The sequence below is a fragment of the Callithrix jacchus genome, chromosome 7 (assembly GCF_049354715.1).
Source record: "Callithrix jacchus isolate 240 chromosome 7, calJac240_pri, whole genome shotgun sequence".
NCBI classification, from domain to species: Eukaryota; Metazoa; Chordata; class Mammalia; order Primates; family Cebidae; genus Callithrix; species Callithrix jacchus.
In genome coordinates this window covers 1905579-2027474 of record NC_133508.1, presented here as the reverse complement: position 1 = coordinate 2027474, position 121896 = coordinate 1905579, and the positions used below count along the sequence as shown (strand labels likewise).

The window sequence follows — 121896 nt, the reverse complement described above, 5'->3', positions numbered from 1 at the left end:
CTGGAATTTTCAAAATCATCAATCAGAGTAATAATTTTAAATGTGCCACAAAGTAATACCATAATCCAAAGAAGTTATACATTCATTTGCTTAACTTTCATCCATGAAAATCTTTATATAATTACTGCTTGTTCTTTTGAAATCCTTTCCTACTGTGTAGTTTGTAAAAGCTCAAAATAGATCAAAACTAGTTGTTACCCTATTTACTTCTGTAAACACAAAACTCTGTTAAGGCTTTTAGGTGAAGCAAGCTTAAATATAGGCTATGTTCTGTCATGTATGACTAAAATAAAAACTCAGCCTAAGGAAACTCCTTTTGTAGACATTATTGAAAGTACAAAAGTTAGCTGGGCATTGTGGTGCACAGAGACTCTCTCTCCATGCTGCCTACTCTAGGTTGCAGTATGCTCCCAACACACATCTTTAATGGTTTAAAATGGGATTTCAATTTTTCCTTCAGTTTGTATGCTCTGCCAGATGTATGCTTCCTCTGCATGTTTCCAAAGTGAAGAAAATGAAAAAATTGTTTTTTCTAATACTGTATTAATAGAGAAATCTATATTTTTGGATTAATATTCTTTAATAAGAACCTAACTCAATAGGTTGCTCTCTAATTGATTACAATTCCCACTGGAACACTTCCCCAGGTTGACTGAAGGTCCAGGTTTTTTTCTTATTCTTCCTTCCATCCTCTATTCAGTTTCGGTTGAGAATCCACCAAACTAAGATTACATCGACCACTCAATTGCAGGCAGAAAGGGACTGCATTGATTAGTTCAACTGCCTCATTTTCAAAGAAACAAAAACCCACGGACCGATTTACCAAAGTGGGTGTATTCTTATCTGTGCTGTCCTATTGTTCAAGATCCCAAACTAGTCATAAAGCAAATGGTAGCTGATGGGAATTTCTGGAATGGGTTTAGGTGTGAGGAAGACAAAGGTCTAGTGGCAAGGTCAGCTCTGGAGGTAGGTTACTTGAATTCCGATCTACTTAGTTATGTGTTCTTGGGCAAATTACATAACTTTTCTGTGCCTCAATTTATTTGAAAGATGGTGTATAATAGTATCTATCTCACAGCGTAATTGTGAAGATTATTGAGCTATTCTACCCAAAGTTTTAAAACATGCGATTAAACTTCTAGTAAACACTATTTTTACCCAAATCACAAACTGCCAAACCCTTAAGTCTTGAGCTCCCAAGGGGAATTAGGAACCCTCCTGTGGCATTCCGCTTATAAAAGTCTGCTGAACAAAAGTTGATGCTGCATTTTCAAAGAGCTCAAATGGATTACTTTTATGAAGTTGGGGCAAATGAATTACACATATATATGATCCTCCCTCAACACCCAGAAGGTATGCGGACACGCAGAATTCAAAAGTCTGAGGGTGACTGTGCTCAGGGGGTGAAGAGATGCTTAGACACCACCTCTTTGAGGAGGAAGGTAGTACATTCAATAAGAGCGGCTGGCGACCAAAGAACTAAACTTTAAGGCAACAAAGGTGAGTCGGTCTCCCTGCGACCACAGGCATCCAACCCAGGAACACCTCCCTCGCTCCACCTGGAAGGCCCAGGTGCAGCTGGAGGGGGACTGAAAGGGTCAGACCACGGGATTGTTCTCAACTTTGGGCTTTTACACAGCAGTTTCAAAGACAAAGGGGCTTTTCAGCTAGGTTTGGCTCACCGTCCCCCTCCTCCCAGGCCCAAGCTTGGTCCCCAATGTCCCCAGCAATGCTTGGGACGTCCCTCACTTCGCTCCTTTTTTGGGGGGCCACTGCCCACCCCTAGGTTGCCTGCTGTCCCTCCTAGAGAGAGGTGGATGGCCGTCACATTCCACGGAGAACAAAGGGATGAGTGAGGGGGCAAAGACGCCCTTCTAAAGTTTCACCCCGGAAAGGCATCCCACTCCGCCGGCGAGGCGCCCTCAGGCTACAGCCTTCGGGGAGCCTCCTCCCTTCGCCCCGCCCCTCTGCACAGGGGACTGGCGGTGCGGCCGGCGCTCTCTGATTGGCGTCCGCCTCAGGGTTCCCGTCGGCACCAGCGTGTGCCAAGTGGGGAACAGGTTGGGAGTTGCTGGAAGTGGAGGCGGGGGAGCGGCCACTGGCAGTGAGCGCGGGCGGCGGCTGGGCGCAAAGTAGAGAGCAGTCCGTAGTTTAAGCCTTTCCGTCGCCCTCCGGCACTGCCAGTACCACGGACTCCACCCTGCCGCGGCCCCTCGGTGACGCGTGCAGCTGCCACTCGACCAGGTGGGTTCAGGTACCGCGAGGCACCCAGGCATCGGGCACGCGCCCTCGCCGCCCTTTGCGGCCGTGGTGCCTCCAGACCTGGGGCCTGGGAGAGGGGTGGGGACTGGGGCCCGCTGCCGCTGCAAGGGAGGGGGAGACAAGCCTGTTCCGGTGACCTCTCGCTCCCGCCGGCCTCCTCCCTGCCTCCGCGGCGTGCGCCCCGGAACCCCATCCGCCGCCCAGGGCCGGGGTGGTCCGGCGTCGGTGCTGGCGACAGCCCCAGGGAGGGTCTTCGTGTAGACTTGAGGGTGTGCGTGCTGGTCCCTGCCCTCTGCCGCAGCGGTGCTGAGACTCAGCCGTTGGGTCCCTTCGGGTGCACAGGCTGGGATGTAGACTTAGAGGAAGGCTGTGCTCCGGGAGGCTGGCGTGGTGGTGCCTGCCCAGCGGGTGGCTCTGAACTACCCCCAGAAAGGCTGAGGCGTGGGTCTAGGTGTGAACGGTGCATTAGAGGTGGCGTTGATGGGTGCGAGGGGTACAGAGAAGCTTAAGTGCTACTGCACTTTGGGGACAGTTTGCATTGGAGTGTGGTTTAAGGGAGACAGAGGCAACAGTTTCGGGGAAGGCTGAAGTTATGAAGAAAAGTGAGAGGGAGTTACCCCCAGGATTCTAGCTGAGAAAGATGCTGCCTTGTAGATAGAAGCAGCCACCCTTACCTCCTGGCCCAACCCTCGAAAACGCACTTGGCAGTGTTCAGGGAAGGCTGGCATTTAAATGAGGCCAATCGAGTTTGATGGTTAAAGGGCCTAAGGATTACTGAGAAATCAACAATAATGTGACTGGAAAGCAGCGCCATTTTTATTCAGCAAAGAAAGCTTGGAAGTATTTTGTTGCGAGACTTCAGCATAAGATTTAAGGAAGTTTTTGATGCTGGGTGTGGGAGGTAGAGTTCTGTGATTGCTCTAGCCCCAAGCTAAAGGTAGTTGACTTCGGAAATTTCGCTTACAATTGTTTGTAGTACTTAACCTAGAAGTAAGTGTTTGCACTTTACAAGGGATACTGACTGGTTCGCTGTCCTTAGCTGGAATGTGCGCACGTTGTTTAGTCTTAGGGGATTTCATTTATAACACATATCCTCTCTTATCCAGACTGCTTTTACTAGCAGCAAGCTGGAAACCTGACATTAGGGTACAGGTTGCCTTGTGCTTTACTCTTTCAAATAAACTTATGTGGAACGAGTGTCAAATACAAAATAATTAAATAGAAAAAAATAAATAATTCTGCCTTCTGTTGAAATCTCTTATTGCAATCATGCCCACCTATCTTTAACAGCAGTTATAATGTGTATCCTGCGAATAAATTATTGGTAGTGAAATTAATCATGTTAATTTGAAGAAAATGCTGTTCTCTGTTTATTAATAAATTGGTCAGAATTTAGTGTTTTTCATCTTCTCAGCCCTGTGGAAGATCATCGCTGTTTTCCACCCTGACATGCAGTGTAGCATGTCACACTCCTGATTTAGACAGGTTGCTGCCAGTGTATCAGCAAATGCAGGGTAGGTGTCTGTAAAAAAAAATATTGCTGATGAGGAGCAAGGGAGATAGCCATATACATTTACATTTCTTTTAGGGAGACCGGCCTATGTTCACATTCTCTTTCTCTTCCCCCTTTCTTTCCTTTCTCTGAACCGGTGTCTGCCATAGGCTTACCCCTCCCTCCCACGCTGAAATATTGTCTTTCTTATGCTAATGTCGTACTGGCCTGAGCATAGGAAGTCAACACTAAGACAAAAGTATGCCTAATTGCAGAGTCTTTATTGCCGGTGGCCACGGAGGACTCGCGTCTCTCCAACCCGTGGCCCGAAAGGAGAGTGTCAAGACCTTTTATACCCATAAAAACACCTCGGGAGTGAGGGTGAGGGGAGGGGGTGGGGGTTAGGGGCTTCAGACGTTCTGAGGGCTAGTGGATGAGTGTGAGGGGCTCCAGACATTCCAGTGGATTCCTAGGTGAAGAGGAGGGTGAAAGGCTCCGTGGGCTCTGAGGGCCAGGGGACTTTTGACATTCTGATTGTTACTTAAGTGGTTCACAAAAGCCAAGATTAGCATTTGTTTACACATTGGGTAGGGTGGAAATTACAGTCCTTAATTACTTATTACAAGTCGCAGGGTCCAAGATGGCATGGGTTTGGACTGCTTGCCTGTCACATTTGAGTCACAGAGAGCAGTTTCAATAGAAAGCCGAGTATGGTTGAGGTATGCAGTTTTATGGGGCTTTTACCATGTCACATTAATAATACATTTTTCATAGTAATGAACTCATTTAAATATCTTAGCAACCAGAGAAAGTTCTTTCCAGTACTGAAATAATCAGGAGAATCCGGGGAAGGAGACAGGACTTAAAACTTTTTGACATGTGTTTGTTTAGCTGAAGGTCTTGAGTTTGTAGCTTGGGACTACTATAAATTTGTACAGCCACATATAGCCCTAATTTGTGTAGTACAGTTATGTGCTGCATAGTGCCAGTAAGGTCATCAGAGCTCATATATGATTTTGGTCCCATGGATTATAAGGGAGCTGAAAAATTCCCATATCCTAGTGAAGCTGTAGTATTCATACTTTCTTAGTTGCTCATGTTTTTGTGGTGATGCTGGTGTAAACAAATTTACTGTGCAGCCATTCCCTGTAGAACTGTAGCATATGCAATTATGTACAGTACATAATACTTGATAACATTATATACATTATTGGTTTGTGTGTTTTCTACCCATTTTATCATTGTTTTAGTGTGTACTTCTGTTGATTTAAAAGAAAAGTTAACTATAGAACAGCCTGAGGCAGGTCTTTCAGAAAATATTCCAGAAGAAGTCACTGTCATAATAGCAGGTGACAGCTACATGCGTGTTGTTGCCCCTGAAAACCTTTCAGTACAACGAGATTGGAGGTGGGAGACAGTGATGTGCATGATCTGGACCCTGTGTATGCCTAGGCTAGTGGCTGTTTGTGTCTTAGTTTTTAAGATAAAGTTTCAAAATTAAAAATAGAACAAAGCTTATAGAATTAGGATATAAGAAAAGAATATTTTATACAGATGTACAATGTGTGTTTTAAGCTAAGTGCAATTATAGAAGAGTTAAAAATGTGTAAAATAAAAAAAGTTACAGTAAGCCAAGGTTAACTGAAGAAAGAAGAACTTTTCAATGTAGCCTAAGTGTAAAGTCTTTATAAAGTCAATAGTGGTGTAGAGCAATGTCTTAGACCTTAACATTCGTTCACCCCCAACTTCCCCACAACTTTTAGTCCTGCAGTCTCCATTCATGGTGAGTGCCCTATATAGGTATACAATTTTCTATCTTTTTTTTTTGAGATGGAGTTTCACTCTTGTTACCCAGAGTGGAGTGCAATTGTGCAATCTTGGCTCACTGCAACCTCCGCCTCCTGGGTTCAGGCAATTTTCCTGCCTCAGCCTCCTGAGTAGCTGGGATTACAGGCATGCACCACCATGCCCAGCTAGTTTTTTGTATTTTGAGTAGAGACGGGGTTTCACCATGTTGACCAGGATGGTCTCGATCTCTTGACCTCGTGATCCACCCGCCTTGGCCTCCCAAAGTGCCAGGATTACAGGCTTTAGCCACTGTGCCTGGCCTCCATTTTCTATCTTTTATGCTGTATTTTTACAGTACCTTTTCTATGTTTAGATACACACATACTATAGTATTCATTACAGTAAGCTGCTATATAGGTCTGCAACCTAGGAGTAATAGACTGTACCATCTAGGTGCATGTGTAGTAGGCTAGACTGTCTAGGTTTGTATAAGTCCAGTGTGGTGTCCACAGTGAATTGCCTAATGATGCATTTTTAAGAATGTACTCCCATTATTAAGCAACACGTGAGTATATTTACAGTTGTTTTCTATTTGAGCAAGTCTTGAGAATATTTGATTAATACCACATAAGCCTTAACTTTTCATACTGACAATTGTTTCTTTGAAGCAACTAAGAATTGACTTGCTTGTTGATAAAGTTCTTGAAATAACTAAAAACTTATATTGTAAAATTGGATGAATAAAATCATTTAGCTATTATTTTTAAATTGAGCATTTTAGAGAACATGGGACATTTGTATAATGTAAATAGTCCAGGTTGAGAAAAAGCTTAGAAATTTGTTGGGATCAAATAGTGTGAGTCGGCAGGAAAAAGGCAAATCAGGAAATGAAAAGTGCAAAAATACAACGTAGAAGTATGTTGATTTGGTGTGTGCAAATTAACAGTGTTTTGAAAAATTAGAAAATTATAGAAGTAGTTGTTTAATGTCAGATGAAGAAAAGGACTTTAGTGTAACAAAAACAGTTAACTTTTTACTAGAGTAAGTATAGAATTTATGAGATGATAGAAATGATTGGTCCACATGGAATGTAAGAACATGCCTTGTGGGGCCAGGTAGCAGAAGGGAGGAAGTGTTTTGCAATAAGGCTGAGGCCAGGGAAGGAAAAGGAGCAAAAGATCTTGCCATTGACTCCTCCTGTGTTGTTTAATCATTACTGAAAATTCCAGAGTGACCTTGAGGTAGCCATAGTATTTGTTCAGTAGGCCTTAAATCTTAGTAGAAGATCTATTATCAAGTGAGGTGGCACCATGCTGTAAGATAGAAAGTATCTAGCACCCGAGGTTTGCCTTTGTAGGCCTTGCTTTCCAGATGATTTTATTTCTAGGGTAATGTTTAGTAGGTGATTTTGATTAAAGGAAAATATGGAGAGAAGGTTTTGAGGAAGGAATTGGACTAAGGGAGAGCTGTGCCATGAAAAGGGCCAGATGTGGGATTTAGAAGACATCAGATATCATTGAGCATGTTTGTGTTCTTTGTTAGTTTCTGATGTGCTGATGTTCAGTTCATCTGTAACTTGAAAAGTAAGGTGGGCTGGGCGAGGTGGCTCATGCCTGTAATCCCAGCACTTTGGGAGGCTGGGGAAGGTGAATCACCTGAGGTCAGGAGTTTAAGATCAGCCTGACCAAAATGGTAAAACCCCATCTTTACTAGAAATAGAAAAATTAGCTGGGCATGGTGGTGTATGCCTGTAATTCCAGCTACTCAGGAGGCTGAGGCAGGAGAATTGCCTGAACCCAGGAGCCGAAGGTTGCAGTGAGCCAATTGCATTCCAGCCTGGGCAACAGGAGTGAAACTCTGTCTCATGATGGGGAGGGTGGGGAAGTAAGGTGGAGTGAATCAAGTATTTTGTAACGTTTTAGCTGTTTGTAAGCAGATTCTTTTTTTTTTATAATGTAAATATGTTTGACATTTTTGCATTTTCAATTTCATTTGTGTTTACACTAGTGTATTATGTATGCTAACGGGGAACTGAATTTTTTCATCTGATTTAGAAAGTAATACATGTTTATGGTATAAAATTTATAAAAGAAAATGTATAACTATGAAAGTTTGAAAATTACTCATTTTTTTTTCACTCCAGGGAAAAGTTCTGTTAATATTTTTAGAATGTGTGTGTATATTGAAACAGAATTAGAGTCACACTGAATATAAAGTTTTTCTAACACTGCCACCATATCATAGGAATCTTGGGGCACATAAAGATGCCTTGTGTTGGTGCTTGAACCTACAGGCCCAGCTAAAGTCTCAGGTGACAGCTAGCATTCACCATCTGACATGTGAGTCAGTGAGCCTTTAGATAATAGCAGTCGCTGGCTACTGGCAAAGAGAGAAGTAATGAAGTGTTCATGTTGATCCATGTCCAAATTGCAGATTCCAGAGCAAATGAAATGTTAGTGTTTTCAGCCACCAAATTCAAGGGTACTTTTTAAGTCATAAGAGTATTCATTTGGTAATCATATATTTTAAAACAGTTGTAATTGAAGTATAACATACGGGCCGGGCGCGGTGGCTCAAGCCTGTAATCCCAGCACTTTGGGAGGCCGAGGCGGGTGGATCACGAGGTCAACAGATCGAGACCATCTTGGTCAACATGGTGAAACCCCGTCTCTACTAAAATTACAAAAAAATTAGCTGAGCACGGTGGTGAGTGCCTGTAATCCCAGCTGCTCGGGAGGCTGAGGCAGGAGAATTGCCTGAACCCAGGAGGTGGAGATTGCGGTGAGCCGAGATCACGCCATTGCACTCCAGCCTGGGTAACAAGAGCGAAACTCTGTCTCAAAAAAAAAAAAAAAAAAAATGAAGTATAACATACATAGAGAAATGCATAGATCTTAAGTGTGCAGTTTAATCAATTGTGACAACGTGTACATGTATGTAACTCATACTGTGTAACCCTTGTAAAGGTGAATGTGGTACACCAGAGTAAACAAGGTGTAAGTATTAGATAATGAGTAAAAGAGATTAGGAGGACTTTGGTTTAAGAAAAATATAGGAAGCCATCGAAATTTTAGAAATACACTTTGTGTTTTAGAAGAGTTTTAAATTTACAGAAAGTTGTGGAAATAGTAGAGTTTTCAAATAACTTACCTCCAGTTTTCATATTGTTAAACTGTTACATTAGTGTGGTCATTTGTCACATTTAGTGAAGTAATATTGATACATTATTATTGACAATTCTATACATGATTGATTTGTTTTTGTTTTGAGGCAGAGTTTCACTCTTGTTAGCCAGGCTGGAGTGCAATGGCGCAATGTCGGCTCACCACAACCTCCACCTCCTGGGTTCAGGCAATTCTTCTGCCTCAGCCTCCTGAGTAGCTGGGATTACAGGCATGAACCACCATGCCCAGCTAATTTTTTGTATTTTTAGTAGAGATGGGGTTTCACCATGTTGACCAGGATGGTCTCGATTTCTTGACCTTGTGATCCACCCCAAAGTGCTGGGATTATAGGCATGAGCCATCACGCCCAGTTTTAAATTTTTTTTTCTTTTTGTTAATCAATGAGAGCTTGTAACATTGCTCAGGTCAGCGTAGAACTCATGGCCTCGCCTCCTCAAGCTCCCAGACAACTGGCCGGAGCCATTGTGGCCCCCCATGATTGATTTCTTCAGTTTTTACTTAAGGTCTGTATCAGTTAGCTGCCGTAACAAAATTTCATAGACTGAGTGGATTAAACAAAAGAAATTTGTTTTCACAGATCTGGAGGTGGAAAGTCTGAGATCGGGTGCCAGGATGGTTGGGTTCCAGTGAGGAGTCTTTTTCTCACTTGCACACAGCACAGTCCCCTTTCCTAGGTGTGTTCTTGCCAGAACAGAGAAAGAAAAAGCTCTCTGTGTTCTCTTTATAAGAGCACTAATCCCATCAGACCAGGGCCCTGCCCTCATGACTTCATCTAATGCTGATTACCTCCCAAACACCCTAGCTCCAGATACTATTACATTTGAGGTTAAAGCTTCAACATATGAGGATTCTGGGCAGGCCACAAACATTCAGTTTATAACAAGGGCCTTTTTGTGTTCCTGGATCTTATGCAGGTTACCATACTACATTTAGTCTTTGTGTCTCCTTAGCTTCCTTTAGACTGTGGCAGTTTCTCAGACTTTCCTTTCTTTTTTGGTGACCTTGTCAGGTTTGAGGACTACTGGTCACGTATTTTGTAGAATGTCCCTCAAGTGAGATTTATCAAATGTGATTCTCATAATACATCTGGGTTTATGGATGCCTGGGAGGAAGACCGAAAAGATGAAGTGTCCTTTTCATCACATCATACAAAGGCAAGGGTGTGTACTTTCAATGTGACTGCTCACTGTTGATGTTGATTTGGTCACCTGACTGAGATAGTGAAAGAGGATAATTTCCCTGAATGCTTTGCTGGAACTGGGGTGTGGGTGCTGGAAGTAGCACCTAGGCACTGGCAGGGGCAGACTCCACTCAGTAGAACCCCCTGTGCTCAACCCATCGTGGGAGGGAACATGCAGGTAAGCGTGTGCAGGAGCTGGGGTGAGTGCTTTTGGGTGCGGGCAGGAGCAAAACTCTGTGCAGGCCCTGAGGCCCCAGAAGGAGTGCTACAATCCATGCTCTTTTAGCTTCACTACCCATGGACAGTTTAAGTGTTAACAGCTCAGTGGAAGGTCAGTGTGACAGCCTTTGACACCAGCCTGGAAGAGAAATGGCTGTTGGAATATGAGAAGGGGTGGATATGAATGAAACTCCTTTCGACTGTGTTAAGTTTCAGATGCTGGCTAGACTTTGAAGTAGAAATGTGAAGAACATTGAAGATGTGAATCTGAAGTTCAGGGAATAGGGCAGGACTCAAGATTCTATTTGGAGGTTGCACATTTTATCTTTAAAGAATTCCATTGTATTTTTCAGAGTAAGAATCTCATTTGATAGAATAAAGAGCCTATGGTACTTTGAGTAGAATGATGAGAAAAATTAATCAAAAGTTTTTTTCCTGAAAGCATTGTGAATAAAAATAAGAGTAAAATATAGGTAATTCTCAGTCAGCCTCAGTGACCTGTCTGTATCTGACCTGAGTCCAAGCTGATATAGCCAGTTGACAGTAGAAAATTTAGAATTTGATTTGCATATTTTAAAGCTATTGAGAAGAAGAATTAGACATTTTAGTTTCTTCCCCACCCCATAAGGAACCATGTGGGTATATTTTTGAGCCTTACCTTTTTTTTTCTTCTTAGTGGGAAACCAGTCAGAAGTGGGAGGCCTCTGAACAAACTGTATACTATGTAGCCACCAGCTTCTGCTTTCTCGAGGCAGAACGCTGGCCCTCAGTGCCTCTTTCTGCTTCTCCTTGTTCAAACCACTGAGGACTTCCCCCGTCCTGTCTGACTCCTCCTGTTGTGGTAAGCAATACAGAAAGGCTGAGGGATTGATATTATTTGGCTCCATATTTTAGAAAGATATTTGGTAGTTACATAAAGTACATCTGGTTTTACCAGTACCACTTATAACTTTAAATTGTTGTACAGAAATCAATCCTTTATTATTTAGAAAATATAATTTAAAGTTAATAATACTGAGAGAATTTATGGTTCTTTGCTTTTGCCATCCCTGTCCTTTAGTTCTTTATTTATTTTCAGAGCTTTTGTACTGGCTCATCTTCCCTTTCCTGGGGAGTTGATTCTAAAAATTAGATTTGCAGGAGCTTATCCTTTTAGAGGATGATGAAAACCACTTGTACTTGAACTCAAGGAAATTTTTTTTTTTAAGTTTCTTGTTTGCCCTTTTCAGATCTCATCCCAGAGAGGAGAGACTTCTGCAATATTGTGTCAACCATTTCCTTTCTTTCTTCAGGTGTTATCCACAAATGTATATATGTATGTGGTAATAAGCATGAAATTTGCCATCTTAACCATTTTTAAGTGGGTAGTTCAGTAGTGATGAGTGTATTCACAACATTGAATACTAGATCTCCACATTTTCATCTTACAGAAATAAAACTGTATCTTAATTAATCAACTCTATTTCCCTCAGGCTCAGCAGCTGGCCTTTTGTTTCTATGGATTTGACTATTCTAGATACTTCATATAAGTGGAAACTTACAGCATCTCTCTTTTTGTGAGTGGCATATCTGAGTTAGCATGTCTTCACGGTTCATCCATGTTGTCACATATGTTATATGACTCATAAAAGCCAGAATTTCTTTTCTTTTGAAAAGCTGAATAATGTTTCATTTCTAAATTTCTTAATTTTTGTGACTGAATTTATAACATTTATATTTGCAGTGTTTTTATACCTAGTTTAGGAAATTCTTCTGTATCCTGAGATTATAAAGATAGCCTCCTATATTTTTAAGAAATACTTTTTCTTTGTTTTAAAACAAGATTAAATTTACAGAAAGGTTATCAGTACAATTCAGATAACATTTACTAATCCCTGAACCATTTGCTAATAAGTTGCTGACTTGATGACTCATTGCTTCCAAATATTTTAGTAACATTTCCTAAAGACATTCTTCTGTGTAATATCAAAATGACCATAAAAATTAGAAAATTAATACATTTCTATCATCACATCTTCAACTTTATTCAAGCTTTACTTGAAGTTTACAAATTCTGTTTAACAACAGGATCTATTTGGAATTACAGGTTGCATTTGGTTCTAAACTCTCCTTAGTCTCCTTACATCTAGACCACTCCCTTTATTAAATTGAGATGTATTCCTTTCTCTTCTATATTCTGGGAGGGATTGCATAAAACCAGTGTTAATTCTTTCTAAAAAATTTGATAGAATTCTTTAGTAAAGCCATCTGGGCCAAGTTTTTTTTTTGGTAGGGAGGTGGGGGATGGAGTTTTGCTCTTGTTGCCCAGGCTGGAGTGCAATGGCATGACCTTGGCTTATTGCACCCTCCACCTCCTGGGTTCAAGGATTCTCCTGCCTCAGACTCCTGAGTAGCTGGGATTACAGGCACCCGCTACCACACCCCGCTAATATTTTATATTTTGAGTAGAGAAGGGTTTCACCCTGTTTGCCAGAGTGGTCTTGAATTCCTGATTTCAGGTGATCCACCCGCCTTGGCCTCCCAAAATGCTGAAACTACAGGTATGAGCCACCGCACCTCACTGGCCTAGAGATGTTTATGGGATTTTTAATTACAAAGCCAGCTTTCTTAACAGTTAGAGGGCTATTTCAATTCATATTGGATGAGTTGTTGACTTTTTTTTTTTCTTGAATTGGTGCATTTCATCTAAGAAATTCTATTTTAGCTAATCAATGTGCAACTTTATTCTTCTTTACCTTATATAGACATTTTCAATGAAAAGATAATCATATATTTATAAAAATAAATGCATATTTTATATTTGTATTATGTAATTTTATATCTGTATCATATACTTTGGATCAAGCTGTAGATGTAGCCAAGATCTCAGGGGCAGGCTATATTCAGCACTGATGGGAGACTCAGTGACCTATAAAGTTTGTGTGTCTACACACTTCAGAGTTTGCTCTGCATGAGTCTCTGACCATGCAAATACCTATGCTGTGGCTATATTGTGTTGACACCTCATTCCATTTCAGTTTTTTTTCATGACTTATTCGAAATAATGTGATACAGTGCAAATCAGCTTTGCTATGGTCCCTGACCTCAGGTTGCTTAGAGTCTCTGTAGGGGTTGCAGAGAAGTAGTTAGGAAATCAGTAATCAGTGTGGTCAATGTTGTGATGAGGAGGCAACAGGTCCTCATGAGAACACAGGGAAGAGGTATCTCTTTTATTCTCTGCATCTCTGGTACCTAGTACAGTACCTTGCACATAGTCGGTTCTCATTAAGTCTTTGTTGAATGAATGAATGAATAAACTCAGAACTGGGTGATCACAAGGTCACTTTTGGAGAGGACTTGTGTCTGAGCCAAGTTAATGATATCTATGGGCAGTAGATGAGTGGAGGGAATTCTCTCATGTGGATGCAATAATATGCAGTGTTGTAGAAGGAAAGAAAGCTTAGCAATCTAAATAGTTGTCTAAAGCTGTCTATTTGCAAATGGGGAGTGGTTTCCAAAAGTGATTGCAGACTGAGGGCTAAGAGGAAATAACTCTGACCAAAGTATGTATTGGGCAAGGTTAGCTAAGAACTAGAATTGATTTTTATGAATTAGCATTTTTGGTTCCGGCTGTTGTGTTTACCATTACTAGGTTTAGTTTCTAACATGTCTTAAAAATAATGCTCTCCAAATGAATAAGAAGTATTTTTTTGTGAAGTATGGTACAGTTTTCTCTGGCTCTTACCTACTGGTCTTACTCATACTATCTTTGCTTTAAAACAATACTTTTTTATGCTCTAAATATATCTGTGATAAATCATGAGTTTATTACTAATAATGGTGGGTCATATCGTTGTGTTCTCATATTCCAGGTACTGTATTGAGACACTGCCATGAGTTATTTCATTTAATGTGGACAGTGGCCTGTCTGTAAGAAAACCAAACCTAGGGCTCCCATTTTAAAGAAGTGGCAACTAAGGTTTGGGGAAGTTAAATTGTGTGTTCCCAAGGTCACTTAGGTAAACCTGGGACTCACATTTGACTCTAAGTCTGTCTGGCTTCATTTAACCACTGAGCTATGTGTGCTCTTTGCAATGTTTCATGTGTCTTTTTATTAAACAAAAAATTCCCAGGATTTACTTTTACTTGCGTATATATCCTTAGAAAGTTAATCAGTTAAGTAGAAAAAGAGTTTGTAGTGAAGTAACATATTAAGACTCTCCTAAAAGCAAATTACAGAAACCCACTTTAAACTAGCCAGCATGGCTGGATGAAGATGCTCCAACAATAATTACTGTGCTCTTCCTCTCTGTGTCTCCTCCTTTCTCACCTTCCTCTTTCCCCCTCCTTTATCCCACTGCCCCACTCCCTCTCTCATTCTGTTTTTATTAGTGTTAGCCTATTCTCTCTTGTCACAGAAGGAGCCCCAGTTGAAACCAGCTCCACCTGTGATCCTAGGAAGAGAAAGCATCTTCTCTGGGAGCTCTGGCAGAAATGCCCTGGGGAACACTCTTGGTTATGGGGACTGGGGGCTGTGAGAGGACTTTGTGAACTGTATGAAATGTAGCTATTGGGGTGACAGCATGTCCATACTTCACCTTGATAAGTCATGTCATTTGATGGTTGAAAGCTATAATTATTTAAAGATAATGCACAATATATTTTAATAGCATTATCAAGATATAGTTCACATACCATAGGACTCACCCTTTTAAAGTGTACAGTTCAATGGTTTTAATATAGTCACAGTTGTACAGCTATCACCACTGTCTAATCTGTAACATTTCCATCACAGAAAGAAATCTTGTACCCATTCAGTCACTCCCTATTTTTCCCAAATTTCTCAGCCTTAAGCAACCACTCATCTACTTTCTGTCTCTATAGATTTGCCTATTCTAGACATTTTATGTAAGTGCTCTCAGATGACTTGTGGTCTTTTGTGTCTGACTTCTTTCATTAGCATGTTTTCAAAGTTTATCTATCTTTGTATATCATCATGCATTTTTTATTAATTGCCAAATATTATTTTATTATAGAGATATACCACATTTTATTTGTCTGTCTATTGTTGATGGACATTTGGGTTGTTTTTATGTTTTTTGCAAGTATGAATAATGCTGCTGTGAACATTTGTGTAGAAGATTTTGTGCAGATCTGTTTTTACTTCTTCTATGTGTATACCTAAGAGTGGAATTACTGGTTCATATGATAACTATACCTAACATTTTGAGGAACTGTCTTCCAAAGTGACTGTATTATTTTACATTCTCACCAGCAATGTGTGAGGGTTCCAGTTTCTTTACATTCTTGTCAACCGTTACTATCTTTTTGATTATAGGCATCTTGGTGGGTGTGAAGTGGTATAATGCATATTTTATAAAAGGCCATTTTGTTTGTTAAATAATGACCTGTTTACTTGTCATCTTACCTTGTATAGGAGCTTTCCCAGAGGGTTCTGAACCTGCTCCTCCTCAGTCCATCCAGCCAACCAGGTAGGCAGACCATGCTGATCAAAGGATTAGAAGTATATGTTTTTTTTTTAATAAATATTATTATTTACAAATCTAGACAGGGATTATTCTTATTTTCATATTAAGAAACAGGTTATAAATGCCAGAGGTTACTTGGTTGAAGATGGAACAGGGATTCATATTTAGGGTGTATTAGGTAGCAGAGAGATGCTTGCTTCAGATCTGCAGTCAGCCTACTTTGACATGATAGGTGGCATTCAGATGACACACATTCCCACTTGTGTTCACTGTGTTGTATGTAGTTTCCAGCATACTAGTTGTATCTCTGCTGCTTTTTTCTTAGAAATGTGAGGGCAAGAGTAATGTCTTAGGAATAATCTTGGTTATTCATGAATGATTATTCATGAACTTGACTATTGTAATTTTCATTAGTATAAATTACTTGCAGCACACCAAAAACTGAGCTGCTCTTTTATAATTCACAATGGTTGCTTCTAACTACTTTATTATGGCAACGTTCGTTATCAGCCCTGTAGTGCTATTTAACATTCACCTTGTCATCAGTATAAAACTTGATACTCTCATGCACTGACAGACGGTCTTCCATTGGTGGCTTTCTCCCTAGCCCTAGAGCAGTCTGTGTATCCAGACTCCATATTGAGTCTTGCCTTCTCAGCACAATGTAAGAGAATCTATGTTGATCACACCTTATGTGAAAATCTATGTTAATCTCTTGCCACCCATTTGCCACATATCACTGCATAACTTGAAAGCCAAGAACTTGTGATTTAGAATTGCTGTTCATATCATGCTTAATATTTTCATGGCATCAAGCAATAGCAAGAAGAGATTACACAAATTAGCAGTATGCTCTAAATGTGGAGGTAATATAGTGAGCTCTATAAGATAAAACAGGAGCTTACAGGTATTTAACAACACATATTATTTTAAGCTGATAATATGCCAGGAATACGTGCTGGGGGATACAATGAACCAACTGGATAAATATCTCTGTCCTTATAAAATGTACATCCCAGTGATTAATAATTTACTATGAGATCATTTATAATGTGTAAAAACCAGGTAAAAAATCTCTTGTGATTTTTGTGGTAGGAGTGTCTGAAAGCTTTGAAACTCTAAAAAAGAAAATAAAGGAATTAAAAATGTTTAAATTGGGCTGGGGGTGGTGGCTCACGCCTATAATCCCAGCATTTTGGGAAGCCGAGGCGGGTGGATCAGGAGGTCAAGAGATTGAGACCATCCTGGTCAACATAGGTGAAACCCTGTCTCTACTAAAAATACAAAAATTAGCTGGGCATGGTGGTGCGTGCCTGTAGTCACAGCTACTTGGGAGGCTGAGGCAGGAGAATTGCTTGAACCCAGAAGGCGGAGGTTGGCATGAGCCGAGATCGTGCCATTGCACTCCAGTCTGGGTAACAGCAGCGAAACTCCGTCTCAAAAAAGAAAAAAAAGTTTAAATTGGTGCATTTAGATAGTATATTATGTAAGTGACTATTTGCTAAGTATCCCGAAGGTAAGATATTAGAGATCCCAATTTAATCATTAAAAGTAAATACTTTTTATATTGTCCTTATCCTTATCAAAAAGTGTGCTGTTGTAGTGACAGTCCATGCAATCTCAAAATCAACAACATTCATGTAAATTGATAAGTTGATACTATATCAAATAGAAATCTCATGATAATGAGGCAGGCCAGTCATTGAATTTTTCAGTTTTTTAGAAGCATAATTTGAAAACTTGTAAAATTAATAGGACAGTTGAAATTGAAATTTATTTTTGAACATCAGACAGGTAATGTACTGATGTAAAAAGGTTTAAGGAACGAGATTTGCAATCTTGTAAAATTAATAGGACAGTTGAAATTGATGTTTTTTTCTTTTGAGATGGAGTTTCACTGCTGTTACCCAGACTGGAGTGCAATGGCATGATCTCGACTCACTGCAACCTCCACCTCCTGAGTTCAAGCAATTCTCCTGCCTCAACCTCCTGAGTAGCTGGGACTACAGGCATGCACCACCATGCCCAGCTAATTTTTTGTATTTTTAGTAGAGACAGGGTTTCACCTGTGTTGACCAGGATGGTCTCGATCTTTTGATCTCGTGATCCACCCGCCTCGGCCTCCCAAAGTGCTGGGATTATAGGCATGAGCCACTGCTCCCGGCCTGAAATTGACCTTTATTTTTAAACGTCAGATTGGTAATGTGCTGATGTTGTAAAAAGGTTCACACTCAGGTTTGAGTGTGGAAACCCAATCGTTATACTTAGGAATTTAATAAGAACTAAAATAGATGTAAAAACAATGCACATGGGTACTTTTTAACCAAGTACCCAGAAATGAATGCTTTCAAGTGAAATAAGAAAAGATCACAGTTCTTATTTGGGCTAGTGCTTCTGATAGGCATAGCAGGAATGAATGAATGAATAAATGAATGAATGAATGAATTTTATTAGCATATATAATAAATAAGTAAAGAACTTTACAAGATAATTTGAGATAGTGATAAGTACCATTACATCAGTAAAATTGGTTCTATGATAAGTGAATTAAATATTCACTTGAACACCTAATGCATTTCCAAACTTAATGTGGCCAAAGGGCTCCTGATTCCCCTCACCACCAGCTTCCAACCAGGGGATGCTTCTGTAGATTGTGAAGTCTGGGAAGCTTTTGAAGATGTTATTTGAGTTAAGATATGAATGGTGAAGTATCTGTGTGCATTCCAGGCCTGGAGATGGGAAAGCGTTGACTTTGGGGTGGAAATGAGTTTAGTGTGTTGAAGACAGTATGAAATGTTGGAATGTATCCAGAGAAGAAATAGTGGTAGATGAGGCTAGAGAGGTGGAAAGGGCCTTGATATTTAAGGGCAGAATAAGAAGTTAGGATGTCACTTTAATGATGGCAGCAAGTCTGTAGAGGGTTCTAGGTCTGGGGATTGATGGCCTCATGACTGTGGCTACTGTGTAGTGATGACTGGTAGAGGCAGAAGAGGAAATGGGGATCTTTCAGAGCTGTTGTCTGGGTAAGAAGCCACAGTAGCTGTGTAGATGGAGCCTGGGCCAGCTTTGGCAATCTACTTTGCAGACAGAGCTAAGAACTTAAGTGTGGATTCTATGTGGAAGGCAGGAGACGAGTAGCCAAGAGTTGATTTCTAGGTTTTAGTTGAGCAACTGAATGTGTGAAGGTTCAATTACTAAGATGAGGAAAATTTGAGGAGAAGTTGGTGGTGAGGGGAATCAGAAGATACCTTTTGGCCACGATTGGTTTTAGATACTTATTAGATAGTCAAGTGAGGTGGTTTAGTGGGCAGTGGAATAAATGTCTGTAGTTCAGTGGGGAGGTCAAGATTAAAATGACAAAGGTAGGTGTCAGCAACATAGAGCTGACTTCAAAGCCATGAGACTGGATGAACTCCCTATAATGGGAGGGGCTACGTTCACTTCCTTAAATTGAGAAAGTTGGACAGGATGGTGTTTAAGATCCCATCTTTTCCAAAAAGTTAAATGTTTATTGAATTTCAGAGAGTCTCTGTAAGAAAATTGAAGTGATGGAACTTTTTTTGTAAAATGCTTTAGCTTCTTTTAAATAATGAAAAAGATGAATGGGAAGAAATACAGACATTTAAGTATTTGAAATCTGTATTTATTCTGAAATTGCTTGTTCACAAAGCATGATATGTAACTGTGATCAGCTATTCTTCTGAAAGTGAAAATAATCTCCTTCATTTTGTAAGGTTTCAGTTAAACCTGATTAGTGGTCAGTGTGAACTTATTTTTATCAAAAAGTTTTAAACAGCTTTATTGAGGAGTCAAGTGACACCCAAGCTGCACATGTTAGAAGTGTAAAGTTAGATGTTTTCACATAGGTATTCAGCCATAGAGCTGTCACCACTAGAGATAATAGACGTATTTATCATCCCAACAGTTTGCTTGTATTTTTCAGTACTGTCACCCTCCTGCCTCTGATCCACAGGCAACCATGGATAGACTTTTTGTAACTGTAGATTACTTTTCATTTTCTAACATATAAATAGAATCATACAGTAGGTATTTTTTTTTCTGGCTTTTTTCATTCAACGTGATTATTTTGAGATTCATCCATGGTGTTTTGTGTCAGTAGTTCTTTTCCCTCTATTTGCTAAGTAATATTCTATTGTATGGATATACCAGTGCATTTTTGCAATCATAATGAAGTTAGATTACCTTCTTTTTTCCTTCAGCCGGTCTCTGGATTTGCTGGTATTATTTGTAACCCTGAAAATTTGAGACAAGTCTCAGTTAATTTAGAAAGTTTATCACTTATTTATTTATTTTTGAGACGGAGTTTCGCTCTTGTTACCCAGGCTAGAGTGCAATGGTGCAATCTTGGCTCATGGCAACCTCCGCCTCCTGGGTTTAGGCAATTCTTTTTCCTCAGCCTCCTGAGTAGCTGGGATTAGAGGCACGCACCACCATGCCCAGCTAATTTTTGTATTTTTAGTAGAGACGGGGTTTCACCATGTTGACCAGGACGGTCTCGATCTCTTGACCTCGTGATCCACCTGCCTCAGCCTCCCAAAATGCTGGGATTACAGACTTGAGCCACTGCACCCGGCCAATTTAGAAAGTTTATTTTGCCAAGTTTGAGGATGCACCCTCCTGAGACAGCCTCAGAAAGTCCTGATGACATGTACCCAGGGTGGTCGGGACACAGCTTAGTTTTACACATTTTAGGGAGACGTGAGACATCAGCCAATGTATGTAAGAAGTACAATGGATGTGTCTGGAAAGGCAGGACAACTTGAAGCAAAGACAGGAAGGAGACTTGAAGCTGGAAGAAGCTTCTGAGTCACAGGTAGGTGAGAGAGAGGAGTGCTTGCATTTTTTGAGTTTTTGATTAGCCTTTCCAAAGGAGGCAATCAGCTATGCATGTATCTCAGTGATAGGCAGGTTGTCCCTAAGCAGTTCCCAGCTTGGCTTTTTTCTTTAGTGATTTAGGGGCCCCAAGATTTATTTTTCTTTCACACACCAAAGAGACTACAAATGTGAGTTCATATACACACAGAGACACATTCCAAACTCTCTTCATAGAAGGGCGTCCTTGTTCTTGTATTCATCCCCTTCATCCTGTTCAGGGATGAGCTTCCTGGCTTTCATCTACCAGAGCAAGCTTGACAGTGCTGTGGATAGGAAGCAGGCCCACCCTTTCTGTGTGTTTGTGTTTTACGTGATTTTTTTGGGATGTGTGTATGTTGTTGAGCTTTTTTTTTTTATATCTAGATTGTGTTTATGTCAGGACGTTGCCTGAAATAAAACTGAAGCTTCATAGTTTAGCCTTTAATTGTGTTTTATAGTTTAGCAGTTATGAATTCAGTTAATCTAGTACCTCTGATTTCACAAGGGAGTATAATAACCCTTTTCTCAGTTCATAGGAATTTTGTATAGTTGGTTAAGTCAGAGATCAAAATGAGACAAACACTTATTCATGTGGTAAGTAGGAGCTTACCTTTAATCTCTGTGGTGACTTGATTAAATCACTTGCTTTCTGCTTCTGTTTCTATGCATTTGGAAAAGTTCACTGCTTTCTGGTTCCTGTGGATGATCTGAGAACACACTTGGGGATCCATGAATTAATCACCATCTGGCTGTTTTTAACATCATGTGCTTACATGCAGTTTAAGGATTTCTGGCCTCTCTGTGCTGTTATCTGGGGTTTTCTGAGGAGGAAAAGAAGCAGATATGGTAGGATGATGAGACCAGGTTAGCATGCAAGTGCAGTAAAGAATTCCATTTTGGATGTTTTTAGTTAGAGTTTTCTGCAGGATGTTCTGATTTCCAGGTAATTTGTAGATTTTTACACTGCTTTATAGAAAGCTCTTTCCCCAATTGGTAGCTTTGAATTCTTCTTCAGTATTTATGGGAAGTCATATTCTTGATTTAGATGTTCTGCCTTACCTTACTAAAGATGACTCTACCAGTAGTGAAGCCAACAAGGAAAAAGATCTGCTGCTTTGGGTATCCAAAAGATCACTTCATCTTGGTACTTATGGGACTGCTGGATTCTTTCTGATGGCTATAGAGTATTCACTCCATCGACTGAATTTAACATGCTTTAGTTGTCCCCGCCACTTTTCCTGTTATATCTATGCTGAAGTACATAATACTTACATGTAAATACATTATCTCTCACATTTCCAAATTGTTCTCCATTAACATTTTATCGTTATGTACTTCCACCAACAAGGTTTTAGTGTGTCTGTTTCCTTATACACTCAACAGTACAGAGTGCTACTAGAGTTTATCTGATTGGTGAAAATGTCATTTTCTTCTGATTTTTAACTTATATATCTCTTATTACAGAGTTCGGGCATCTTTTCATGTGAATGAGTCATTTGTAATTCTTTTTCTGAGAGCTCACTGTTCATATATGCTACCTATTTCTCTATTATATGGTTACTGTTTTATTGTTGATATGTAGGAGCTTTAGATATATTAAGCAAATTAGCTCTTGGCGATATGACTTACACTGTTGCTTTTAAGGTTGTTGTTTGTCCTTTGATGTTGCTTCCCATGTTTTGCCATGAGGGGATTTTTTATATTGATGTAATGGAATTACATCTAATTTTAAAAATTGCTTTTAGATTTTGTGTTACACTCAAAACATTTCAGATATTACATTTATCATATTTTGAATACCTGCCTCAGCCTCTCAAAGTGCTAGGATTACAGATCCAACAGTGGCTGGAGCCACTGCACCCAGCTACTCAAGGCAAATATTGAGCCAATGTACTTGGCCATCCAAGGTTCCACCCTGAGTAGGGGAGCTCTGAGCACTGGCATCGGAGGGAGCACAGCTTCTCGGCTGAACTCTGGGATAGACACATTTCCTGATGGGCAGAGCATTCCAAGGCTTCCCATTCACGTCTTTTACAACTCCAAGTCTTGGGATGCCTCAAACCCATACTCTACATGGGCCAGCCTTCATTGAGCAGCTAGTGTGGGACAGACAGGCCAGGGTGGGCACACAAGAGGAAGGAGACCCAGACTTTGCCTCAAGGAGATCACATTCAAGCAGGGACAGAATTACTCCAGAGTGTTTCATATTTAGGGACCAAAGCCTCTGATTTTCTTCCTTCCTTTATTTCTTTTTTCTTTCTTTCTCTCTTTCTCATTCTCATTCTCTCTCTTCCTCTCTTCTTTCTTTTTTTCAAGATAGAGTTTCACTCTTGTTGTCCAGACTGGTGTGCAATGGCCTCAGGTGATCCACCCTCTTAGGCCTCCCAAATGCTGGGATTTTATGTGTGAGCCGCTGGATCTTGCCACCTCCAATTTTCACAGAAGGAGGCTCAGAGAAGTTTGGCACCCAACAGAAATGTGTTCAAATATCAGTTTCCCTAGTTCTTGGCTCAAGCTTTTCTGGTTCTCAGTGTCTTCCTATGAAAGGGAATGAGAGGGGTCAGCGGTGACAAAATCATGGCAGGCAAGGTGACACTCACCTGCAGTCTCAGCAACTCAGGAGGTTGAGGTGGGAGGATTGCTTGAGGGCCTACCTGGGAAATATAGGGAGACCCCAACTCAAAAAAAAAAAAAAAAAAGCTGGGCATGGTGGCTCATACCTGTAATCCTAGCACTTTGGGAGCCCAAGGCATGTGGATCACTGGAGGTCAGGAGTTCGAGACCATCCTGGTTAACATGGTGAAACCCCATTTCTACTAAAAATACAAAAATTAGCTGGGCCTGGTGGTACATGCCTGTAGTCCCAGCTACTTGGGAGGTTGAGGCAGAAGAATCACTTAAACCCAGGAGGTGGAGGTTTCAGGTGAGCCGAGATCACACCATGGCACTCCAGCCTGGGAGGCTCCACAGAGCAAGACTCCATCTCCAAAAAAAAAAAGGAAGAGACATCAACAAACCTTGGTGATGGTGATGAATGGGGTAGTGGTGCCACTACCCGACTAAAATATATATATATGTATATATGTACATGTATATATCTATATGCATATATTTAAATATGTATGTATTTGTATTTTTAGTAGAAACTAGGTTTCTTCATGTTGATTAGGCTGGTCTCAAACTCCTGACCTCAGGTGATCCACCCACTTAGGCCTCCCAAAGTACTGAGATTACCGGTGTGAGTCACTGCACATGGCTGTCCTCCTTTTTTTTTTTTTTTTTTTTTTGAGAGGGAGTTTCACTGTGTCTCCCAGGCTGGAGTGTAGTGGTAAAATCTCAGCTCACTTCAACCTCCCCCTCCCAGGTTCGGGCATTTCTCCAGCTCAGCCTTTCGAGTAGCTGGAATTACAGGAGTGTGCCACCACACCAGGCTAGGTTTGTATTTTTGATAGAAATGGGGTTTTGCCATGTTGACCAGGCTCATCTCAGACCCCTGACCTCAGGTAATCTGCCAGCATTGGCCTACCAAAGTGCTGGAATTACACACAGGCACCCACCCCACCCCCATCCAAATAAATTTCTTGATTTCACAGAATGTATGGTGATATTGGTGGACTTATGGACATCCTCTCCAGCTTTGAGTGTTGTGTCTTGGGTGTGCCGTGCTTTTTGTTTGTTTTTTTGAGACAGAATCTCACTCTGTTGCCATGCTGGACTGCAGTGGGATGATTTTTTTCTCTCTGCAACCTCCACCTCCCAGGTTCAAGCGATTCTCCTACCTCAACCTCCTGAGTAGCTGAGACTACAGGCACATGCCACTATGCCCAGCTAATTTTTTTAAAAAGTATTTTTAGTAGAGACTGGGTTTCACCATGTTGGCCAGGATAGTGTCAATGTTTTGACCTCATGATCCAACTGCCTCAGCCTCCCCAAGTGCTGGAATTACAGGCATGAGCCACTGTGCCTGGCATGTGCTCTGCTTTTAAACTCTTTTCTTTCTAATGTGGGGCAGACTGGAAAGTGTGCCTTGTTTTCATGGCCCTCATGCAGCTTGTTTTGAACTGTTTTATGTTCACAGTTTGGGATATTTGAGGCAATATTGCTGAGCTGTCCTTTCTATTTGAATTTGAGCCTTTTATCTGCCACTAACCTTGCCATGTGATTATGAGAAAGGTACCTAGCATCTCTGTTCTTCAATTTCTTTATTTGTAAAATGCAGATTATGCCCAGCTCATAGCACTAGCTTGAGGAATAAATGAAGATATGTGTAGATCACTTTTACATGGTATGTAACACTTGGTAGGCACCAAATCATAATTGCTGGGAGTATCAGTACATTCTTGCTTGTCTGCACACACACACACACACACACACACACACACACACACAGAGAGAGAGAGAGAGAGAGACAGAGAAATTTCAGAGATTATACAAAGAGTTCCCATGTACCTGTACCCAGCTTCCCCTATTGTTAACATCTTACATTAGTATGGTGCATTTGTTAAAATTAATAAACAAATATTGAGATGCTTTTATTAACCCAAGTCTCTACTTCATTCAGATTTCTTTGGGTTATTCCTAATGTCCTTTCCTGTTCCAGTGTCTCATCTGGGACACTGCATTTCTTCTCATTATCATTTCTTCTTAGGCACTCTCCCTGGCTGGGTCACTCGAGTTTCTTTTAATTACATTGAAATTAAATTTTGGTGCACACAATGAGATCTCTGTTACAGAATTCTTAGGTTAAAATTTAGTCACAATGGCTGGGTGCAGTGGTTCATGTCTCTAATCCCAACACTTTGGGAGGTCGAGGCAGACTGATCACTGGAGGCCAGGAGTTTGAGACTAACTTGGGCAACATAGTGGGACCCTATCTCTACTAAAAATAGAAAAATGTTTGCCAGGCATGGTGGCACACATCTGTAATCTCAGTTACTCTGGAGGCTGAGGCATGAGAATTCCTTGAACTCAGGAGATGGAGGTTTCAGTGATCTGAGATTGTGTGACTGTATCCCAGCCTGGAAGATGAAGCCAGATTCTGTCTCAACCAACCAACCAAACAAATAAATAAATAAAAGGCAAACCTTATTTACAAAATTATTATAGGGCACCTTGTAGTATTTCCTGAGCTGGATGTGTAGTAGACTCCCAAGATCTTAACCTAAAGTCTGCCCTACTGTGGCAAAACCTGCTTGTATGCCAGAAAGCAGACCCAAGCTGCTGAAAACCACCTGTACCATATCCTGCCCCATTTGTCATTTTTCAACTTCTGGTAAATAATGTCCATTGAAAAATGCTTGTTGGGCCTACATGGTGGCCTAAGTGATAACACATCTCAGGAATGTGTGGGGGTGTGGGGTAGGAAAAGGAGGCCACTGTGTTTTTTCTGACAGTCACCTCAAAACTGCTGGTGGCTTGATGATGGAAGGGTATCACCCCAGCATGTTAGCTGAGCTGTGTGGTTTCCCTGAATGTTAATAACTTTCACTGCTTTGGCTTGTGTTTCCTCCTTGATATCACCAACTGAAAACATGTCAGAAGTTTTTGGTTTTTGGTGCCAAATCCAAGCTGGCTTATCAGCAAACACCCCCTGCCAGACAATGGAGTCTGTGTGCTGGGGCAGAGCCGCTTTCCCTATGACACTGGCTCTTTTCTAAGAACTGAAAATAAGCTGCAGAGGCTGTGACTTCACTTTTCTTGGAACTCCTTTACATTACCCCCCAAAATGCAGAAAACTCTCATTTAGCAGCTTTTGGATTACTGAGTTCTCTAATTCTTTCTGTTGCATATTCTTGTAATGCTCAAGTTTGACTGACAAATTCTTCTGCATTAGGTGAAGCGAGAGGGGGAAGGAATGACCGTGTGAAGGAACTGAGTGCTTTGTCACTTGGCCTTTTTGTGGTTTAATGGTTGATGAGAAAAAGCACCTAGAAGAGACACTGTGTGTAGAATGGCTTCCAATTCCAAGGGCACAACCCTGTGAACTGTTGGCCAGCAGTTGGCTAGGTCTGGGGCAGATGAACATCAGGCTACAGCCCAAACTTACAGAGAAGCTGCAAGGACAAGGGGAAAATGCATTTTTAGCCATAATGACCTACATTTAGTAGATACTTTGGAGCTTGTGCAAAAAAACATCTTCAAGGGGCCTCTGCCTCCTTGCAAAAAGGGAGATAGTGATGTCAGCCAAACCTGGGGTCCGGTCCTGGTCCTGTTGGTTCCTTTTTGACTTTGGCCTTGAAAGTCAGTCTGTGAAGTGGAGATCTCTTCCTTTGAAGTGTGGTACCTGGTAGGTTCTTGGGAACTGAATTAATGTTCCCCTCCTAAGAGTGGGTCTCTGTAGACAGGCACATATGCTGTTCTGAAATCATCTGTTGCTATCTTTGTCTCTGTTGGAGGTACTTCCAGTGATGTGTGATTGTGTCTTACTTATCTCAGTATACCTTCCCAGCATGGGGTCTTACATAACATACATGGGCAGTCAGTCAGTGTTAGGACCAGCTGGGTTTTAGGCTAGAAGACAGTGGAAATATACAAGCAAAGGCAGTGTTTTGAATTTACACGTTGTCTGCAGCTGTTTTCAAATGAAAGGTGCCCCCTGCTTAGAAGGGCCTTTTGAATTGGGCCCCCTGTATAGTTTATAGTGAACATGAGGGTGATGGCTAGACTGTTGGGGAGTGCTCTGTAAGTACAGAGGGAAGACTTGGTAAAGACATAAAAGCATGGAGGAAAAAGAGATAGCCAGCTGAGTCCAAAAAATGATTCATGTGGTTTGGGCACAATCTGAAATGAGAGGCCTTCAAGATTGACTCTTGATAAAGAATGCAAATTCAGCTGGGCTCAGTGGCTCACACCTGTAACCCCAGCACTTTGGGAGGCTGAGGCAGGCAGATCACCTGGAGTCAGGAGTTCAAGACCAGCCTGGCCAATGTGGCGATAGCGCATCTCTACTAAAAATGCAAGAATTAGCCAGACATGGTGTGTGTGTGGGGGGGTATGTGCCAGTAATCCCAGCTACTCAGGAGGCTGACGCAGAAGAATCACTTGAACCCACGAGGTGGAGGTTGCAATGAGCTGAGACTGCTCTACTGCACTCCAGCCTGTGCAACAGAGCAAAGCTCTGTCTCAAAGAAAACAAAACAAAAAGAATGGAAGTTCAACAAAGAATGAAGTTTCAGGGACTGTGCAAGAAGCCGTCTCATAAGTTGCTTCATTTTACTGTCCCTGTACCCCTAGGAGGTACATTTCCTTTTTCCCCTTTCACAGCTGTGAAAACTGCAACCATGGAGATGAAGTCCTTTGTCCAGGGGCTCTCTCCAGCCACAGAGCCAGGTTATGAACCAGTAGGTGCCCCTCATCATTAAGGACACTTGTGGGTGGTCAGGAGCAGGCCCTTCCATACAGCAGCTCTTCCCCAGGGCAGCTCTGGGAGCTGAAGGTCTCTGCACGGGCACTGGCACCCTCTGCTGGTCTGTGCTCAGGAAATGTGATGACAACCAGTCACCAGAAAGCAAAGGCACAGAATGAAGCAAAGAAACAAAATGGGGCCATGAGAAGCTTCACTCCTTTTTACCCAGGAGTTCTGCCATTTTGGCCAGGCCGAGGTGGGGGTGGGGGCTGCCAGATTTGTCAACCAGAAGGGTTCTGAAGGGCTTGCAGTGGGGCCAGCCCCACTGTTCATTCATTGGTAACATTGGGTGGGTTATTTCACTGCCCTTACTTCTGGATAACAGGAGGTCAGAGAGGTTAAATAATTCATGGCTGCTAGCTGGAATCCAGTGTTGAAATGTTCACTTTAGTGGCTAACGCCTGTAATCCCAGCCCTTTGGGAGGCTGAGGCGGGTGGATAAGCTGAGGTTAGGAGTTCACAACCAGCCTGGCTAACAGGGTGAAACCCCATTTCTACGAAAAATACAAAAAATTATCCACGCATGGTGGCACATGCTACTTGAGAGGCTGAGACAGGAGAATCGCCTGAACCTGGGAGGCAGAAGTTGCAGTGAGCCAAGACTGCACCATTTCACTACAACTTGGGCAACAAGAGCAAAACTCCGTCTTGAAAACAAAAGGAAACCACAAAAGTTCACTTTATTGGCCTTTCTGTGGCCAAACACGTGCTGGGTTCCAGGCTCTGGGGATACACGAGGTGAACGAGACTCATGGTTGCTCCCTGTGTGGCATGGTGACTTCTTGGACCTCCCATTTCTCCTTATCATTCCTGTTTAAGCCTGAGAAAGTAATGTGCTTTTAAGAACATGTGTGGTTAGATTGGGCTCACCTGGGTATCCAGGCCAATCTCCCTGTCTCAAACCCCTTACTAATCCCACCTGCAAAGTCCCTTTTGCTACATAAGGTGACATATTCAGAGGTTCTCAGAATTGGGACATGGATATCACTGTGAGGGGAGGGATGGTATGCCTATCTAGTCAGCTCTCTAGACCCTGAAAATGTGTGTTCATCCCAAATACAAAATACATCCACCCTGCCCCAAGGCATCATCCCATTATAACATCAACTCAGGAGTCCAAAATCTGCTCTAAATCTCATCACATAAATCACCTCAATCTGGCATGGAGGAGGCTCCTGGAACTCAGTAAACCAGTTACCTGGCCCTGAAGTATAGTGAGCGGCCACCCAGAGGGGTATAATCTAGTTCTGTTCCTGATCCAAGGGACCTGATACGTGATATGGACAAGAAAAGGAAGACACAAAGAGGCTGTACACCCAGAAATACCAGACCACTAAGCCTCCTTTCCTCCTGGTCACAGAGGACAGGGAAAGGAGTTTCTCCAAACGGTCTATCAGCACCTCATTCCATGTCCTGTGAGCTTGGGAAAGGGCTGAGCTAGACATTTTCCTTCAGTGGGTACTGCTCATTTTAGAAGGTGAGTCAAGCCGGGTGCGGTGGCTCACATCTGTCATCCCAACACTTTGGGTGGCCAAGGTGGGCAGATATGCTGAAGCCAGGAGTTCATGACCAGCCTGCCCAACATGGCAAAATCCTGTCACTACTAAAAATACAAAAATTAGTGAGGCGTGGTGGTACACGCTTGTGGTCCTAGCTTCTGTGGAGACTGAAGCAGGAGAATCGCTTGAACCCAGGAGTCAGAGGTTGTGGTGAGCCAAGATAATGACCCTGCACTCCAGCTTGGGCCACAGAGTGAGACTCTGTCTTGAGAATAAAAAGAGAGTTGGAGTCAGTGCCTGCCCTGGGGTCTTCCATCGGACAGCTGTGCATTACTTGCAGGTGAAAATTTTCCCAGAGCACAGCTAAGCCTGGTTGTCCTGCTTGTAGGACTCTGGCATGTAGCTAATTATCAGCCCCACCTGGGCTGTTTTTACCTGGTCCCTACCCGTATCTTCAGTTAGGATCCACGTGCTTTGGGCTCAAGAAAGTCTAAGCTCTCCAGTGACTCATCATCAACCAGGTTTGGCAGACACAGATCTACAACTTTCTGGCCCAGAGACACCTGGGGCACAGGAGGGGTCAGAGCTGCTCATAACGCTGGTTGTGAACTGGTGAAGGCTCCCTCGAGTGGGGACCCTGGAGCCCAGGGGACCAGGACCAAGGGGTCCCTGCCTGCACCAGGCTTCTGAGGGAAAGAAGAAATGAAGGCTGGAAAAGCCCATGTGGAGGAATAGAGCTGCTCTACCTCCTGTATTTCCAGGGCCATCCTTGATACTGGGCCATTGCAAGGTAGTAATATCAAGTTCCCTTTTTAAAAAGCCCTGTGACTGGGTGCAGTAGCTCACACCTGTAATCTCAGCACTTTAGGAGGCCAAAGTGGGCAGATCACCTGAGGTCAGGTGTTCAAGACCAGCCTGGCCAACATGGTGAAACCCTGTCTTTACTAAAAATATAAAAATTAACCAGATGTGGTGCTGTATGCCTATATTCCCAGCTACTCAGGAGGCTGAGGCAGGAGAGTTGCTTGAACCCAGAAGGCATAGGTTGTAGTGACCTGAGATCACTCCATTGCACTCCAACCTGGGTATCAGAGTGAGATTTTATTTAAAAAAAAAAAGTGAGCCCTTTTACAGAAAACTATTAAGTAAACAATAGTACAGTGGTACCTGAGAGACTGATGTGTGGGTACTTGGTCTTCCTTGATGTTCTAGAGTAGAGCTGCACTGTCTAATGTGATTGTCAGCAGCCTCGTGGATCTATGGAGTACTTGAAATGTGCTGGTGTGACAGGCAGGGTTGCCAAACTCAGTAAATAAAAGTTGAGGATGCCTCCTCCATCAGTGTGGGCTGTGCACAGTGACTTTCTTCCAGAATGGAAAGAGGGATAAAAGAGTAACTTTACAGTGGCAAAACCTGACAGACTGCCCCAGACAGCCAGCCGGGGTTAACGTCAAGTGATACACCACGTTAACAGCACACCTGGGTAAGACACCTGAGGCCCTGGGGGCCAGGACTTAGAATCTTCTAATTTCACAGCCACTTGTCTTCTCACTGCCCTCACGTGGCTCCTGCAGAGAGTAGTGACAGTGCCCTAAGGGGCCTCTAGGAGCCTGATGGGACCACAGGAGGTTTCTTGGAGGCCTGGAGAGGCATGTGAGGACTTGGCATTTTCCCAAGTTATGACAGCTGGGGTTGGTGTTTGAGATCTCTGGTCAGAGCTGGTAATGCTGTGTAATAAATTGCCACAAACATAGGAGCTTATAAAAACAAATATATTGGCCAGATGCAGTGGCTCACACCTGTAATCCCAGCACTTTGGGAGGCCAAGGCAGGTGGATCACGTGAGGTTGGGAGTTCCAGACCAGCCTGACCAACATGGAGAAATCCTGTCTTTACTAAAAATACAAAAATTAGCCAGGTGCAGTGGTGCATGCCTATAATCCCAGCTACTTAGGAGGCTGAGAAAGGAGAATCGCTTGAACCTAAGAGGCAGAGGTTGCAGTGAGCCAATGTCACACCATTGCCCTTCAGCTTGGGTGACAAAGCAAGACTTCATCACAAAGGAACAGGCTTGTTAAATTCCTCCCATGTGTTGATGCACTTGCTGTAATATTTATTTCTGCTCTTATGAGTCACCCACTCCCAGGGCTGCCCTGCCCATTGCAAGACCTCTTCTGTCTTCCTAAGTGTGAGACAGTGTTTTCCCTGCCTTTACCATGTTGTCCACATCTGGCTGGTGTCACACCCCTTTAAGGAGAGTGAGCATATTGGCTGTGGGATCTTGGTCTCCTCAGTTTGGCAGCAGCAGGTCCCTGACTTGGCATGAGAAATAAATGTCAGTGGGAAAATTTTTCCTTTTTTCTGAGATGGAGGCTAGCTCTGTTGCCAGGCTGGAGTGCAATAACACAATCCCGGCTCACTGCAACTTCTGCCTTTCAGGTTGAAGCAATTCTTTTGCCTCAGCTTCCTGAGTAGCTGGGACTACAGGCATGTGCCACCACACCCAGCTAATTTTTGTATTTTTTAGTAGAGATGGGGTTTCACCATGTTGGCCAGGATGGCATTGATCTATTGACTTTGTGATCTGCCCGACTCAGCCTCTTAAAGTGCTGGGATTACAGGCATTTTACTATATACGTGCATCTTTAAAGACTTGTCCCTGGCCGGGAAAACTCTTTATAAACATGCACGTATATAGTAAGATGCATGTCTCCAAACAAACGTCGTTGCACCTGTTGATATGTGTCTTAAGCCTGAGGTAGGGAAGTTTGGTAGGTGGAAGTTACTTTCCATCTCCTTTCTCATAGCATGGCACATGGAAGAGAAGATTTTGGCTTTAGCATTTCACCGTGAACATCCTGTTTATTCCATAGTCACGGGCCTTACTACCAAATTTACTTGAAAACCTTGTGAAATTATGCAGAAAGAATGAGGAATCTCGGGTAATGGGAAAGCAACTAGTCAGTTTTGGAAAACCTCCAACATGGGTGGTTTACAACTAATTGGAAAAATATGTCTCATCTCAGTTGAGTTAATCCTTTCTGCAGTGCTGGGTGCCTTAAGTGTTCCCAGAAGGTTTAAGGAGCAGAATCAGCTCCCAAGGTGGCCAGCACAGTGACAAAAAAGGACAAAGGACTCTCCTTGCCCCTGAGGGTCCTTCAGTCATGGTCAGCTCTGTCTAGGGGAGCAAAGACCCTGTCTGTCCTCAGCCTTCCTGGCTATGGCAGGGGCATGGGGTTGGGAGGGCAGAGCATGGGCACTTCTTCTGGCTGGAAACTTAGCCTTTGAAACAAGGCTCCAGAGGCAGAGTTTGAGACCCAAACAGAAGAAGGAGATGGCCAATGTTGATGCTCTCAGAGCTGAGGGTCCTGAACTGTCTGATTATAAGCGCAGTGTTGGGTCCTTATGTACTTTTACAAGGGTATTTTCAGAGACACGGAAGTCAGTGGACCCACTTTCTCTTTCGCATTGAAGTTCTCTGGAAAAGAGTGTTCCCAGGGACAGATGATCTGAAGGGGCCACGGCCCCACCAGTGTTCTTAAGAGGGAAAGCTCTGTCAGCAGAGAGAACCTCAGCCCTGGCTGATCACACAGGCTACACTAGGGTGGGATCTGCAGACACCAACAGCTGCCCTAAGGCTCCCAAGTCAGAGAGGCCCAGTCGTTTCCAGTCCTGGTTTTGCTAGCTAGTCTCAGTCCCTGGCTTCATCTCTTAGGGGGGCTGATGCGATGTTGTTTGTGAGATGGAGCAAATGGTATTGCTCCTACCCCCACCAGGCTGGCGTCAGGATGAAATTCAACATTAGAAAGCATCCTCCCCCATCCCCATGGACCAAGAGGTAATGCTATTAGAGTTATATGGTTTGGGGTTTCCCCTTACTGTTTCCATTTTCTTCCTGAAACCCTGTAAGAGGCTTTGTCCGAAAGGAAGCGTCTTTCAGATGCCTGAGTGCAGTTGGGAATGGCTGTTCCCAGTTAGCCAGGCTGGTTGGAGTCCAGGGTGAGTTGGCTGGGTTGTGGGTTTGAACTGCCAGAGCCACTGAGGCGCAGCTGGCCCACTACCAAGTGCTGCCAACCATCCTGTAAATGCCACCATTGCTCATGCCTGGGAGATGCTTCAGCATTGACCAAAATGATTGCTAGGTCTTGTCTTGCTCAGGACAGGGCACTGAAGAGTGATCTATTGTCATACTCTAAGGACAGATCTGGGTCCTGTGCCTCCCCGGGACTCCAAACACAGAAGGCCCTTGACAGGACCCTAGCCCATGGGCACAGCCCCTTTTGTTAGTATTAATTATGCATTTATGTGAAATGCACCTGCTCTTGAAGAGGGGGACAGCCAGTGATTAAAAAAGTTGAGGGCAGGTCACCAGGCTGTTTCAGACTCCAGTAGGAAATGGCTCTGAGAGGGTTACTTTAGAGCAAGGGAAAGGTCTCCCTGTTGGTGGGGCTCTGTGTCTGGCCAGCCCCTTTAAATCCTGGCCTGCTCCAGCCATCCAAGATGGCTCTGAAGTAGAAACTGCTACTTAATTTGCAAGGATCAGTACAAAATGAAAATCAATAATTTTCAGAAATTAAGATTAAAGTGGGCTGGGTGCAGTGGCTCACGCTTGTAATCCCAGCACTTCGGGAGGCTGAGGCAGGCAGATCACAAGGTCAGGAGTTGGAGACCAGCCTGGCCAACACGGTGAAACCCTGTCTCTACTAAAAATACAAAACTCGCTTGGCACGGTGGCTCACGCCTGTAATTCCAGCATTTGGGAGGCTGAGGCGGGTGGATCACGAGGTCAAGAGATCGAGACCATCTTGGTCAACATACTGAAACCCCGTCTCTACTAAAATTAGAAAATATTAGCTGGGCATGGTGGCGCGTTCCTGTAATCCCAGCTACTCAGGAGGCTGAGGCAGGAGAATTGCCTGAACCCAAGAGGCGGAGGTTGCGGTGAGCCGAGATCACGCCATTGCACTCTAGCCTGGGTAACAAGAGTGAAACTCTGCCTCAGAAGAAAAAAAAAAAAACAAAACTTAGCTGGGCATGGTGGTGGGCGCCTGTAATCCCAGCTACTTGGGAGGCTGAGACAGGAGAATTGCTTGAACCTGGGAGGTGGAGGTTGGAGTGAGCCAAGATCACGCCACTGCACTCCAGCCTAGGTGACAGTGCAAGACTATGTCTCAGAAAAAAAAAAAAAAGGTTAAATCAGCAGAGCCTTCAAGCAAGTGTTAGGGAACTTCTGAGCATGGGGCCCTGGTTGTGGAGTTTGTACACTGGCCCAGGTCTGGAGAGAGTGCAAGGCATGCAGCTGGCCTGAACCATGTGGGTGAACTGAGTCACCCTGCCCTTTGCAGGGGTTGATGGGGATCTTTTTCTAGGCTGCTGGCCTGGGCAGGGCTGATGCATGAGCAGGGCTTGTCCTGGTCTGGGCTGAAAATAATACACTGGGACAAGTTGAAGGGAGGGGGATTGGAGCAGGGTGCTCCAGGGACCATCATCTGTGTACAACAGGAAGTCCCTGAGCTTGGACACATGACTTAACCATCTGTCATGAGGTTCAGAGCAAAACCCAGAAGGCCAGGCAATGATGCATTGAAGCTGTACAAGAGCTTCTGAAAGAAGCACTACACACAAAAAGGAACAACCAGTATCAGTCATCCCAAAAACTTACCAAAAGATAAGGAGTATCTCCATAATGAAGTATTTATATCAACCAATGGGCAAAATAGCCAGCATTAAATGACAATATTAAACTCACAAATATCAATATTAATCCTGAATTTAAATGATTTAAACACCCCAATCAAAGACACAGACATGCAAACTGAATTGAAAAGTCAAAACACATCAGCACTCTGTATCCAGATCCATCTCATAAGCAAGGACAACAAAGACTCAAAACAAAAGGTTGGAGGAAGACTCGCCAATCAAATGAAGAGGAAAGAAGAACAAAACAAACAAACAAAAAAAACAGGAGTCATAACTTTTGTCTCTGACAAAATAGACTACAATAGTCACCAAGACTAAAAGAAACAAAGAAGGACATTACATAATGATAAAAAGATCAATGCAACAATAGGAGTCAATGATCATAAATATATATGTACCCCATATAGGGGCATCCAGATATATAAGACAAGTTTTCAATGACTTATAAAGAGACTTGGACTCCCACACTAATAGCGGGAGACTTTGACACCACATTTTTAATATTGGATGGATCAATGAGATAGAAAATTAACAGAGACATTTGTGATTTGAACTCAGACCTGTAACAAGTAAACTCAGTAAATATTTATAGAATTCTTCACCCCAGGTCCACAGAACATACATTTTTTTTTTAGTATCACATTACACCTATTTTGAAAGTGACCACATAAATGGAAGCAAATCACTCTTCAGCATTTGCACAGCATTTCACAGATTTAAACAAAATATTGGTTGGCTGTTTGTTTATTTTCTTTCCTTATTCCTTCCTGTCTCCGCTGTTAAGCACAATCAGCATAAAAGAGGTTTTTAATACCTATTTCTAGATTGCATTCCAGCCTGGGCAATAGAGCAAGACTCCTGTTCTCTCTCCTTCTTTTCTCTTTCTCTTTCTTTAAAAAAAAGAAAAAATAATAATAGTAATAATGCAAAAAAAAACAAAAACAAAAACAAAAAAACAACTGTCCCTACTCAAGTTAGCATTTTCCAATATCATTGAAAAAAGTTTTATAGATAAGAGGTCTCACTGTGTTGGACAGGATGGTCTCAAACTCTTGGTCTCAAGTGATCCTCCTGCCTTGGCCTCGAGTGATTGTCTTGCCTTGGCCTCCCAAGATGTTGGGATTATACTCATGAGCCATCGCCCCTGGCCTCCAACACGGTTTTAAAATTTTTGATATATCTTTGATTTTTGGATTATACCTATTTTGTTACTTCCATTGGAGAAAATTGACCTGGCTAGGTGAGGTGGCTCACACCTGTAATCCCAGCACTTTGGGAGGTTGAGGTGGGCAGATCACATGGCATTTCTCCTGTGAGAGTTTGAGACCAGTTTGGACAAATGGTGAACCCCCGCCTGTACTAAAAACACACAAATTAGCCAGGCATGGTGATGGGTGTCTGTAATCCAAGCTACTCAGGAGGCTGAAGCAGGAGAATCTCTTGAACCCATGAGATGGAGATTGCAGTGAGCTGAGATTGTGCCACTGCACTTCTGCCTGGGCTACAGAACAAGACTCTGTCTCCAAAAAAAAGAAAAAGAAAAACCGTCAAAAGCAGATGTTTGTCACTGTCAGGTGACCTTACTAATCACTAACCATGGGCGTACAAGGACAAATGAAATGAGGGCAAAATAACCTATGCCTTGTTTTCTTTGCCTTTGACCTTCAGCCCCATGCATTTCTGCAAATGTTTTGCCCCACGGAAAACCTTTTAAGACCTTAACTTTTCTGTTTTAAGTGAGATTTCCAAGTGAACTGATGTCTGAAAAGACAATCCCTTTACTGGAGAGCAATTGGTATTTGAAGAGAATGAGATCAGGTTGCTAAGGACACTCTTGTTTGTAATCTTTGGTTTATATAAATTATTGGTGAATAAGAGAAATAAGTTTATTCTTTCTTCCAGATGGTAAACTGGAAGGGAAGTGTGTTAAGGGGTAAAGTGAGTCATGGGGTTTGGGAGGCTCAGATGGAACAGGGCTCTGGGACGCCTCTCTTGACATTGGACCTCTAATTTCTGTACCAGGCCTCAAATTAAAAGACAAACAAAGGCTTCTAATCTTCTTGGGTGGGAACAGATAAAAATTCCTCTGGGTGGATGGATAGGGATGGGAAGGAGGAAGTTTGTAGAAACTGAAGGAGGACTTTTTTGGGGAGAGAGGAAGAAATCTCTTGTTTAATTAAAAACCAAAATATCATTGGCATGTTTTCAGGGTTCATCCATATTGTTGCATATGTCAGAACTTCATTTTTTTGATGGCTGAATAATACTCCATATATAGTGTATTTTGTTTATTGATTTACCTGTTGATGGACATGTGATATTTCTACTTTTGGCTATTGTGAATAATGCCATTAGGAACACTGGCATGCAAGTAACTACTTGAGTCCTTGTTTATAATTTTGTTGGGTATGTATCAAGGAGTGGATTATTGGCTTATGTAGTAATTCTGTATTTAACAGTTTTAGAAACTGGCAAATTGTCTTCCACAGTGGCCACACTATTTAGCATTCCTGCCAGCAGTATACAAAGGTTCCAAGTTCTCCATATCCTCATCAACACTAGTTACTTCTATGTTTTTGATTGGAGCCATGCTAGTTGGTGTGAAGTGATACTTATTGTGGTTTGGATTTTCATTGCCCTAATGACTAATGATTTTGAGGAGCCTTCAATGTGCTCATTGGTCATTTGTATCAAGTTATTTGCCCTTTGCAACCTTTTATGTATTTTTTGTATCTATTGTGTTATAGGGGTTCATATGTGTTTTGAATATTAACCCCTTATCAGATACGTGATATGCAATTATTTTCTCCCACTGTGTAGATTGTACTTCACTATATTTATAGTGTCTTTTCATAGACAAAAATTTTTAATTTTGATGAAATTTATCTTTTGTTGTTGCCTGTGATTTTAATATCATATTTAAAAAGTATTGCTAAATCCATGGCCATGAAGATTTGCCGTAGTTTTGTTCTCAGTTTATAATGCGTGCTCTCAAATAAAGGTCTCTGATCCATATTGAATTAATATGTGTGTGTGGTATAAGGTAAGAGTCCAACTTTATTTTCTTGCATGTGAAAATCCAGTTGTCTCAGCACCATTTGTTAAAAAGACTGTTCTGTAGGATCTTGGCATCATTGTCATGAATCAATTGGCCATGGATTTGAGGGTTTATTTCTGGGCTCTCAATTCTATTCCATTGGTTTATAGGTCTATCCCTATGCCAATATCCTATTGCTTTTTTAAATTACAGCCTTATATCGAGTTTTGAAATCAGAAAATTTGAGACCTCCAAATTTGTTCTATTACAAAATTGTTTTACCCATTCAGGGTCCCTTGAAATTCTATATACATTTTAGAATGGTTTTCTTTATTTCTGTGAAGGATGCTGTTGGAATTTAGATAAGGATTGCATTAAATCTGCTAATTATTTGAGTAATATTTTCATCTTCACATTATTAAGCTGGAAGATATTAACCCCTTTTCAGATATATAAACAAAATCAGATATATGAGTCTGACTAATGAATCAGGTTTTAGTTTTCCAGTTATTTAGGCCTTCTTTAATATCTTTCAACAATAGTTTATAGTTTTCAGTATATAAGTCTTGTGACTCCTTTGTTAAATTTATTTCTAAGTATTTTATTTTTATTATGTTACTGCAAACACAATTCTTCTCTTAATCTCCTTTCAATTGATTGTATGTAGGAATCCAAATTAACCAGTTGTGCAATGATTTAATATCTTGAAATTTTATTAGTTCATTTATTGGTTTTGACAGCTTTGTGTGTGTGTGTATGTACATATTATTTATAGTTTTTGATGTATAAGATTGACTTCTTTTCCAATCTGGATATTTTTATTTCTTTTTCCTGCATATTTGCTCTGACTACAACTTTAAGTATCATGTTAAATAGAATAGTGAAAGTGGGCATTTTTACTTGCTCTTGATCTTAGGGGAAATGCTTTCAGTCTTTCATCACTGAGTATGAAAGTTGTGAGTTATTCATATGGAAACAGCATGTTGAGAAAGTTTTCTTATATTCATAGTATATTGATTATTTTTATCGTGAAAGAGTGTTAGAGATTAAGTGCTTTTTCTGTATCAATCGAAATGATCATGTAGGTTTTTCTTTTATTCTATTATGTAGTTTATTAAACTGACTGATTTCATATGTTGAACCCTTTTATTTTTATTGGGAAAAATCCCAATTGGTCACAGTGTACAATGCTTTCAATATTCTGAATTCAGTTTATTGATACTATTGTGAGGACTTTTGCATCTATATTGATAAGAAGTAGTGGTCTATAGTTTTCTTTTCTTGCTGGGTCTTTGTCTGTATTAGGATAGTGCTATATTCACAGAAGGAGGTAGGATGTGTTTCCTCCTCTTCTCTTTTTGAAAAAGTTTGAGGACTGGTGTTAATTCTTCTTTAATTGTTTGGCACCATTCACCAATGAAACCTTCTGATCTTGGGTTTTTCTTCATTAGGAGGTTTTAGGTCACTGATTAAACTTCTTTGTTTTTTTTAGTTCTATTCATATTTCTTATTTCTTCTAGAGTAGACTTTGGTGGTTTATGGTTTGTTTTTACCTTAATTTACTTCTCATTGCTATTGTGATTTCTTTTCTGATTTAATGTTGTTTAAGACCGTGAATTTTAGAAAAATTTCCACATATTTGTGAGTTTTTCAAAAGTTTTTCTTCTGTTATTGATGGTGGTTACATTGCACAGTAGTCAGAAAAAAAAAACTATGATTTTAATCTTTTTAAGTTTATTAAGATGTTTTGTGGACTTAACATATGATCTATCTCAAAGAATGTTCCGTTTGCATTTGAGAAAATTGTATATTCTGCTACTGTTGAGTGAGAAACATTCTCAGTATTAGATACAATTTGTCTATTGTGTCAAGTATTATATACAATTGGTCGATTAATCTTCTGTCTGGTTATTCTATTCACTATTGAAAATGGAGTAATGAAGTCTCCAGATATTATTGTTAAACTATGCCTTCAATTTTGTTAATTTTAGTTTCACCTGTTTTGGAAGTGTTGTCATTAGATGGGTATATAATTTGTATGTTTTCTTGATGTAGGGCAACTTTTATCAATATGTAATGTCTTTGGCCAGGTGTTATGCTCATGCCTGTGATCCCAGCACTATGGGACTCTGAGTTGGGTGGATCACAAGGTCAGGAGTTCAAGACCAGCCTGACCAATATGGTGAAACCTTGTCTCTACTAAAAATGCAAAAATTAGTTGAGCATGATGGCGTGTACCTGCAGTCCCAGCTGCTTGGGAGGCTAGGCAGGAAAATTTCTTGAACCCAGAAGGCAGAGGTTCCAGTGAGCCAAGATTGAACCACTGCACTCCAGCCTGGGTGTCAGAGCAAAACTCCATCACACACATATGTGTGTGTGTGGGTGTCTTTATTTCACTCTTGTCAAATTTTTGACTTGAAATCTATTTTGTATGATAGCAATATAGCCACCCAGCTCTGTTTTGGATACCATTTACATGAAATATATTTGTTCATTGTTTTTATTCAAACTTTTTGTGTTTTTGTATTTAAAATGACTCTCTTGTAAACAGTATGTAGATGGATCTTTTTTTGTTCATTCTGCCAATTTCTGTCTTATGAGTAGCAGGGTTTGATCCAGTTATATTGAAAATAATTACTGATAAGAAAAGACTTACTTCTGTCACTTAATTTTGTTTCTGTAGTCTTTTTTGTTGTTGTTGTTCTTCAATTTCTCCATTACTGCCACCATTTTTTGGTATTCTGTTGATTTTTTTATAGTGTGCCAATTTTTTCTTTTTGTATTTTTTAAAGTTACTTTCTTAGTGGTTTTCTGGGAAATTACACTTAATGTTTTAAACTTGCAACTATCTAGCTTTAACAGTAACCCAATTTATAACCAACTTAGTTTCAATAGTATAGAAACATTCTGCTTCTATCCATCTCTTTTCTTCCCTTTTATATTGTTATTATCACATATTATGTCATTATATATTGGGAACTCATTACCATAGATTTATAATGATTGTTTTATGCACTTGCCCTTTAAATCATATAGGGAAAAAAAGTACACGCCAAAAGTACAATAACAGTGGCTCTTATATTAAGTTACTTTTACCAGTCTTCTTTATTTCCTCTTAATATCTTGAGTTCACGCTGGTGTTCTTTCATTTCAGCCTGAAGAACTCCTGTTAGCATCTCTTATAGGGAAAATCTACTGGCCTCTTTTGCCAACCTGACAAAGAAGAATGGGCTGTTCACCACACCATTTTCTTTTCCTTCCAGCCACTCAGCTAGGCTCCTCTTGCCAGCCTCTTTGTAGGTGTTAGATAAAATAGAATGTTAAAGTAGTACATGCCTGGCCAATCAGACCTCCCACATATGATTATATCAATACATGCAGTAAAAGCCTTTGATAAAATTTAACATCCCTTCATGTTAAAAATGCATAATAAACTAGATATTGATGGAACATATTTCAAAGTTTTTTTAAACTTATCTGAAGTTTAGAACTAGAGGGAATACCATCAAACCCATTTTGGGGCCAGCATCATTCCTGTGTCAAAGTCAGATGCAATAAGAAAACTAGAGACCACTATCTAAGATGAACATAGATGGAAAAATCATCACTAGAACACCAGCAAAATGAACTCAAGTAACATCAGAAAAATTACACATAATGACCAAGTTGGATTTATCCCTGTCTCAACACTGTTTTTTATAATGAAACAATGGTAAAGAGGCTGAAGAGACAACTTAAATACTGAGAGAATAGATTTACCAAACATAGTCTCTCTTAAAAGGTTAATACCTAAACTATGTTAGGAATTCAAACAACCCAATAGCAAAAAAAATAATAACCTGATTAAAAAATAGGTAAAGGACCTGAACAGACTTATTTCCAGAGAAGACATAAAAATGGCCAACAAGTACCTGAAAAGGTTCTCAACATCACTAGTCGTCAGGGAAATAAAAATCAAAACCACAATGATTTATTCACTAACATCTGATGAGACACTTGTTATGAAAAAGTCAAGAGATAAGTAGTGGTGAGGGTGTAGAGAAAAGGAAACACTTCTAACCTGTTGATATAAATGCAGATTTATGTAGCCACATTTTTATTTGTTTGTTAAGCAAAATATCCTTGTTGGCAAAGTCCCATATGAAATGTAAAATGCAGTATTTTTCTAAGATGGAGTTTAATGAAGGGTTGCTCTATACACCCCAATTTCATAGTTTTGGGGTATTTCTGGATTTACTTCTCCAGAGTTTCCTCTCCTAGTTCTGGGGGACTTTTCAATTTCTGTTGCTACCTGGTTGCCAAATATTACTTCTTTCTAGAATTCATTTAAAAAGTATAATCCAGCAAAAATATAAAGATTTTTGCGAGATTTTAAAGAAAAGTCATATCACACAAGGAGTCAATGGAAATCTTCTTGGCCCAGTGTAATTTCCATCCTTTCTCTTGTGGCCATTCTTCATCCAAAATGTTCTGGGCCTCTGGTGAAGTCTCTCTCCCCACCCAGTGCAGTCCTTAGGTCTTAGAAGGGAGTGACTCCCTGAAGCTGATGCTAATTTTTAGCTCTCTCTTGGTCTTCTCTCCCTGTGTCCTGTTGAATTCTAATGAATAATACTCACATCACATTAAATTTTTATTTCTTATGAAATTGTTCTAAATTGCCATCTTGTCTCCCAGTCCTTGAAGAATAAATGGCCCTTGATCTTGCAGATCTAACAATTTTAATTCAGTTCAGCTGCCACATTTGACAGATAAGGAAACTAAAGCTCAGAGAAGGGAAGTGATTTATCAAAAACTATTGGGGCTATTTGGAAGCAGAGCTGAAGCCATAACTCTGGTCTTCCCCTTAGGCCAATGCCCCTATCTACTTGTGACATTTTTTGCTTCCTTCCTGATTGGCAGGATTGTAATAATGAAAGATAACAGGGTGGCTTATGCACCTTGTATTCTTGTCTATTATAACTATAAACCCAAATATGTTTTCCAGAATAGTTAATCATCTAGTAGAAGAGGATAGTGTGATTTCTTGTTCTGTAAATCATGAAAAAAACACCTCCACTACCTTTTATTATGTTTGCCATATTGTTTTTTAGGCTATAACAAAGTGGTCTCAGTGTAGTTGTGTATAAATACTGCCTGTTGGTCTCTCCTTATTAGTAGATGCTGACTCACATTACAAGGTAATAATTGGTTATATTGTACTAGGAGAATAACTGTTTATAACAATATTACCTCCAATAAACTACATAGTTTCTTTTCCTATTCAGTGAAGTAATTGTTTGGCTTTTTGGCTACAGAGTTTTTTTCATAGCTAAGTTTATTCTGTCATAAGGCAATCAGGTGGCACAAAAGTGTTAACGACTACAGGAAACCAACATCTAGCAAAGAAATTTGAAGATCATGTTCACCCTGAATAAACAAGTGGCTTTAAAAAAATTCTTCCAACTTTTAACTTCAAATAGAAAAGTTGAAAAAGAAGTACTGTAAAGACACATGTGCCCTTTATTTAGATTCACAAATTAACATTTTTTGGGATTGGCTTTGTGTGTCTCTATGTCTCTTTTCCTCTTCACATACACACTCATTTTCTCTCACACACACGTACATTTTTCTCTCACACACACGTACATGTACACACTCACATTTTGGGGAGCTCTAAACTGCTTGAAAGCAAATTGCAGAAATCAAGATTATACAAAAATACTTAAGGGTTTTTTCCCAAAATTAGCACATTCTTTTATATTACTACAATAACAATCACAAGACATTTGCTACTGATAATTAATATTATGTAGTATACAGTCTAAATTTAAATGTCTCCACTTGCTCTCAAATATTCTTTATATTAGTCAGGGATCTTATATTGGAATTTTCCTCATGTTTCTTATTTTCATCAGTCTTGAATATTGCTTCCCCTCCACCGTTTCCCTCATCTTTTGCAACCTTGACATTTTTGAAGACTGCAGACTAATTGTCTCCTAGAATATTTCTCAAACTGGATTAATCTAACTGTTCTTCTGGATTAGACAAAATGTTTAGGCAAATATTATGTTTCCCATTGCATTGCATTGGGAAGTTTATAATGTCACTTTATCTCAATATTTGTGAAGCTAAGTTTCATTTCTTTGTTTTAAATTCCATACTTAATAAACATTTGATGGATAATAGAGATATATGAATGTCCTTTTTCTAACAATATGTTAGTGTATAGTGTTAGGAGTAATTTCATGCCAGAATCTCATATTACCTTGGTCATATTTGCAAAATGGTGATTTTAAAATTCAGGCATTTTTCTAGCTCAGGGGCCGGTAGATTTTTCCAGTAAAGAGCCACATTCTAAGTATTTTAGGCTTCGTGGGCCACATATGGTTTCTGTTACATATTCTATTTCTTCTTTAGCTGTGTAAAAATTATTAGCTCATGGACTGCAGGAAAATGGTCTGCAGCAGGATTTAGGCCATGAGTAGTTGTCAAAGTCCTGTTCTGTGTTATAAAGAAGAGCTTTTCTTTTCCTTGTAACACGTGTGTGTGTGTGTGTGTGTGTGTCAGAGGGAGAGAATGAGATTCTTTAATAACTTTATTTCTTTTAAAGAGTTGGTCTCCTTAAGCTTTTTGTGTTTTAAATAAATACTCTTTGGATTAACTTTGGTAAATAACACTGTCTTAAGAAAATTTGAATTTCATCTTCTATGCTTTCTGAAACAATAGCCACTAGCTGCATGAGACCATTCAAATTTAAACTAATTATAATGAAATTGTAATTAGAAATTAAATAAATAATTAGAAAAAATTTATTTTCTCAGTCACATGAGCCACATTTAAGTGTACAAGTATTCATTCAACACAAGTAACTAGTGGCTACATATTGAACAGTGCAGATGTAGGACATTTTTATGATTTAGAAGTTGTATTGGATAGTAATAAATGCAGTTTTCAAATGTATTTTCACAGAGTTGTGCAAAATAGTCCCTTATAATTAGAGTTAACTTATAATTTTTTTCTTGTGTTTTTTTTTTTTTGCTTTTATGCTTATTTTCCTTCTTACTAATTTTTCTATTTCCTTTTTTTTAAGGTACCAATGTTTTTATTATATCTAGTATTTTTCTGTTTTTATCTCACATTTTTCTTTCCTTATGCTTTCTTTAGACTTAGTTTATCAGTTTTTTATTTTAAACTTTTAGGTTCAGAGGTACCTGTGCAGGTTTATTATATAAGTGTCACTGGGGATTGTCGTACAGATTATTTAGTCACCTATGTGATAGGCACTGTACCTCATAGGTAGTTTTTCAATCCTGACCATCCTCTTCCCTCCATCATTAAATAAGTCCCAGTGTCTGTTGTGTCCATGTGTACTTAATGTTGAGCTTCTACTTGTGAGAACATGTAGTATGTGGTTTTCTGTTCCTCTGTTAGTTTATGTAAGATAATGGCTTTTACCTTCATCCATGTTTCTGCAAAGGACATTCTGTTTTATGGCTCCATCATATTCCATAGTGTATATGTACCACATTTTCTTTTTCTTTATCAGTCTACCATCGATGGGCATTAAAGTTCGTTTCATGTCTTTGCTATTGTAAATCATGCTGCAATGAGCATATGTGTACATGTATCTTTTTCTTTTCTCTTTTATCTTCCTTCCCTCACTCCCTCCCTCTCTTTTCTTCCTTCCTTCCTTCTTTTCTTCCTTTCTTCCTTCCTCTTCTCTCTCTCCTTTTTCTCTCTTTCTTTCTTTCTCTCTCTCTTTCTTTCTCTTCCTGACTTTCTCTTTTTCTTTCTCTGATCTTTCTTCCTTTATTTCTTTTTCTTTCTTTGCTTCTCTTTCTCTTTTTTCTTCTTTAATTTTTCTTTCTTCCACCCTCTCCCCCCTCCTTCCTTCCTTCTCTCCCTCCCTCCCTCCCTCCCTCCCTCCCTCCTTCTCTCTGCTTCTGTCACCCCGGGTGGAGTGCAGTGGTACCATCTTCTCTCATTGCAAGCTCCACATCCCAGGTTCAAATGATTCTCCTTTCTCAGCCTTCCAAGTAGTGGGGACCACAAGCGCCCACCACCAGATCTAGCTAATTTTTGTATTTTTTATTAGAGGCTGTGTTTCTCCATGTTGCTCAGGTTATCAGGCTGGTCTTGAACTGCTGACCTAAGGTTATCTGCCCACCTCAGCCTCCCAAAGTGCTGGGATTACAGGTGTGAGCCACCGTACCCGGCCCTCACCACTACCTTTTGTACCCCCCAACTCACACCTTGCCCATGCCACTCATGCATAACCCTGCCTTTCCCCCACGGTCATTCATGAGTCCTGCACTAAATGGCCTTCAGTCCAGAGACGAGACATCAGACAGCAATCTGGACCTCTTCCTTGATGGGAGGTGGTGAGACCTCCAGAAGAGGAAAATGCCTGCTATGGAGCCTGCAGGCTGAACACAGTGACTCTTTGAACAAACAGCTAGAACTGAACCGAGTAAAATCTCCAGCAAAAAACAAAACTTTTCATTCAACTCTTCCCTAACTCCATTTTACAGATTGAAACACTAAGGTTCAGAGGAGAGGAGACAGAGTAGGCACTGAAACCATAGTCTCTTGTCTTCAAAGCCAAGCCCTTTCCACCCAGCCAGGCTTCAAACTTCCTTCTATAAATGTTTGTAACAGTATGTGCTGGGCACTTGTGTTAGGCTCTTTTACACATATCACTCAGTCTTCTTTTTCCATTCATTTGACAAGTATTTATTGAGCTCTTACTGTGTGCATGAGCTGGACTCGATACCAGGGACATCTTGGTAAAAAATCTCAGGTAAAGTCTACCCACCTGGGGTTCTAACAAGACAAAGAGAGGGTTGGTGCCATGGGCAAGGCTGTGAAGGCAATGAATGAAGGGGTGGGGTCAGACAGGACGGGTGTTCAGGGATTCTCTCTGCATCGAAGGTGCGTCTTCTTGGCTTTGAGATGCAAATGCTAAAATACCTGTGAGCAGCAGGCCACACCCACTCAGCAGCTGAGCCACAACCCTCCATAGATGCCAAACCAAACACCAGATCAGGCCAGCAGTGAGGGACAAATACCATGGCCTGGAAGGATCTTGCCACCTGAGTTCACAAGGGGATTTTTATTACGCTTCTGTTATTATTATTGTTGGGTTTGGAGTCCTTAGTGCACAAGAAACCCTCTAGGAACCATAAGTCAAGATCGAGGCTACAGTCCCTGCTCTGCCCTTGCTGTGTGACCTCTGGCTGCTATTGCCACCTCTCAGAGCCTCAGCTTCCTTCCCATTCTATAAAATGGAGAGTGTAATAATACCCACCTGGCAAGGGGGTCCAAGGAAGTCAGTGAGCTCCTTCATGTAAATAGCTGATGTCTGCATTTGGCCCCGGGTCAGAGATTTGTAATGGGGATTGAAATTACTGATAAGTGGCCAAGCATGTTGGCTCACACCCATAATTTCAGCACTTTGGGAGGCTGAGGCAAGTGGACTACCTGAGGTCAGGAGTTTAAGACCAGCCTGGCCAACGTGCTGAAACTGCATCACTACTAAAAATACAAAAATTAATTGGGCATGGGGGTATGTCCCAGCTTCTCAGGAGGCCGAGGCAGGAGAATTGCTGGAACCTTGGAGGTGAATGTTGCAGTGAGCTGAGATCATGCCACCGCACTCCAGCCTGGGCAAGAAGAGTGAAACTTTGTCTCAAAAGAGCAAACAGGCAAGCAAGGTACAATTACTGATAACCTTGCAGATTGTCAGAGGCATGCAAGGGACTCAGAGGGGGGACCACACTCATCCTCTCACACACACAGAGGGGAGCAGTCTACCTACGCTTAGAGTACACAGTGACCGACTGTCAGCAGCTGCATAGCCCCAGCCTCTCCATTATGGCCCAGGGCTTCTGACCTGTCCTGGAGGGGCCCTTGGGCCTCTTCTTACCACCTCCCTTCCCTTACTCACTGTAGCTCTTCTCCGTTCCCCTGTTTATAGTCAAGGGCTGGGGATCTTATGAGTTTGAGGCAGCCTGAGCCTCTGTCTGTGCTTTCACCCAGAGCCAGAGCACCAGGCCCCATGCACATCAGCTGTGTTTCTCCACCGGTTCAGTCCACCTAAGGGCTGGCTGGTTGTGCATGTGGAAGAGGGGGTGCTGTTCTTCTTCCAGGTTGATGAAATGATAGATTGAAAAATACATGGGAGGCTGGGTGCAGTGGCTCAGGCCTGTAATTTTAGCACTTTGGGAGGTTGAGGCCGGTGGATTACCTGAGGTAGGAGTTCAAAACCAGCCTGGCCAACATGGTGAAACCCCATCTCCTAAACATACAAAAATTAGCTGGGCATGCTGGCATTTGTCTGTAATCCCAGCTACTCAGGAGGCTGAGGTGGGAGAATCACTTGAATCCAGGAAGCAGAGGTTGCAGTAAGCTGAGGTCTCACCACTGCACTGCAGCCTGGGTGACAGAGTGAGACATCATCTCAAAAAAAAAAGAAAAGTGCATGAGCTCCGGAGGCAGAGAGATGGAATTGAATCCCAGCTTTTACTTCTTAGCTGTGTGCCCTTGGACAAGTTGGCTTCTCTGAGCTTCAGTTTTCTCACCTGTGAAATAGGAACAACATTTGGCTTTTCGGTGGTCTTAGGATGACTGTGGAGTGTCTGGCACATAGTAGGTGCTCAACGTGTGTGCTTTCCCATGGCCATCTAAGAGTCCTCAGGGCTGCCCTCGTGCCCTTCCCCCACATCTCTTGTGGCTGCCTCTTAAATGGGGACTCAGGGTGATGAGAAGGTACAGGTGAGGGAGCCAGGCTGGATCCACACCCACCTATGCCCATTGTTAGGAAAACAAGCTTTTAATGCCTGGCCCTGCTGCTGGTGCCTGAGAGTATAAAATTGAACTGAGAGCCAGCCTCTCCCTTCCTCTAAGGCACAACAAGGCAACAGTGTTTAAAAGGAAAAAAGGCAGCGGCATAAAGACTCCAGAGACTGAGCCATTCCTATGGCAAAAAGGGAGGCAGTGGGGCCCCCTGCTAAGGGCCATCTGGCAGGTGTTCCATTCTACCTTCCTTATGGGACCCACAGCCTCTTCATTAGTGATGTCTTCAGGTTCACTGTCCCCAAGCTGCTTAGGTGAGTCCAGACTTCAGGATCTCTGCTAAGGCTGGTGGTCTCTTAATAACATCTCTCCAGGGCCAGGGGGCTTCAGCTCTCATGCCTCTGCCTATAGATTAGGTGCTTGGGACACTGAAAAGTGGGTGAGAAGGATACTGAAAAAGGGAAATGATTAATGAGAAAGTGACTATCCCCGACAAAAGCAAATAAGCAAGCTGTTCCCTGGCTGTACAAATTAGCTTTTGTTGTACAATGTCCCAAAAGTGAGTGGCTTAAAATTATAAGCATTTGTTTAAGTTTATGGTAATGTGGGTCAGTAACATGGACTGGACTGGGCTGAGCTGGGTGGCTCTTTTTTCTTGGCTGGGTTTTCTCATGTGCCTGCAGTTGTGCCTGAAGGTGGGATGGCTTTCTGTTCCATATGGGTTTTCATCCTCCAAAAAGCTAGTTCAGAATTGTTCATGTGGCTGTTTGGGAGGGTTCTAAGCAGTAGGCCAAAAGCCACATTGTCTCCTGAGGCTCACAGCTGACACAGCTTTACCTCCACTCTACACTGTTGGTCAAAGGTGGTTTTGTGGCCAGCCCAGATTCAAGTGGTGTCTGCTCAGCTGCCATAACAGAGCATCACAGACTGCATAGCTTCAATGACAGAAATGTATTTTCCTCATGATTCTGGTGGCTGGAAGTTCTAGATCAGGTATCTGCAGGTTGGTTCCATCTGAGGCCTCTGCCTTTGCCGTGCAGTTGGCCACCTCCTCCCTGTGTCCTCATATGGTCTTTCCTTTTTCCACCCTGGTGTCTCCCTGTGTGTCTGCATTTTCTCCTCTTATAAGGACTCCAGACTGGGTGAGGGCCCAGCCTAATGACCTCATTTTAACTATATTGCCTCTTTAAAGGTCCTATTTCAAAATAGAGTCACATTTAGAGGTACCAGGGGCTTCCAGCTGGCACAGCTGGGCTTCAACATACAAATTTTGTGAGGACACAATTTATCCCATAACAAGGGGCGAGAAAAACACCATCTCTTGATATTGAGGAGCTGTAGTAAGATTGAAAAGAAGCATGGACAGTGGCAGAAATAACTGAGATCATGATTGCGGAAAAAGTCAACCACGCCCACTGATCCTCCACATCTGGCCTGGTTTGCGCAAAGGCAACACACATGGGCACCTACTCTTACCAGCTATATCTTCTCCCTCCTTCCCCTGCAAGCATTTTCCTGGAGTTTATTGGTGATCCCAAGTCTCCAGCCTGGAAGGGCTACCTCCTCACGGTGCTGATGTTCTCTCGGCCTGCCTGCAGACGCTGTTTAAGCAGCAGAACACGTACTGGCTCAAGGTGCTGAAGATAAGGCTGTAGTATGCCATCACTGGCCTGGTGTACAGAAAGGTGAGCCCAGGGGACAAGTGCAGGTCTTCTCAGCCGGGAAAAAAAACAAAACTGAACTGGTTGGTAGTAATGCTATCAGCAGCTGAGAACGCTTTCAGTCCTTACTTATTAGAGTCACTCATGGTATATTCTCACTTCCTTTTTATTTCTCTTTATTTGTATGTATGTATTTTTTCGAGACAGAGTCTCCACCCACCATGACCTCGTAGCTGAGATTACAGGCACCTGCCACCACACCTGGCTCATTTTTGTATTTTTAGTAGAGAGAGGGTTTCACAATGTTAGCCACGGTGGTCTCGAACTCCTGGCCTCAGGTGATCCGTCCACCTCGGCTTCCCAAAGTGCTGGGATTACAGGTGTGAGCCACCTCACCTGGCTTTGGTAAAGTGTTTTAATCATCCTGTTTTACTGTTCTTCAGCTGGGGTTATGATCTCAGCCCTGCTTTTCTCTGCTCCTGCTAAGGGACTCCTCGAGGGAGCCCAGTCCTTGCCTCTGTCCAGGAGACAGCATACCTGGAAGTGAAGTTGGGTTGGTCCTGCCTTAGTGCTGCTTCTGTTTTAGGTAAATATCCTCTGGGGTCAGGAGAGAAAATCCCAAGGGCACCTGTGGAACACCATGGGCATCCCCCAACTCAGGACTGTGGGAGAGATGGGGTGTTGGAGGACAGGTAAAACTGGAAGCCGCTTAGCCCCACTCTGTCCCCTGCCCCAACTTTTTTTTTTTTTAGATGGTGTCTTGCTCTGTTACTCAGGCCTGGAATGCAGTGATGCCATCTTGGCTCACTGCAACCTCCACCTCTCAGGTTCAAGAGATTCTTCTGCCTTATCCACCTGAGTAGCTGGGAATACAGGTGAGTGCTACCACACCTGGCTAATTTTTGCATTTTTAGTAGAGCTGGGGTTTCACCATGTTGGCCAGGCTAGTCTCCAAGTCCTGAACCTAGGCGATCCACCCACATCGGCCTCCCAAAGTGCTGGGATTCTAGGCGTGAGCCACCGTGCTCAGCCAAGCCCTGCTCCGTTTTAATCCCACAACCTGTGAAAGGCTTCTGGGAGCTCACAGAAACAATGGCCCCAGTATGGTTGCTCCCAGTCCCTTGGTCCCAGAGTTCTGGGGACATACAGTGAGGAGTGATTGTTTTCCTAGATGTGATGAGCCTGGTCAAAGAAGTTTGCTGTTGCTTACTTGCACCTAGTCAGACCCCTGCCCTGTGGAATTGCCCCTAATCCTTATGCCTCAGTTTACTCAGCTAAATCAGACCTCCAGCCCTGCCCCAGGCTGGGTTAAGCTCCTCCCTGTCATGCCATATGAGAATCTCCCAAGTAATACTTTATTGATTGATTGATTGATTGATTGAGATGGGATCTTACTCTATCACCTAGGCTGGAGTACAGTGGTACAATCTCAGTTCACTGCAACCTCTGCCTCCCGGGTCCAAGTGATTCTCCTACCTCAGCCTACTGAGTAGCTGGGATTATAGGCACATGCCACTATGGCCTGCTAATTTTTGTATTTTTAGTAGAGATGGGTTTTCTCCATGTTGGTCAGGTGGGTCTCAAACTCTTGACCTTGTGATCCACCCACCTCAGCCTCCCAAAGTGTTGTGATTACCAGCTCATACCGTGCCTGACCTGTGACACTTCAGTGAAGTCAGGTGTGTAGGTGATGGCTGCCTGATCATCTTCCCACCACAAGGCAGGGCTAGGGGCTGTGTTGTCTAGAAATTCCTCAGCTCTTTATGCTGGTAGGGGAAGAAGAAAGGGAGCCCTCAGGGGACATGCAGCAAGGTTTGGTGGGGACATAGCTCACCAGATTGTACTTGGTGTTCCCATGTAACTTGTAACTGCTCTCATAGAAGGTGGCCTAGAACTCCAGGGAGTGGGGATTGCTCTCTATCAGCTAGGGGTGGGGGGAAGAAAAGCTGAGGCTGTACAGAGCCAGCAGACAGGACAGGGCAGCCAGGGCCAGATGTGGTGGCTAGCACCTGTAATTCCAGCAGTTTGAGAGGCTGAGGCAGGTGGACCATTTGAGGTCAGGAGTTTGTGACCAGCTGGCCAACATGGTGAAATCCCGTCTCTCCTATAAATACAAAAGTAGCCAGGCATGCTAGTGCATGCCTGTAATCCCGGCTACTCAGGAGGGTGATGGAGGAGAATAAGGGACTCTGAGGTTGCAGTGAGCTGAGATCATGCCATTGCACTCCAGCCTGGACAACAGCGAAAGTTCGTCTCAAAAAAAAAAAAAGAAAAAGAAAAAAGAAAATGAACGTCCACTGCCAATGTGGCTGCAGGTGCAACCCCTGATGTGTCTTTCCTGCCCTGCTCCTGCTCCAACATCACCCAAAGCCCCCAGCTGTGGATTCAAAGTCCTGCAGTGCACACAGCATGGATTTGCAGAGATGTGAGCTGGGTCTGTCCTGCAGCAGGAGACACAGAGGAGAGAGCCCTGGGTTTGAGCCAGAGGCAACCTATGGTGTCCCCCTGCAGGCCCTGGTCCCCTTGTGTTTTGTGACACTCCCCCATATTTTCACACAAGCCACCCCTATTTTCAGCATGATTACAGATGCTCCTTGACCCATGATGGGGTTATGTCCCCATAAATCTATCATAAATTCATAATAGCAGCCAAGTGCAGTAGCTAACATCTGTAATCCCAGCACTTTGGGAGGTCAATGTGGGAAGATTGCTTGATCCCGGGAGTTCAAGACCAGCCTGGGCAACACAGAGAGACCCTGTCTCTATGGAAAAGAAAAAAAAAAGTGTAAATATACTAAGTCGAAAATGCATTTTTAAAATTTTTTGAGACAGAGTCTCACACTGTCATCCTAGCTGGAATGCAGTGGTGCAATCTTGGCTCACTGCAACCTCTGCCTATCAGGTTCCAGTGATTCTCCTGCCTCAGCCTCCAGAGTGGCTGGCATTACAGGCGTGAGCACTGGGTAAATTTTGTATTTGTAGTCGGGATTGGGTTTTACCATGTTGGCCAGGCTGGTCGAGACCACTCGACCTCAGGTAATCTGCCTAAATGAGTCTGCTAAAGTGCTGGGATTATAGGTGTGAGCCACCGTACCTGGCCTATTTATTTTTATTTTTTGAGGTGGAGTCTGGCTCTGTTTTTCAGGCTGCAGTGCAGTGATCACATCTTGGCTCACTGCCTGCAACCTCTGCCTCCCGGGATCAAGCAATTCTCCTGCCTCAGCCTACCCGGTAGCTGGAACTATAAGCACCCTACCACACCCAGCTAATTTTTGTTTTAGTAGAGACAGGGTTTCACTATGTTACCCAGGCTGGTCTTGAACTCCTGAGCTTAGGCAATCTGCCCACCTCAGCCTTCCATAGTGCAGGGATTACACGTGTGAGCCACCATGCCCGGCCTGCAAATGCATGTAATACACCTACCCTACCAAGCATTGGAGGTTAGCCCAGCCGACTTTAGGTTGAGAACAAACCGAGCAGTAGTAAAAGGAGAACAAAACCCACTCACTATTTCCCACCTTGGATCATGACTTTGACGTTTCAGGGGTCCAGCCTTCGTGAATGTTTGTAGAAATAGATAATAAACTTGGATTAATGTACCCACGCTTAAGTGTACAATTCAGTGGCATTTGGTAGATTCACAGTATTGTGGAACCAGTGCCACCATCTGTTTCTAAACTTTCTCATCATCCCAAACAGAAATGCTGTCCTCATGAAGCAATAGTTTACCTACTTTAAAATTTTTATTTACTTATTTATTTATCTTGAGACAGAGTCTTGCTCTGTCTCCCAGGCTAGAATACAATGGCGCAATCTCGGCTCACTGCCACTTCTGCCTCCCAGGTTCTAAGCAGTTTTCCTGCTTCAGCCTCTGGAGTTGGATTATAGGCGCATGCCACCACATCCAGCTAATTTTTGTGTTTTTAGTAGAGACGGGGTTTCACCGTGTTTCTCATGCTGGTCTTGAACTCCTGATTTCGTCGTGATCCACCCACCTCAGCGTCCCAAACTGCTGGGAATACAGGCGTAAGCCACCATGCCCGGCCTAAATTTTATATTATTTAAGAGATGAGGACCTGCTCTGTTATTCAGGCTGGAGTGCAGTGGCATGATTATAGCTCACTGCAGCCTCAATCTCTTGGGCTCAAGTGATCCCTCCTGCCTCGGCCTCCCAAGTAGATGGGACTACAGGTGCACACAATTGCACGTGGCTAATTTTTATCTTTTTTATAGAGAGAGGGTGTCACTATATTCCCAGGCTGGTCTCAAACTCCTGGGTTCCAGCGATCCTCCCACCTCAGCCTCCTGAAGTACTGGGATTAAGGGCATGAGCCACTGCACCTGTCCCTCATGCAATTTATTGAATACTATACTAACAGTGAAAAACAGAAATGTCGTATCAGTACTGGAAGGACAGTTTCTACTGAATGTGATTGTTTTTGTGCCATTGTAAAATCAAAAAATTGTGTGACCATCTGCACTTGCAACTACTGATAGGCTTAGACACTTGGATTTTAGATCCAGAAACATTCAAACACTTCCTGCTAGGTGGGAGAAGGCCGTAGGGGTCAGAGCTCTTAGCTGCTAACAAGAGAAGCCCACTCAGGCTGAGTTTCAAAACTGAGGCCAGGCACTGTGACTTATGCCTGTAATCCCAGGATTTTGGGAGGTCGAGGTGGGTGGATCACCTGAGGTCAGGAGTTTGAGACCAGCCTGACCAACATGATGAAACCCTATCTTACTAAAAACACAAAAATTAGCCAGGCATAGTGGCACGTGTCTGTAGTCCCAGCTACTTGGGAGGCCGAGGCAGGAAAATTGCTCAAACATGGAAGGCAGAGGTTGCAATGAGCCAAGATTATGTCATTGCATTCCTGCCTGGGTGACAGAACAAAACTACATCTCAAGAAAAAAACAAAATAAAGAAAAGAAAAGTAATTCATGGGCAGCTGAGAAGGATCAAGGACACACAGACACTAAAGATGACAGGCAGCCAGCTGGACAGCCACAGCCTCATCAAGCCCAAACATGCAGAGGCTGGCCTAGGGGGTGACACAGAAATGGCCAGATGTGGTGGCTCATGCCTGTAATTCCAGCATTTTAGGAGGCCTAGGTGAGCGAATCACTTGAGACCAGGAGTTCAAGACCAGCCTGACCAATATGGCAAAACGCCATCTCCACTAAAAGTACAAAATTAGCCAGGCATGGTTGCAGGTGCCTGTAACTCCAGCTACTTGGGAGGCTGAGGCAGGAGAACTGCTTGATCCTGGGAGGTGGAGGTTGCAGTGAGCTGAGATCACACCATCGGACTACAATCTGATCAACAGAGTGATTCTGTCTAAAGAAAAAAAAAAAGACACAGAGACAATTTCTATTCAGAATTGTGAGTGAGTGTATCTCCTTTTGGGGGCAACGTCAGGGGATTTCCAGGATCTGGGAGTGGGCACCGAGCATGTGGCTGAGAATCCTGGACAGCCGCAACATCCAGATGTACTTAGCAGAGGAATCAGGGATGTGCCTGGCTGGGGTATCAACAAAGACGTCGATTTCAGCTGGCTGTTCACATTGATGCTATACATCCGGTATATGAATTCTCCTGTCAGAAACTCTAGTTAGAAAGGCAAAAAAGAAAGAAAATCATGCTCCCGTTCCCCAAAGAAGAGGGCAAGGAGGTGGGAAGGTGGAAGAGAACTCCCTGGTGCTGCAGCCTGAATCTCCAGTCGTGTTGCTGTCTTCCCCACTAGACTGTACTTCCAGAAGGGGCTGGAGATGGGCACAATGCCAGCCCCTCCCTTCTCTTCAGAAGTATTCCCCAACCCTGACATTCACAGTAATTGCTGCTTTCTGTTCCCCTCTTTTTTTTTTTTGAGGCAGGCTCTTGCTCAGTAACCCAGGCTGGAGTGCAGTGGTGTAAACGTGGCTCACTGCAGCCTTGACCTCTTGGGCTCAAGTGATCGTCTCCCTTCAGCCTCCTGAGTAGCCAGAACAACAGGCGTGCATCACCATTCCCGGCTAATAAAAAAAATTTTTCTTTTTTTTTTCTGTAGAGACAGTGTCTTACTATGTTACCAGGCTGGTCCCAAACACCTGGGCACAAGTGAGCCTCCCTTCTCGGCCTCCCAAAGTATTTGGTGTTACAGGTGTGAGACACCACACCTGGCCTCTTTCTGTTTCTTTAGAGTAGAGCAGCCCTAGTATGCATCTCCAACCCAACTGTTCCCCAGCATTGTTATGTCTTTTAAGCCTCTTTCAATCTCCAAGTTTGTTGATTGGGTGAGTGCTCACACCTGTAATCCTGATGTGCTAGGATCATTTAAATTCAGAGGTTTGAGACCGACCTGGACAACACAGGGAAACTCCTGTCTTTACAAAACCTATTTTTTTTTTTTTTTTAACTCCAGCCAGGCTGCAGTGCTGTGGTGTGATCTCAGCTCATGGCAACCTTCACCTCCTGGGTTCAAGCCATTCTTCTGCCTTATCCTCTCAAGTAGCTGAGATTACAGGCACATGGATCCATGCCCAGCTAATGTTTGTACTTTTAATAAAGCCAGGGTTTCATCATGTTATCCTGGCTGTCCTCAAACTCCTGACCTCAGGTGATCTGCCCACTTCAGTCTCTCAAAGTTCAATGATTGGGATCACAGGTGTGAACAACTGTGCCCAGCCAAAAACTAAAATTTAAAAAAATACGCAATCTACAAGTTTCTCCTCTAACCCTTTTCTTTTTTTTTTTTTGAAAGAGAGTCTTGCTCTGTCACCCAGGCCAGAGGGCAATGGCACAATTTCAGCCCACTGCAACCTCCGACTCCCGGGTTCAAGTGATTCTCTTGCTTCAGCCTCCTGAATAGCTGGAATCACAGGCATGTGCTACCACACCTGGCTAATTTTTGTATTTTTGTAGAGATGGGGTTTCTCCATGTTGGTCAGGCTGGTCTCAAACTCCTGACCTTTGTGATTTGCCCACCTTGGCCTCCCAATGTGCTGGGATTACAGGCCTGAGCCACCTTGCCTGGCCTATCCCTTTTACTTTCTATGGATTTTGGAAGACTCCACATTGTTGGGCCTTTCTCAAAGTCTGGATTTCCTTGGTGAGGGTGAACCCATTCTCTGTCTTTTGTATTTGTGGCATATTTGCAGCTGGATTCATGGTCACCCCATTAAATTAGAGTTTGATCATGTTTGCAAGATTCAGTCGGTGATGTGATTGATCTCTTATTGGTGATGAATACTATCCTATTGTCTCTCTTATTTTGTTCATTTTTTAAATTATTTAAAATTTTTAAAATAGGGGTCTCATTTAGTCACCCAGGCTGGAGTGCAGTGACTCCACCATAGCTCACTGAAGCCTCAAATTCCTGGGCTCAAGCGATCTTCACACCACAGCCTCCTGAGTAGCTGAGACCACACACCATCACACCCAACTTTTTTCCTTTTTTGAGATGAAGTCCCGCTCTGTCGCCCAGGCTGGAGTACAGTGGTGGGATCGCAGCTTATTGCAGGCTGCGCCTCCCAGGTTAATGCAATTCTCCTGCCTCAGCATTCTGAGTAGGTGGAATTATAGGCACCTGTCACCACACCCAGCTAATTTTCATATTTTTAGTAGGGATGGGCTTTTACCACGTCGGTCAGACTGGTCTGGAACTCTTGACCTCAAGTGATCTGCCTGCCACAGCCTCCTAAAGTGCTGGGATTACAAATGGCACTGCACCTGGCCAATGCCCAGCATTTTCTTTTTTTAGACTGAGTGTTGTTTTGTCACCCAGGCTGGAGTGCAGTGGCGCAATCGCAGCTCGCTGCAATCTCCACCTCCTGGGTTCAAGCAATTCTGCGGTCTCAGCCTCCTGAGTAGCTGGAATTACAGGCACCCACCACCACGGCCAGCTAATTTTTGTATTTTTGGTAGAGATGGGGTGTCATCATATTGGCCAGGCTGGTCTTGAACTGACCTAGTGATCCACGCACCTCAGCCTCCCAAAGTCCTGGGATTCCAGGTGTGAGCGACCACATCTGGTACCTAATTCCTATTCACTGGTCATGGATGGGAGCTATGGAACTTTCCCCCAGAATACATGCTGGCCCCATGAGAACATCAGGGTTCAGTCTCTTAAGAGATGTTCCTCTGTTTGTGCTACACACCCAAATAATCCATCACAGTCCAATGTTAGAATATTTCCAGGAATTACAGTGGCTACAATCTAGATGGAAAAACACTGAAGTACGAGTCAGCAGACCCCGGGACGCTTTGGCTCAGCCACTAACAACTTATTGTGGCCTTGGGAAACAAAAAAAGCTGGAGCGCCCACACCTGTAATCCAAGCACTTTGGGAGGTCGATGTGGGAGGATTGCTTGAGCCCAGGAGTTTCAGAGCAGCCTGGGCAATATAGCAAGACCCCATCTCTACAAAAAATTTCAAAAAAAATTTTCAGGTGTGGCTGTGTCCCCTGTAGTCCCAGCTACTTGGGAGGCTAAAGTGGGAGGATCACTTGAGTCCTGGAGGTCAAGACTGCAGTGAGCCAAGATCATGCCACTGCACTCAAGCTTGGATTTCCAAGTGAGACACTGTCTCAAAAAAGAAAAGCTGGAGCTTTTGTTTTCGCATTTGTAAAAGGTAAATGATATTATTTTTTTCATGGAGTTACTGTGAGGATGGAAATACAAGTATTTCTTTTCCCTTTTCTTTTAGAAATACAATGAGATAGGCATAGTGGCCAGGTGAGGTAGCTCATGCCTGTGATCCCAGCACTTTGGGAGGCTGAGGCAGGTGGATCACGTGAGGTCAGAAGTTCAAGACCAGCCTGGCCAACATGGTGAAATCCTGACTCCACTAAAACTACAAAAATTAGCCCAGCATTGTGGCACATGCCTACAATCTCAGCTACTCAGGAAGCTGATGCAGGAGAATTGCTTGAACCTGGGAGGTGGAGGGTGTAGTGAGCTGAGATCATCCCACTGCACCCCATCCTGAAAGACAGAGCAAGACTCTAACTCAAAAAAACCAAACCAAACAAAACAAAACCCGGTGTGGTGGCTCATGCCTGTAACCTCAGCACTTTGGGAGGCCGAGGTGAACGGATCACCTGAGGTCAGGAGTTCAAGACCAGCCTGACCGATATGCAGAAACCCCATCTCTACTAAAAATACAAAATTAGCCAAGCATGGTGGCGAGTGCCTGTAATCCCAGCTACTTGGGAGGCTGAGGCAGGAGAACTGCTTCAACCTGGGAAGCGGAGGTTGCAGTGAGCCGAGAATGCACTCCAGCATGGACAACGAGAAGGAACCTCCATTTCAAAAATAAAAATAATAATTAGATAGGCATAGTGCACAAGACAATGTCAGGTGACACCTGCACCACAACTTAATACCACTTTGAGACCGGACAGATGATGTAGGTCTCTGTGCCTCAGTTTTTCCACCTGTCAGATAGGAATCATATGAGGATCCTCTCCTAGGATGATGCTTAAGGCTAAATAATGTTACCCAGGAACGTGCCTAGACCAGCACCTCCTGCATTTTCAATACTCTTCCTTTTTGGCTGTTGTCGTTACTGTTATTATTGTACTAACTGCAGTGATTTTTAGCCTGCAAAAAAAAAAGGATTCGAAGTTTGTGAACAAGACTGTTACTCCTTACCAACTGATTAATAACCCCAATTTTTCTTTTTCTTTTCTTTCTTGTTTTTTTTTTTTTTTTGTTTGTTTGGGAGAAAGAGGTAGAAAGAGAACTTTCCATGTGGGGTACATGTGAAGAACATACAATATTTTTGCATAGGTACATATGTGGCAATGTGGTTTGCTGCCTTCCTTTCCATCACCTATTTCTGGCATTTCTCCCTATGTCACTATGTTATCCCTCCCCAACTCCCCACCCTGTGCTGTCCCTCCCCTAGTTTTCCCCCACATACCCCAGGGTATCATGCTTCCCTTCCTGTGCCCATGTGTTCTCATTGTTCAACACCCACCTATGAGTGAGAACATTTGGCTGTTGATTTTCTGTTCTTTTGTCAGTTTGGTAAGAATGATGGTTTTCAGGTTCATTCATGTCCCTACAAAGGACACAAACTCATTGTTTTTTTATGGCTGCATAGTATTCCATGGTGTATATGTGCCACATTTTCCTTGTCCAGTCTACCATTAATGGACATTTGGGTTGTTTCCAAGACTTCATTATTGTAAACAGTGCCAAAATTAACATTTGTGTGCTTGTGTTCTTATAGTAGAACGATTTATAATTCTTTGGATATATACACAGTAATGGAATTGCTGGGACAAATGGAATTTCTATTTCTGGGTCCTTGAAGAATTGCCACACTATACCACAATGGTTGAACTAATTTACACTCCCACCAACAGTGTAAAAGTGTTCCTATTTCTCCACATCCTCTCCAGCATCTGTTGTCTCCAGGTTTTTTAATGATCGCCATTCTAACTGGCGTGCGATGGTATCTCAATGTAGTTTTGATTTGCATTTCTCTAATGACCAGTGATGATGAAGATTTTTCATATGTTTTTTGGCCTCATGTATGCCTTCTTTTGTAAAGTGTCTGTTCATATCCTTCGCTCACTTTGAATGGACTTGTTTGTTTTGTTCTTGTAAATCTGTTTTAGTTCTTTGTAGATTCTGGTTATTAGCCCTTTATCAGATGGGTAGTTTACAAAAATTTTTTCCATTCTGTTGGTTGCTAGTTCACTCTAATGACTGTTTCTTTTGCTGTGCAGAAGCTCTGGAGTTTGATTAGGTCCCATTTGTCTTTTTTGGCCTTTGTTGCCAATGCTTTTTGTGTGTTAGTCATGAAGTCCTTGCCTATGCCTATGTCCTGAATGATTTTGCCTAGATTTTCTTCTAGGGTTTTTGTGATGTTAGGTCTTATGTTTAAGTCTTTAATCCATCTGGGGTTAATTTCAGTGTAAGGTGTCAGGAAGGGGTCTAGTTTCTGCTTTCTGCATGGGACATAGCCAGTTTTCTCAACACCATTCATTAAATGGGGAATTATTTTCCTGCTTATTTTTGTGAGGTTTGTCAAAGATCATAAGGTTGTAGATGTGTGGCCTTGCCTCTGAGGCCTCTGTTCTGTTTCATTTGTCTATATCTCTGTTTTGGTACAAGTACCATGCTGTTTTCATTACTGTAGCCTTGTAGTGTAGTTAGAAGTCAGGTAGTGTGACGCCTCCAGCTTTGTTCTTTTTGCCTAGATTTGACTTGGCTATGCGGGCTCTCTTTTGGTTCCATACGAAGTTTAAGGTGGTTTTTTCCAGTTCTGTGAAGAAGGCCATTGGTAGCTTGATGGGGATAGTGTTGAATCTATAGATTACTTTGGGCAGTATGGCCATTTTCATGATACTGATTCTTCCTAATCATGACCATGGAATATTTCTCCATCTGTTTGTGTCCTCTCTTATTTTGTTGAGCAGTGGTTTGTAGGTCTCCTTGAAGAGGTCCTTTACATTCCTCGTTCCTTTTATTCCTAGGCATTTTGTTCTCTTTGTAGCAATTGTGAATGGCAGTTCATTCTTGATTTGGCTCTCTTTAAGTCTGTTATTGTTGTATATGAATGCATATAATTTTTGCACATTAATTTGTATCCTGAGATTTTGCTGAAGTTGCTTATCAGTTTCAGGATATTTTGGGCTGAGACAATGGGGTCTTCTAGATATACAATCATGTCATCTGCAAATAGAGACAATTTGGCTTCCTCCTTTCCTATTTGAATACCCTTTATTTCTTTTTCTTGCCTGATTGCTCTGGCTAGAACTTCCAGTACTATATTGAATAGGGGTGGTGAGAGAGGGCATCCTTGTCTAGTGCCAGATTTCAAAGAAAATGCTTCCAGTTTTTGCCCATTCATTGAGATACTGGCTGTGGGTTTGTCATAAATAGCTTTTATTATTTTGAGATATGTTCTGTCAATACCTAGGTTATTGAGAGTTTTGCCTTCCCTGCATCTATGGAGATAATCCTGTGGTTTTTGTGTTTGGTTCTGTTTATGTGGTGAATAATGTTTATAGACTTGTGTATGTTGGACCAGCCTTGCATCCCAGGATGAATTTTCTTTTCTTTTTTTTTTTGAGACAGAGTCTTACTCCCGCTCCCAGTCTCAAGTGATTCTCCTGTTCAGTCCCACGAGTAACTGGGATTATAGACACCCACCACTAGGCCTGACTAATTTTTGTATTTTTTTCATAGGAATGGGGTTTCACCATGTTGGCCAGCTGGTTTCAAACTCCGAACCTCAGGTGATCCACCCACGTTGGCTTCCCAAAGTGCTGGGATTACAGGCATGTGTCACTGCCCCCACCATATAACCCCAGTTTCTTTTTACCAACTTTGATTATGGAACTCGGCACGACTTCCAGATTCCCATAATGCAAATTGTCCTCCCCAATTATAACTGCCAATTTGTTTTCATCTAATAAAAACAAGACAAACAAAAATTGAAATGCTGGTCATTTCTGTAAACAAAAAAATAAGAATGATCAGGTGCAGTGGCTGATGCCTGCAATTCCAGCACTTTGAGAGGCTAGGGCGGGAAGATACCTTGAAGGCAGGAGTTCGAGACCAGCCTGACAAACACGGTGAATTCTCCTTTCTACTAAAAATACAAAAATGAGCAAGGCAGGGTGGCATGTGCCTGTAGTCTTATCTACTCAGGAGGCTGAGGCAGGAGAATCGCCCAACCCAGGATGCAGAGATTGCAATGAGCAGAGATTATGCCACTGCACTCCAGCCTGGGCAACAAGATCAGAACTCCATTTCAAAAAACAAAAAAAATTTAATGTGACTGCTATTTTCTTGTTATAATCACAGAGTTCACGTGGAAAAGGTAAGCAATATGAAAATATACAGAGTTAAAGTTTTAAAAAATTACCCCACATTGGATCAACAAACCTTTTTTTTTTCTCTTGAGACAGACTAGGTCTTGCTGTTGCCTAGCTGGTGTGCAGTGGCACAATCACAGATGACCACAGCCTCAACCTCCTTGGCTCACTCTGTGCTCCTGCCTCCTAAGGAGCTGGGACTACAGCTACACAATCCTACACCAAGCTTTTTATTATTATTATTATTGTTCTTGTAGAGGTGAAGTCTCACTGTGTTGGCCAGGCTGGTCTTGAACTGCTGGCCTCAAGTGATCCTCCCACCTCAGCCTTCCAAAGTGCTGGGATTACAGGCATGACCTTATCTGGAGACTGGGTCTTTACAGAGGTCATCAAGTTAAAATTAGTCATGAAGTTTGGGCCCTGATCCCATATACTGGTTTCTTCACTAAAAGGGAAATTTGTGCCAGTAAAAGAAAAAGAAAGAGTAAAATATTTTTTTCATACAGTCTTGTTCTGTTACTTAGGCTGGAGTGTAGTGGTGTAATCATAACTCAATGCAGTGTCAATCTCCTGGATTCAAGTGATCCTCCCACCTCAGCTTCCTGAGTAGCTGGGACTACAGGTGTGTTCCACCATGCCTAGCTAATTTTCTGTATTTTATGTAGAGATGGTATCTCACTATGTTTCCCAGGCTGGACTTGAACTTCTGGGTTCAAGCAATCCTGCCTCTGCCTCCCAAAGTGCTGGGATTATAGGTGTGAGCCACTGTGCCTGCCCCAAAATAAATTTGCACACAGAGACAGACATGCATAGAAGGACAATGGCCACTATAAATCAAGGGATGCCTGAGCCAGGAGAGAGGCTGGGACATATTTTTCTGGAGAGCCTCCAGAGAGAGCCCGGCCTGCATACACCCAACTACGCTTCAGGCCTCTCAACTGAAAGACAACAACTTTTTATTTTATTTATTGATTTATTGAGATGGGGTCTCACTCTGTTGCCCAGGCTGGAGTGCAGTGGCATGATCTCAGTTCACTGCAGCCTCATTCTTTCTGGCTCAAGAAATCCTCCCACCCCAGCCTCCAGAGTAGCTTGAGATTACAGGCACATGCAACCATGCCTGCCTAATTTTTTTTTCTGAGATGGATTCTTGCTCTGTCCCCAAGTCTGGAATAAAGTGGTACGATCTCAGCTTACTGCAACCTCCACCTTCTGGGTTCAAGCAGTTCTCCTGCCTCAGCCTCCTGATTAGCTAGGATTACAGATGCACACCACCACACCCAGCTAATTTTTGTATTATTTGTAGAGACAGGGTTTCATCATGTTGGCCACGCTGGTCTCGAACTCCTGACATCATGATTTGCCTACCTCAGCCTCCCAAAGTCAAAGGATTACAGGTGTGAGCCACCACTTCCTGCCTTGCTTTCTTTCAGTAGAGATGGGGTTTTATCCTATTGGCCTAGCCAGTCTTGAACTCCTGACCTCAAGATATCCTCTCATCCTTCCAAAAGTAAAGGGATTACAGACATGAGCTGTGGCATCTGGCCTGAGACAACAAATTTGTCTTGTTCTAAGCTACTTAGTTTGTGGCACTTTGTTACAGCATCACCAGCAACATTATAACCAAGGAATAATCCATTTCACTCTTAGAGGACACAGAAGCTCATGCCCTTGGTCATTCATGAATGTGTAATTAGGTTTTGGCCAGGATCAGAGGCTCATGCCTGTAATTACAGCACTTTGGAAGGCTGAGAAGGGAGGGTCCCTTGAAGCCCAGAGTTTGAGGGCAGCCTGGCCAACATGGCGAGGTCCCATCTGCACACTCACACAAATATTAGTTGAGCATGGTGGCACGCACCTGTAATCCCAACTATTCAGGAGGCTTAGGTGGTAGGAGTGCTTGAGCATGGGAGTAAGAGGCTGCAGTGAGCTATGATTGTACCACTGCACTGTAGCCTGGACAACACAGGAAGTCCCTCTCTATCTCTAAAAAAAAAGGGGGGTGCAGTTTTATTTTGTGTTTCTGTTGTTTTTTGAGATGGTGTCTCACGCTCTGCCCAGGCTGGAGTGCAATGGTTCAATCTCGGCTCACTACAACCTCCACCTCCTGTATTGAAGTGATTCTGCAACCTGAGCCTCCAGAGTAGCTGCGATTACAGGTGTGCACCACTACCCCAGGCTCATTTTTATATTTTTAGTAGAGATGGGGTTTCACCATGTTGGTCAGGCTGGTCTGAAACTCCTGACCTCAGGACATCCACCGGCCTTGGCCTCCCCAAGTGCTAGAATTACAGATGTGGGTCACTGAGCCCAGTCGATTTTATGTTTTGGCTGGGTTGGGTCTGGTACATGTATGGTTAATAAACCAGGTCTTAATTTTTCTAGACTACCGGTGGCTTGGACACGCAATGACAGCAATGTTGTGGGTGGTGATATTGGCTTCAAACGTGAATGAAAACAAGATCTGGTCTCCTTTTTTCACCCAGACGGTGTCGACCAGCTGACCTAGGAGATAAAAGGACTGGTATATGAGGCCATGTGTACATCCTGGGAAAGGGGATGCCAACTGCTGGGACCCCAGCCCCCCTGCCACCACCCAGCCCACCTGGCCAGTGGCTCTTTCACGTTCATTACAGCTTTTGAGAGGTTCACTATTCAAAGGAGGATGAATTAAGGAAAGCACAGGGCTGAGGAACAATTCTGTTAAACGTGATAAGGAATATGCTTTAGTTCAAGAAAACCCACAGCCAGACATGGTGGTTCACGCCTGTAATCCCAGCACTTTAGGAAGCTGAGGTGAAAGGATCACTGGAGATTAGGAGTTCAAGGCCATCATGACCAACATAGTGAAATCCCATCTCTACTAAAAATACCAAAATTAGCCAGCTGTGGTGGCATATGCCTGTAGTCCCAGCTACTCCAGAGGCTGAGGGCAGAGAATCCCGGGAGGTGGAGGTTGCAGTGAGTTGAGACCACACCATTGTACTCCATCCTTGGTGACAGAGTGAGACTCCATCTAAAAAATAAAAGGAAAAATAAAATGAGAAAACCAGGCATGGGGGTGCATGTCTGTAATCCCAGCACTTTGGGAGGCTGAGGTGGACAGATCACTTGAGGTCAGGAGTTCAAGATCAGCCTGGCTAACACGGCGAAACCTTGTCTCTGCTAAAAATATAAAAATGAACTGGGCATGGTTTCGTGTGCCTGCAATCCCAGCTAGTAAGGAGGCTGAGGCATGAGAATTGCTTGAACCAGAGGTGTAAATTGCAGTTAGACAAGATTATACCACTGCACTCCAGCCTGAGGGACAGAGCAAGACTCCCCCCCCCAAAAAAAAAAAAATTCAGAGAAGACCAAGATATCCGCAGATAATGCACCATGTCACTTTCCCTGTGCACTTTTCCTGCCTCTTGGTAAACAGCTCCTAACATCACCATGAGATCCTGGTGAAGGAGGGGTGGATACTGAGGTTGCTACAGTTTTATGAACCATTTTTCCCCAGAGAGAGATGCTCATCTTTTGTCAGATTCCTTCGAGTGTTTTTCCAATTTTTGGTGTGGGTGGTTTACCCTCAGGGCACTTCTCCATGAAGCCACCAGGTGACGCCATTGCCGTATAAATGAAACTGACCCAACATTAGAAAATGGTGTTCTACTTTCTTTGAGCTGAGTGGGGTGTGTCAAACCTGTAATCCCAGCACTTAGGGAGGCTGAGGGGAGTAGATCACTTGAGGCCAGGAGTTCAAGACCAGCCTGGCAACATGGTGAAATCCTGTCTGTTCTAAAAATACAAAAATTAGCGAGGCATAGTGATGCACACCTGTCATCCTAGCTACTCGGGAGGCTGAGACAGCAGAATTGGTTGGGAAGCAGAGGTTGCAGTGAGCCAAGTTCTCGACTCTGCACTCCAGCCTGGGTAACAGAGCGAGGCTCTATCTCAAAAAAAAAAAAAGTGTTCCTAAGGACTGAGAGGGGAAACTGAGGCATGCAGACTGGAGTTGGGGTGGGGTTCTGTGAGAGAATGGGTTCAAGTAACCTGTGAAGGACTCTCAGAAAGTCAGAGCAACTTAAAAATCATTTATTCTACCTCCCACTTCCACATTTTCCAGAAATAGAAACCAAAGCTGAGAGGGGGGAGATAAGTATCCCAAAAGCACCACGTTGGTAGGGAGCAGGGTTGCCAGAGAAAACACAGGGCATCCAGTGAAGTGAGAGTTTCGGACTCTCAGTGTATGTCTCAAATAATGCACAAGACTTAAACTAAAACCTTATTTACTTTTTGTCTTCAAAGGTAACTGAGCATCTATATGATGATTTGCTAAGTCTGACAACCCTCATGAGGGTAAAATGAAGATTAGAAAAATACTTAAAAGTAATAAGCAAACATGAAAAATGAGGGCAACTCTGTTCCCATTTTGCAGACAAGGGAACTGCACGTTAGGGAGGTGACTTGCCCCAAAGCCACCGTCACAATCGTCAGAGTCAGGATTTGAACCCAGTCCTGATTCCAGAGGTCTCAACTTCACTGTTGTGGCCAGGAACATTCCCTAGTCCTACTCGTGTGTGTGTGCATGTTCTGTCTTTAATATGACTCTCTCCCCTTTGTGTAAGTGGGTGATTCCCCTCCCTGACATTGAAAGACTCCATCTTCAGCAGGCACTTCCTGACCCAGCAGACCCCCATGAGCCCAAATCCCTGGGACCTGGTGGCTGCCCTTATCACATTCCCTGACTCTGCACCTTAGGATCCAAGTCTGACCCTCTTCAGAATCTGCAGCTGTGTTACAGTAAAGGGGACCCAATCCATACCCCAAGGGAGGGGTCTTGGATCTCATGCAAGAAACAATTCAGCATGAGTCTGTAAAGTGAAAGCACAATTGTTTGTTTGCTTGCTTTTTTTGATGTTTTGGTTTGGTTTTGAGATGGAGTCTTTGCTGCCCAGGCTAGATAGAGGGTAGTGGTGTGATCCTGGCTCAGTATGACCTACGCCTCCCGGGTTCAAGAGATTTTCCTGCTTCAGCCTCCTGAGTAGCTGGGATCACAGGTGCATGTCACCACACCTGGTTAATTTTTATATTTCTAGTAGAGAAGGGGTTTCACCATGTTGGCCAGGCTGTTCTTGAACTCTTGACCCCAGGTGATCCACCGGCCTCAGCCTCCCAAAGTGCTGGGATTACAGGTGTGAGCCACAGAGCAAGTTTATTCTTTCCTAAAAAAGCAAGTTTTTTAAGAAAATGAAGATAAAATAGCTACTCCGTAGAGCAGCCCAGAGGGCACTGGTACCCATCTTTAGGGTCATTTCTTCATGACATGCTAAATGAAAGGTAGACTATTCATGAATCCCCTTTTATAGATCACACAGGGAAACTTTCTGATGTTGCCATGGCATATGTAAACTGTCATGACGCTGGTGGCAATGTAGCAGTGAGGACGAGCAGAGGTCACTCTGGTCGTCATCTTGGTTTTGGTGGGTTTTGGACTGGCTTCTTTACTTCAGCCTGTTTTACTGGCAAGGTCTCTGTGACCTGTATCCTGTGCTGCCCTCCTGTCTCATCCTGTGACTCAGAATGACTTCACCGCCTGGAAATGCAGCCCAGTAGGTCTAAGCCTCCGTTTACCCAGCTCCTATTAAAGATGGAGCTGCTGTGGTTCACATGCCTCTGGCAGCTGGGCTCCTCGGGATGTCCTGACATTCTGTCCCCTCTGTGCCCAACTCCTGGGTCCCTCCACCATCGCTGTCTTCCTGAGCCACCTGCTTCTGAGTTTCTTCATCACCAAGAAGACGAATCACTGTCAGGTTCGGCTTTTGGGGAAAAGATGGACCAGGCAGGAAGTAGGGAGGAAGACACTGGCCCTGTTGTGGGCAATGGGGAGGGCAGAGCTGAGCAGGAGCCAGCAGGTCTGGCTTTGTTCTTGTCTCTGTGAGTTGCCGATTGTGCAGACCTGCCCTGCTTCTTCCCCATCACATTGGACGGCGGATCTTCCCTCCAGTATTCAGACCCCAGGCCCTGGGTCAGGTCAATGCCTTTTTCTCCTGCACCCCATCAGTCAGCAGATTTTCTTGGTGTCATCTTGAAAATGCATCCAGCAGCAAGGCCCTGGCTCACTCCTTACTTCTGCCCCAGCCTCTCTCCACTTCCAGCCACAGGAGACCTGTGTGAGCTGAATCCATTGCACCCTTCTCTGCTGAGACCCACAGCGGCCCCATTTTCCTCAGTATGAGCCAAAGGCCCCACAGTGGTCTACCTGGCCCACCCTGAGCTGCCTTACTGCCTCTAGCCTAACCTTCCACCCATCTCCCTTCCTTTCCCAGCTACCCCACTTCCCCATCCTCACACCTGCCTGATGTTCATCCATCTCTCCAGGCATCTGCTTTAGCTGTTCCCTCCATCTGGACCACCCTCCAGAAGACCCTTGTCCCCTCAAGCAGGCCCTGCAGTCAGGGCCAAATTCTTCACCATCGTCCAGCAAAGACATGGCCCGCTCATCCCCTCTCTTCCCAGCAGCTCCCTTCCTTGGCCTGTCCTGGGTTCATTTTTGTTGTTCCCCAGCACTTCCCACTTCCTAAAGAGCCCTGCAGGAAGCACTTAGTAGGGGCCGATGGCCTTCCTCTCTTTAGACTAGAAGCTCCACAGCAGCACGGCACACCCCTTGTGGCAGACTCAGTATTTAGTTAGTGCCCAGCATGCTGGAACAGTGTTTGAGAACTATGGAAGAAGGGAGGGGGAGAAGGGTAGGAGAGAAGAAGGGAAGAAGGGAGGGATGGGGAGAAAGGGAGGGGAGGAGTGAAAAGGAGGGAGGGAAGGAAATATAGGAAAGGGGAGGACAGATGGAGGGAAGGAAAGAGTTGAAAGGAAGAGAAGGAATGAGGGAGGGAAGAAAGAAAGGGAGGAGGGAGGGGAAAATGAGGGCAGAAAGCAAGGCAGGAGAGCAGAAGAAAGGAGTAGGGAAGAAAAGAAAGGTGGGAGGGAGGGAGGGAGGGAATGGGGATGGAGGGAAGGAACTTATTTCCTCTCTAGGCCCAGCTGTCCCAATGTCCATCTGTCACTTGGCCAGCCTCCTGCGTGGCCTCCTCCGGGCACAGTGACTCATGCCTGTAATCCCAGCACTTTGGGAGTTTGAAACAGGTGGATCACCTGAGTTCAGGAGTTCAAAACCAGACTAGTCAACATGGCAAAATGCCATCCCTCTTAAAAAATACAAAGATTAGCTGAGCATCTTGGCAGGCATCTATAATCTCAGCTACTCCAGAATCTCAGGCAGGAGAATCACTTGAACCCAGGAGGCAGAGGTTACAGTGAGCCAAGATCACGCCACTGCACTTTAGGCTGGTAACAAAGCAAGACTCAATCTCAAAAAATAACAAAATACCTTCTCCAGGCAGCTGCCTTCTGATGATGCCCCTCCCCGGTTAAGCACAGACCCCAAACTCCTGCCTGACCCTAAAGTGTCAAGTGATGCTGCCCATGCACTTTTCTGGCCACACTGAGTGTCCTCTGAGTCATGCTTCTCCCTCTGCCTAGGTGTTTGCTGTCCCCTGTCTCATAGCCTTCACTCCCTCTTCCCGGCTCCATCCCCTCATCCTCTGCCTGCCCAGCACCCACCTCCTGGTCATTTAACATGTAGCTTAGGTTTTAATCCTAGTACTTTAGGAGGCCAGGGGCAGAGGGTCACTTGAGCCCAAGAGCTTGAGGCCAGCCTGGGCAACAGAGTGAGATCCCACAACTCTACCAAAAATGTAAAAGGAAGAAAGTTGTAGCTCAGGCATTACCCACTTCCAGGTAGCCTTCTGGATGGTGCCATACCCAGGTGGGCTCAGGGGAAGCCTCTGTTCTCTGGGCATCAGAAGCCTCCTTTCTGTGGCAGTGGTCCTGGGTCAGCTCCTGCAAGAATCCAGGCACAGGATGATGGTGGATGGATCAGGACTGAGGGTCAGAGATGCGGAGAGGCAGACAGCTTTGGGACGCAGTTGGCAGGATCAGTGGGATTTGCTGCACGGTGACTGTCAGGGTGCAGGGGAGAATTCCAGACCCAGCTGTGTCTTCATCTCTCTATTCCCTCCAATTCCAGGAGAGCAAACGAGGCAGAAGGACTTGTGGGCTCAATTCACCAGCTCTATCCTCAGGAACTCGAGGACCATCAAGTTCCATGGCTGGGAGGGAGCCTTTCTGGACAGAATCCTGGGCATCCGAGGCCAGGAGCTGCGTACCTTGTGGACCTCTGGCCTCCTCTTCTTTATGTCGCTGGTGTCCTTCCAAGCATCTACATTTCTGGTCATGTCACTCTAGTCTCTATGCTGAGCAGGACTGGGGAAGGAGTGTGGAACTCAGAAGGTGAGGTAGGTGGAGCCTCCCTGATCCTACCACCCTGTCCATCAAAACCCACACATTCTGGATCCTATTCTCTCAGGGTTTCTGCTATCTTCTGTGTGAATGAATTAATCACATCATTCTGGTGAAGGTGACAGCGGCTGTTGAGGTCTGCTCTTTTGAGAGTTCCAGGCTTCCACTGATGTAGGGAGGAGGGTTCAGGTGCAGATAGGCTGCAGAGGTAGAATCCAGGGTCTGAGTGGCTTTCTTGCTGCTGGCCAGAAAATGTCCACAGCCACCCTGTCACTGACGTAATGCTTGTTATTCCGTTCTGTCATTTATTTCTGATGGCTGTCAGAACACTCTTCCTAAAGCACAGCTTTGAGAAGAATTTAAACATGTTGATGCATAGGCCAGGCACGGTGACTCACGCCTGCCATCCCAGCTCTTTGGGAGGCTGAGGTACCTTGAACCCAGTTGGTGGAGGTTTCAGTGAGCCTAGATTGTGCCCCTTCACTCCAGCCTGGGTGACGGAGCAAGACTTTGTGTCAAAAACAAAACAAAACAAAAGGACCACAAATGGGACCAACACCTAGGGGCCTCCCATGCTGCTCTCTTCAGGAGTCCCCAGGCTCAGCCCTCGTGTCTATCACCTTCACAGAGAGGCCGTCCTTACCACCTTCACCACCACCTGAGCACCCCTGCTTGTGCTAGTGCATTCTAACCTGCACCTGATTTCTCTTTACTTTTTTATTTTTGAAGACAGAGTCTTGCTCTGTTCCCCAGGCTGGAGTGCAGTGATGCAATGTCGGCTCACTGCAACCTCCACCTCCCAAGTTCAAACAATCCTCCCACCTCACCCTCCTGAGTAGCTAGGATTACAGGCAGTTGCCACCACGCCTAGGTAATTTTCCTTTTTGTACCTTTAGTAGAGATGGCATTTCACCATGTTGGCCAGGCTGGTCTTGAACTCCTAACCTCAGGGGATCCATCAACCTCAGCCTCCAAAAGTGCTGGGATTACAGGTGGGAGCTACTGCACCTGGCCATACCTGCTTTAGTTTTTATTTTTCATAGCACTCTCCACCTGATGTGCTGTCTGTGTTTATAGTTTGTTTATGGATCGCCTGTCTCTTTCCCCCTCATTAGAATGATGGATCCATTAAGAGAGCAGCAACTTTGTTTTGCTCATTGCTGTTTCCCCAGAGCCTGGAACCCTGTCAGGTATATGATAACCAGGCCGTAGTTATTCATAGAATGAATGAATGTAAGAATGAATAAATGGCCAGGTGCTGTGGCTCATGCCTGTAATCCCAGCACTTTGGGAGGCCGAGGTGGGAGGATTGCTTGAGGTCAGGGGTTTGAGACCTGCCTGGACAACGTGGTGAAACCCCATCTCTACTAAAAATAAAAAAAGTTAGCTAGGAATACTGATGCACGCCTGTAATCCCAGCTACTCAGGAGGCCAAGACAGGAGAATTGCCTGTACCCAGGAGGTGAAGGTTACAGTGAGTTGAGATCATGTCACTGCACTCTAGCCTGGCAGAAAGAGAGAGACTGTCTCAGAAATAAATGAAAATAATTTTAAAAAGAATGAATGAAAGACCAGAAGGCCTAGATAGAAGGAATAAGTTACAGTAATCAATAGTGCACAAGGGAAATTACAGTGAATGAGAATTTATTTGAATATTTCAAGATAGCTAGAAGAGAAGGATTTTCATGTTCCCAAAACAAAAGATAAATACTTGAGGTAATGACTGTCTCAGTTACTCTGATTTGATCATTACATATTGTCTGAGTATGTAATGCTGGAGACCCCAACGCTCCTGGCCACGGATCAGTACCAGTAGCCTGTTTTTGTTTTTCTTTTTTTCTTTCTTTCTTTTTTTTTTTTTTTTTTGAGACAGAGTCTCAGTCTGTACAGCGGTGCGATTTCAGGTAAATGTAACCTCCATCTCCGAGGTTCAAGCAATTCTTCTGCCTCAGCCTCCTGAGTAGCTGGGATTACAGTCATGTACCACCACACCTGGCTAATTTTTGTATTTTTAGTAGAGGCAGGGTTTCACCATGTTGGCCAGGCTGGTTCCAAACTCATTACTTAAGGTGATTCGCCCTCCTCATTCCCCCAAAGTGCTGGAATTACAAGTGTGAGCCATTGCATCCGGGCCTTTTTTTTTTTTGGACAGGGAGTTTTGCTCTTGTTGCCCAGGCTGGAATGCAATGGCATGATCTTGACTCTCTGCAACCTCTGTCTCCCAGATTCAAGCCAGTTTCCTGCCTCAGACTCCCAAGTAGCTGTGATTACAGGTATGAGCCACCATGCCAGGCTAATTTTTGTATTTCTAGTAGAGACAGGGTGTCTCTATGTTGGTCAGGTTGGTCTCGAACTCCCAACCACAGGTGATCCACCTGCCTCAGTCTCCCAATGTGCTGGGATTACAGGCGCGAGCCACCGTGCCCGTCTCACCTGTTGGGAACTGGGCAGGCAGCACAGCAGGTGAGCAGCGAACGGGCTAGGGAGGCTTTATCTGTGTTCACAGCCGCTCCTTATTTCTGGCATCACCACCTGAGCTCCACCTTCTGTCAGATCGGAGGCGTTGTTAGAGTCTCATAGGAATGCAAACCCTACTGTAAGCAGCACATGCGAGGGAGCTGGACTGCGTGCTTCTTATGAGAATCCAATGCCTGTTTATCTGTCACTGTCTCCCGTCACCCCCAGAAGGGACGATCTAGTTTCAGGAAAACAAGCTCAGGGCTCCCACTGATTCTACGTTATGATGAGTTGTGTAAATATTTCATTATATATTACAATGTAATAATAACAGAAGTGGGCTGGACACAGTGGCTCATGCCTGTTATCCTATCACTTTGGGAGGCGGAAACAGGCAGATCACCTGATGTTGGGGGTTCGAGACCAGCCAGGCCAACATGGTGAAACACCGTTTCTGCTAAAGGTACAAAACCTGGCATGTTGACAAGAACCTGTAATCCCAGCTACTTGGGAGGCTGAGGCAGGAGCATTGCTTGAACCCAGGAGCGGAGGTTGCAGTGAGCCACAATTGTAGCATTTTGGGAGGCTGAAGTGGGCAGATCACCTGAAGTCAGCAGTTCGAGACCAGCCTGGCCCACTGGTGAAACCACGCCTGTAATAAAAATACACAAATTAGCTAGGTGTGGTGGTAGGAGCCTATAAGCTGAGTTACTCGGGAGGCTGAGGCAAAAGAATTGCTTGAACCCAGAAGGTGGAGGTTGCAGTGAGCCAAGATCATGTCCCTGCCCTCCAGCCTGGGCAATACAGCAAGATTCTGTCTTAAAAAAAAAAGAAAAAGAAAGAAAGGCAAGCAAGTTCAATGTCTTATACCTATAATCCCAACTTTGGGAGGCCAAGGTGGAAAGATTCCTTGAGGCTAGGAGTTCCAGGTAAACCTGGGCAACATAACAGGACCCCATCCCTACAAAACATTTATTAAACACTAGGCACAGTGGCATGTGCCTGTAGTCTCAGCTACTCAGAAGGCTGAGGCAAGAGGATTGCTGGAGCTGAGGAGGTGGAGGCTGCAGTGAGCCATGCTTGTGCCACTGTACTCCAGCTTGGGTGACAGAATGAGACCCTGCCTCTCAAAAAAAATAAATTCAGAGTAGAGAAAGGTATGAATTGTAAGTTCAAGCATGCCATGTCCCACATTTCCTTCAGAAGTGTTGATGCACGCCCCAAGAAGTCTGCATTCATTTCCCAGCGCTGCCTTAACAAAGTACCCTAAGCTGTGTGGCTTCAACCATAGAGATTTATTCTCACAGTTCTGGAGGCCAGGAGTCTGAAATCAAGGGATTTTTTATTGTTTGTTTTTTCTGTGAAGGCTGTGAGGGAGGGTCTGTCCCAGGTCTCGCTCATGGATTCTCAGATCCTCCAGAGTTCCTTGGCTTGTAGGCGGTCTTCTGTCTCTGTCTTGACATTGTCTTCCCTTTGTAGGTGTCTTTGTCCACACATCCCCTTTTTATAAGGACACCAGGCACACGGGATTAGGATTCATCCTCATTACCTCAGCTTAGCTCGATCACATGTGAACAGACTATTTCCAAATAAGGTCTCATCCACAGACCCTGCGGCGTAGGGCTTCAGCGTCTTTCGGGGAGACACAGGACAACGCATTAACGCTATAGATTTGCAAATATTTTAAGTTTGAGTTTCTGGTTTTATTTTTTCTTTTTTGAGTCAGATGGGTGATGTGATAATACTGTAACAAGTTTTGAGGAAGGCACATATTATAAAATAGCCTGATCACCCAATCTTCATGCTTAGGTTTTGTTTTTTTAATTTTAATTTTAGTTTTTCTTGAGGCAGGGTCTTGCTGCATTACTCAGGCTGGAGGGCAGTGGTGCAATTATGGCTCACTGCAGCCTCAACCTTCTGGACTCCAGTGATCTTCCCACCTCAGCCTCTCAAAGTGCTAGGATTATAGGAATGAGACATCACCCCCAGCTGTTCCTTACTTTTTGTTTGTATGTTGTTCATTTTACTCAAAAACACACCTTTGCAGCTGGGCATGCTGGCTCATGCCTGTAATCCTCAGCACTTTGGGAGGCCAAGGCAGGTGGATCGTTTGAGGTCAGGAGTTCAAGACCAGCCTGGCCGACATGGTGTAACGCCTTCTCTACTAAAAATACAAAAATGAACTGGATGTGGTGGTGCATACCTGTAATCCCAGTGACTCGGGAAGCTTAGGCAGGAGAACCACTTGAACCCTGGAGGCGGAGGTTGCAGCGAGCCAAGCTCATACTACTGCACTCCAGACTGGGTGGCAGAGCGAGACTCTAACTAAAAAAAGAAAATGAAATATACATACATATAAGCTCGTGCGCGCGCGCGTGTGCGCGCGCGCACACGCACACACCCACACACCTTGGCAATCTTTTTATATATCAGCATTCACTGGTACAATGTAAATTCTATGGTTGATTTCATTTAGATTAATGCAATCCAAATACTATTCTGTTAAGTTTTACAACTAAAAAAAATAGGCCATGCATTTAAATGATGCAAAGTTCAAAAACTATAAAAGAGTATAGAACTGAGTCTCCCATATGGCAGCCTGTGGCATATGTGTTCATTGAAATCTAAGTAAGGCCAGAGATGGTGGCTCATGCCTGTAATCCCAGCATTTTGGGAGGCTGAGTTGGGTGGCTCACCTGAGGTTAGGAGTTTGAGAGCAGCCTGACCAACATGGTGAAACTTCATCTCTACTAAAAACACAAAAAGTAACCGGATGCATTGGTGAGCTTCTATAACCCTATCTACTTGGAAAGCTGAGGCAAAAGAACTGCTTGAACCTGGGGGACAAAGGTTGCAGTTAGCCAAGATCATGCAATTTCACTCCAGCCTGGGCAACGAAGCGAGACTCCATTTTAAAAAAGAAAAAAATGTCTAAATAAATTGACACTAAAGAAAATGAAAGATTTGTTTCTTTGGCTGCGTGGGCCACATTTCAAGTGCTCCACAGATGTAGATTGCCCGGAAACATGGTCTTTATTGCAAAAAGTTCTATTTGTTGGTGTTGGTGTAGCCTTAAAGCCATTCTTTCACACCTCCTCGAAGCCAACAACTGTTAGGGTTCCTTTTGGTGATTTTTTTCTGAGATGATCTATGCACACAATCAGCATGTGGAGTTAATATATCCGCCTAAAAAATCAGCGTCTCCCATGTAGTGCAAATGACCATGTAATAGTCCATGGAATGGAATGTATTCAGCTAGTTTCATAATGAAGTGCTCTTGAGTTTTTCCCAGGTTTCCTGTTAAAATTATTCTGTCGTGAACACCATTCTCTCTGCAGAGTAAATTCTTAACAGTGGAATTTCCTGGCCACAAGGTTTATATGGTTATTCTCATTTCTTTTCTGTTTTTTTTCTTTTCTTTTCTTTCTCTCCCTCCCTTTATTCCTCTTTTTTCCTCTTCCTACTTTTTTCTTCCTTTCCCCCCCTCTCTTCTTCCCCTTTTCTTTCTCCCCCACTTTTCTCTTTCTTTTACAAGGTCTTCTATTTAATGTCATGATCCTAAATCACTGTAGCCTTAAACCCCTGGGCCCAAGCGATCCTCTTGCCTCAGCCTCCCAAGTAGCAGGGACTAAGACCTGTGCCCCCATGCCTTTCTATTTTTTTTTATTGTCTTTTTTGTGGAGATGGTTCTTACTATGTTGTCCAGGCTCATTTTCATCTTAGTAGGTGCTTTTCAAGAGATCTTACCAAAAAGTACCTGGATAGAACTTAGTCACTTGAAGCCCTTGTCTTTGTGTTGAAATTTTATGTCTGCCTCCTCCATCCTCGGGAGATTTAAAACTTCTATCCCCTTTTCAGGCAGATCGGTGACTTCAAAAAGTGTACGAATGTTGTGAGGCAAGGCGGAAGGATCACATGAAGTCAGGAATTTGGGATTAAGCTGGCCAAGAAGGTGAAACTCTGTCTGTACCAAACATACAAAACTTACCTGAGTGCGGTGGTGCATGCCTGTAGGCCCAGGTTCTCAGGAGGCTGAGGCATGCGAATTGCTTGAATCTGGAAAGTGGATGTTGCAGTGAGTCGAGATCGTGCCACTGCACTCCAGCCAGGTACAAATAGCAGCTTTAGACTTGATCCCACCAGGCATGACCACTGGGCACGTTCAGCAGAGGATCACCAATTCTGCTTCAGTTTCCAGTGCCTTCTCAGGGGTCTGGAGTGGAGCGTCTGAAGCCAGGCTGGATGTCTTGCTGAATAAATACTCTCCACTTCCACCTGTGCCATCAGCCTGGGTGAAGACTCATGTCAGGGAAGAGCCGTCGTCCTCCTACAGCCCCACCTGTCTGATGGCTGAGACTTCTGCCTCATTTCTAGAACTCCCAGGGGCCCTTGAATGTCTTGTTATTTGCTACATGTGCAAGCACAGATTGCCTGTACCTCCCCTCAGACCTTCCTGCCACTTTCTATAGAGCTGTCTGAAGGCTCGAAATGTTTATTTGCTTTTGGAGAAATTCTACTTCCATCTGCCCAAAACTCATCAAAATTACAGTAACAGCCGGCACTCTAACTTTCTGGACCCTGTTCCAGCAGACAGGAGGTCTCTTCTTCAAGTCCTTTTTGTAACCCCATTTAAGATGAGGAAACTGAGGCAGATGAGCTCATGAATACAAAGTGCCAGAGCTTGGGTTCAACCTCGAATCCCTGGGCCCAGGGGTTCGAGGCTTGGGTTCAACCTTAAAGTTTGTGGGATTTAAGGTTGATGTTGGAAGGGTTCTGTTTGGTGCCCGCTACCCCGGTGTGTGGGAGTTGGGTCCTGGGTTGCCTGCAGAGCCCCAGTTTACGCCTGCTGACCTGATGCATTTGTGACTAGTGTTGTCTTTAACTGCAAAATGTTGTGGTTTGGGAGAGAAATTCTGTGCTCACCCTGTTCACCTGCACTCTGAGGAAGCTCTGACACCACCGCACAGCCTCTGATACACACTGAAGAAAGCCGGCGCTAGGATGTGCCTGTCAGCAGGAAGAGCTGCTAGCATCCACATCCACATGTAGACATATCTGTACACATACATTCATATACACACATCCATATATATACATGTCTTTATATACATCCACACACACGTCTGTATACCCACACATTCATACACATGTCTACATATAGACACCTCCATGTACACATCACTGTACACACACATCCATATCCACACATTCATACACACATATCTGTGTATTTTGGTATATCTGTATACATACACATCTACACATATCCATGTACAGATAGATCTGTACACAGAATGCATACACATTTATACACTCATATCTGCACACACATCGGCGGGGATCAGGGAAATACAGCATTAAGTAGTGATGGTCTGATAATAGCTAGTATTGTTTTGACATCTTTTGGATGAACTGACTAGCTAGTGGCTATCAGAGGGGTGTGTCTGCAGGTTGGCAGGGCCATCAAACGTGGTATTTGTAGTTACTCATGGCTTTTCTAGAGGATCTCCCAAGTGGAGCCTTAAAGTGTAGTGAGCTGTTCCTGTGGCCCGCCTGCCAGTGTCTGCACCAGTGACCAACAAAGTTCTGGCTTCACGGGCCTCAAGGACTTTGGATTGTACTGTAAGAAACACTATATGCCATCATTGGACGTGTCTGGTCGGCACGTGGAGATCCGTTCCCAGTGGTGGGATGGGAGCTGGGAGAGCCAGGAGGATGTTGCAGTCAGACAGGCTCGATAACCAGGGCTGGAGCTGGTGTGCAGCGGAGGTGGCAGATGGGCTTGACTCTAGTCACATTCCATAGCGATGGTCGACTGAGTTCCTGATGGATCCAATGAGGGGGTTGTCAAGGAGAGAAGAGGAGTCCTCTGTGTTTATAACACAGATTTCTAATTTTGAGAAATCCGGAGTTTAAAAAATTGGGGAAGGCCTGGGCATAGTGGTTCACACCTGTAATCTCAGCACTTTGGGTGGCCAAGGTGAGTGGATCACTTGGGCACAGGAGTTTGAGATCAGCCTCGCCAACATGGTAAAATCCCGTCTCTACTAAAAATACAAAAATTAGCTGGGCACTGTGGTGTGTGTCTGTCATCCCAGCTATTTGAAAGGCTGATGCAGGAGAATCATTTGAACTCGGGAGGCGAAAGTTGCAGTGGACCTGGATCCTGCCACTGCACTCCAGCCTGGGTGACAGAGTGAGACTCCGTCTCAAGAAAAATTAAAAATTGGGGAAGAATCGGCATAGAAAGCCATTAGCTGGGCTATCTCCTGCCCTCTCTCTTGTCCTAGCTTGTGTGATCATGGCTGGGCTTGCTGGCCAAGCCTGTCATTCCAGGTGACACCAAGGCCTTTTCAGGGCTAGAGAGACCTGCAGGCACCCATTGTCGGCAAGGCTGAGTGGTTCTAGGCACAGCTGGAGATGAAGCTGGTGATAGGGGCAGCCCTGTCATGTTTACAGGGAACCTCACGCAGCAGGTGGGCAGCAAGCTGGCCTCTCCGCATCGCTGAGCCATCTGCTGAGTGACCAGGCCCATGTGACAGGTAGGAGATGCAACTCCTTGTGCCCTGTCTCCTCCGTGACCAGGCTAGGGTGTGGGCCAAATGCCTCCTGATGGTCTTCATCACCCCAGCCTCTAAATATCAACATCCCATCTAAGGACAGATGCAGGCTCAGTGTGAGCCCCCAGAATTTTTCACAACCTCCAACTGTCCCCACAAACCTTAAAATAGCAGATTTTGGGTTGTTCTTATTCTCACCCATGATAAAAAACATATGTAACATTTTGACCTAAAATACACGGGGCATTTAAAACACACACACACACAGGCTGAGCAGATGCTGGCACTGTGCCAGAGCCAGGGTGGTGACACCAGGGTGTGCCGCTTATGTGTTCTGAAGGATTCTAAGGTAAGGACAGGAGCTGGGGCTGGGGGCACTGGGAGCGGTGGCTGTTGACCACCTCACGTGGGTGTTTGGGAGTCATAGCAGCTGGCCCATTTCCACCAGTCTGTTCTGGATGACCTTCAGTGTTGCAGAAGCAGAAGCTTTAGAAGGTGAAATTTACCCAACGACCCATGATGTGTGGTTAATTCTTTTGTCATCTGTCCTATTTGACTTTGTTTCATTCTACTTTATTTTTTTTTGAGACAGAGTCTCACAGTGTTGCTCAGACTGGATGCAATGATGCAATGTTGGCTCACCGCAGCCTCTGCCTCCTGGGTTCAAGCGATTCTCCTGCCTCAGCCTCCTGAGTAGCTGGGATTACAGGTGCCTCCCACCATACCTGGTTATTTATTTATTTATTTGTATTTTTGTAGAGACAGGGTTTTACTATGTTGGCCAGGCTAGTTGAAACTCCTGACCTCTACAGGAAAAAAACAAACAAGCCCATTCAAAAGTGGGCAAAGGATATGAACAGATACTTTACGAAAGAAGACACATATGAGGCCAACAATCATATGAAAAAATGCTCATCGTCACTGGTCATCAGAGAGATGCAAATCAAAACCACATTGAGATACCATCTCACGCCAGTTAGAATGGCGATCATTAAAAAATCTGGAGACAACAGATGCTGGAGAGGATGTGGAGAAAAAGGAACACTTTTACACTGTTGGTGGGAGTGTAAATTAGTTCAACCATTGTGGAAGACAGTGTGGCGATTCCTCAAGGCCTTAGAAATAGAAATTCCATTTGACCCAGCAATCCCATTACTGGGTATATATCCAAAAGACTATAAATCGTTCTACTATAAGGACACATGTACACGAATGTTCATTGCAGCACTGTTTACAATAGCAAAGACCTGGAATCAACCCAAATGCCCATTGATAATAGACTGGATTGGAAAAATGTGGCACATATACACCATGGAATATTATGCAGCAATCAGAAATGAGGAGTTCGTGTCGTTTGTAGGGACATGGATGAATCTGGAAAACATCATCCTCAGCAAACTGACACAAGAACAGAAAATGAAACACCGCATATTCTCACTCATAGGTGGGTGATGAAAAATGAGAACACATGGACACAGAAAGGGGAGTACTAAACACTGGGGTCTATTGGGGGGAAAAGGGGAGGGCCAGTGGGAGGGGGAGGTGGGGAGGGATAGCCTGGGGAGAAATGCCAAATGTGGGTGAAGGGGAGAAGAAAAGCAAAGCACACTGCCATGTGTGTACCTACGCAACTGTCTTGCATGCTCTGCTCATGTACCCCAAAACCTATAATCCAATAAAAAATTAAAAAAAAAAAAAAAAAAAAAAAAAAAAAAGAAACTCCTGACCTCAAAAAATCTTCTTGCCTTGGCCTTCCAAAGTGCTGGGATTACAGGAATGAGTCACTGTGCCTGGCCTCATTCTACTTTATCCTTGGGCCAAGCACAGTGTCCCACACCTATAATCCCAGAACTTTGGGAAGCCAAGGCAAGAGAATTGCTTGAGCCCAGGAGTTCAAGACCAGCCTGGGAAACATACTGAGACCCCTGTTTCTACAGAAAAAAAAATGTATGTGTATATATATATGCACGTGCACATGCACACACACACACACACACACACGTTAGCCAAGGTGGTGGCACATGTCTGTAGTACCAGCTACTTTACTTGAGAGGCTGAGGTGAAAGGATCAATTGAGCCTTGGAGGTCAAGGCTTCAGTGAGCCCTGATCAGGCCTGTCTGTGGGCTGTGGTGCAGGGTGCAGGTGTTGAGTCTTCAAGGAGCCCCCAATCACAAGGCCCCTGGGGTATTACTGAGTCCCCTTTTTGCCTGGGGCTGGGGTGTTCATCTCTGGAGTCTGACCCTTTCACCTGCCTACTCTCTATCCCTGCAGCACTGATGGAAAGGAAGGAGGAGGATGGATGATGGGTGGCTGCCCTGGATGCCAAGCTGTTCGTTCCAGGGCTGTCAGGGCTGCATGCCCTTGGCCTGCTGCCGCAGTGGGGCTGGCTGTGGACCAACTCCCTGAGGATCCAGTATGGCCTCCTGGGTACAGCACTGCATGCCTGGCTGCGGGGCAGCTGGAGGTGGCAGGGTCTGCCCTGGTTCTTGTGGCTGTGGCTCTGCAAGCTAAGATATGCTGTCACCACAGGATTTTCAATTAGTCATTCTGTGGGCTCTGAGTAGGACTTAGTACCTGCTCATTAGAAAAAAAAAAAAAGGTGTGTCTGTTGAGGGTACATTCATTCATCTCTTAAGACCTCCCCATGGACAGGTTTTAATGGAGTGACAGGTGAAGAAGACCACAGGGCTGGGAGAACATGGCTAAGGCCAGGCTGGGCTTGGCCCTCTTCCTCTTGGAGCCCTGGCAGAGGGCTGCCTGGCAGAGGGGGGAAGGGGTCCCTTGATCGATCCTCACAGATTAGGCAAAGCAGCCAGTGCACCAGTGCAGCACTGGCCAGTGGCTCAGATGGTGCCTATGGGCTGGAGCTGGGCTGCATGCTCCACTGTACACAGATTATGGCCTTCAGCCACAAGGTGGGTGCCCTGGCCAGGTGGGATGTCCAGAGAGAGCACCCAAGTCTGGCAAGTGGTGATCTGAGTACCCCGAGCTCATCCCCAAAGAGATGAACTTGCTCCCAATAGCATAGCCATATAGGAATAGATCCATTGACTTCAGCTTCAGCCTTCTGTCTATTCATCCAGGGTTGCTTCAGCCCAGGAGGCAGAGGTTGCCATGAGTCAAGAATGTGCCACTGTACTCCAGCCTGGGCAAAAGAGTGAGATCTTATCTCTAAAATAAACAAATAATAAGTTAAAAAAAAAAAAAAGCCAGTCTCAGTGGCTCATGCTTGTAATTCCAGCACTTTGGGAGGCTGAGGTGGGCAGATCACAAGGTCAGGAGTTCAAGGCCAGCCTGGCCAACATGCTGAAACCCTATCTCTACTAAAAATATAAAAATTAGCCAGGCCTAGTTGTGTGTGTCTATAATCCCAGCTTCTCCAGAGGCTGAGGCTGAGGCTGGAGAGTCGCTTGAATTGGAGGTGAGCTGTGGGAAGCACTGGGACAAGAGCAGCAATAGGAGGCATCTCCGTGTCAGCCAGACCTTCAAGAATGACTCAGTGGCCCACTCTGAGCAATCACTTCATGGAGGTAAGCCTGGTTACTGCAGCAGAGCCGTGCCCTGTGAGTCCATTTTAGATGGTGGGAACTAGGGAACCCCTCATGGCCCTCTGACCATGGCTGTAAGGATGCAGGCAGCTGAAACTCAGAGTTGGTAACTTTCCCTTTTGTATTTCCAGCCCCACGTCCCCAGGGGTAAGAAAACCTTGTCAAAGTGCCAAGGACTGGAAGGTGGGCATGGGAAACACAGATTTCCCACTGTAAAAATGCATTTTGGAAACAGCAGTTCGTTTTTAGTTTTTCCCAGAGTGGGGGTTCTTTTGCTGAATTAGGAATGATGGTGTACTCAGCAGCTGAACAGGTGTTAGTTCTATACCATGTATTTGACCTTGTCCATTTTTTTTCCTTTTCACATCCAGTCCTGCAATGGTGGTGGTTTATTTTTTTGAGATGGAGTCTCACTGTGTCACCAGACTGGAGCACAGTGGCATGATCTCGGCTCACAGCAACCTCTGCCTCCTGTATTCAAGTGATTCTCCTGCCTCAGCCTCCCAAGTAGCTGGGATTACAGGCATGAACCACAATGCCTGCGTCATTTTTGTGTTTTTAGTAGAGATAGGGTTTCACCATCTTGGCCAGGATGGTCTTGATCTCTTGACCTCGTGATCTGCCTGCCTCGGCCTCCCCAAGTGCTGGGATTATAAGTGTGAGCCACCGTGCCTGACCCAACATTCTTTTTTTCATGGGCTTCTGTCTTATTCTTACGAGGTCTCCCAGCTACTATCCCTTATTCCTCCTGCCTCAGTTTCTTCAGTCTTCTGCCTGCTTTCTTTTGAGTGTACAACCTTGTTTCTGTGATGCTCACTGCCACAGGGTCTCTTTCTGGTTCCACAATGAGATTTTTGTGGCCGTGTGGTCGTTAAATGCTCACAGCAGGTGCCCCAACTGCCCTCCTGGCAGGACTAGGAACTTCTGACCTCTCCACCATCTGGGGCTAAGACCTTGCCCAATGCCAGTGTGGGCGTCCCTCTGACTGGCTGTTGACTGTCACCTCCATAGCCTCTCTGCTGTGCCAGAGTCCCATGGCCACCCACAGAACAGTGAATTTGAAAAAGTGCTCAGGACTCTGCACACTATGCAGCTGTCATTGACTACAGTGAGAGGAGGCACGAGTGTTGGCACAGGGAAGGGGGCCGGGGCGGAGTCCAGGGTGAACCAGCGCCAGCACCTAGTGTCTTCTCCCAGTCCTTGTGCCTTCACATAGGACGCACTTGGCTGTCCCAGCACTATGTCACCCAGGGTGTTTGGTGGGGCTGCCTAATTGGCAGGTGCTGCTTGGCTCAGAGCACACTGTCAGACTCCTAGGAGGCAAGCAGGGGTCTGGCATAAACCACGTTTGTACAAACAGTTCAGGTGCAGAGCACCTCGTATCACTCCTAGGATTGGTGGCAACCCTCCCCCAATCCCAGTTCCCAGACAATCTATGAGCAGGCCTTGCAGAGGAAGCTCGGGTCTGCTGTGACAACTCACTCGCAATCTCCAGTGCCTACTGCTCTATTTCTTTTCCTCCACTCCCCCCACCATCTTAATCCCAGGAAGAGGCCCTATCTCCTTGAGGCCTGGGCTGGGCCTCTGAGCTGCCCAGAGGCCTCATGGTGGGTGTTGGCTGCCAGTTGCAGGGCCCCTGGCCACACTGAAGGAGTCCTACCTGGAAGTGATGCTGCGGCCCCTGGAGGAGGTGTGGAGGGAGTGGGCAGAGGAGGCCATGTGGTGGCTACAGGCCTGGGTGCCTGGGATGCCAGGCAATCAGGGTCCCAGGCCCATCAGGGTGACCCTGGGGGCCATGAAAGACACCCTAAAGCTGGTGAGTGAGAGCAAGGATGGGATGTGACTGGCAGTTGAGGATGACCGAGACAGCTCTCACTGTCCCCTCCCTTTCCAGGTGGCCCAACAGATGCTGTCCTGGGCTGAGGCCATGTTCTCATGGGCACTGAAGAGGCTCTGCAAACCCGTGTTGGACCTGTATGGCCTCATAGCCAGGTAACGCTGGGTTGGGAGGGTCACATCCAGCATTCCTGCCATGTATCAGGTGCAATGCTGAATGCCTCGACATGCTCTGACTCACTGACTACTTTGCCCTACACAGAGGCTTCTTCACTCCCCATTTCACAGGAGAGGAAGCTGGGGTTTCTTCCTCACTCCACAGAGACCTCGTCAGCACAGTCCCAGTGCAGGCAGAATTTTAGGAGCTGCTGCGGAGGAGTGCAGTGGGCAAGGCTGACCCCTGCCTTCAGGAAGCTCAGTTTTACTCAGAGACAGACACGAAGCCCAAGAAATTATCTACAGCAGAGTGTGCACAGCTCCCTGCAGAGAGCCCGAGAGTCACCTCTTAAGCAGGCCATTCTGCTCTGTCACATTTCGTTGCTTTTGCTTTGTAATCATCTTTTTTTCTTTTTTGAGATGGAGTCTTGCTCTGTCTCAGTGGTGTGATCTCAGCTCATTGCAACCTCTGCCTCCTATGTTCAAGTGATTCTCCTGCTTCAGCATTCCAAGTTGCTGGGACTACAGGTGTGTGCACTACTGCACCTGGCTAATTTTTTGCGTTTTTAGTAGACAGGGTTTTGCCACTCCAGGCTGGTCTCAAACTCCTGACCTTCAGTGATGCAACCCCTTTGGCCTTCTAAAGTGTTGGGATTACAGGCATGAGCCACCACTCCCGACCTGTTATGTAATCTTTTAAACACATAAATGCCCTTCTTTCTTGCAGGCCATGCAGAAGCTGGCTACAGGCTGGGTGTGGCCCACTGCTTATCATTTATCACTGTTGAGCCATACCTTAGGTGGCAAATGCTTGAGATGGAACATTGGTGAGATGGTGAGCTGGGGATCCTATGGTGTGGCCATGGCCAGCTTTGAGGAGAAGGTACAGTTCAAGCAAGAGCCATGGGGCCAGTGTGGAAAGAGAGCTCCAGGTGGGGGCTCCACTGTACAGAGGCCTGGGAGAGGGATGTGCCTGGCCTGTTTGTTTTTGAGATGGAGTCTCATTCTCTGTCACCCAGGCTGAAGTGCTGTGGTGTGATCTCAGCTCACTGCAACCTCTTTCAAATTCAAGTGATTCTCCTGCCTCAGCCTGCCAAGTAACTGGGATTATAAGCATTCACCACCATACCTGGCTAATTTTTGTATGTTTAGTAGAGATGGAGTTTCACTATATTAGCCAGGCTGGTCTCAGAATCCTGGGCTTCAGAGACTCGGTGCTGGGATTACGGGCATGAGCCACCGTGCCTGTTCTGTTTGAATAGCAAGGTGGTGGGGCTGATGTGACTGGGAGGTTCCAAGGCTAGGGGATGAGGGGAGGACTCTGGCTTCTGCTCTGACCTATGAAGGCTGTGATCACCCTTTCACTTCAAAAGGCCCCTTTGGTCTCTGTGTTGAGAACACGGGGCTGGTGGATAGAAATGAAGAACCCAGTCTAGAGCAGGGGCCTGGAGATCAAATATCCTTTTCCCTCGCAGCCATGAGGCCCACCAGGAACCGGGCTACAGGCAAGGGGGCCGCCCATTTTTCCATGCTGGTGGCCCTGCAGAGCGTCTGAACTCCGGCTCTGTCTCTTTATGGGATTCCTCTGCGTCGGCTCTGTGTGCCTCAGTTTCCCCAGCTGTAGAATAGGGACTAGACCCACATCATGGGGAAAAGTCTCCACGTAATACAAGTTCCTGCTCCTGACGCCTTGCGGCAGGAAAAAGCTCCCAGGGAGGGGCTTTGGCTTGGTTGAACAATCACCTGTCTGGTTATTCGCCTACCTGGTGAGTGTAATCTCGTGGGGATATCAAAAAATGGATTTAAATGGCAGTGAGGGTGTTGAAGCTGCTTCCTGCCCCCAGCTACAGGGCGTCTGGGCTCCCTAAAAGGTAAGCGAGTCCACCTGCCCGTCCCCCCTCAGTGGCCCATCAACAACAGAGTGTGCAATATTTCTCTTCCCACTCCACTCCCACATGAGCCGAGATCTCCCTGATCATTCAGATCTCACAGACTTGACCCTACTCTACATATTGAGAAAGTTCCAGTCCTCCCCTCAACTGTAGAAATTTCCTAGACCTGTCGGTCAGGCACACTGGCTTATGCCTGTAATCTCAGCACTTTGGGCAGATCACTTGAGGTCGGGAGTTCGAGACCAGCCTAGCCAACATGGTGAAACCCTGACTCTACTAAAAATTTAAAAATCAGCCAGGCATGGCAGTGAGCACATGTAGTTCCAGCTACTCTGGAGGCTGAGAAAGGAGAATCACTTAAACCCAGGAGGTAAAGGTAGCTGGGAATCGAGATCATACCACTATACCCGAGCTTGGGAAACAGAATGAGATTCTGTCTCAAATAAACAAAACAATTTCCTACACCTTCCAGCTCCTATTCTTTGCATCCACACACAGAGTCCCCATGCTGCCCAAGACCCAGGGGGCAGATCAGACATGACATAAGATATCTGTGTCATCAAAATAGGGCAGCTTGTTTCTGTCCCAGCGTCACCCCTCACCTCCGCTGTCATGCCAGCCTTTGTGCTCCTCCACCTCATTATGGGATTTTTTAGAACAAGGACAGCCCTCCCTGAGAGGCACCCCAATGCTTTCCATGGCAGAGCTCTTCCTGCAGACCTCTGAGCTCCCCCTCTGCAGCCAAAGGAAGCATGGCTCAGCGGCTTGTCCTGTGCATTCCCTCTATGAACTACTCAGTGGTGGTGACGCCGCTGCTGCCTTGGGGTGATGTGGTCTGGGTGACTGGCTACCTGATGGAGGAGAAGGTGCTGTGGCCACTCCAACAACTGTCCAGGGCCAACATGCCGTCCAAGTTCTACTGGCTCAGATGCCATCTGCTGCAGGGTCTCTGGATGTATGAGTCCTGCCCGGGGCTGTGCCACCCTCCTCCCTGGGAGCCCCCTGCCCCATGGGCACAACAGCAAGGCCATGCAGGGGCAGGTACTGTGGGGGCACAGGGAAGCCTGCAGAGGATTGTGGCATTACAGTGCCAGGCCCAGAGCTTATTGGACTTCCCAAGGTTCTATGGGACTAGGGCTGAGGCTGCACATCCTGCTTTTCTCCAGATTATAAGGCCTGGCTTAGCAGTGCAGACAAGGGCGGTGCTGGGATGACCAGCTCTGGGCTCCTGAGGAGCTTGCCTTGGCTCAGGTGAGTCTGCTAACATCTGTGGACTCAGCTTCCTCCACTGTGAAATGCAGGTAACCACGTGGCTCACTCACGTGGGTAAGGGGCATGCACAGTTCTTAATGCATGAGGGAGCCCCTCATATCCGTGGGGAAGCCACCGTACCCAGGCTTGGCAAGGAGCAGTTTATCTGTGTGCAACTCACATGGAGGCCTATGGCTCCCTAGAAGCGTGGGTGTAGTCAGGTCTAAGCAGCACGCTGATCTTGTTAAAAAACAAAAAAAAAAAACAAAAAAAACAGCCTGGTCTTGAAGTCCTGTGTGTGTGACCGTGGGCTTCTCTGTGCCCCTCAGTTCTGACAGCTGACCACAAGCCTGGTAGTGCCTCCCTTGGGATGCTGGCCCTGGCCAACAGGTGTCTGGCTGTGCACGATGGATGGTGCTTTCCCACCACTTGCACGAGCACCCCCAAGGAACAGCTCAGGGGCCACACTGGCTGGACTGGTCAGACCGTTCCTTCACAGGCCATCTCTTCCCTACCCTGAAAAGGGCAGGTCTGCACAACACCGCTGTCATGTTTGAGGGAGCCGTTGGCCATCCACTTAAACGGTCAATGTTTTTTTTTCCACCGAGTAGCTTCCTTGAGATTAAATGGATGACTTGTATAATTTTTTTTTTTTTTTGAGACTAGGTCTCACTCTGTTGTCATGGTTGGAGTGCAGTGGTGCGCTCTCGGCTCCATGCACCCTTGACCTCCTGGGTTCAAGTGATCCTTCTGCCTCAGCCCTGCAAAGTGCTGGGATGGCTTAGCACCGCCATGCCCGGCTGATGTGTGAATTTTAAGTGTACAATTCAGTGGCTTCTAGTTTATTCAGAGTTGTGCATGCCTCACCACAATTGATTTTAAACGTTTTTATCATCCTAAAATGAAACCCTGCAGCTACCAGTCTGCCTGCTGTGTCCATGGCTGTGCCTGCTCTGGACATCTGATGTAAACAGAAGGATGACTATGTGGCCTCTGAGCCAAGCTTTGTTACTTAGCACAGAAGTTTTGTAGCAGGTCTGGGGACTCCATTTCTTGTTAGGGCTGAATGGGGCCCTAGCCCTTCAGCTCATGTCATCCTGAAGCTGGTGGGGGATCACTGGGCCCCTGGGTGCTGCACCGGGGAGGGGGACTCCTGGCCTTAGGGCAGGCTAAGCCAGGGCTCTAGGCATTGGGGTACCCAGCGGGCAATGTTCTCCCACTGCGGTGGGTGGAGCTGGCTCCACTCACCCTGCCTTTGGGGCTGCTTCTCCCCAGACCATGCCCTGGCAGCCGGGGCCCAGCACGTGGTGACTTTTGATGGCCGAGTGTGAGACCTCAGCGTTCAGTGCGGCAGCATCCTCCTGGCCCAACACTTCGCTCACAACACATTCTCACTCATGCTGAGTCGGACAGGCTTGGGGCTCATGGCCCTGACAGTGGTGCTTAACCATGTGACCCTCATCTTCTACTCCAGCCTGCAGGTGAGGAGGAGAGGTCCGAGCTTCCCCTGGGGACCTGTGCCTACGGCAGTTTGCCTGGGGGATGGCACTTTCAAGCTTGTCCCCTGGCTGTAGGTCAGCCCTCCTGCCCACCCCCTGTGGCCCACAGGCATACAGGCTGTACAACTCCTCCCTGCCACAGGATAGCTGTCCAGACCTCCAGCTGCCTTTTGCCATGAAAAGGAGGGATGTCCCCAGGATTGAGCTGGCCAGTGAGGACGAAGTCTCCATCTCCTGTTACGTGCCCACCGGCCTCTTCAGCCTGACTTTGTGCCTCTGGCACCATGGTGAGTCTGGGCCCAGGCGGAGTTGGCCCCAACACCAAGAGCCTCTTCGGGATGCACCATTCTCATCTTCCAGTGCCTACTGGCTGTAGGCAGCCAGTGTGGTTGAGAGGATGGCACTGAGGCCCAGGGCTTTCTGCCCCCATCCCTTGGATATGTGGCTCCAAGGTGGAGTTGGCCTCTCTTTGGTCCTTCTGCCAAGGAACACAAAGGGCAGGCCTGGATTCTGGCCACTTGAGCTGAGGACATGGAGAGGGGATGGGAGGTACACACGCTGTCCTCAGTCTCTGTGCTTTCTCTTTCTCTTCTGATGAGGGTTTGGAGCCAGAGCTCTGGGTGTCCAGGGTGGAGGGATTCTACCAATGCTCCGTGTGCCTGAGGCTCATCTCTCATACAGGTCCCCTGGGGGAGGATCAGGGGCTCTCAGGACCTCCTCAGCTTCCCTCCTCTTCACAGGCATATCCACAGGTCTTCTGGACACCATGGATAATGAAGCAGGCACTGATCTGATGTTGCCGGATGGCTCTGTGGCCCACAGCCTGGAGGAGCTCAGCCTGGCCTGGCAGGTGAGCAGGTGCACCTGTCCTTCTTCCCTCTGGCTGAGTCTCTTGAGGGCTGCTCACTGCAGAGTCCCAGGAGAAGCAGGTGGCCTGCTGGCTCTGCAGAGATCTTTGCAGACCCAGGTTTGGGGGGAGTCTCCTGCTGAGGCCGATGTACGTGGGGGAGCAACATGGTCCAGCAGGAGGCCTGAGCCTTGCATCTGTCCCACCAGGTGGATGGTGACTGCAGGGCCACCGAGAAGACTCAGCCAACCTGCCCAGGACAGAGCCCCGCCTGTCGGGACTTCTTCCAGGATCCCCCTCTAGCTTGGGGAACTGCATCTGGGTGGTGAGTGTAAGCCTGGGCCCTGGGGCACAGCAAGCCCTTTCCCCAGTCTACCCTTGGAAGTGGCATGGAGCAGAGGCCTAGGCTAGAGACAGTGACTGGGTGGCCCTGATTTCAGGTGGAGCCTGCACCATCCTTAGCTTGTGTGTGAAGAACCCCGGTGGCACCCAGGATCTCCAGCCTGCCTGCACTCTGGCAGCCACCTACATCCACCTCTGTGCCTGCAGCTGCGTGTCCCTGGCCCTCTTCCACAGTGCGATAAGCTGCCCCAGCTGGCTGGCACTCTGCCCCCTGGCTGGCATCTGCCTTCCAGACGGAGGGAAAACCTGTCTCTCTCTTGTCAGGGAGAACAAATAATTGTCATTCAAGGAGCTAAGAGTCAAAACAAATTATTTAAGGCCTGATACGGCTTGGATGTGTGTCCCCTCCAAATCTCACGTTTGTTAGAGGGTGTACATCCCTCATGGATGGCTTAGCATCCTGCGTTTGGTGAAGCGTGAGTTCTTGCTCTATTAGTTCACCTGAGAGCAGTTTGTTTATTAAGAGCCTGGCCCTTTCTCTCTTTGCACCCACTCTAATTTCTGCCATGATCATAAGCTTCCCGAGGCCTTACCAGAAGCCAAGCAGATGCTGGAGCTGTGCTTGTACAGCCTGTAGACCTGTGAGTCAGTTATCTCTTTTATTTATGATGTACCCAGGCTGGAGTGTAGTGGCACAGTCTCACCTCACTGCAAGTTCCACCTCTCAGGTTCAAGCAATAATTCTGCCTCAGCCTCCCCAAAATACAGGCAGATATTTTTGTAGAGATAGTGTTTTTTTATGTTGGCCAGGCTGGTCATGAATTTCTGAACTCTGATGATCCACCTGCCTCAGTTTCCCAAAGTGCCAAATGACAGGCGTGAGCCACCTCTCCCAGCCTCACTGGGGATTTGAATGTCCACTATCATTTAGGGAAAATGCTCAGTCCCTCTTTTCCCTCTGCTCTCATACTGCAAAAATTATCATCAACACAGAAGATGACTTCTGTGAGCAAATGTGTGGGGGTTTGTCTCCACTACCAGGGCGGACCTCTAATTCAGTTCTAACACTAGCTACCTTGAGATTCTTCAGCCAGTGCTGCATACAATTGCCACAGCCAAAGCCCCACTAAAAGGGCATAGAGGTCAGTATCAACAAGAGGAGTGGACGTCCAAGAGCTACAGATGCCAGAATTAGTGGCTGCCATTCATAGACATTGAAAACTTAATCAATTCGAAAATATGACAAAGGGAGGATGAAATGAGATGAACCAACGTGTCTCAAAAAAATTCCCGGTCGGGTGTGGTGACTCATCCTTGTAATCCCAGCACTTGGGAGGCCAAGATGAATGGATCACCTAAGGTCAGAAGTTTGAGCCCATCCTGGCCAACATGGTGAAACCGAACCCCTTCTCTACTAAAAATACAAAAATTAGCTGGGCATGGTGGCACACACTTGTAGTCTCAGCTACTTGGGAGTCTGAGGCAGGAGAATTGCCTGAACCCAAAAGGCAGAGGTTGCAGTGAGCTGAGATGGCTCCACTGCACTCCAGCCTGGCGCCACTCTGTCTCAAAAAAAAAAAAAAAAGTATTTGTTGCCCTTTGAAGGGAAATAGATCATAATGACCACAGGGTCTGCATATGTAGAGAGCATTGAATGTCATACATTTAGGCTCTCATCAGCAGATTTGTATGCACATCCAGAGACAGTGATATTTGTTCCGAGATCTGCTTATACCAGTTATGCTTTTGATAATAATTATGTAAATTTTAAAATTAGCACATAATCCATGAATTATGAGAATAAAAAAAGAAATGTTTCTAATAGAACTGAATGCATTAGGAAGACTGAATGAATACAAGACTTTTAAAAAATATTTATTTGGTGTGGAAGACCATTCTGAAAGTTCGGAGACAAAAATATGAAAAACAAAAAACACTCTTCCAAATTCAGGTTATTTTAACTCATTTAGTTAGTTATTTATCTTTAAAAAATGGAGACTGGAAATTACAGAATTTAGTTGCATAATAGAGAATCCTAAGCCACTACTAAAAGATGATGGGGAACGAAAATCTGCTTAATCTAAGTAATGGCTGTGGCTATGCATCCCAGAATTGTAATAACTTTCTATATATAAAATTAAAATAAAATTTTGAAGGTGTATGTATGTGTTTATCCTTAATTCTTCACTTCAGCCTGATTTTTCTATTAATTCATTACCTATATATGCTTAACACACAGTTTCCACCGTAACATAAACATGCATACAGTTTGATAATGAAATACCACATTTATGGGGTTTTTCTCATCACCATACCACAGGAGAATAATAGTACACCATACCATCACCATACCACCTCATACCACAGGAGAGTAATAGTACAGGTCTTATTCTGCAAAAGAGAGGGAAAAAGTCCTATCAGAGAGATAATATGATGTGCAGAAATAGGATGTGCATGTTGCTCTTAGGTAGCTATGGATTGTGAAATGTGGTTAGAATAAATATGTGAAAGGCTACAGGAGAAGAAATTCTATGAGCGAATAAAAGCTTTATTATATAGAATTTGATTGTTGGCAAAGAGATTTTTTGTAAAGAAAATAAGCAACTAATTATTTTTTGAGTATGTGGCTAAAAGGAAGATGGATTGGAGAAAAAGCTGTAAAGCTGTATTATGTACAAATCATTGATTGGGAAGTTGGAATGACAGTGGAAATTAAAATGTAGTGGAACATAGATATCTAAGTGAAGCAGATCAGTTAGGAGGATATTTCAGTGAATGGTCAGCATGAGGTGAGGATGGTGGTAGGAGTAGCAATGCTGCTGAGAAACCAAGAAAAAGGAAGACCGAGTAGTACCCATTGGCCTTACTGTAGCTACAGGAAACCAAGAACGGGTACTCATTGACTGAGTAGAGATGATTGCAGGGAATGGATAGAAACAGAGAGCTACGTTTAGAGAAGGAAAAAAAGTCAAGCTTTGCTGAATTGCTGGATGTTGAAACTTTGAGGACAAAAAAAATTGTCAAATATTTGTGATTAGAGAATCAGGATGCCATGGAAGATCAAGACAGGTTTGGCAAGAAAGCCAAAGCGGTAGGAAAACTGATGTTGGGCTTGGATGCTGAGACGTCAAATAACATGAGGACTGAAAATCACGCTTTGCTTTGGTAATGTGAAAATATGGATTAAAGAATGAATGCAATCAGAGAAAATGGAAAAAGCAAGTGTCAACAACTCACTTTAAACGTTTGGCTATAAAGAAAATAGAGAGATACACCAGTAAGTGGGGAGGAATGTGGGGTCCAGGAAGAATTTTACATCATATCAGAGCATGTCAGAGGATTATAGAAAAACTCAAGAACAAGAAAGTAAGGTACAAACAAGAAAGAATTACAGATGAATGAAGACTCTGAGAGTTGATGGAATGGAACTCAGAGCTCATGTAAAAGGACTGGCCTTCTAAGGAAAAAGGGATATTTTCTGCATTATTAGGAGGATAGAAGGAAGGAACATGGATGTAGGTTTGTTGATGTGTCAGCGAAAAATGAGGGGAATGCCATATGAAAGCTTCTGTTCTCTCAAAGTAAAGAATATTGCTACCTCTGAAGAGTAGTGGGGAGAAGTACTGGAGATTTGGAGAAAGTATGAAGGATTTGCATATACTAAAAGCTAGGAGTGTAAGAGTGAGATCCCAAATGGTGCCGGTGAACACAAATTTTTAATACGACCAAGTTGACTGGAAGATTTTCTCCAGCAATCCTCTGCTGCTTGAATACAGGTAATAGAATATGTGTTTGAGTGCATTCAAGATTAGAGTTTTATGGGTAGGTGGGGTAAAAGGTAGAGGAAGTCAATAGAGTGATGATATTTGCAAAACGGTGATCACAACAGACAATTATAGAAAGTAAGCCAGACAATGAATAATAACAAGGGGCAGGGGGCTAGAAGATAGAACATCGTGGGGTTAATGGATTAGAATTCATAATGAGGTTGAAAAATTGTTGTTGCAACAGTACTTAACATGTGAACCGAAATGATAGGAAGCCATGATTTTAATAGTTTTAAAATCCTGGTTTTTGTTTTTTTTTTTTTGAGGCAGAGTTTCACTCTTGTTACCCAGGCTGGAGTTCAGTGGCGCAATCGCAGCTCACCGCAACCTCTGCCTCCTGGGTTCAAGCAATTCTCCTACCTCAGCCTCTTGAGTAGCTGGGACTACAGGCACGTGCCACCATGCCCGCTAATTTTTTTGTTGTATTTTTAGTAGAGACAGGGTTTCACCATGTTGACTAGGATGGTCTCAATCTCTTGACCTCGTGATCCACCAGGCTCGGCCTCCCAGAGTGCTAAAATTATAGGCGTGAGCCACCGTGCCTGGCCAAAATCCTGGTTTTTAAATAGTTTTAAGTCAAAATTTCAGAGATAAATATTTAATGGTTCAATAATAGATTTTTAATGGTTTTAATTTTGGTTTTCAGACATGGCACTATTTCTAGTGATGACACAGCCCAAGACTTGACTATTGGAGATGGGTGTTTATAGTACTGTTGTAAAGAAGAAATTGAAAATGAGGTGGTTTAGGAATGGAGAGGCTAAAATGTGAAGGCATCTTTATGGTTTTTGAAGTCATATGAGATAATGGAAAGAGTTTGGGTGGGAAAAGAAGGCTGCCATCTGAAGATACCTAGATTGATGTTAAAAGGATCAATAAATAAAGGTATGTCCACAGAATTTTGATTGTTAAAAGGGAGAAGAAGCTTATACAAATAAATGTGTAAGTCTCACTAAAGAGGGGCTTAATTTTATTTTTTAAATTCAACTTATTTTTTTGCTTGTTTGCTTGTTTCAAGAAAAAAGGGATACCTTTTATCTGAAAATGACAGTTGGGAATGAGAACTTGGGGAGGGGGCAACATCGAAGGCAAGTGAGATATGAGAAAAGGAACACAAGCCAATCTTGAGAAGACCTCTGGGGAAATGTTCTTATAAGTGAGCTGGCTTTCAGACAAGTGGATGGTGAGAGGTTTCATTGAAGAGAAAGAAGATGCTGAAGCTTTTAAGGATGTAGGAACATTTATTAGTTAAAGAGTGAGAGTTACTTGCTCAAGATGAGAGAGCTAGTTAGGAGATGAGTCAGAATTCAAACCCAAGTGTGTTTGACTCCCATGCTGGAGCATGCTGCTTATCAGAGAGAGAAAATTCACCCACATCAGTGAATTGGATGTTGGATATGAGAAAACACATTTTTAAAATCATTTCACTCACCTCTTTTATTTTTGACAATTGCAAGAATATTAGGACTATTATATTGGCATTAGATCAGAAAATGTAACAGAGAGCTGAGAACAGCTATGCAGTTTTAGAAAATAGTTTTTTGAAGCCCCACTTTGTTCCAAAATTTCAATATAAATATAATTTATATTGTTGAGCTGGCAGAAATGTATCTTTTGAGACTGCAATGCTATTTTAGAGTTTATGAAGCACTTTCGCCAGTAGATATGAATCCTGTTACCCTCTAATTCATAATCTACTTTTCTTAGTGATCCACATTATCTTTGTATTTCTAAGATAACATCTAAGAAAAGCACTTCCCCCAGCTTTCAAGCATGTGGCTGCCTACTGTTTTATCTGCTCCGTACCTTATTGGCATTGTCTTGAAACTCCACTGCTCCCTTGCACCTCCTAATTAAACAATGTGTGAAGCAGAAAGAGCCACAGGAAAATGCGACCCTGGCAACCTTTGATTGATTCAGGGCTGGACACCTGACCTAAGTCAAACCAGTCAGAGCCCTCCAGGATTTCAGAGCTGCTTGGATGCTGGATCTAATATGTAAAGCTTGGACACTGCCACTATCATATTTTCTGCTGTGAGAGACCAAAGAAGTGAAGGAAGGTGATCTTCAGGACAAGAAAGGAGAACAAGTGAACATAAATGTGTTTCAGTGCTGCTGTTGCTGCTTTTAGAAAGCAGAAATAAACATGTGGAATAAACAGTTATGTCTTCCTATGTCAATTGTTCCTAACATCCATCTGGATTCCTGTCTGGGAGTTCTGTGACACACTCCAGTATCTTTGTATCTTTATACAATCCTGCCTTCCTAATTTGCCACAAAAAAGCCTTGGACTTTTCTCTCCAAGCAAACAAACAGAATATTAGGTAGTCAAGAAGTTGTTACAGCTGTAAGTTATCTAACAAGCACTTATGAATAATATGCTGAAAGCATCTGTATTTCTGTCTGAACAGTTACTGTGAAAGCACCTGTTCCAACTGCTACCTTTTGAGTAATAATAATAATCATAGTAATTTTTGTGAGTTAATAAAGTTCTAAGCACTAGGCTCTGTGTAGTACAGCCATTGCATTCAGTTTTCATACAAGTATTTATAAGAAAACTGAAGCTCACAGAAGTCAAGTGGGATGGATAGCTATTTCCCCACCTGGGTCCACTGTGAAAAAAGGGCTCACCCATCTTCAGAGGGAACTTGTCAGTAAACAATGTTCAGCTGTGAGTCTCTTCAGAATTAGCCTCATGTGCAGGCCAGGCATGGTGGCTCATGCCTGTAATCCCAGCAGTTTTGGAGGCCAAGGCGGGTGAATCACTTGAGGTCAGGAGTTCAAGGCCAGCCTGACCAACATGGTGAAACCCCTGTCTTCTATAAATACAAAAATTACCAGATGCGGACACCTGTAATCCCAGCTACTCAGGAGGCTGAGGCATGAGAATTACTTGAACCCAGAATGTGGAGGTTGCATTGAGCTGAGATTGTATGACTGTACTCCAGCCTGGGTGAGAGAGGGAAACCCTGTCTCAAAAAGAAAGAGAGAAAGAAAGTAAGAAAGGAAAAGAGAAGAAAGAAAGGGAGGAAGGGAAGGAGGAAGAAATGGAAGGAAGGAAGGAAGAAAGAAAGGAAAGGAAGGGAGGGAGGGAGGAAGGAAAGAAAAAAAGAAACAGAAACAATGAAAGAAAGAGAGAGAGACAGACTAAGGTGCAAAAAGTTGTCTTCCTGAGGTCACACCCTCCCAGTTTGTATCCTGCACCCAGTGTCTGAGTAAGAGGTATAAAGATCCAACGAAGGAGAAATCTGCAGGAACATTCTAGCTCCAGAGCTGCAGTGGGGTAGTTGAGGCTATCGGGTTCATCTCAGCTCAACTGCTCCTCTGCCCAATCCTCCTTCATTCCTCTCACTTCCACAGCTGCTCATCCTGATGTGCTCCCTAATAAACACCTGAACACCAAGATCTGTCTTAGAATCTGTGTCCTGTGAACAATTCCTACAATACCAAGTGAATTATTCAAGTTCCTCCAGCCAACAAGGACAGAAGTGAAACATAGATTCATCTTTCTGACCCTAGGTAAATGTATTTTTCTACTGTGCTAGCCATAGTATATGTAACACATGTGTAAGAAGTTAGTGAGATACTGAGTCACAGCTACTTTAGTCATGATATAATGCTTGATCTGTCAATAAAAAAGCCATCTTTTTCTCAGTTATCTCAGAGAGTGAGTTCTTTAAGATTTGTAAAAAGCAAAACTTTTTTTTTAACTGAAAATACTCTTCTAAGTATATAAAATCCAAAACTGGAAAATGAAAGCCTATTCAGCAATAATTCCTGTGGACTGCAAAGACGGAATAATTGGTTTGTGAAAAGAACTGGTGTTCTACATTTTCATTACTGCTGCAAAATACAGCTCTATGTGATATAGTACATTTCAGTCTCAATTCCAAATAAAAATTATACTAACACATCCCACAAATTATTGCTTTACTAATGCTGAAATTTAGCTCCTGAAACTGATAGAAAAAAAGCAGAAAAGTGTATGAAAATATCAACATTTCTCACTCAGAATCTTAATTTTGTTCCCCTAGATACTAGTTTGATAGGGAACTAGTATTCAGCTTTTTCAAGTGAATAACTCATAAGCCACCTACCCAGAACATCTGCAACCCAAGGGCTTACTTAGAAATGACCTCTTTGTGTACAAACATTACAGAAAACCCTTTACCAAGAATTTTGCCTGGCTGGAAAATAAAATGATGTGGAAAAAGTCTTCTGGGATTTTTCCCACAAAGTGATAGACATTAAAGAGTTAATAGATAGGACACTTTTAATAAATTCTTTTTTTAAAATTCTCCAATAGACCTGTAGAAAGGAAGCCTGGCTGGCAGAAGAACCAAGGTGAATGAGCCCTTCTCTGAGTAAGGGAGTCATCCCTCACTGTGGAGGAGGCCGGTCAGGGCAGATTTCATCTTAATTAGGAAAAGTTTTTCCTTCTTTCAGTGGATTAGTCTGCACTTCCCGCTGAGAAGCACTGCCTGTCTTTAGATATGGGCGTGTTGTTTATTGATGTGTACCTCCTGGGTGACCTGAAGAATAAAGAGATGCATCTTCAAAGGAACCTGAACTGGATGGTTAAATCCTCCCGGGAGGTTTGCACTGATAGAACTGTGTTGCTGAAGCCCACTTGGAAGCACTCTGCTGATAGGCCTTCCCTTCTCACTCCCCACCAAGCACCACTCTAATCTAGTTTCTCATTTCTTCCTCTCCCCACAGGGGCCCCTGAATTCGATCTTGTCAGAATAACCCAGACATGGGGAAATCCACAGCTGGATTCTCATCTCCCTTTGCCTGCTGAGGTAGAGGTAAAAGCAAGGGAAATGGGGTTTATGGGAGAAAGAAGAGGCTTCAGGGAGTGGGAGTTACATTATCGAGTTATGGATGAGGGTACCCACTGAGGATACAGCAGACGAAACAGCAGGGCCATTCCATGGTACATTTCACCTTCTCGTATTTGCTCTTTGAACTATGAAGGCATTTATACAAATATTTACTTTAGAAAAACATGTATGTAAATAAATAGTTCATCAAAATAACAAAATCTTTCTAAATTCTAATCCCTAAGGTCCATCACCTCTCTCCAGTGCAATTGGGTGCCTTGTACCTGGGTGGTAACAATCAGGATTGTCAAGGAAGGAAATGTGAGGGACGGTGGCCTCACAGAGGCTGCAGCATCCTCTCAAGGTGTCTGATAGCCAGCATTTCTGGACAGTGGTTTCTTGACAAATAAGGATAGAGTTAGAAGATAAACAGCCAGAAACACCTCAAAGCAGGTATGAGAGCATCTTTCTATCACAAACAGATTAGAAGCTGACCCTTCAAGGTGAGGAAGTTGGCTGCTTCTCATGGCTCTTTCTTGGGATGACTGTTCAGCACCTGGGCCAACATGTCAAACGTTGAACTCCTGTTCATGTTTGGGATATTGTGTTTTGTCATCAGTTTGTATGTTTAAAAATTATGATTAGTTATTGATAGTGGAAAATAATGAGATTTCAATGAAAATAGAGATTTCTAACTTTTATAAACCCATGAATGTAAATACCAAGGCCAAATTCTAGAATAACAACACTCAGTCAGACACCAGTAGCCACAGCTGGTGTTGCTGGGGGGATCAGCTGTCACAGTCCTATCTGGCCCTTCTTACATATGCATACCACCAGCCCAGATGAAACATGGGAGGGGGACCCCTGCTTTGTGCATAGCCCCTGCCCAGGTGAAGCATGGGAGGTGGTCCCCCTCCTCCGCACATAGCCCCTGCCCAGATGAAGCATGGGAGGCTGCCCTCTGCTCTCTGCATACCCCCTGCTAAGATGAAGCATGGGAGGGGGACACCCTGCTCTGTGCACACCCCCTGCCCAGATGAACCATGGAAGTAAGGCCCCCTGCTCTGCCACCCGAGGGAAAAGTGTTTCATGCCAACTGTTTAATTTTTGCATTTTGTTTTTTTCTATTTGCTTCTGTGATTTAAGGGAAAGGACTTTGCAATATGCCTGATGAGAACTATGTCGGGCTTTCAGCTATGACTATAGATTTCAAACACTGACTCCTAAATAAACACCCACAAACACACACACACACCTCACACACAGTTTACAATGTAACCTAATGCAACTTTTGAGTTGCTATATTGGCAAAAGCAGTAAGAAATTGGGAATGCAATTTCCAAAACAATGAGCATGAAGGAGTCCAAGGGATTTGAGGTCCCTCAAGTCACAAATTACTTATTTATTAACATGGGCAGAGAAAAAGAAAAGAACTATTTTCTGGTATAATTCTCCTACATATTGCTTTTCTGTTTGAGGCAAGTTATCAGCAAGTTAAGTATGCAATCTAGAACAGGCCTGTCTCATCTTGCCAGACTTACTTTCCTCAGTACTTTGGGGCTATACATAGTAACAAATTGAAATAAAACTGTATGACACATGTCCCCAGGAACTGCAGAATACAAACGATACAGATCCACAGTTAACATTCTGTGGCTATAACATATTTACAAAAATACATATGCTTTTTAAAATCTATAAACAGATTTTAGAAAAGTATCTTTATAGAGTATTTCCTAAACCTTTTTGTTTCAAATGGTTTCAAAAGGACATTTTCTTCTGTCCCCACTTCTTTGGTTAACATGTGTAATGAGTTGCATTTTTATTGTGTTGCTCTTTTCAGTGACATCACGTAGAAGTAAGTATGTAAGTAAATCATTGTTATTTGATGAATTCTATATAATATAAACAAGCATGTATATGCTGATATTTTTATTTTCTAGCCAATTGGGGACTTTCCTTAACTATTTCACTCTCACAATCTAGACGCTCAGAAAACAAATTCAGAAAGGGGTGTTAGTAGGGTGGATGACCCCAGACTAAGGGGTTAACCTAGTCCTATTTTGCAGTCAAGGGTCATTGTACATATGCTGCTAGTATATGACATAATTAGAAGCAAAAACAGCCAGGCCAACCTTTAAAAGAAGCGACTCAGATACAGGCTAAAGAGAGACCCAGCAAAATCACCTGCCCACTGTGTCATCCCTAGTCCCTGTCCCCCAGCCCGAGCACCAGGTCCATCATTTCACTTTCTGCTTTTCCAGAAACAGCAATTTTCAGAGTCAGAACACTGAATTTTAATCCAGATCTACCACCTGTTCTATGACTTGGCCTATTTTTCCAGCCGTTAGTTTTGCTGACATTCAATGAGGATAAAAATAATAGTGCTGAAAAATGTTTGTAATAATCCATTTGTTCGCTCAACAGATACTGAATTCTTACTGAGTACCAAGGACTGTTCCAGGTGCTGGAAATACAGCAATGAGGAAAAAACTAAGTTCTTGTGCTGCTGTTCCTTATTTTTCTAGAGAAGAGATCATAGTAACATAACATAATGTAATGTTGTACACGAAATGTAATAAGGTAGAGACAACCAGTAGAAAGAAAAAGATAAAGCAGAGAGAAAGAATAGAGATTGTCAAACAGGTGATTTTTAGAGAAGATGATTGTTCAAAGACAAAGTGCATGTATGAGAAGAGAATGCCAGGAGCTCAGCTGTGAGCCTGATGCTGAGGAGGCTTGCTGCATGAAAAATAATTATTCTATGTGTGGCTGACCGTACTATTAAAAGGAAAAGCCTCACTAAGTTACAGGGACTTAGTTAGAAGGACTCAGACTTTTCACTGAAGCTTCAAAAAAGTCACACAATAAGGACAAGTTCACTATTTTATAGCTGTAGTTCAAATACATAATAGAAAACACTAGTGCTAATTCTCAATTACAAAGATATAGAACCAACCTAAGTGCCCATCAAAGAGTCATTAAAGAAAATGTGGTAACGTGGTATATATACACCATGGAGTACTCCTCAGCCACAAAAAAGAGTGTTATGTCTTTTGCAGCAACCTGAATGGAGCTGGAAGCCATTATTCCAAGTAAAGTAACTCAGGAATGGCAAACCAAGTATCAGTGTTATCACTTGTAAGTAGGAACTAAGGTAAGAGGATGCAAAGGCATAAGGAAGACATAATGGACTTTAGGGACTCAGGGAGGAAGACTGGAAGAGGATTGAGGGAAAAATAAAAGACCACAGATTGAGAACAGTGTACGCTGCTTGGGTGATGGCTGCACTAAAATCTCAGAAATCACCACCAAAGAACTTATCCATGTGACCAAAAACCACCTGTACAAACAATTTAAATTTAAATTTATAAAATTCTTCAAATCTAGAAAACAAAACAAAACAAAAATTCTTGTGCTAGTTAAGACCAAAACCTTAAAACTAAGGACAAAACTGAAATGCAGTCATCTTAGAAAAGCTTACAACAAACTTCCACATAATGAAAGTGATGTGCCAGGAATTACAAGAATCCCACCCTCTTTTTTGTTTTTTTGTTTTTGTTTTTTTTTTGCCATAAAGATGTTTTATGAGGTCAAACTACACACTATAAAGGTCTCACCTTTTTTTTTGCCATAAGAGTATTAGGCAAAACTACACGGTATAAAAGTGCCTTAAAATGTATCAGGAGGAGATGTAAAGACTCAAACAAGTACAGAGAAATAACAAGTATCCTTGCAAGGTCATCTCAGGGTGTGCACTTGGGCTGGGCTGGGCTGGGCAAGGACACCCCTCAGAGAATGAGAGCCACTGAGGAGCACTGTCAGAGAGGCCCATTTTCCTACTCCAAAAACAGCTTGGGGGAGTCTGGGGGACCTTTCCCACCTCTGCTGCTTCCAGGAGCCACTTCTTTAAAGATGAGGCACTATCTTCCTTGCCAGTTCTCCTTTGCCCTCAATGGCCCATTGTCAATACTCATAAACATAGAAAAGCATCACCTGTTTTCCCTGACGTATCTCAGGCCAGTGGGTATGCCCAGGGAAACTGGGGTGGAACGTGTACGTCTGCCCACCCCCAGGCTATGCTTGCTTTATCTTGTCTGTGTGATACGGGGGAGGAGAATTACCAAGAAGTCATCACAGAGGCCTGGCCTTCTACAAGAGCCAGATAGAAGAGCATTGTCCTGGCATGCTGCCCAGAACCCAGCTCACACTCACATCTCTTATTTGACAGCTTCCCTGAAGCAGGCCTTGAAGTCCAGGCTGCCTGACAAGCCTCAGGGGGAGCCTCTGCCAGGCTGGAGTCCTGAGCTAAAAGACCCATCCCCAAGGGTGTCACCCTCACCAGTCTCATCCTGACAATCTTGGATTGTTTTTGCCCTGTAGTTTTGGAGTGGGAGTCAGGCAGACAGGAGACAGTGCCCATTAGCCAACTTTCCAGAGAACATCAGCCCTCCAGACTGGGGCAAGTAGGACCTCCACTAGGTCATTCTCACTAGTTGCCAGTTGAGGGAAACAGCACTTGTAAGCACCTGCCTGTCTCACCAGGTTCTGTTCAGAAACCCCATCTGTGACTTTGGACTGAGACTACCCCAAGCACGCAGGCCAGCAAACTTATCTATGGCCTTCACAACTGAATCCCCTTATTTATGGGGTTCACTGCATGTGAGTATATGGTGGGCTCAATTCCTGCCTACTAACTCCTGCCAGATACCCATGCCCACCTCATTAAGAGAGTGAGGCCATACAGACACACCCAGGCCATTATAGTATGGGGTGGCTGGGGCCCTGCTTGTTTACCCTTCATTGCTGGTTCAGGGCCAACTGTCCAACCACATTCCTACCCTGAGGTAATACACCTGGGACATTATACACCGGGGTCACCGACCAGTTATAAAATTTCACAAACAGGCCCAGCTGGTCCCCTGGAAGTTTGGTAAATAGGGTAAATGGAGGCTTACCTTCAGAAACAGGATTCCCACCAAGTAGCTGCTCAAGGCCCAGGCCAGCCCCAAGTTTGTGTGAAGCCTGTCTGCCATGTCTACAGCCCATGCCGACCCCTCCAGGAGCCACTGGACTGCTGGTTTCTGGGATGTGACAAGCCCAAGAAAGGTAGTACAGCCAGTCAGTACAGCTGCAGCCTTGCAGGACCACTATGCCCATCTGGAAGCAGTGCCCAGGGGCCTATAGAAAGAAGTGGAGGTGCAACCAACTGTCATAATAATACTTTATTAGGCCAAACTACACCCTATTAAAGTGCTTTAAAATGTAGCAGGAGGAGATGTAAAGAGTCAAAGAGGTACAAGGAAGTAACAATGGCTATCAAAATACACTAAAGAATCCACATTACTTCTCCCTTTACCTGGAAAAAAAAGCTTCTAGGCTACCTCCTCCTGAGCACACTTCTCAAACAACTCCTCCTTAGCTGTGGCATCTTGGTATTACTGATATTCTGCCACCAGGTCATTAAGGTTGCTCTCGGCCTCAGTGAACCCCATCTCATTCTTGCCCTCACTCATGTACCAGTGCAGGAAGGCCTTGTGCCTGAACATAGCTGTAAACTGTTCGGCATCGTGTTTGAAGAGCTCCTGGACCGCTGTGTTGTTACCGATGAGGGTGGCCGACATTTTTAGTTCCTGGCGTGGGATGTCACAGACAGCTCTTTCTGCGTTGTGAGGGAGCCACTCAGCAAAGTATGTGCTGTTCTTGTTCTGGATATTGAGCATTTGCTCATTCACCTCTTTCATGGACATGTGACCTCTGAAAATGGCAGCCACGGTTAGGTAGCGGCCATGTCGGGGGTCACAGGTGGCCATGATATTCTTAGCGTCAAACAGCTGCTGAGTGAGCTCAGCCACAGTCAGGGCCTGGTACTGTGGCTGATCAGTGAGGCAAAGCCAGGCATAAAGAAGTGCAGCCCAGGAAATGGAACCATGTTTGCAGGCAGCTTTGGCAGGTTGGCATTTAGTTGGCCCGGGAAGTGGAAGCACGTGGTGACCCCACTCATGGTAGCAGACACCAGGTGATTCAGGTCACTGTAGGTGGGTGTGGTCAGTTTTAAGGTTCTGGAACAGATGTTATGGAACGCTTCATTATCGATGCAGAGCGTCTCATCTGCATTTTTTTCAGCTGGCTGATGAAAATTGTGGCATTGTAGGGCTCCACCATTGTGTCTGACACCCCGGGGAAGGGCAGGACACTGAATGTGTTTATGATCCTGTCTGGGTACTCCTCCCAAATTTCACCCGTGAGAAGTGTACCCATCCCAGACCCAGTCCCCCACCCAGGAAGTAGGTCAGTTAGAAACACTGTAGGCAATCAAAGCTCTCAGCCTCTCTTCTCACAACATCCACCAGCGACTCCATCAGCTCCGCACCTTCCAATGTAGTACCCATTGGCCCAGTTGTTACTGGCCCCACACTGACCTGTAAGGTAGTACAGCCGGTCAATCACTTGATGGTCAGGTAAATGGTGGTCACCACCACAATGCAAAAAAAGCCAAGTGTCACATGTGAGGTGAAAGCACCATTCGCCCTGCATGTGGAGCAAATAAAACCCCCTCCCCCTAAGTTACAGGACAGCAGCCTTGCTGGTTAGAATCTAGATCAGGAGCCAATCCCGAGACAGCCAACAACAGACTCACTGCAGGTGGCTCCTGCGCATTCCCAGGCAATGGGAAGGCTGTAGTCATGGCCCCAAATCAGCTCCTTGCAGGAAGATTACATCAGCTCCTCAAGTTGTGGAGACAGCTGGGCCTTCCTCTTCCAAAGCCCATTTAGGAAAGGGAGACTGAGTGACTAAGAGAATGGGAGGGTGTTCCGTGGCCCTGGTTCCACAGTTCCCACAGAGATAACCTTGAGGACCTCATTGACTTTGAACTGCCCTGGCTAAGAAGCCACACCCCAGTCCTCATCCACAGCTCACCAAAGATGAAGTTGTCTGGCCTGAAGATCTGCCTGAAGGGCCCCGAGCTCATGGAGTCCATGGCGCCCAGCTCCAAATCCACGAGCACAGTGTGAGCCACGTACCTGCCACCTGAAGGAAATGGAAAGGCATTTGTTCCCAGGAGAGCTATTGGAACAAGACTGGAGTCTCACCACTGGCCTCGTTGTGGTACACATTGATGCACTCCAGCTGCAGGTCACTGTCCCCACAGTAGGTGGCAGTGGAGTTGATGCCATGTTCATCAGATATCACCTCTTAGAAGTGCAAGAGATGCGAGAGGCCAGACAGGCCAGGGCTGAGTCACAGAGCTCGGGGAGTTGGAGTTGCTCCAGTCCTTCTCCCACTTCCATCCCCACCCTCAGGCCACTAAGTCCCTTGAGGTTCGACCTGGCAGTCTTGCCAGCCACACAGCTCCACCGCATCCTGGGCAGGGGGCCCAGGGACCTCAATGCAGAGGCGCCACCGCTTCCACTGCCAACATCTTCACCGGCAACCCCGCAGACCCTAGCTGTGCCCTTAGATAAGACCCCTGGCTGCCAACTTTTGCACTGATATGGTTTCTGCAGTATCCAGTTTGGGTGAGCATGAACTCCCTTATGGCCAAGTTGGGACTATGGGCAGCAGAAGAAACGTGAAAAGGAGAAGCAGTCACACAATGATTCAGCCCACAGTCCACCAGTGCTTAGGTAGCCCTGCGTCCACCTTTTGCAGCCTTGGCTTGGGCTCCCAGAATAAGAAACAGCTTTACTTTTCCACAGGTGTACCCACCTGTGAATCCCTTGGGGTTTAACATCTATTGGAGAGTTCAGGTGGCCTTGCTCCGGTGCTTTCCACATTGGGGAAAGCTTGTCAACTGGAGAACTTCTTCCCGTGTCTTCAGTAAGACCAAATCCCTAGCTGAGCTGAAACTGAGTTTTCTTCCCGTGGGGGAGGGGAAGCCTTTTGTTTCCATATTCGCAGAGTGCCTTTCCACCTGTCCTAGATTGATGACATATTTTTGTGATTGATGAGATGAGTTCTTTCATCTCTTAGGAGATCTGTGGTTCATAAAGGCTTTCTGTATGCCAACTCAACAGGACCTAATTATAAGTTTTCCTTTGGAGCAGCTCGAACCTATAGTAAGCTAAGAGTGTTAGAGGTAGTCAGGCCTCTGATTTCATTAGAGTCTTCTTTAGAGTACAATTAGTTCTTCCACATTTCCAGAAAGACTACAGTCTCCACACAGAGCAAAGGTGATAATTGATTCCTAAAGCTGAGGATAGGTGTTGGGATATGCCGGATGTGAAAGATGGGTCATTGTCACTTTGCAGACTTTTAGATGACCCAAACTGAGAAATAATATCTTCTGGTGAACACTTTTCAGATAGCATGGGGAACGCCTTGATCTAACCAGTGAAGGTACCAGTAAGTATTAGCAAACACTTGAATGTCTTACACAAAGCCATCTGAGTAAATTAGAGTTTTTAGTCCTTACCTGGAGAGGATTCTCAATGTCAGACACATTAAACTAGAGGAGAAAATTGCTGGTTGTTTGGGTTATTTCAGGCACAGAGCTCAGGGCAGAGTCACCTGTTTCAGTGTCTTGAAAAGATTTATTGTCATAAATCCAATGAGACATTAACTGAAACAAACACTCCTTTCTAGGGTGAAAAGAATCATGTAAGTGCTTAATTCTTTTCCTATAATTAGTACCTGGCATTAGTAATGTATTACCATGAGTCAGAAAGCTGGAGGGGTTCTGGGCTAAACTGCATTCCCTGGCCCATTTTTCTTCTTCTTCGAAGCATTCTGGCTCAGCTCTGGATATGCTGACCAGCATGCCCATCAGCTTCATTGGCCCTTTCAGTGCAGTGACCTTGGCTACCCCATCTGCAAAGGCATGTTCTTTAACACGGTCTATCTCTCTTTTGATGTCCTCTGCAATGAATTACAGTCACTTTTCTTTGGCAGCCAAACAGCATTCTAACAAGCTCAAAATCTGGGTGATGTTGTATGGAAAAGCCCTCTGTGGTCAGGAGTCCCTACCCATTCCAAATTGCAGCATAAGCATGAAGCACCACAAAAATCGTACTTAGAATCAGTGTAAATGTTAACTTTTAATACTTTCTCAACTGCAGGGCTCTGGAAAGTTTAATTAACTCAGCTTTTTGAGCTGAGGTAGAGGCCAGTAGGGCTTGTGACTTGATTAACTTGTGCTGACTAATAAGAGTATGTCTAGCCCTCCTGTTTTCCTGATGCATAAAACAACTTGCATCTGTTAACCACTCTTCCTTGGGATGGTCAAGGAGCTCATCTCAAGTCTGGCCAGCTAGAATAAATTTGTTTCATAACCTGTGACATGGTTTGGCTGTGTCTCCAGTCAAATCTTATCTTAAATTTGTAGCTCTCATAATTTCCATGTGTCTTCGGAGGGACCCAGTTGGAGGTAATTGAATTGGGTGGGGGCTTCCCATGCTGTTCTTGTGACACTGAATAAGCCTCATGAGATCTGATAATTTCACTTTAATTTTTTTGCTTGTTTTTTGAGACATAGTCTTGCTCCATTGCACAGGCTGGAGTGCAGTGGCACGATGTCGGCTCACTGCAGCATCTATCTCCTGGGCTCAAGTGATTTGTCTTTCTCTGCCACTTGGGTAGTTGGGATTACAGGTACCCACCAACATGCCTGGCTACTTTTTTTATTTTTAGTAGAGATGTGATTTCACCATATTGGTCAGGCTGGTCTCAAACTCCTGACTTCAGGTGATCCATCCAGCTTGGCAACCCAAAGTGCTGGGATTACTCCCCTTTATAACGTGGAGTTTTTCTACACAAGCTCTTTTGCCTGCTGCCATGTAAGAGAAGTAATTTTGCTCCTCCTTTACCTTGTGCCATGATTGTGAGGCCTCTTCAGCCCTGTGGAACTGTGAGTCAATTAAACCTCTTTTTTTTATAAATTACCCAGCCTCAGATATGTTTTTACTAGCAGCATGAGAACAGACTAATACCATCTGTATGCTGGAAAGGCTGGAAGCACCTGTGTACTCTAGCAGATAAGTAGCTCGGTTTATGGTTTGGCAGACTTCAAAGGTTATGTCTGAAGTGTCTAGTACTAAGGCCTGATTCTTTAATAAATCTTCTCCTATAATCCACTGGTGCCCTTTAGTTTCTAGAACCACCTTCCCTTGGTTTGGGGTCAAAAAACCTTTAGGTGCTGTCCTAGTGTTTGCTTATTAGCCTTGCCTACTAGAAAAGTTGTAGCAGCAACAGTGCTAAGACATCTAAGACACCCTGAGGCCACCTGATCTATCTGCTCAGAAAAGTAGGCTGCTGGCCTTGGATTGTTCCCCATGATTTTTTTTTATGTGGGGCTGTTAAATAAATTTCAACCTCTAATTATAATAATGGAGAGGTTCTTGCTGATGTTTTCTGATAATCAAGGTTAAAAAATACTAGGTTCCAAGACATCGCTTTTTTAAAGTGTCACTTGGACCAGTGGCAAATTAAACAAGCAATCAGCTGAAAGTCAGAAAATCATTGAGGAAAATAAAAGCTAAATTGTTTGAGGTCTGCTTCCTGTGGTAGCCTCCAAGCTGCTATAAAACAGAGGCAGTGAGCAGAAAGGTGACAAGATGCAGAGCCTTCAGGTGAGGGACAGAGAGCACAAGATAGGCAGTCCAAAAAGAGAAAGTGGCAAACATCTTGTTTAGCAAAATCCATTCTTTTCAATCTAATCCTGTGAGCTTGGCCTCTAATCTGAGTATGACACCTCAAGCCCTTTAACTTTTGTGGCTGAGTCTCTCACTCTAACATTATACTGTAGAGTCTCTCACTTAAGTGATAGTAGATAATCATTCTTACCCACTATAATGGCTTTATGACTAAAAATTACTCCACTTTCTCAATGTCAGCTGATTGATTCTGTATGGATTGTTTTCCTTGGAGTCGGGGTCTTTCCTTTGGGTCCCTTCATGATGTTGCTGAAAGATGTTGATGGAAAAGAGGGTCCTGCAACAGACCACAAAGGATTCTTAGATTGTGTGCAAGAAAAAATCTGAGGCAAGTCAGAGAGCACAGTGAAAACAGCAAATTTATTAGCAATGACTCCAGTACAGAGTGGGGTATCCTCAGAAAACAAGAGCAGCAGTGCAGTTTCTTTTGTTGGTCTCTCTACTCAGAAGCAACTATAAAGAGAAAGAGTTAAAATTAAACTTGAAAATGCACACATACTCACTAAAGGCAGGTGCTATTGGTTTTAACAGTGGCCCTTAAACCTTCGACCTAAGCTAGCTCATTAATACTATCTTTAAGGAAAAATGCTGCACTCCTAGGACATTTATACATTTTTTCAGGCTTGGTAGAAGATGTCTTGTATGGCCATACATATTCTGCAATAGTAATTGGTGGCCAGCTAAAATACGTGGCTATTTTCAGACCATAAGTATTAATCCTTTAGCTGTCTTGTGTGTACTTAGCTACTGATATTAAGATAGAGTATTCTAGTCATGTTTATTAAATTACAGCTTGGTAACCATGAGTTCCTCTAACACAACAAGTCTACTCCTCAAGGAGAAAATGTATTTCTCAGGAATTTTGTGCGTTGTTTGATGGAATTTGGTGTGTTTACCAAAATGGTAGAAAACAGTAAAATTAGTCCTCAAAAGTTCCTCAGAATTACATATCAAGTTAACAAAATGATTATAGATAATATGAAAGTTGATATAGTTGATACTCAAAAGAAATTTTGTTTGAAATGCAATGAGGCTTTTCTATTTTCATTTATTACTATTAATTATTATTATTATGTTAATTTTTTATTGCATTTTAGGTTTTGGGGTACATGAGCAGAACATGCAAGACAGTTGCATAGGTACACACGTGGGAGTGTGTTTTGCTTCCTTTCTCCCCTTCACCCACATTTGGCATTTCTCCCCAGGCTATCTCTCCCCAGCTCCCCCACCCCCCACTGGCCCTCCCCTTTTCCCCCCAATAGACCCCAGTGTGTAGTACTCCCCTCTCTGTGTCCATGTGTTCTCATTTTTCATCACCCGCCTATGAGTGAGAATATGCGGTGTTTCATTTTCTGTTCTTGTGTCAGTTTGCTGAGAATGATGTTCTCCAGATTCATCCATGTACCTACAAACGACACGAACTCATCATTTCTGATTGCTGCATAATATTCCATGGTGTATATGTGCCACATTATCCCAATCCAGTCTATCATCAATGGGCATTTCGGTTGGTTCCAGGTCTTTGCTATTGTAAGCAGTGCTGCAATGAACATTCATGCGTTTGTGTCCTAATAGTAGAACGATTTATAGTCTTTTGGATATATACCCGGTAATGGGATTGCTGGGTCAAATGGAATTTCTATTTCTAAGGCATTGAGAAATCGCCACACTTTCTTCCACAATGGTTGAACTAATTTACACTCCCACCAACAGTGTAAAAGTGTTCCTTTTTCTCCACATCCTCTCCAGCATCTGTTGTTTCCAGACTTTTTAATGATTGCCATTCTAACTGGCGTGAGATGGTATCTCAATGTGCTTTTGATTTGCATCTCTCTGATGACCAGTGGTGATGAGCATTTTTTAATATGATTGTTGGCCTCATATATGTCTTCTTTCATAAAGTGTCTGTTCATATTTTTTGCCCAATTTTGAATGGGCTTGTTTGTTTTTTTCCTGTAAATCTGTTTGAGTTTCTTGTAAATTCTGGATATCAGCCCTTTGTCAGATGGGTAAACTGCAAAAATTTTTTCCCATTCTGTTGGTTGCCGATTCACTCTAGTGACTGTTTCTTTTTCCGTGCAGACGCTGTGGAGTTTCATTAGGTCCCATTTGTCTATTTTGGCTTTTGTTGCCAATGCTTTTGGTGTTTTGGTCATGAAGTCCTTGCCTACTCCTCTGTCCTGGATGGTTTTGCCTAGATTTCCTTCTAGAGATTTTATGGTGTCAGGTCTTATGTTTAAGTCTTTAATCCATCTGGAGTTAATTTTAGTGTAAGGTGTCAGGAAGGGGCCCAGTTTCTGCTTTCTGCACATGGCTAGCCAGTTTTCCCAACACCATTTATTAAACAGGAAATTTTTTCCCCATTGCTTGTTTTTGTCAGGTTTATCAAAGATTGTATGATTGTAGATATGTTGTGTTGCCTCCAATGCCTCTGTTTTGTTCCATTGGTCTATATCTCTGTTTTGGTACCTACCATGCTGTTTTGATTACTGTAGCCTTGTAGTATAGTTTGAAATCTGGTAGTGTGATGCCCCCCACTGTGTTCTTTTTGCTTAGAATTGACTTGGCTATGCGGGCTCTCTTTTGGTTCCATATGAAGTTCATGGTGGTTTTTTCCAGTTCTGTGAAGAAAGTCGATGGTAGCTTGATGGGGATAGCGTTGATTCTGTAAATTACTTTGGGCAGTATAGCCATTTTCACGATATTGATTCTTCCTAACCATGATCATGGACTGTTTCTCCATCTGTTTGTGTCCTCTCTTATTTCGTTGAGCAGTGGTTTGTAGTTTTCCTTGAAGAGGTCCCTTACGTTCCTTGTGAGTTGTATTCCTAGGTATTTTATTCTTTTGTAGCAATTGTGAATGGCAGTTCGTTCTTGATTTGGCTTTCTTTAAGTCTGTTATTGGTGTAGGGGAATGCTTGTGATTTTTGTAGATTGATTTTATATCCTGCGACTTTGCTGAAGTTGCTTATCAGTTTCAGGAGTTTTTGGGCTGAGGCAATGGGGTCTTCTATGTATACTATCATGTCGTCTGCAAATAGAGACAATTTGGCTTCCACCTTTCCTATTTGAATACCCTTTATTTCTTTTTCTTGCCTGATTTCTCTGGCTAGAACTTCCAGTACTATACTGAATAGGAGTGGTGAAAGAGGGCATCCTATTCTAGTGCAGGATTTCAAAGGGAATGCTTCCAGTTGTTGCCCATTCAGTATGATATTGGCTGTTGGTTTGTCGTAAATAGCTTTTATTACTTTGAGATACGTTCCATTGATACTGAGTTTATTGAGGGTTTTTAGCATAAAGGGCTGTTGAATGTTGTCAAATGCCTTCTCTGCATCAATTGAGATAATCATGTGGTTTTTGTTTTTGGTTCTGTTTATGTGGTGAATTACGTTGATAGACTTGCGTATGTTGAACCAGCCTTGCATCCCCGGGATTAATCCTACTTGATCATGATGGATAAGTTTTTTGATTTGCTTTTGCAATCGGCTTGCCAATATTCTATTGAAGATTTTTGCATCTATGTTCATCATGGATATTGGCCTGAAGTTTTCTTTTCTTGTTGGGTCTCTGCCGGGTTTTGGTATCAGGATGATGTTGGTCTCATAAAATGATTTGGGAAGGATTTCCTTTTTGGATTATTTGGAATAGTTTCAGAAGGAATGGTAGCAGCTCCTCTTTGTGTGTCTGGTAAAACTCGGCTGTGAACCCATTTGGACCTGGGCTTTTTTCGTGTGGTAGGCTCTTAATTGCTGCCTCGACTTCCGACCTTGTTATTGATTTATTCATAGTTTCAGCTTCCTCCTGGTTTAGGCTTGGGAGGACACAGGAGACCAGGAATTTATCCATTTCTTCCAGGTTTACTAGTTTATGTGCATAGAGTTGTTTGTAATATTCTCTGATGATGGTTTGAATTTCTGTGGAATCTGTGGTGATATCCCTTTTATCATTTTTTATTGCATCTATTTGGTTGTTCTCTCTTTTATTTTTAATCAGTCTGGCTAGTGGTCTGTCTATTTTGTTGATCTTTTCAAAAAACCAGCTCTTGGATTTATTGATTTTTTGAAGGGTTTTTTGTGTGTCTATCTCCTTCAGTTCAGCTCTGATCTTAGTTATTTCTTGTCTTCTGCTGGGTTTTGAGTTTATTTCATCTTGCTCCTCTAGCTTTTTCAATTTTGACGATAGGGTGTCAATTTTGGATCTCTCCATGCTCCTCATATGGGCACTTATTGCTATATATTTTCCTCTAGAGATTTCTTTAAATGTGTCCCAGAGATTCTCGCATGTTTTGTCTTCGTTCTCATTAAATTCGAAGAAATTCTTTATTTCTGCCTTCATTTCATTGTTTATCCAGTCAACATTCAAGAGCCAGTTGTTCAGTTTTCGTGAAGCTGTGTGGTTCTGGTTTGGTTTCTTAATTTTGAGTTCTAACTTGATTGCACTATGGTCTGAGAGACTGTTTGTTATGATTTCAGTTGTTTTGCATTTGCTGAGGGGTGCTTTACTTCCAATTATGTGGTCAATTTTAGAGTAGGTGTGATGTGGTGCTGAGAAGAATGTATAGTCTTTGGATTTGGGGTGGAGATTTCTGTAGATGTCTATCAGGTTTGCTTGTTCCAGGTCTGAGTTCAAGCCCTGGATATCCTTTTTGATTTTCTGTCTTGTTGATCTGTCTATTATTGACAGTGGAGTGTTAAAGTCTCCCACTATTATTGTGTGGGAGTCTAAGTCTCTTTGTAGGTCATTAAGAACTTGCCTTATGTATCTGGGTGCTCCTGTATTGGGTTTATATATGTTTAGAATAGTTAGCTCTACTTGTTGTATCAATACTTTTACCATTATGTAATGGCCTTCTTTGTCTCTTTTGATCTTTGTTGCTTTAAAGTCTATTTTATCAGAGATGAGAATTGCAACTCCAGCTTTTTTTTCACTCCATTTGCTTGGTAAATCTTCCTCCATCCTTTTATTTTGAGCCTTTGTGTATCCTTGCATATGAGATGAGTTTCCTGGATACAGCACACCGATGGGTTTTGATTTTTTATCCAATTTGCCAGTCTGTGTCTTTTGATTGGTGCATTTAGTCCATTTACATTTAGGGTTAATATTTTTATGTGTGAATTTGCTACTGCCATTTTGATGCTAGCTGGCTGTTTTGCCCATTAGTTGATGTAGTTTCTTCATTATGTTGATGCTCTTTAGCATTTAGTGTAATTTTGGAATTGCTGGTACTGGTTGTTGCTTTCTATGTGTAGTGCCTCTTTCAGGAGGTCTTGTAAAGCAGGCCTGGTGGTGACAAAATCTCTGAGTACTTGCTTGTTCATAAAGAATTTTATTTTTCCTTCACTTCTGAAGCTCAGTTTGGCTGGATATGAAATTCTGGGTTGAAAGCTCTTTTCCTTAAGGATGTTGAATACTGGCCCCCACTCTCTTCTGGCTTGTAGAGTTTCTGCTGAGAGACGTGCTGTGAGTCTGATGGGCTTCCCTTTGTGGGTGACCCGACCTTTCTCTCTGGCTGCCCTTAGTATTTTCTCCTTTATTTCAACCCTGGTGAATCTGACGATTATGTGCCTTGGGGTTGCTCTTCTTGCGGAATATCTTTGTGGTGTTCTCTGTATTTCCTGCATTTGAGTGTTGGCCTGTCTTGCTAGGTTGGGGAAATTTTCCTGGATAATATCCTTAAGAGTATCTTCCAGCTTGGATTCATTCTGTTTGTCACATTCTGGTATGCCTATCAAACGTAGGTTAGGTCTCTTCACATAGTCCCACATTTCTTGGAGACTTTGTTCATTCCTTTTTGCGCTTTTTTCTCTGATCTTGGTTTCTCATTTTATTTCATTGAGTTGATTTTCGACTTCTGATATTCTTTCTTCTGCTTGGTCAATTCGGCTGTTAAAACTTGTGCATGCTTCGCGAAGTTCTCGTATTGTGTTTTTCAACTCCTTTAATTCATTCATATTCCTCTTTAATTTATCCATTCTTGTTATCATTTCCTCGAATCTTTTTCAAATCTTTTTTCAAGGTTCTTAGTTTCTTTGCATTGATTTAAAACATGTTCTTTTAGCTCACAGCCAGCCCTATTTTTCTAAGCCTACACATTTTGTCCTTGTTGAAAGTATTTGAACATTATCAAGCTTTTTTTGTTTATGTATGCTTAAATCTTGTATAAGCTTAAATATATTTTACAATCTAAGCTTTATTTTATCTTCTTTCTTATATATTTATATAACTTTAGGTGGCTATCTTCATTGAAAATTTGTTCTCAAAAGCCTTAAAATAGAACATAGTTCTGGCAGCAACTTGAAAGTCATTTGAGGAAAAGGGGAGATTTATAATGATGATTCAAATGAAGCAAACTTAAAATTAATAAAGCAAGACAGAGGAAAAAGCAACATTTACCTGAGCACATCCCAAAAGAATAAAATTTCCAATGTAACTAGAAAAAAGTATGCTGAAGATTACATTACAGAAATAATTATTAATACTTCAAATAGCTCTAAAGCCCCGCTCGCTTTTTGAATGCTGGAAATTAACCATGAGGGGCCTGTAACTCTAAGATGGTTCCTTCAGTAATGACCATTTTCTTTTACAAGACGTTGAGTATTCTCTACCTTCTAAGAGACCAGCATTGCTCATCAATGCCGAGCAATGGAAAGTGAAGGTGTTCAGTTTTGGTAAGTTCTTAGTGAAATCCCTGATCTTTTTCTTCATATTCTGGACTCCCAATGTGACTGATGAAAGTTACAACATGCTCTGCAGGGGGAAATGCTTTAGCGTGTATTACTACATTATAATCTCATCTTTGTAGAGCCAGAAGCATTTCAAAAGTCACATTGCAGACATTGCTTAAACATAGTTTGTTTTTACCAAAGCATAGGACATTGTATCATCTCATATTAATTAGTTAGTTGAGTCAAAATTACTGCTAATTACTTAGTGGTTTCATGACGTATCTTAGTGTTAAAACCTTCTTTATTTCAGAACTATTTCACCTCTCAGTTTTTGTTTTTGCAGTGTGTCACTGCCTGCCAGCTGCTAATCTGCTAATACCCAGTGGATCATGTGTCCTGTGAAAGGACTGAAGGAGATATTAGTGGCAAATTATGTTGATGATTCGTATTTTGAATAAATAGAACATTAAGTTTGTATACATTTTGAAAATAGTATTTTAATATTCAACTGTGTCATAGTCATAGTGATTGGATGTATGTTGGATTTATATGTATATTCAGTTGTTACATGTTTATGTTCTTTAGCATTCTAACTTGCAACTGCATATCTGTAAAGATTTTTCTTTTTCTTTTTTTTTCAAGAAGATCAAATTGACTTATTGAGCCAGCTGATTAATGTCAAGTTGGGTGGCCTAGGCTCTGTGTAGGGGTAAGATTAAAGCAGGAAGAACAGTGGTGAGGAGCAAGGGTGCCAGACAGGCCAATCTTCTATCATGCTCTCAGAGAAATCGTTTTTGCTCCAGGGCCTAAGGAGCAGCCAAATTCCATGAGTTAAATGCAGATCTGTACCATACCAAGCTGGGATTGTGGTACACACTTTTCTCTTCTGAAGAGTAGCTAGGGATTCCAACTTGGTGAGATGGAGACTATGGAAGAGCCAGACTAGACAAGGACTAATCACCTGAAAAAGACTGCCATCAAAAAACTTGGTGAGTGCTGGATGCCGTGGCCCAAGCCTGTAATCCCAGCATTTTGGGAGGCTGAGTTGGGTGGATAATCTGAGGCCAGGAGTTCGAGTCCAGCCTTGGCAAAATAACAGAAGCCTGTCTATACTAAAAATACAAATATTAGACAGGCATGCTATGCTTCTGTAATCCCAGCTACTTGGGAGGCTGAGGCAGGAGAATCATTTTAACTGAAAAGACAGAGGTCGAAGTGAGCTGAGATCATGCCACTGCATTCCAGTCTGGGAGACAGAGTGAATCTGTGTCTCAGAAAAAGAAAAAGAAAAAGAAAATGGCCTTGGCAGAGTGGCTGGCCTGACATTGCCTTCCCTTGGGTTTCTCCTGGGTAGGGTTCTGTCATGATGAGGCACTTTTTTTTTTCCTGTTCATGGCCTGAATCCAAGAAATTTCTTTTTCTGGGGGTTGGGTGGGGGACAGAACTGGAAACCTTTTTTCGGTGATTTTCTTCTTTGTTGTTGTTGTTGTTGTTGTTGTTTGAGATGAAATCTCATTGTGTCACCTAGGCTGGAGTGCAGTGGCTCAATCTCGGCTCACTGCAATCTCCTCCCTTCTAATTTCAAGTGATTCCCATGTCTCCGCCTCCTAAGTAGCTGAGATTACATGTGTGTGCTACTGCACCGGCTAATTTTTGTATTTTTTATAGAGATGGGTTTTCAAACTCCTGACCTCAAGTGATCTGCCCATTTTGGCCTCCCAAAGTGCTTGGATTACAGGCATGAGCCACCATACCCAGCCCCTTCAGGTGGGTTTTGAGGCTTCACTACAACACTAATTTTCTGTTGCTGCTGCAACAAATTCATGCACACTTAGTGGCCTGAGACACAACAGATGTATGCCCTTACAGTTCTGAAGGCCAGAATTCTAAAGTCAGTCTTACTGAGTCAAAAGGGGAGCAGGGCCAGTGCCTTCTGAGGCTCTGCTGAAGAATCTTTTTCCTGGCCCTGGAGATGGCCTGCAATCCTCAGTTTGTGCTGCCCTTCTTGAATGACTTAAGTTTCCTGCTTCCATTACTACACCTCCCACCACTCTCCATCACCTGCTCTGCCCTTAGGAAAATCAGAGTGAGTACACCAACCCAGCCGGGACAGGCTGGGATAATCTTCCCAGCCAAATATTGTTAAATTTGTTAAGGCAAAGCCGCTTTTTTCATACCAGGTCATGTTCACTGGTTCTCGAGATTAGGATATGGGTACCTTGTGGGGTTACTATCAGCCTACCACAGCAAGGCTGCAAAACTATTACACCCTTTTGGTGTTATAATGATTGAGAGAAAAAGGGTTGGGATTTTTTGGGGGGCTAGGTTCCTCTTAATCGTGTATCTTTAAAGTCTGGGGTCCATCTTAATCTTGTTTCTTTTCTTTTCTTTTTCTTTCTCTCTCTCTCTCTCTTTTTTTTTTTTTTTACTTTTTTGATACGGAGACTTGCTCTGTTGCCCAGGCTGGCAGCGGAAAGGTCTTGGCTCACTGCAATGTCTGCCACCTGGGCTCAGGCAATTCTCCTGCCTCAGCCTCCTGAGTAGCTGAGACTACAGGTGCCTGCCACCACACCTGATTAAGTGTTATATTCTTAATAGAGAAGCGGGTGGAGGGTGGTGGTGGGGATGGGGGTTTCCAGTCTGTTTCCCTGAGCCCAAAGAGATCTGGCTGCCTCTGCTCCCAAAGTACTGGGATTACAGTCCTGCACCACTGCACCTGGCTGCTGTAAAGTCTTATTTCCACACAGCTGAGACATGTTTTTGGAAGTTTGCTAAAGGGCCCATGAACCTCCGCATTGTGGTTTTCTTGTTGTTGTGTTTAATTTGATTGATCTTTTCTGCTTTCCAGAAATTAAAAGGCTAACATGACATACTAAACTTTAAAATTTCTCTTTTCATTTATTTATTTATTGTTTGAGATGGAGTCTCACTTTGTCCCCCAGGCTGGAGGGCAGTGGCATGACCTAAACTCACTGCAACTTTCAACTCCTGGATTCAAGTGATTCTCTTGCCTCAGCATCCCAAGTAGCTGGGATTACGGAAGCACACCACTACACCTGGCTGTTTCATATTTTTGGTAGAGATAAGGTTTCATTATGTTGGCCAGACTGATCTCAAGTGATCCACTTGCCTCAATCTCCCAAAGTGCTGGGATTACAGGTGTGCGCCACTGCACCTGCCCTAAAACTTCTCTTGTATTCTCCCATTAAACTTATTCTAAGAAACACCAAAACAGAAAATTTTTTTTGAAAGCAGTAAAATAATATGGACGGTTAGAATGTAAAATACAGGAAATAAGTTATTATATTTTAGTGCTGCTCTGACATAGGGATGTATTATTGAGAATCAACTTTTGCTCAGTTTTCAGAGAATGAAATAATTCTATCACTGATCTAGAAAAAGTTGAAGAGCTGTTTGAAGAAAAATGTAGTATGTCTAAATTGGAAAATTTCAGTAATAGTTTGTTCATGAGCATTTATGCAATCCAGTTACTGTTCACCATGGGAGAACTGTGGACAAGCCCAGGGCCACTGGTCAATTGTGCCATTTTTATACATTTTTCCTTGTAAGGTGCTTTGTAGTGTCTGTTTAAATATTAGAAAAATTATTTGTTTCTACATTACTGCAAAGCTAAGGAAATGTATTTCTTTAATCTGTTTTTTTACATGCAATATTTGGTGGGGTGTGGTGGCTCATGCCTGTAATTTCAGCATTTTTGGGGGCTGAGGTAGGCAGATCACCTGAGTTCGGGAGTTTGAGACTAACCTGACCAACATGGAGAAACCTTGTCTCTACTAAAACTACAAAATTAGCTGGGTGTGGTGGTGCATGCCTATA

At 43.9% G+C, this 121896-nt stretch overlaps 1 protein-coding gene and 3 pseudogenes across 3 annotated transcripts; 1 reads left to right on the top strand and 3 right to left on the bottom strand.

Annotated features, from left to right (window-relative positions):
* Positions 1-2063: 2063 nt before the first annotated feature.
* LOC144577130 (uncharacterized) lies at positions 2064-99407 on the top strand. Of its 3 annotated transcripts, none has more exons than XM_078332919.1 (8): positions 2064-2244; positions 15543-15597; positions 86158-86255; positions 90674-90879; positions 91040-91184; positions 91638-91747; positions 91954-92069; positions 92185-93899. In XM_078332919.1, the coding sequence occupies exons 4-8, from the start codon at positions 90796-90798 to the stop codon at positions 92204-92206; spliced, it is 477 nt and encodes a 158-aa protein (XP_078189045.1). In that variant the 5' UTR covers positions 2064-2244; positions 15543-15597; positions 86158-86255; positions 90674-90795; the 3' UTR covers positions 92207-93899. The 3 variants fall into 3 exon arrangements, with proteins under 3 accessions (XP_078189045.1, XP_078189046.1, XP_078189044.1); XM_078332920.1 differs by lacking the exons at positions 2064-2244; positions 92185-93899 and adding exons at positions 10867-10967; positions 99274-99407; XM_078332918.1 differs by lacking the exon at positions 2064-2244 and adding an exon at positions 10867-10967.
* LOC118143542 (small nucleolar RNA U13) lies at positions 17784-17877 on the bottom strand (annotated as a pseudogene).
* On the bottom strand, positions 75875-75966 carry LOC118143534 (small nucleolar RNA U13; annotated as a pseudogene).
* Positions 99408-106031: 6624 nt separating the features above from the next.
* LOC118155227 (tubulin beta chain-like) lies at positions 106032-107923 on the bottom strand (annotated as a pseudogene).
* Between the last annotated feature and the right edge of the window lie 13973 nt (positions 107924-121896).

What these genes read in the sequence shown, in the direction of transcription:
- LOC144577130 (XM_078332919.1), top strand. Translation starts at nt 90,796, where the DNA reads ATGCTGAGTCGGACAGGCTTGGGGCTCATGGCCCTGACAGTGGTGCTT. An exon ending in TTTGTGCCTCTGGCACCATG is followed by an intron (nt 91,185 to 91,637) that starts GTGAGTCTGGGC and finishes TCCTCTTCACAG; the next exon opens with GCATATCCACAGGTCTTCTG. An exon ending in AGCTCAGCCTGGCCTGGCAG is followed by an intron (nt 91,748 to 91,953) that starts GTGAGCAGGTGC and finishes CTGTCCCACCAG; the next exon opens with GTGGATGGTGACTGCAGGGC.